The sequence below is a fragment of the Phacochoerus africanus genome, chromosome 9, assembly GCF_016906955.1.
Source record: "Phacochoerus africanus isolate WHEZ1 chromosome 9, ROS_Pafr_v1, whole genome shotgun sequence".
NCBI classification, from domain to species: Eukaryota; Metazoa; Chordata; class Mammalia; order Artiodactyla; family Suidae; genus Phacochoerus; species Phacochoerus africanus.
This window is the reverse complement of record NC_062552.1, coordinates 74,350,199-74,494,377: the sequence shown is the minus strand read 5'-3', so window position 1 is coordinate 74,494,377 and position 144,179 is coordinate 74,350,199. Positions and strand designations below refer to the sequence as shown.

Here is a 144,179-nt window from a genome sequence, read left to right as displayed (position 1 = left end):
TCAAATAAGTGATTCAGAATATAGCATTGTTCACTGACCTATCATTTCTATTTGAAACTATTTTCCTGACTTTATACAAACAGACACCGTATCATGAATTTTAACAAACTCTTTTGGGGGACCAAAATATCTGAATCAGTTGGCCTACACAGACATCTCCCAAATGTATGAATCCCCCCTGATGTAAGAACCAGAGACTGTGTAAGCCACTCTGAACTAAAAAAATATATCAGAAAATAATTGTGGAGTTCCCGTCGTGGTGCAGAGGAAATGAGTCCGACTAGGAACTATGAGGTTGCAGGTTCAATCCCTGGCCATGGGTGCAGCCCTAAAAAAAGAAAAGATAAAAAAAGAAAGAAAATTATAATTAAAAAAAAAAAAGAAAATCTGATTCAGTGTGCTTTGAAATCCCTCAAGAAAAACTGTCCTCCACAGTACAACTTTTTCTTCCTTCTGGCAAACTTTGTCTTAGCAAGTTTTATTCAGAACATCTGAGCTAGAGCAGAGTTGCGACTTGATTGATACTCACTTCCAAGTGGAAACCACTGCAAAGTTTCTTCTGCTTTGATTAGTGTCTCCCAGCTGCCTAAAAACCCACAATGAATTCACAACGCATCAGGGATCGCATCAGGGAGTTATTTATGGGTGAGGAACATGCTTATTGCCACCTCTATTGTGCTATCCATATGTCAAAGGATCAGAGATGTATTAACGGGCTCTTCTCAGGCATTATTCCCACCCAGAGCGAATGACTGTTTCTGATTAGTCTTAAATTAACTTATCTGCAAATTTATTTTTTACATGGGATGCATTTGTTTGCTTTCTTATGAATAAGAATGTATACTTCTCCGTCACCATGTCTTGCCATAAGTCTGAACAAAACTGCCTGTGGGCCTGAGCTACAGCTCAGTCACCAGCATTAACGGGGTCACCCAATATGCTCATCACTGAATGTGAATGTGAACTCAGTCAGTCTCTTATCTGACTCCACCAGTAAAATAAATAAATGAGCAAACTGCTAAAAATAAATGGAACCATATCTTATTCAAAATGTTATCTGTATCTGCTGAGGAAGAATCCAAGGGAATTGGCTCTGTTATGGAGTTGTTCTGAGGTGTTAAAAATTGTAGGGCATTATGCCTGAGGAGACAATGCAGTACAGAACCAAGATTCCCCTGTATCTGATTAGAATTTGCACAATATTAAGTAAATAATGAACTCTTGATTCTTAGCTAGACAAGGCAACAGGCCTGGGTTTTATCATGTGCATAGTGATTTGTAATGAATGGGAATGGACAGGTGAAAACATGAAGCTGAATGACACTGAATATCTGTTCTCTGAAAGAAGTTATTCTGTTTCCCTTAAAACAAGACCTGGAGCTTAGTCTATGAGTGGTACTGAGTAATCAAGGTATAAATGCTTTCAATGCCAAAAGCTTCTAAAATAATAAGAGGATGGAGAAAAGAAAATAAATGGAGAAATAGAGGGGCCAATCCTATTTTTAAATGTTTTTAAATGCCTTATCTAATGGGGCCTGACTCCCATGCCAGAATTAAAAAAAAAAAGAAAGAAAAAAAGGAAGAAAAATAACAATAACTACCAAAACAAACACAAAATTTCTTTTGATTACATTTTCTAAAACATGAAGATTTCCAAAGTACCTATTCTTTGAAAAAGCTGTGGTAGAGTGTTTGAGATTACACATTCAATACAGTGCATGTATTTTAGTTATTCTGTGTCTTTTATTTCTGTTGGCCTTGGGGCTATACAGATATCCCTCTAGGTTAATATCTCACTGTCAAGGATGCTGCCCCATAGGGAAGTTCAGTCGCTTCCTTCAGAAGTTCTTTCAGATCCTACCCCTCACTGTCAAAAATTCTGGCATCTTCTATTGGTTTTTCATTCCCTTTTATGTATCTTCTTTTTATTGTTTTTTTTCTCCTTCTTTATATGTTTTCCTCTCTCTCCTGCTGTTCTTATTATCTGTAGTCCCACAGGTTCTCCTCTGTAGTTTTCTTTGTTTTCTATGTTTGACTGGTAGCTTCTGTGACTCCACCTCAGTATCTCCAGGATTTTCTTTCCCTCTAATCAAGCATTAGCTTTCCCTCTCATCAATGCCTTTCTTGTTTAAAGCTGCAGTGGTCTTCAGTTTGTCCTGTGGGCTATTTGCCATATTGAGACAAGAAGGGTGAATTATCTTCTGCTTTTCTAGCAGAACTAAAGTGCAGCCATCCATCAATGTGAAGATGATTTCATGTATTTAGGATGTGAAGGGCCAGTATGATACTAAGTAAACAATACCTGACTGAAAAATCCCAAGGAAGTAACTCTTATTCTCTGTGGGGCCCCTATCCCTGGCTAGCAATACTGCCAACAGAGAAATCAGGTATTGATCAACTTTACTGTTGTTAACTTTACTTTATTGTACTAACTGTATATATATATAATATTTGCTTTTATGTAAACTAGTTGAACTACTTACTATTCATGTTTATATTTGTGATTGATGGGAATGAGAACTCTCTACACACAGAAATGGAACTTAAACTGACTTTATTCTCAAAACTATGCAATACTGTTATGACCCCTGAACACCCAAGTTGCTGAGATGAGCTATTTATTTGGTCAATTCCAAGCAAATACTCCTCTAGGTCGATTTCTGTGATATAATTTAGTTCTGAATATCTTTTTTTTTCTGAGTAAGTATTTGGCCAAATTAAATTATAGTCACTTTTCAGTCAATGATCACAGGCCATGCCCCTCTCTATTTCGGAATTTCTTCTCTTGTCTCTCTGAGTCTAAAATGATTAAGCAGGCTTATTTGATCCCATTCCTCCAAAAGCAAGGGAGCACGTAGGAAAAATTCTACTTGCATTAATAACAGTTCAGTGATGGTAGAGGGGCAACTCAATTTTGGTCTGGATCCATTCAATGACTATCACCTCTCAAAGGTGAGCCATGTCCCATTCCCATCATCATGTGCACATCTTAGGGCATAAGAAAAGCTCCAGTAAGTCAGCCATGGGAATTTCTTCTCCTTATTGACCTCTTTTTGTATAAATTCTGAGAATGATCTCCCCCCATCCTTTTTTGGGCTTTGTTGAGGTAGAAGACATTTTCCTCTATCCCTTTTAGGATCCTCTGGCTGGTCTAAGGATTAAAGTGACATGAGACAGGTTAAAAATCAAACAAAATTTTAATAACATGTATCCATGGAAGAGACAGAAAAACTGAGTAACTCACTAAAACGGCTGAAACCCTCAACCTGAGTACTTTCTTCAGTTCAAGACAAAAGAGGATGTTGGGGGTAATTGTTTCAGACTTCAAAGGAGAGGAAGGCAATTCATATGAAGGTAGAAAAGCAAATATTTAGTAAACAAATATTTACTGGGCCATGAGGAGACAATGAGACACAGGAATTTTAACAAACAGACTTTGCTAGGTTCATTTTTCCCTGTGTACACACCTAGTTCATATTATATTTACCCATGGTGATAGCTCCCTTCCTGGAACAGGTCCTCTATCTAAATTCTTTTAGGCCTTAAGGGACAGGTCAAAGTTTATTCCTGTGTTGTCCTTTGGGCTGTGATTGTTTCAGCTCAAAAGGATCCACAGGCCAAAAAGACTGTAGAGGTGGCAAATTTTGCTCCCCCTACAGATCCTTCATGTCCTACTCCTCTGTGTATGCTAGTGAGTCTCCAAGCTTTAGACAAGAAGCAAACACTAGTCTCCATTAACTATAAAAATGTATGTCCAATGCCCACAGAGTCAGTGCAAAGTGAAAATGCAGGACATCTTGTTAAAAAATTAAGAATATCCAGGCAGTTAAACCAAGCTTCTTCTGAGTGCTGGACCCCATGTGATTGTACAGGTAGTGAACCAATTATGCCAGCCCTGACAGTGCCTCATTTTCCACACAAAGATCTCCTCCAATTATTTGATCTAAGAACAGCCCTTCACACACTCTTTACCAACCAACCCTTTTGTTATGTCTCCTCAGTTTCTCCTAAGCTTGAATTTATCTGAGAATCTCAAACTGTGAACTAAGTTTTTTTTGAACTTTGATGGCGGGAATTAATGAAACTTACATTTAAAAAGGCATGGTGTTTATCTTGGGTATATTTGAAATACCTGATGATTAGTTGTTGTTTTTTGATAAGCCAGATTCTCTCCACAATCCCTGGCTACCACTATAATATCAGGGGAAAAAGAGGGGCAAATGCAATCTCAATAGGCAATACAGTATTGGGGACAACCTTTCATTCATCAAAAAGTCAAAAGGAAGCAGGCAGGCTACCTTTTCTAGTGCAATGGTTCTAGGACAAAAAATGAATATAGAAGGATGTACACAGTCATATGTATGTTCCAGTGTTCCCTTTCCAGTTTTCTTTGGAAAGAGGGCCTCTTGTCCTGCCCCTTTCTTGGGACTCATGAACATGACTGCTGCATATAGCAACCCTGCACATTCCAGTATAGTAAAGAAAGAAGACTACAAAGGTAATATGGAGATATAGTCCAGTTTACATATCTGTGTCAAACAGGCTTCTAGGTGGTATGGACTTTAAGTCAAGGGCCAGGGGACCTGTTTGGGGCCCAATTGATGGGTGTGTGGGGGAAAGTGGTGAGGTGATTCTGAGGTAGACAGCCTAAGCCTTGTGCTATTGTGCCAGGCAGATGACTTGGAAGAGATTCAAAAGGGCTTGTAGATGCCAAAAGGGAACAGAAAAGGTTAAATCAGCATGGTGGGATCATTGGTCATGCCCAAGATAAGAAGGTCAAGAGTTGACTATATTCAGATATCACTGGTAGATGGCAACTTCAAGGGGAGAAAAAATAAATTTTCCTCTGCCCTTTTGAGTTCTTTACTCAAACCCATGCAATAAAAGACAGACTAACAGAAGAAAATCAAACTGAAGTTTATGAATATGTATATCTCATGTACACATGAACTATTCCTGGGGAAAAATGGCTAACTCTCTAAGGTGGTCCAAACCAGCAGCTTACATACCCTCTTGAACTAAAGACAGATAAAAGAAAGAAAGATGTGGGAGGACAGTTATGGGGAAATTACCAGAAAAAGTATGGTAAACAAGAATAAGTTTTGTTATGCAGATTTAAATTGGTATCTTTTCCATTGATAAGATTCTCTTGTGATTTAGAGTCCTCTTTCTCTTCCTGGTACAAAAAGGGAGATACCCTTACAAATGGAAATCTCCTTCATAGATGTAAATATCCCTTAGAAAAAGGTAACTTCTGTTCTGTTCAGAACTTCTTCAGGGTCTGCTCTGTCTCAAAATAACCCCTATGCCAAAGAGGTATATTTTAAGGTGGCATATTCTGCTGCCTTTCACAACAGTGCCTCATGTGCTAGATAAGGTTACAATTCCTTAGTGGGCACAGCCAAAACCACATCTCAGGTTGGGGTCAACTTTGGCTTCTACAAGGTCTTACAGTCTGCTTCCCCAAGAACTCAGATGCTGTTTTTACAGAAAAAGGAGTAAAAATCTGAGATACTCATAGCATTTTGTCTAAAGAAAACTGAGTTATCCAAAATAGCTGCATTGGAGTAGCCCTGATAAGTAGCTAAAAATTAAATAAATGCTGAAATGAATAGAAGCTCATTTAAACCAGAACAAGGGATACTGCTAATTAGCGTCAGTGAAAAGGTACATTGGAGCAAAAGACTAAGCGAGTTGAAGGGCTGAGACAAGAAAATAAGTATGGGAGGCGTATTCCAAAGTGAAAGAAGAATAAGTTAGAAAGGCCCTGTGGTGAAGAAAATGGATGAAAAGGTCTGAAAACAGCAAGGAGGCCAAGAAAACTAGAGTGGGTTGAAGAGAGATGGTAAATAAAGAGATGAGGTTATAGCAATAATGGAGGAACCAGATCTTGAGAAGCCTTTGGGGCCATTACAAGGACATTGTTTTCAATTCTAAGTAAGAAGGATGAACACTGGCTGGCCCATGGGAGTGACATAACATGACTTCTATTCTAAGAGAATCATCTTAGCTATAGGAATTAAGTAAGAGGAGAGGCAAAGAGATTGTTTAGGAAGAAACTACAAAAATCCCAATGAGAGATGGTGGTGGCTTGAATCAGGATAGTCAAGATGGAGGAGTGAGAGCTTTAATTTGGGGCATTTTAAGCTTGAGGTACTGATCATGCATTCAGGTAGTAATACATATCTGGAGCACTTTCTATCAGGGGGTCAGACTGGACACCTTCGGCTTTCAGATGGTGTATTTTTGAAGCTATTTGACTGGATGAGCTCATCAAAGGAGTGAGCTGCAACGAGAAAAAATATGATTACTCTAAGGATTAAGTCCTGAGGCAATTCTCAATTTAGAGGGTAGAGAGATGAAGAAGAACCAAAGGAACGAACACATAAATGCTATTCAGCAAAGTGGAAAGAAACCCAGGTAAGTGTTAGTGTCTTAGAAATGAACAAAGACTTTCAAGGAGGAGGGAGATAGTATGATATCAGATGATACTGATGAGTCTAGTAAGATGAAGACTAAAAATAGATTGGATTTGGCTACAGGGAAGCCATTGGTGAAATTACCAAGATCAGTTCTTTTAGTAGCATGTTGTTTAGACTCCATGTAGTAGGACTAAAAAAACCAATGGGTCAATGAGGAAATCAAAAAGGAAATTAAAAACTACCTTGAAACAAATGATAATGAAGACACAACCTCTCAAAATCTATGGGATGCTGCGAAAGCAGTGCTCAGAGGGAAATTTATAGCAATACGGGCCTTTCTCAAAAAAGAAGAAAGATCCCAAATGGACAACTTAACCCTCCACCTAAATGAATTAGAAAAAGAAGAACAAAAAAGTCCTAAAGTCAGCAGAAGGAAGGAAATTATAAAGATCAAAGAAGAAATCAATAAAATAGAGACTCAAAAAACAATAGAGAAAATTAATAAAACCAAGAGCTGGTTCTTTGAAAAGGTAAACAAAATTGACAAACCCCTGGCCAGACTCACTAAAAAGAGGAGAGAAAGAACCCAAATAACCAAAATCATAAATGAAAAAGGAGAAATCACAACAGATACAGCAGAAATACAAAAAAACCATAAGAGAATACTATGAACAAGTTTGACAATCTGGAAGAAATGGATAATTTTCTAGAATCTTACAGCCAGCCAAAACTGAATCAATAAGAAACAGACCAACTGAACAGACCCATCACTAGAAATGAAATTGAAGAGGTCATAAAATCACTCCCTACAAATAAAAGTCCAGGACCAGATGACTTCACAGGTGAATTCTATCAAACATATAAAGAGGAATTGGTGCCCATCCTCCTTAAACTCTTTCAAAAGGTTGAAGAGGAAGGAATACTCCCAAAGACATTCTATGATGCCACCATCACCCCAATTCCAAAACCAGACAGAGATACCACCAAAAAAGAAAACTATCGCCCAATATCATTGATGAATATAGATGCAAAGATTCTCAACAAAATCTTAGCCAACCGAATCCAACAACATACCAAAAAAATTATACACCATGACCAGGTAGGGTTCATCCCAGGTTCACAAGGATGATTCAACATACGCAAATCAATCAGCATCATACACCACATTAACAAAAGAAAAGTCAAAAATCATATGATCATCTCAATAGACGCAGAAAAAGCATTTGACAAAGTCCAACATCCATTCATGATCAAGACCCTTGCCAAAGTGGGTATAGAGGGAACATTCCTGAACATAATCAAAGCCATTTATGACAAACCCATAGCAAATATAATACTCAATGGGGAAAAACTGAAAGCCTTCTCACTCAAATCTGGAACAAGACAGGGATGCCCACTCTCACCACTGCTCTTCAACATAGTTTTGGAAGTCCTAGCCATAGCAATTAGACAAACAAAAGAAATAAAAGGCATCCATATAGGAAGAGAAGAGAGAAAACTGTCACTGTATGCAGATGACATGATACTCTCCATAGAAAACCCTAAGGACTCAACCCCAAAACTACTTGAACTGATTAATAAATTCAGCAAAGTAGCAGGATAGAAGATTAACATTCAGAAGTCAGTTGCATTTCCTTATACCAGCAATGAAATATTAGAAGAGGAATACAAAAATACGATACCTTTTAAAATTGCACCTCACAAAATCAAATACCTCGGAACACACCTGACCAAGGAGGTAAAGGACCTATATGCCGAGAACTATAAAACTTTAATCAAAGAAATCAAAGAAGATGGAAAGAAATGGAAAGATATTCCATGTTCCTGGATTGGGAAAATCAATATTGTAAAAATGGCCATACTACCCAAAGCAATCTACAGATTCAATGCAATCCCTATCAAATTACCCAGGACATTTTTCACAGAACTAGAACAAACAATCCAAACATTTATATGGAACAACAAAAGACCCAGAATCACCAAAACAATCCTGAGGAACAAAAAACAAGCAGGAGGCATAACTCTCCCAGACTTCAAGAAATACTACAAAGCCACAGTCATCAAAACAGTGTGGTACTGGTATCAAAACAGACAGACAGACCAATGGAACAGAAGAGAGAATCCGGAAATAAACCCTGACACCTAGGGTCAATTAATCTTGGACAAGGGAGGCAAGAACATCAAATGGGAAAAAGAAAGCCTATTCAGCAAGCATTGCTGGGAAACCTGGACAGCTGCATGCAAAGCAATGAAACTAGAACACACCCTCACACCATGCACAAAAATAAACTCCAAATGGCTGAAAGACTTAAATATACAACAGGACACCATCAAACTCCTAGAAGAAAACATAGGCAAAACACTCTCGGACATCAACGTCGTGAATATTTTCTCAGGTCAGTCTCCCAAAGCAATCGAAATTAGAGCAAAAATAAACCCATGGGACCTCATCAAACTGACAAGCTTTGGCACAGCAAAGGAAACCCAAAAGAAACCAAAAAGACAACTTTCAGAATGGGAGAAAACAGTTTCAAATGATGCAACCGACAAGGGCTTAATCTCTAGGATATATAAGCAACTTATACAACTCAACAGCAAAAAAAGCCAATCAATCAATGGAAAAATGGGCAAAAGACCTGACTAGACATTTCTCCAAAGAAGATATACACATGGCCAGCAAACACATGAAGAAATGTTCAACATCGCTGGTTATAAGAGAAATGCAAATCAAAACTGCCATGAGATACCACCTCACACCAGTCAGAATGGCCATCATTCATAAGTCCACGAATAACAAGTGCTGGAGGGGCTGTGGAGAAAAGGGAACCCTCCTGCACTGCTCGTGGGAATGTAAACTGGTACAGCCACTATGGAGAACAGTTTGGAGATACCTTAGAAATCTATCCATAGAACTTCCATATGACCCCGCAATCCCACTCTTGGGCATCTATCCGGACAAAACTCTACTTAAAAGAGACACGTGCACCCGCATGTTCATTGCAGCACTATTCACAATAGCCAGGACATGGAAACAACCCAAATGTCCATCAACAGATGATTGGATTCGGAAGAGGTGGTATATAGACACAATGGAATACTACTCAGCCATAAAAAAGAATGACATAATGCCATTTGCAGCAACATGGATGGAACTAGAGAATCTCACACTGAGTGAAATGAGCCAGAAAGACAAAGACAAATACCATATGATATCACTCATAACTGGAATCTAATATCCAGCACAAATGAACATCTCCTCAGAAAAGAAAATCATGGACTTGGAGAAAAGACTTGTGGCTGCCTGATGGGAGGGGGAGGGAGTGGGAGGGATTGGGAGCTTGGGCTTATCAGACACAACTTAGAACAGATTTACAAGGAGATCCTGCTGAGTAGCATTGAGAACTTTGTCTAGATACTCATGTTGCAATAGAAGAAAGGGTGGGGGAAAAATGTAATTGTAATATATATATGTAAGGATAATCTGACCCCCTTGCTGTACAGTGGGAAAATTAAAAAAATTATAAAAAAAAAAAGATCAGTTCTGCTGCAGTGGTGGGGGTGCCTGACTGGAGGGAATTCGGAAGAAATGAAGTAAAATTGGAAATGGCAGGCATACGCCACTCAAAACATTTTGCTGTAAGGACTAGAGACATAAGGAAATAGTTAATTAGATTTTTGAAGTCAAGAAGGGTTTTTTCCTTCAAGATTGGAGAAATGATAACACATTATATGTTGATGAGAATCATCCAGTAGAGGGGGAAGATTTATGATGCTGAAAAAAAAAAAAAAAAGAAAAGAATTGCTGGACAGGATAAAGAAGATGGCAGATATTGTACAAGTAGAAGAGTTAACCAAAAAACGATTCCTGGTTTATCTATATAACAGAGAAAAAGCAAGTCCTGACATGCTCACAATTTTCCAATATCTCATGAGATATAACAGGGATTGAAAATACTATCATTTTAGCTATGAATGTGAAGAAAATTATCTTAGAGATTTTCAAAGGCCAAGGAAGCAACAGGGCAATAGAGACTTAGAGCACAGACTAAGTTCAAAGAATGAGTTCAGCTCTGCCATTTTCAGCTCAAATTTCTTAATCTTCAAAAGTTATTGTGAGAATTAAGTGAGATATTTAGAGAGCTAATCATAATGCCCTGGAGCCCAGTGACAGTTGATGAACACCTTGCATCCTCTCTTCCTTGGCACCTGTTTTATTATATTTCCCAGTTGTGGCTATAGAGAGGTATGGCTATGTGACTGAGTTCTGTGCATAGGAAAATGGGCAGAGTGATAAACATCAGTTCCGGGTTTGGCCCCCTCTAACTTCTGTAACATTCTTTCTCTCATCTGCTTCCCTCATCTTTCTTCCAGTAATGGATGCATTGGAGGATTTTGAGGCCCTAAGAGATGGCAGAGGCACTAAATGGTATGAGAATGGGCCCCTTCTGATTCGATGTGAGCAAGAAACAAACCTTTATTAAAGCACTAAGATTCTTGGCTTGTTTATTAAAGATGCAAGAATTAATTAGCTAATACGAGTCCTTAACAAATGTTAAATATCAGTATTAATGAAGTTAGCCCCAGACCACAACATTAATACATGATAGAGGTCAGCAAATATTCACGCTTTTTCATTCCCTAATGCTCTTCTACACTAAGCATGATGTGATCTAATTTTTGTCCACTATACATAAGAAGCCATTATCCCTTTCAGAGCATGAATTCTACTGTGCTAAAAAAAGGAAGAACAGAGTTAGATCTTGTCAGAACTCCATCTATAAGCCATCTTATAATTACCTTAAGCAGCACACTCTGGCTTTCGCTTTCTCCTTTTAAGTTGAAATGTAACTGAAAATAAATAATTGAGGTTATGTATCACTGAATAAATCAGATTATGAGTATCTGATCTATTGATGCAGAATATCTGGTACTCTACGGTTTATATCACAACTAGGTCACAAGAGAAAACACTTCCAGCTACCATTTCTAAACTTTATGTGGACAGACAATGGTTGACATTTTTCAATTAGCAATATGATAATTGCCATCCTAGAATTTGCTTAATTCAAAATGAATCCAATTTTCTTTCTTACACCTTTCCACTTGTTTAATTGGAACATAACATTAGGAAAAACTCTTTAATATTCAAGAAGTATATCTCAAATAGCATCATGTCATGAATATTCCCCACTGTAAAGTCATACTTCTGCTTTGACCTTGTTGTCATTGTTTTGTTACATAAATTATTCAGCCTGGTATGTCTTATAGATTAAATACTCTAGAAACAAATTAAAATGCATCCCAGTAGCTGAAAAATGTCAAAGAAATCTTCTTTTCTCCACATATCTCTTGTAAAATGGGGTAGTGAACAATAACCCCACAAAATAAGCAAGATCAAATTACCAAGTGTAAGACCATCTCTCTTCAAAAAAAAAAATCTAATAATTCTGGTCTCATTGTTGAATTCAGTCAGGCATATGCAACTTGCCTATCGATGTGTGGGAGAGAGAAACCAACATTCCTTCTGCCCAACAGGCTTTTTATACTCAGGACGTGCAGGCTTATTTTCCCGATAAGGCAGCCTGCTTGAGCTTTTTTGCCCACAGAAGAGAGATGGCAGGAAGGCAACAGAGTTCCTAAGTAAAGCTTCCCAACTATAGAATGGGCAGCAATGCCATGAGTCCTGATCCCTGGAAGTTTTCACGTAGAAGTAGGATGACTAATCATGGCAGATGGTATAAAGGGGTTCCTTAATTGAATCAAAGTCTCATTCAGTCATTATTTCCAAAAAACCCCTATGAAGCAACTAATTTGAGGACAGGCACTGAGAATACAAGTCTAAATATAAAATTTATATTTATATATTATATAAAATATAAGTTAATATAAATATATATACATTTATATAAATATATATATTTATATAAATATAAATATATACATTAATATATCATATAAAGATATTTATATAAGACAATATCCCTTGAGAAGCTACTAGCACTCCCATAACTTTCTCTGTGCCAAGAATTATTGTCAGTCTGAGCTTTACAGGTATTAACTCATCTAACAACAACCTATGAAAGTGGTCTTCTTATCATACCTATTTTATAGGTGATAAACTGAGGCTCAGAGAGACTCAGAAACTCACCCAGGTCACATAGAGGGCAAATGAGAAGAGATTTGAATGCAGAAACCCTGACTCCAGCTTCATGCTCCATCCCCTGCCTCCTCTTCCTTAGGCTCTGAGGCCCAGCATCTATCAGAGCCACAGTTATATGCTGATAAAGGCAAGAGTGAAGGCATGCACAGAGGGATACCTGTCCAGCAGAAATTTCCAGATTGCTTTCAAATCTTAATGTCTGATCTTAAGGTCAAACTGACTATAACAGAGCAAAGGGTTAATTTTAGACATGCAATTTCTCCCAAATTTGTAAGATAACATAATTCTTCTTATATACTTGTGAAGGGTATCTAGCCTTCCCACTTCATAACACCACTCTTCACATTTTGCAAAAGTGCTCTACAGTGCTAAAGTCAGCTGAGAATGCTGTTGCTATTCAAGGCAGGTCTCTTTCCCCTAAGATCAAGAGAAATATGTTCATTAGGCCATGACTTTAGGATCACCACAAAATTTAAAAATAGTTAATTTAAGTTCTTGGAGTCATTTTCACATTAAAATGAATTTATCTCAAGATCATTATGATCAGCCATATAAAAAAATGACCTATTGGATGCTCTAACAGACTGATTCCCCTAAAATACAGTTGATTCTGAGGATATTTATAACCTCAGCCTACATTTAAAAGGTAAAGCCCATCCAATAAATGGGATGTCAGTAAATATCCCTAATGTATTCATGTTCCACCTTTCTCTTTGGCAAGCCTGTCACACATCCTGATAAAGATTGATCTGCATTATTCAATTCTTTCAAAAGTTCACCCCTCCTTAAAGATGGCTGCGGGTAGTTCCAATTTTGAGATACAGGCAACAAGTTTGTTAGTCTTTTTGCTTCACAAATAAACCTCTCCATTTAAGAATAATAATTACCATGGTAACCCTAACAGCTTAGGAGTCGTTCAAGCATGCAGTTTCTAGGGAGAAAAAAAATCTCAGCATTTCTGAAGCTTGTTTAACACTTTAGGATTCAGTGTCCATTTTTCTATGGAAGAATCAGTTTGGTTTAACTTTTTAAACCAAACTGGGGGCAATGGGAAGAGATGGACACAACCAGAATGAGAAATAAATATTTTCTAATAGCAATCTGATCTCATTTAAAGAAGTACAAGCCAAATGTGGCATTTGAAATAGCATTTGGCTCAGATACAGAGAGCACTCTTGCAGATCTCAGCTATGAGATGAGGGTTTAGGTAATGAATAGCACTGTCAGTATGCAGTCAATGGGGAGGTTATACCTTAAGCCATCCAGAGCCTCCTCTCCTTTGCCTCATGGAGGATAAAACGCAGATCATGTAGGAAATGAACAATCCTGAGAGCATCATTTGGCTGTAAATGTACCTTCTGAGCAGAAGTCAGAGGCTGGACCAGGGTCTCATGCTTCTCTGTCTACCCTTTTCTCTTAGCACTAAGGTACCTCTTACCTCCTAATGGCATTTTGCCAGCACCAAATGTGAGAGCCAAATGAAACTCTGAAAATTTGCTGGACATGCAGTGTAATAGGAGCAAATGCATACCTCCCAGCAAAGTACAATTCCTACTGAACTAACACAAAACTGGGTTTGCACCACCATATTAGAATAATGAACCCTCAGCTATTCTAATGGACTATGTTCAAAATCTTAGAAATATCAGATATTCTTCCTAGCATTGCTTATTAGTGGTTAGAAGAAGGAGATCTCATTCTGAATCCCTCTCCAATAACAACTGCATTCTGTCAGTGCATTTGAAAAACCAGTTAAGCAATATCAGAGGAAGAAATGGAAAATTATACAGTCCACATACAAGTGTATTCAACTAGTCTCCAAGAAACCTAAGCTTGCTTTGTAAGCCTCCTTGGTTAATACCTCAGAAGACATTTTTTTCTCATTTATTTTACTCCATTGTTTGCAACTTCATTACATAATTTAAATTGTATTGTCTGTGCAATATATAGCTCATCTGGTGAATTTATTCTATTACTAAGATTACTTTTTTGTGTGTCTATTAAAATTTTAATAAAATTTTCACTGGTAGATAAGCAGAACTTTCAGAGAATTGTTTCATACATGTTGTTCATGTCGATGAAGATGGAAAAAAGGAAGGTAAAGGATGGCGGGATCTGATCTGAGCACAGTTTCCTAACAAAGATCTGATGATGATGATTCCCATTATTAGCATTTTATGGGTATTTCCTTCTTCTAAGTTTCCTCTCCAGAAGAAAAAGAAAACCTATTAAGAAGAACAGCCAGGCAATTTTTCCCTCACAACCCCTTTATCTTCCCATCAAATCTTGATGCACATACAGGGCAATGAGCGTTTGAAAATAATGGTTTGTGGCCTTGGTAACTGAAGTCAAGAAGCAATATAACCATTGCCAAATCTCATGATGAGAATAAAATAAACTTCTGTCACTACATTTTATCTTTTTTCCCAATCCTTTCACACCTTCAAATCATTCTTCATTTTTCAGGCTTTAGCATTGCACTTCATTATTCCTTCTTTCCAAAAATGTCACACCTAGGTCTACAGCCAGAGGAAGAGCTTTCAATGGGCTAAACAAAATTCTTTTTCAAAACTGCTTCAGGTGAGTTTTTGTGCTCCATTGGTTTGGATCTGGGAAGGTTAAATGGCACTAAATTCATGACACCAGGAGTTCCTGCCATGGCTCAGTGGAAGCAAATTTGACTAGCATCCATGAGGACACAGGTTGGATCCCTGGCCTTACTCAATGGGTAAAGGATCCAACACTGCCATGAGCTATGGTGTAGGTTGCAGATGCAGCTCAGATCCCACATTGCTGTAGCTGTGGTGTAGGCCAGCAACTACAGCTCTGATTCAGCCCCTAGCCTGGGAACCTCCATATGCTGCGGTGCAGTCATAAAAGGACAACAACAACAAAAATAAATAAATAAATAAATAAATAAATAAATAAATAAATAAATAATAAATTCATGACACCAATCCACCATTTTAATCTTTATGTTGAGATAAAGGTGATGTGATACTAGCACCTCCCCCATATGACCCAAAAGCCCCTTCAGCTGACATCTAATCCTCCTTTCTATCACCTCCTACTCCTCTCCTACTTCCTCATGGTTATGTTTTTCTTTATTCATAAGTATTATCACCTATGCTATCTTAAATGTAGTGAAGTGAAGAGATTTCAAAGCATCAGGAAAAGTGGGATACTTTTTCATAGTATCTCAAGCAGCCCTCAGCTGGAGAAGTAACAAGGAAGGTTATGCTTTCAGATCTCTTTCCCTTCTCCCTGACACCTAAACCTCCAAGGTTAGAAGACATTCTTGAGTATGATAGTACTTTTTTTTTTAAAAAAACTGTAAGGCTTCTTCTTTTAAAATGTAGCTGCCCCAGGCTTCTTCTCTTAAAATGTAACTTCCCCTCTTAAGCTAGCTATCTATAATGGTTTATGTGAGTTCTACACGCATTTGAACTCATTTTCTTTCCCTGACATGTAGCTAAAACAGAGTATTAAGGGAAGAGTATTTGTTATTGGTAAAATTAGTAAGGCTATTGTGGCTATTTTAGAGCACTGAACATTCTCAAGGGAAAGCACCGTTGGGTGGAAAATCTCCATGAGAACCATAGAGAAATTATAGAGATAATGTTTGCAAGAAAAGAGAAAAGAGACTCAAGAAGGAGATGAAATGGGAGATGAAGCTAAAGAAGCTTCTTCTATTACCCAGGGCTACAGGTGTATATAAGGACATGACATAATACCCCCATGGTTATAAATTTAAGCTAAACTTTCTGTCCTGGGCCTTTAAAATCCTATTACCTAATCATATATATGATATATGTAATCATATATATGTATCACGTATATATTATATACATCTATAAATACATATGCAAATACAGATAAAATAACTGAACCTTCAGACTGGCATGGGGTTCTTTTCTTTTATCTCCACCTGACTGTCTCTACTCCCCCTGTAAGTTAGAGGCTAGAATAGTCCAAATTTTTCTGCATCCAAAAGAAAATCAATAATCATACTCAGCTCCAGATGATTTAAAAATGTTTTGCTCTAGGGTCATCATTTAACTTTCATCAGCTCTGTACTGGAGGGATAAAGAAGGTGCAAGTGAAGTTAGTGATGCAACATTACATTAGAGTACAATCTATTTTTAAGATAGCTGAGAACACTCATTCGAATAAAACAACCAAAGAAAAATGAATTTAAAAAAGAAAAGATGAGAAACTAGGTGAGGGGTATACAGGAACTCTAATGTCTTCACAAATGTTCTATAAATATATAATCTTATAAAAACAAAATTTTCTTAAATAGAAAAACAGACAACAAAATGGAGAAGTAAGAAAAGGAGAGAGAAATCACAATATTAAGACTGTGAAAAGTAAGAAGAGATGGGTAACTTTTAAGGAGTTTCCTCCATGCACTGCATTAGGCACCTTACTTTGTTGTTTTTGTTAATTAATTCTGACATCATTCTAGAAGGGTATTATTCTCATTTTAAGATGAAGCACATTACAACTCTAAAGGATAAAATTGTATCAAGATCACACAGGAGTTCCTGTCATGGCACAGCAGAAACAAATCCGACTAGGAACCATGAGGTTGCAGGTTCAATCCCTGGTCCTGCTCAGTGGGTTAAGGATCCGGTGTTGCTGTGAGCTGTAGTGTAGGTCTCAGATGCGGCTCGGATCTGGTGTTGCTGTGGCTATGGCCTAGGCCAGAGGCTACAGCTCTGATAAGAGATTAGATCCCTAGCCTGAGAACCTCAATATGTCATAGGTGTGGCCCTAAAAAGACAAAAGACAAAAAAAAAAAATGTCACACAGACAGGAAGCAGTCAAGCTAGAATTTGACTGAATGTGTCCTAGATTTAGAATTCCCTTCTAGTATAAAGTTTTTCTTCAATTATACTAAAAAAATTGTTTTTAATTAAAAAAAGAACTCTGAATTTTTCTTAGGTCCATTTATCCTTCTTATTGTTTGCTGTGGTCATTGCCTTTGCCCAACAACTGTTTGATAGGCAGGTATCCAATCAAACCTTCATCCTATTCAGTAAATGTGATTTTTTTACTTTGGCATAAGATATACACAGACCTTGTGAAACACACTGGTCTGTGTTTAACTTTGTAAGGCAAGGAGTTCAAGGAAAACCCAGCTGAGGTACCCAACCCTCAGTGCTGTGATAGTTGCATTTTACATCAAATAGTCCTCTAATATTCTCTTTGACAAGTAGAATCCACACTCCCTCATGTTAAATTGTTAATGGCTTCCCTTGTGGTTGGCTTCTGGTTCTGATTTCATCATAATTTAGACTCCTTATTTTATGTCAGTAAAATTGTCTAGAATAACATCATGGCCCTTGGCTAGAAGCCCTTGATGTGCCCAAGATGCAAGGTGTATGCTCTCATATGCCTATCACTTTCTCTCCTGCTCTTTCATTTTTTTTCTTCCTCTCCCTGGCTGTTTCTTTTCTTTTTTTTTTTTTTTCTCTTTTTTTCATTCTGCTTGTGATGTTTCCATTATTTCTTAAAACATACTCCAAGAGAATCTATAACATATCCATGCTATTTGTTGGCAGGTATTCCAAAAGGATGTATCTGATCTCAAAATCTTTATCTGTAATTCAATGATGTATTTCATTACAAATTGTGCATTGTTGTTCTGTAAATGTTAGCTATCTCAACCTTTGGGAAAGAGGTAAAACATTCAACACAGAACCTTCTCCTTCTGGTGCTTTAGGCAGTTGTATTCTTTTTTCAATGCTTCGAGAGTTCTGTTAAGACAATGACCTTATTTCAGCCTGAGTGTACAAATTCCTCCAGTTTTCATAACAAGCATCCATACTTGGGAGTGACCTTCTATAAAATGCAGCACAGGAATTATTCATTCCTCTCAACATTTTCTCAAAGGCTGAAGTTACTTAAAAGGGAAGATTTTATTCTTTAGATGTCCCAGTAACGGCTAGAGTTGATGCAGGATATTCTAAAAATTCGTTCCTCTAAATCACAGATTACAGCACTTTTGTCAGGCTCAAGATATCTAAATCCAAAAATGCCATACTCCAAGACAAAATAAAACAAAAAATTATAGTCTGCCCTTGCTTCTTTCCAACAGTCTGTTTGTGATAGTCAGGCATATTTGCCCCTACAAAGTCCCTCATATATATTCCCTCACCAAAGTTCACGTTTAGGAGTCTCCTTGAAAGTAACATTAGGAGGATGTAAGACAGGCCATCAGTACTTAGTCCCACAGGGGAGTTCCCATCGTGACTCTATGGGTTAAGAACCTGACGGAGTTCCCGTCGTGGCGCAGTGGTTAATGAATCCGACTAAGAACCATGAGGTTGCGGGTTCGATCCCTGCCCTTGCTCAGTGGGTTAACGATCCGGCGTTGCCGTGAGCTGTGGTGTAGGTTGCAGACGCGGCTCGGATCCCGTGTTACTGTGGCTCTGGCTTGGGCCGGTGGCTACAGTTCCGATTGGACCCCTAGCCTAGGAACCTCCATATGCTGCAGGTGTGGCGCTAAAAAAAAGTAAACAAACAAACAAAATTAGTCCCATAGGTATTGTGATTGTACAGCTGATCCTCCAAACCAGGATATTTTGACAGTGAAACTAAAAGCTATTAATAATATATATAAACATATATATACATAAACATATATAAAATAGGACTGTCCTCGGTAAGCTGGGATGTTTTATCATTTTATTCTCTGATGTAATTATTAATAGTATCCCCTTTCACTCTCAAAGTGTCCCCATTTGGAACAATAGATTACATCAGTGGTTCTCAAGCTTGTGGTCTCAACTAATTAACCCTATTTAAATTAACTAAGGCCCTCCCCAAATAGTTTTTGTTTATGTATCTTATGTCTCTCAGCATTTACGTGTTATATTAAATTAAAACTTAGACATTAAAATATGTATTTATTAATTCATTTAAAATTAAAAATAAATGCATTATATAACATATCAGTAAATAACATATTTTTACAAACTCTAGTTTCCAATTAGTGACAAGGTGACATTGTTTTACATTTTTGGAAATCTTTTTGGCTTAATAGAAGACAGCTGGAGACTTCAGGTTTGCTTTGAGATTCAATCTATTGTGATATCACTTGCTATGTAGCTTCTGTAACACTCTCATGAGAAAATGAGAGTGAAAAAAATTAATAAACCTTGGTATTATTATGAAAATAATTTTCTTTGTAGACTCCCTGCTTATCCTTTTAGAACTGCTGGATTATATCATCTCCTTAATTTGGGGCAGAATAAATCTACTTCACAGAGCTTGCCAAAAATGGGGAACACACGTGTGCCTTTTCTTCTTATTTCTTCAGCCTAGGACACACTTCCCCTTCACCTTCAGTTGGCCATTTCCTTCATATCATTTATGTTTTTGCTTTAATGTAGTTTCCTACAGAAGGTCTCTCCTGACTTCCAGGAGACTGAGACAGAGTCTTTGGCTATTTGTTTTGAAGAAACACTATGCTTTCCTCATCCCAGTACTTACTGTCATTCACGTCACTGCGGATGGAAATATCTGTCTATTTCACAGACCGTAAGTATCCAGACAGTAAGGGCTGAGTCTCTGTCCTTCTCAACATAGTGCCTTAGACTTCTTGGCCATCCTCATTTCTCTCTCTGTCCTTCTCAATGTTATATTCCTACCTATTAACGGTGCTTGATACAGAATAACAGCTTAATGACTATTGCATGTTCAAATTACTTGTTGAATGAACCAATTAAAGATATGCCTAACCTTCATGTCCTGAAAGAAAGAGCATCTGTTTGTGATTGGGCTACTTTTTGTGGCAGAGTAAAACAAAATGACTGTATTTCAATAAATAAATAACTAATTAATTAATTTTAAAACCCTAAGTGTCTGAAACAAATCTCATAATTTTAGTATAAGTTGTACTAAACACTGAAATATAGACATAATAAGGACCAAGTAAAGGCAGACCAAAGATTGGAGAAGTGATAAGATTTGCCTACTCCAAAAGCTTTTATGAATATAAAGCAGCTTGCTTGCAGCATGCACTTATTACTTATCCTACTTATATTACATGCTCCTTTGCTATCTCATCCTCAGAGAACTCTCTCTCTCCTGTATTTCTGTACAACCGAGTTTTTATATCCCTAAGATCCTTTTCATATATTGCTCACATATTGCCAATATTTTTCATGAGCTCTTTTATATCCTTTGCTAGAAGATAAGTTTGTGAGCTTATACTCTGTGCCCTACATTTTTTTCTCACTCCGTAATACCTGTATAGGACAACATTCTGCACATAGTAGGCATTGACAAATAGCTATGCATGATGCAGAGGTAGACATTAGTAGAACACTAAATTGCATCGTTTACCTTCTTTTGAAAAAAGCAAAACCAAAAAAAATTGTTATGTAAACTATATAGTTTGAAGACAGAAACAAAACAAAGAAACAAAATAAACCATTCTTGGAACCCTGCCATGTATCCTAACTGGGACCCTTTGTGACGAATGTTAACCTTTAGCAACTTTGATACTCATGAGTATTCATGAGGGAACAGAGCTCCAATTCCACAGTACATTCTCAGCCTCGGGGTTTAGCCCATCTCATCCTCTTTGAGTTATGGGTCCCTGTTCTTTTACTGAGATTTATGAATTCAGACAGCATCATAGGAGACAGGTACAGCACATAAATCAAAGAACACAGGCCCATGGGACAAGTTGCAAAATTATCATTGTCCCTTTGCACACTTCACAATGTCAGAGTTAGGATACATCTAATAGTTGAGAAGCTGAAACAGTTAACATGACTCATTAAGTGCCTAGCTTTTTATGTGGGTTTCATTTAGGCACAAGAAAAAGACGGATTTCATATATTTCTGCACTCAACAATAAATTTATAATCTAACTGCATAATATAAAACAAACATTCTGTTTGTTAGACAACAGCATAGGACTGGTCATTCTCCAAATTTCCTTCTAGATCTAAAGTTCTACAATTCAATATGATAATGTTTTAAATGTTTGATAATATTTGACAATAGTGGCCCTTAGAGCATTAAAAACCAATTTCCCCATCAAAAATAACAGCATTTAGTGTTTTTCAATGGATTTCCTCTGTTCAGAAAATAAACAGTATATATATATATATTTACACTAACATTCTGAATGTTCTGTACCAAGATAACCCCCATATAAATGTGACACAGAAAACTGGTTTTCCATCAAAGACACAGAAAACTGGTTACCATCTGTGGTTTTAAAGCTGTTGCTGGGAACTATCTGCCCAGACAGTAGGAATTTACAAGTGCAACTTCCCCTCACATCTATGTGGCCAATGGAATAAAGCCATTCAACTGTGGCCAATGGAATTTGAGCACAAAGGATATCACTTCCAGGATTAGCCCATCACAAAACTTCCATATAATCCTTCATGCCCTCTTTCCTGATACCTCAGAGCAATCTCAGAAACCACATAAGGTAGATAACAGAGACTCCATCTGCCTAGGGCCCTGAATGACTGCATGGGACAGAGCTTCTATGAACAACCTACTCCACTCCCAACCACTGATTGAACTTACATGTGTGAGAAATGTGCTTCTATTTTGTAAGCTGTTAATATTCTGGAGTTTTTTGTGTTTTGTTTTTGTTTTTGTTTCAGTTATACAGCAGCTACCACTATCATAACCAATTTAACTGAGATTGTGCTATTTCTTCAAAAAAAAAAAAAAACCCAAAACAAAATGTATCATGTTTTCTTTTTCTTCCCCTGAATTTTGTCATAGGTGCATATTTGTGAAAAGCAAAAAGATGTGTTTTGGTTGAAGTGTTAAACTTTGTTATAAGTGCCTAGATACTTAAATATTAAATTCTAAGAAGAATGAGGTAGTGCAGAAAGAGGATTTCCACCTCTTTTTTAAAAAAATAATCCATGATTATTAAAACAACAACAACAACAAAAAACTTAGAAGGATTGGACACAGAGTAGGTCCCATGCATTTTGGAGTAACTGCATTTTCCACCAAGGTCTTTCTGTCATTTCAACTGAACTGATTTTTCCATGTTGGTAAAAATGAAACTCGAGGGTAACAAGTTCCCCTCGTCATTTCTATTATTCTAAAAGGAGAAAAATAACTTTCTGAACTCTCCGTTTTTGACTAAAAATTTTTCACAGCTATCCAAAAAGATGAAACACCCTCAGCTCTATAGCAGTTTGAAGCAGTACCCACCACCCTTTCCCTCTCTGACTGGATAGGTTTAACACACTTACAAGGTCATTATCAGTAGTTTTGTTTGTGTCCTCTTAGTCACAGCCACAGCAATGCCAGATCTGAGACGTGTCTTCAACCTACACAACTCACTGCAATGCCATATCCTTAACCCACTGAGAGAAGTCAGGGATTGAACCTGCATCCTCATCGATACTAGTTGGGTTCATTACCACTGAGCCACAAGTGGAAATGCCTGTCATATTCTTTATTACATTGCAATCCCAAGTTCACTTTATTTATTGGCTACACTCTGTGCTATAATTTATAGACAATGGAGTCACTAAATACTGTTTTCCTTCTTTCTGCTAATTGTCTTCTCTTGTAATCACTTTGATATTATTATATGCTTATCAGATGATAGTACTGAATTATACCATTTCTTCAGAGAATTCATGGGCAATTTTGTCAAATGTTTGAAGAAATTTCTACATTTTTGTTCTAGAACATTAATCTACTAATTTTATCTTGAAAAGAAACTGTAGTTGTTCTAACTCAAAGTACCAAGTTTGTGATTTAGACTCGGATTATATGTGTTTGCTACTAAGAATCAGCATATACTTTTTTTGTGTATGTCTGTGTGTCTTTTTAGGGCCGCATCCATGGTATATGGATCTTCCCAGGCTAGGGGTCAAATCAGAGCTGTAGCTGCCAGCCTATGCCATAGCAATGCCAGATCCGAGCCACATCTGTGACCTATACAACAGCTCATGGCAACACCGGATCTTTAACCCACTGAGAGAGGCCAGGAATCAAAGCTGAGTCCTCATGGACACTAGTCGGGTTCGTTAACCACTAAGCCACTACAGGAACTCCCATCATATACATTTCTGAAACCTATTTGTTACTCAATTGATATTAAATTTAGGTGCGTGAATTTTCTTTTTTTTTTAATTTACACTTTTCTTTTTTCAATTCCTAAGTGGTTGGGTTTTTAAAACTATTATTATTATTATTATTATTATTATTATTATTACTCAAATGAATTCATCACATCTGTAGTTGTATAATGATCATAACAATTCAATTTCACAGGATTTCCATCCCATAACCCAAGCACATCCCCCCACCCCTCAAACTGTCTCCTTTGGGAACCATAAGTTTTTCACTCTGTGAGTGCAAAGTTCATTTTGTCCTTTTTTCAGATTCCACATGTCAGTGAAAGCATTTGATGTTGCTGTCTCATTGTATGCCTGACTTCACTTAGTATGATAGTTTCTAGGTCCATCCATGTTGCTAAAAATGCTGGTATTTCGTTCCTTTTAATGGATGAGTAATATTCCATTGTGTACATGTACCACATCTTCTTGATCCACTCCTCTGTCGATGGACATTTAGGTTGTTTCCATGTCTTGGCTATTGAAAATAGTGCTGCAGTGAACATCAGAGTACATGTGTCCTTGCGAGTCATGGTTTTCTCTGGATAGATGCCCAGGAGTGGGATTGCTGGATCAAAGGGTAGTTTTATTTTTAGTTTTGTGAGGAATCTCCATACTGCTTTCCACAGTGGTTGCAGCAATTTACAATCCCACCAGTAGCATAATAGGGTTCCTTTTTCTCCACACCCTCTCCATCTCTTATTGTTTGTAGACTTTTGGATGATGGCCATTCTGGCTGGTGTGAGGTGGTACCTCCTAGTGGTTTTGATTTGCATTTCTCTAATCATGACTGATGTTGAACATCTTTTCATGTGTTTTTTGGCCATCTGTATATCTTTGTAGAACTGTCTGTTTAGATCTTCTGCCCATTTTTTGATGGGGTTGTTTGTTTTTTTGGTATGGAGCTGCAGAAGGTGTTTATAAATTTTGGAGATTAATCCCTTGTCAGAGGATTCACTTGCAAAGATTTTCTCCTCTTCTGTGGGTTGTCTTTTTGTGTTGTTTAGGGTTTCCTTTGCTGTGCAGAAACTTTTAAGTTTGATTAGGTCCCGTCTGGTTTTTTTTTTTTTTTTTGCTTTTTATTGTCAATACTCTGATAGGTGGATCTGAGAAGATATTGCTGTCGTTTGTGTCAGAGAGTGTTTGGCCTATGTTTTCCTCTAAGAGTTTGATAGTGTCTGGTCTTACATCTAGGTCTTTAAACCATTTTGAGTTTATTTTTGTGTATGGTGTTAGGGAGTGTTCTAATTTCATTCTTTCCATGTGGCTGTCCGGTTTTCCCAGCACCACTTATTGAACAAGCTGTCCTTTCTCCATTGTATATTCTTGCCTCCTTTGTCATAGATGAGTTGGATGTAGGTGCGTGGGTTTAATTCTGGGCTTTCTATCCTGTTCCACTGATGTATATGTCTGTCTTTGTGCCAGTACCATATGGCTTTGATGATTGTTGCTTTGTAGTGTAGTCTGAAGCCCGGGAGCCTGATTCCTCCAGCTCCATTTTTCTTTTTCAGGATGTCTTTGGCTATTCTGGGTCTTTTGTGCTTCCAAACAAACTTTAAAATATTTTGTTCAAGTTCTGTGAAAAATGTTCTTGGTAATTTGATAGGGATTGCATTGAATCTGTAGATCGCCTTAGTCATTTTGATAGTATTAACTCTTCCATTCCACAAGCATGGTATGTATATCTTTCCATCTATTTGTGTCATCTTTGATTTCTTTCATCAGTGTCTTATAGTTTTCAGAGTACAGTTCTTTTGTCTCTTTAGGTAGGTTTACTCCTAGGTATTTTATTCTTTTGGATGCTATGGTAAATGGGATTGTGTGAATTTTCAATGTTTGCTTTTTTTGAGGAAACTTGTCCATTTCTGGTGTTGTGACATCAATTCCATTTTTCATTTCTCTCTATGCTTAATCATAGTAGCTATGAAAAATTTGCAAATCCTGGCATAAATTCACCTGAGTTCAGTGCTTCCTTTCTATAACCTAACATTATCTGGTCGACAATTTGAAGATCTTTTTAAGTAAAAGGAGCTGAGTGAGTTGTTTGTGCCCTTCTGTTATCTTTTACAATATTTCCCAACAATAAGACCATGACTTTCCTTACTGATCTTCTTGATTAGATGATAAACTTAAAAACACTTTTTTTGGTTTTTATGGATATGTACAGTAATTAAAAAGGACATCTGGAGTTTTGCGCAAATGGATATTATTCTGATAGTTCCAAGCTACTTCTTTTTTTTGTGCCCTTAGTGATTTGTAGGTTTTTCTATCAATTGTTTATGTCCTTTTCAAGTTTCAGTCCATGTGAAAGTATGTTATTGTCATTATACTGTGTTAATGAAGAATTTTTGAAGTCTAGAAGTTAAATGACAAAAGAATAAAACAAGCAAAGATAGCCATTTATAATGTCAAAGGGGGAGAATCTTCTCAGTCTCATTCTCATGATCCTGGCCTGGGTATCACTTGTACAATTTTCTAAGATAACGTCACTCCATGATATATACATAACAAAAGTATTCCATGTAGTTATGCCTACAGCTGTGGATCCTTGGGACTTTCAGGAATAAGGGTCAGTGAAATTCCATTACACTTGCTCTCAATTAGCACCTACCTACATTTTATTTTGCTTGCCTTTTTCAGTTTCAATGAAATTTCTACCTCAAGAGGTTTAATTGATTTCAGATTAAAACTTTGAAAACGGTTGATGTTGTAAAGCTTCTGACGAGTGCTTTGGGTCTTTAAATTTGATAACTTTCAAAGATTTTTCTGGGATCTAGAATTTATCTTCAATGTGAAAGATATATTCCATAAACCGAGTAGTTTTCAACTTTATGGCTTGCAATTCCTTTAGAAGTATATTATGTTCAAAAGCACATTTTGATTTTGGTTTTACATTTCAACAAGGATCACTGCTCTCCATTAGGCCCCATACTCTATGCAAGGTACTTCAAAGTGTCCATGGAAAGGGAGAAAGCCTTTCATACTTTTTTTAAAGAAATTAATTCATAAGGGAAAATGAACGCTGAAGCCTGCAGATATAGTGACTACAAGAGAAGTTTTCCAGTTGCTCCTCCAGGTCATCATAAAGTAACACTGGCCTTTGTGATCTTAGCAATCTTATTTTTCATTATTTCTCACTGTTGTTTACACACCTGTTTTTGCTTGTTTTGTCATCCTATTCAGAATAACAAAAATATACACTATTTTTCTCATTTTTCCTAGTATGTTAAGTAGAAACTCTGTAACAACGATTCATAGGAAAACAAGAATGACTTTCTGCTCTCCTTCGTGAACAGGATCTGAAAGAAGCTTTAAGCATGGCCATAATTTACTCAGTGATTACATATTAACTATGAAAGCATTTATTAAGAATTTCTTTTCATTTCTCAAAAACAGACTGCTTCTAGGCTTGTAATTTATTTTCACTGAATGCTGAGAGAATTTCTGGCTGTAAAACAGAGGAAAACAGTATATTTGGGTCTAAAAAATGGATGCAAACCCAAAAGCTCACAGAGGTAAGACAGGGAAGAGAAATGAATGAAGCAGACAGGATGGATTCAGCACTAAGCTGAGCATTAAGGCTCAGGCCTTGTCTGTGGAGGTGCTCCTGCTTGCTGCTGAGATCTGGCTATCCCATGAGAGCTGGGTGCCTTAAGGCATTTAGTTTCTGTTTCTAGATCTTCCAGTTTTTCAAAAGAGGTCAGGAACTTGAATTTCTATGTGAAACATTCTCCTTTTCAAATGTTGGTAACCAACTCAAAATATTTTAAAACCTTCTGTACACCAAAAAAAGAAGAAGAAGAAGAAGAAGAAGGAGAAGAAGAAGAAAGAAACATACTAGAGGATAGATTGGGCCTGAACATCAACATTTCACAACCTGTGCTCTAGGTGAGAAAATGCAATTTCTTTTAGGTAGAAATGGTCTTTAGCTTTTTTTGTTATGACTTCATTCTCTTTTACTGCATTTTTTCCATTCTATTGTCTACTGTGTCACTATGGAATGAGTTCAAAATAACATGAAGTTAGGAGACATTGACATGTTTATATGCATATAAGGTATTAGGGTCTAGCGGGGAGAAGGGAGCAAATGTTTACTTTTTCAGAACTTCTGAAGTAGGAAAATTGCCTGAACCTCTAAGAAATAGTGACATTCAGGAGACACATGAGCATAACATTCCGTACATTCTATTGAAACTGGCTGGAAACTGGACTCACCTACCAGAACAAATAAGCATACAATGCCTCCCTGAACAAACAGTAAGCTGATTCACAACAGTCAGGTGGGCAGAACTTTCTTGTTTAACAAAAAGACAAAGACAGCTTGCAGCCAAAGACTGGTCCAGTCCTCACACTGCTCAAAAAGGACAATTTTGACCTCTATACCACCTTTTCAGGGTGAGTTTATCCACCATGTTTAAGGAGCTGGGCGCATGACCCCTGCCTGTGGCTCCAGTGTAAGGATCAGTTTCTTGTTCAGGCAACAATGACGGGACACACCTCAGACCCTGCTCATGGGTCCTCCCTGTCCTTAACACATTTAAGAGTTTAACTCAGGTCCCTGGCTAGGGAGGTTTGGTCTCTGATTATTGCTTTAGCCTCTCTGCCCTTGGGCTCAAGTCCCAATAAAGTCTTACATGAAATGCTGGGATGACTTCTGGTTAAGTTCTATTGATTAAAGAATTCAAGGTCACTAACAGCATCATTTTGAAAGAAGGCCATAAAATATGAGTATGGGTGGATCTCTGTGTTTATTTATAGTAGTAACCTTTATAGCACTGGATATGCTCTAATTAGTTTGCACTGTACCATGGCAATCTATTTCATTGTGGAATTCACAAAAGCTTCTTAATTTTTTTTTAACTCTACTTTTTAAATCTCCATTTCAGAGATTTCCTAATTATGTGATAGTGGTATTATTTCCTATACATGTGAAATTTTTCACTAAGCCACAAAAGGATGACCCTAAATATTCACAACTCTAATTGATTCTCATTCCTTCTTTAGTATTAGAAATTATATGGTATTTACTAGATGCCTCTTATATGATAGAAAAATGAGTTAAACTGAATTAACATACTAATTTTTTTTATATTCCTAATCATTTCTGAAAACATGAAAAAAAAACAAGTATAATATCAGTTATTTAAATGTCTCTATTTCTGAGACTTACTAATTAGTTTTAGTTTTGTTATTTGGATTTTTGGATTGCAAAGCAAATGGTAAATTGAATCAACTGATTCCATAAAATAATCTTTGGGAAAAAATAGTTATCCATGTCAGTTTTATTTGGTAACTAATTAATTAATTATTATATTCTGCTCCTCCTAAATATTTTGGGTATTGTAAGGTAGCTTTATGTATTAAATGACCAATTGATAAGTAAAATGTACCTATCAACATTTTTGTCTAAATTATGTTAAATGACTGTTTTTAAAATAAAATTATCTAGAAAATTATTTTCTTAATAAACATAATATAGCCTTAATATTGTTACCTCTAATTTTAAATATAAAACCTGATCCAACTGGTAGAAATAATTCTGTTCCAACACATATTTACATATTTTAATTTTATTTGACTTTTAAGATTTTTTAGACTCATTTTTTTCTTCCTTAGAGTCATATTACTTATGTCTTACAATTGCTTTCTACTTGATTATAATAAAGAAACCACTTAGTCCCTCCACCTCCACAAATAACAGTTTGACCTAAATTGTTATTAGTTCATTTATCAACATTCAGAAGAAAATGGGCATAAATCTTCATTACCTTGAGTTAGGTGATGATTTCTTAGATATGACAGCAAAATTTATTTAAAAAACAAATAGATAGATTGGACTTCCTACAAGCAGAAAATTTCTGTGCTACAATTGATACCATTAAAAAAGTGAAATGACAACTCTCAAATTAGGAGAAAATATTGGCCAATCATATGTCTGATAAGGGATGTGAATCCAGAATATCTGAGAATATGTAACAATATATTTTAAAACTCCTACAGCTCAATAATAATCAGATAAATACTTCAATTAAAAACTAGATAAGTAATCAGAAGAGACTTTTTTTTGCAAAGATACACTTATTGTGGTCAATAAGCACAGAAACAGATGTTCAACAAAATAACCATTAGGCAAGTATGAATACAATTACACTGAGACTGCACTTCACACACACTAGAATGTCATGTGGATATGGAGAAATTGGTATCCTCACACATTGTTGATAGGAATGTGAAAAAATAAAGCCACTTTGGTAAACAATCTCTCACTTGCTCAAAGGGTTAAACATAGATTTATCATATGACCATCAGTTCCATTGCTAGCTATAAACCGAAGGAAAATGAAAACAGATCCACCTAAGCCTTGGACAAATGATCATAACAGCCAAAAAGTGTAAACAACTCAAATTTCTATTAATTGATGAATGGGTGAACAAAATTATTCTCACAATGGACATACAATATTGAATAAAAAATGCTGAGAACAGATATACCTGTCACTTCTTGACCCTTGGGTAAAATCATTCATTTTTTTCATTGTTAACTATGTTGTTAGCTGTGGGGTTTTTTTGTTTGTTTGTTTGTTTGTTTTTATTTTCCCACTGTACAGCAAGGGGGTCAGGTTATCCTTACATATATATATTACAATTACATTTTTTCCCCACCCTTTCTTCTGTTGCAACATGAGTATCTAGACAAAGTTCTCAATGCTACTCAGCAGGATCTCCTTGTAAATCTGTTCTAAGTTGTGTCTGATAAGCCCAAGCTCCCAATCCCTCCCACGCCCTCCCCCTCCCATCAGGCAGCCACAAGTCTTTTCTCCAAGTCCATGATTTTCTTTTCTGAGGAGATGTTCATTTATGCTGGATATTAGATTCCAGTTATGAGTGATATCATATGGTATTTGTCTTTGTCTTTCTGGCTCATTTCACTCAGTGTGAGATTCTCTAGTTCCATCCATGTTGCTGCAAATGGCATTATGTCATTCTTTTTTATAGCTGAGTAGTATTCCATTGTGTATATACACCACATCTTCCAAATCCAATCATCTGTTGATGGACATTTGGGTTGTTTCCATGTCCTGGCTATTGTGAATAGTGCTGCAATGTACATGCGGGTGCACGTGTCTCTTTTAAGTAGAGTTTTGTCCGGATAGATGCCCAAGAGTGGGATTGCGGGGTCATATGGAAGTTCTATGGATAGATTTCTAAGGTATCTCCAAACTGTTCTCCATAGTGGCTGTACCAGTTTACATTCCCACGAGCAGTGCAGGAGGGTTCCCTTTTCTCCACAGCCCCTCCAGCACTTGTTATTCGTGGACTTATGAATGATGGCCATTCTGACTGGTGTGAGGTGGTATCTCATGGTAGTTTTAATTTGCATTTCTCTTATAACCAGCGATGTTGAACATTTCTTCATGTGTTTGCTGGCCATGTGTATATCTTCTTTGGAGAAATGTCTATTCAGGTCTTTTGCCCATTTTTCCATTGATTGATTGGCTTTTTTTGCTGTTGAGTTGTATAAGTTGCTTATATATCCTAGAGATTAAGCCCTTGTCGGTTGCATCATTTGAAACTGTTTTCTCCCATTCTGAAAGTTGTCTTTTTGGTTTCTTTTGGGTTTCCTTTGCTGTGCCAAAGCTTGTCAGTTTGATGAGGTCCCATGGGTTTATTTTTGCTCTAATTTCGATTGCTTTGGGAGACTGACCTGAGAAAATATTCACGACGTTGATGTCCGAGAGTGTTTTGCCTATGTTTTCTTCTAGGAGTTTGATGGTGTCCTGTTGTATATTTAAGTCTTTCAGCCATTTGGAGTTTATTTTTGTGCATGGTGTGAGGGTGTGTTCTAGTTTCATTGCTTTGCATGCAGCTGTCCAGGTTTCCCAGCAATGCTTGCTGAATAGGCTTTCTTTTTCCCATTTGATGTTCTTGCCTCCCTTGTCCAAGATTAATTGACCCTAGGTGTCAGGGTTTATTTCCGGATTCTCTCTTCTGTTCCATTGGTCTGTCTGTCTGTTTTGATACCAGTACCACACTGTTTTGATGACTGTGGCTTTGTAGTATTTCTTGAAGTCTGGGAGAGTTATGCCTCCTGCTTGGTTTTTGTTCCTCAGGATTGCTTTGGCGATTCTGGGTCTTTTGTTGTTCCATATAAATGTTTGGATTGTTTGTTCTAGTTCTGTGAAAAATGTCCTGGGTAATTTGATAGGGATTGCATTGAATCTGTAGATTGCTTTGGGTAGTATGGCCATTTTTACAATATTGATTTTCCCAATCCAGGAACATGGAATATCTTTCCATTTCTTTCCATCTTCTTTGATTTCTTGATTAAAGTTTTATAGTTCTCGGCATATAGGTCCTTTACCTCCTTGGTCAGGTGTGTTCCGAGGTATTTGATTTTGTGAGGTGCAATTTTAAAAGGTATCGTATTTTTGTATTCCTCTTCTAATATTTCATTGCTGGTATAAGGAAATGCAACTGACTTCTGAATGTTAATCTTCTATCCTGCTACTTTGCTGAATTTATTAATCAGTTCAAGTAGTTTTGGGGTTGAGTCCTTAGGGTTTTCTATGGAGAGTATCATGTCATCTGCATACAGTGACAGTTTTCTCTCTTCTCTTCCTATATGGATGCCTTTTATTTCTTTTGTTTGTCTAATTGCTATGGCTAGGACTTCCAAAACGATGTTGAAGAGCAGTGGTGAGAGTGGGCATCCCTGTCTTGTTCCAGATTTGAGTGAGAAGGCTTTCAGTTTTTCCCCATTGAGTATTATATTTGCTATGGGTTTGTCATAAATGGCTTTGATTATGTTCAGGAATGTTCCCTCTATACCCACTTTGGCGAGGGTCTTGATCATGAATGGATGTTGGACTTTGTCAAATGCTTTTTCTGTGTCTATTGAGATGATCATATGATTTTTGACTTTTCTTTTGTTAATGTGGTGTATGATGCTGATTGATTTGCATATGTTGAACCATCCTTGTGAACCTGGGATGAACCCTACCTGGTCATGGTGTATAATTTTTTTGGTATGTTGTTGGATTCGGTTGGCTAAGATTTTGTTGAGAATCTTTGCATCTATATTCATCAATGATATTGGGCGATAGTTTTCTTTTTTGGTGGTATCTCTGTCTGGTTTTGGAATTGGGGTGATGGTGGCATCATAGAATGTCTTTGGGAGTATTCCTTCCTCTTCAACCTTTTGAAAGAGTTTAAGGAGGATGGGCACCAATTCCTCTTTATATGTTTGATAGAATTCACCTGTGAAGTCATCTGGTCCTGGACTTTTATTTGTAGGGAGTGATTTTATGACCTCTTCAATTTCATTTCTAGTGATGGGTCTGTTCAGTTGGTCTGTTTCTACTTGATTCAGTTTTGGCGGGCTGTAAGATTCTAGAAAATTATCCATTTCTTCCAGATTGTCAAACTTGTTGCCATGTAGTTGTTCATAGTATTCTCTTATGGTTTTTTTGTATTTCTGCTGTATCTGTTGTGATTTCTCCTTTTTCATTTATGATTTTGGTTATTTGGGTTCTTTCTCTCCTCTTTTTAGTGAGTCTGGCCAGGGGTTTGTCAATTTTGTTTACCTTTTCAAAGAACCAGCTCTTGGTTTTATTAATTTTCTCTATTGTTTTTTGTCTCTATTTTATTGATTTCTTCTTTGATCTTTATAATTTCCTTCCTTCTGCTGACTTTAGGACTTTTTTGTTCTTCTTTTTCTAATTCATTTAGGTGGAGGGTTAAGTTGTCCATTTGGGATCTTTCTTCTTTTTTGAGAAAGGCCCGTATCGCTATGAATTTCCCTCTGAGCACTGCTTTCGCAGCATCCCATAGATTTTGAGAGGTTGTGTCTTCATTATCATTTGTTTCAAGGTAGTTTTTAATTTCCTTTTTGATTTCCTCATTGACCCATTGGTTTTTTAGTAGCATGTTGTTTAGTCTCCATGCAGTAGGTTTTTTTCTCTTTCCTTTTCCAATGGTTGATTTCTAATTTCACGGCATTGTGGTCAGAGAAGATACTTGAGATAATTTCCATGCTCCTAAATTTTTTGAGGTTAGCTTTGTGTCCCAACATGTGGTCGATTCTTGAGAATGTTCCATGAGCACTTGAGAAGAATGTATATTCTGATATTTTTGGATGTAGTGTCCTGAAGATGTCAATTAAGTCTAACTTTTCTATTGTTTCCTTTAGGATCTCTGTTGCTTTATTGGTTTTCTGTCTAGAGGATCTGTTCATTGATGTGAGGGGGGTATTAAGGTCTCCTCCTATGATTGTGTTCTCATCAATCTCCCTTAATGTCTGTTAATATTTGTTGTATGTATCTGGGTGCTCCTGTATTTGGGGCATATATGTTGACGATAGTAACATCCTCTCCTTGGATGGATCCCTTATCTTAATTAAGTGTCCTTCTCTTTGTCTTTCTTTATGTCTTTTGTTTTAAAGTCTATTTTGTCTGATCTGAGCGTTGCAACTCCTGCTTTTCTGTCATGTCTATTGGCGTGAAATATTTTTCCCCACCCTTTCACTTTCAATCTATATGTATCCTTTGTCCTAAGCTGAGTTTCTTGTAGGCAGCATATTGGAGGTTTTTGCCTTTTTATCCACTCAGCCACTCTGTGTCTTTTGATTGGGGCATTCAGTCCATTGACATTTAAGGTGATAATTTATAGATGATTATTTATTGCCATATGAACCTCATGTTCCAGTTGATTCTATGGTTCTCCATTCTTCCCTTTTTTTTTTTTTTGGTTGGATGGTCTCCTGTTATTATCTGCTTGAGTGTATTTTTTTTTCATTTTTTGCAAATGCTATATTTGGTTTTGGCTTGTGGTTGCCCTGTTTTTTAAGTATGCTAACCCCTTCCCATAATTGTGTGTTTTAGCCTGATGGTCCTATAAGTTCAAACACTTCATTACTATATTAAAATTAAAAAGAAACATACAAACACAAAAGGGTTATTTATTTCCTAACATCCCTTGCCCACATTTTATGGTTTTGATGACTCTTTTTTATTTTTTTCTTTTTAATTTTATTTTGTTTGAAGCATGTTCATGATTAATCTGTATGCTGGCTTATTTGAGTGACTGCTCTCTGTTGATGCGGTTTCCTCAGTCCTAGTTCTTCCTCCTCTTCTTCTTTTTTTTTTTCTTTCTTTTTTCTTCCCTTTCCTTCCTTTCTTTTTGGTTTAGAGAAGCCCCTTGGAACAAAAACTGGTTGTGGACAAAAGGCAAAAACGACATGAATAGACGAGCGGGGCACTTCGAGATCAAAAGAGAAGCCGCGTGAGAACAGGGTTGGAAGAGCGGGAGGTCCATGGTGTAGAAAGATAGCCAGAGGTCAGTTAATAAATGGGTTACAAGGTTAGCCCATTAGGAAAGAGAAAGAAAAGGGGGCACGCCGACTGGAGGAGGGAGCCAACAAGAAAGAGGGTAAATAGAGCAAGAGGTCTTGAAAACCAGGGGCCGGAGCAATAAAGGAAGAAGGCGCGGACAGTAAGGCGTGGAGGAGCAGATGAGGGGGAAACAAAGAAAGTAGCGGGGCCGTTGTCAATGGTGAGGAAGGCGGGGAAGGACGCTGAATGGGTAAGTGAAAGAGGGGAACAAAACTAAGCTAAACGGGGAAGCGCCAAGGCACACGATACATGAAATGTCAGTGCACCAGCGGGGGGGCTGAAAGTCCGGTAGAGACCAAAGTGTGTAGTACGGAGATAGCAGTGCGAGGACACAAGGAGAGGAAAAATAAGACAGGACGGGTGGTAGGAGCGGGGAATACTGAGAGCAGGACGGAAAACTGCACGAAACACAGCAGAATGGCAGCACCAGTCACACGGGGGGAGTGCAGAGAAACCGAAGAACAGCGAGTAGAACATGGCGGTTGGGACCAAAGGAGGGAAAGAGAGGGAGTGTAGGGGCGACAACAGACGGGGAGGGAACGCAAAAAGCGGAACCACCTTGCGTGCAGGAAGGAGATGCGGGCAGTCGAGGGGAGGGGGAGAAAGGCATATCGGTAAGTGGGAAGAGAGACCAACAAGCGAGAAAAAAGGAAACAGATCGGGGGAAGAGTGGAGTTAGAGGGGAAAGAGCGACGAAAAAGGCAGGGAAAAGCAAAGGCTGGGGGGGGGTGTGGCTACGGAAGCCGTTCGATACCAAGGGCGGGACAACTGAGGGCACCACCCTCCCCCAGTACACGCCGTGGGGAAAGCAGCTGGGGGGGGGAGAGAACACGCGGTACGGGACTGAGGGGCAGGAAGCAAGAAGCAACAAGCAGGGGCGGTAGGGGGAAGAATACAGAAGAGGAAAGAAGCGACGGGGGGGAAGGTACACGGCAAAAAGGGGGGGGGGATAAAGCAAGGACAGCAAGGGAGAGGCCAGTGGAGCATGAGGGGCGGATATGCCGAAGAGATGGGAGCTGGGATGGCCGAGATGAAACACGGAGAGGGGGGCAGCAAGGTTCGAAACGGATTACCGAGTAAAAAAATCAGGAAGAAGGAAGGGACCAGGAGGAAAGGACCCTGGGGGAGCGTGGGAGGTAGAACGGAGGCAGCTTTCCCTCTTTTCCTTTAACCGGGTTTTGTTGTTGCAGTATTCTTTAAGTGTTTGTTTGTTGGAAAAAAATTTTGTATTTCCCCTCTATTTTAAATGATATTCTTGCTGGAAGAGTATTCTAGGTTGCATATTTTTCCTTTTAGCACTTTAAATATCTCTTGCCATTCCCTCCTGGCCTGTAGTGTTTCTGTAGAGAAGTCACGCTGATAATCTTATGGAGGTTCCCTTGTAGATAACATTCTGTTTTTCTCTTGCTGCCTTTAGGATCCTCTCTTTATCACTAACTTTTGCCATTTTTATTATGATGTGTCTTGCTGTGGGTCTATTTGGGTTCAGTTTGTTTGGGGCCCTCTGTGCTTCTTGTATCTTGAACCCAGCATCCTTAGATTTGGAAGTTTTCCAGCGATAATTTCTTCAAATATATTTTCCATCCCCTTATCTTTTTCTACTCCTTCTGGAATTCCTATTATGCGTAGATTGGCCCACTTTATATTATCCCATAGGTCTCTTATATTGCTTTCCAGTTTTTTGATTTGGTTTTCTGTCTGGTGACCGGATTGAGTGATTTCCATTATTCTATCTTCCATATCACTGATTCGTTCTTCTGCATTATTCATTCTGGTTTTTACTGCCCTTAGTTCAGTTTGCATCTCTGCCAATGAATGTTCTAGTTTTTCTTGGCTCCTCCTTATATTTTCTAGTTCCTTTCTGAGGGTATCTGCATTACTGTTCATATCTTCTCTTAATTCCTTCAGTATTTTCACTATTTCTCTTTTGAACTCCAGGTCTGTCAGACTGCAGAGATCTGTTTCATTGTTGACTGTTTTAGGTGAGTTCTCCTGTTGGTTTGACTGGGGGTGGTTTCTCTGCTTCTTCATCTTGCTTGTTGTTTTCTTTCTCCTGAGGGAGTTGTACTCTCTGTGACCGGGCAGTGTTTGCCTTGTCACTGCCGTGGAATATTTCCTGAGGGCTGGCATTGTTGGTCAATCTTTTTGAGGCAGTGTGGCTTTTCTGGAGTGTTGATGGGGTTAACAGTGTTTCTTTGAAGCAAAGGAGGGCTTCCTGAGGGGAGACAGGACTGGGAGGTCCACACCACGATGGTAGCAGATTTCACTTGGTCATGCAGAGCTTGCTCTGGTGTTTTTAGGCTGTGGGGTTCTTGCAGGGGTTGGCGGGTGTTGGGCAGCTGTTCCTCAGAAGTGCAGCACCCCCTGGGGGCTGGAGCAGCTATCTGGGTCACTGAGAACCTAAGAGGCTCTTCCCTAGGGCAGCCCAACTGAGAATGTAGGCAGATCTTTTCACAGTCTGGCCAAGCTTATTGCAGCTTTTCTGGGCTCTAGGGGCTCTTCTAGGGGGCTGGTGGTGCTGAGCAGCTATTCCGTGGGAGTGGGGCACCCCCTAGGGGCTTGGGCGGGTAGCAGGGCCACTGGGAACCCTAGAGGCTCCTCCCCAGGGCAGCCCGACTCAGAAAGACCATCTGAGATCTTTTCCTGGCTCACCCAGGCTTGTTGCAGCTTTTCGGGGCTGTAGGGGGTCCTGCCTGGAGCTGGCAGTTCTATGCAGCTGATCCACTAGGGCACCCCCTGGGGGCTTGGGTGGGTAGCAGGGCTGTTGGAAACTGAAGAGGCTCTTCCCCAGGGCAGCCTGACTCAGAAAAACCACCTGAGATCTTCTCCCAACTCGGCCAGGCTTGTTGCAGCATTTCTGGGCTGTAGGGGGTCCTGCCTGGAGCTGGCAGTCCTATGCAGCTGATCTACTAGGGCACCCCCTGGGGGCTTGGGCGGGTAGTAGGGCTGTTGGAAACCAAAGAGGCTCCTCCCCGGGGCAGCCCGACTCAGAAAAATTAGGCAGATCTATTCACTGCCTGGCTAGGCTTGTTCTAGCTTTTCTGGGCTGCAGGCCTTTTCTCGGGGGCTGGTGGTGTTTGGTGCTACTCTGCAGAGTGTAGCCCCTCCAAAGGGCAAGCAGGCCTGTGCAGGGACAGCCCCCGTGGTGGTAGGCTTCAGGCAATTGTTGAGGCCAGCCCTCCTGGATGGCAGGCAGCCCCAGGTTCAGCAAGAGCATAGGGGGTGGTGGGGGTGGGGGGGAGGGGATGCACTTGGAAGCACAGCTTTCTGCTAGCTAGCGGGCTGGTAAGCTTGCTGTGGCGTGGGGGGTATTATCTGGGGACCCACCCCTTCTTCTCTCCCCTCCCCAGCACGGGCGCAAACCAGGCTCTTTTCCCAGGTTCCCTCTGATGCGGCTTTCCACTTCCCCACCCCTAGAGTATTGCTCCCTTCCTCTGCGACAGCTTTGTTTTCTAGTCTCCCAGGCAGTCTCTGCCCCATCATATGGTTTCTAGACCTCCCAAGCAGTTTCTGCTCCACCCCGCCCCCCCAGCCCGGGGACTAACCTCTGGAGCCTAGGTCTCGGTGCCCAGCCCCCACCCAGGCATCCCCCGGCCCTTTCCCGGGGACTAACCTCTGGAGCCAAGGACTCGGTGCCCAGCCCCCACCCAGGCGTCTCAATTTTTGGTGACTGTGCCCGTAGTTCAGATGGTCCGTTCGGTTCTTGATCGGCTTTTCCATACTCCAACTTACTGCTACACTCTTCTCTGCATCTGGAGATTCCTCCAGTTCGTTTGATCTTTCCCCCGTGTAGGTGACTTTCCAGGGTGCGGGATCCCTTTCTCCTCCTCCATTCCCTTTCGGGAGCGCCCGTCCCGCTCGGATTTACCTTCTCTCACTCTCCTCTTTCCTCCCGTTCTTCCCCGTAATGTCACGAACTTCTTGCCGTTATTGGAGTTTAGGTTCTTCTGCCAGCGATTGGTTGCTGTTCTGTGCGAGTCATTTATTCTGTAGATGTGCCTTTTTTTGTTGTGTTTGTGGGAGAGGGCGAGCATGTCCCCCTACTCCTCTGCCATCTTGTCCTCTCCTCAGCTGTGGGGTTTTTTAACATGCTCTTTATCTGGTTAAAGTTTCCTCTATTCACAGCTTGTTAAGCATTCTTATCATGCAAGAGTACTAGATATTGTCAAATGTTTTTTCTGCATCTATTAATATGGTCACATGTTTTTAGTTCCTTTTTTAGTAATGTGGTATATTACACTATTAGATTATCATGATGTCATGACCAAGTGGGATTCATCCCAAGTTCACAAGTATGGTTCAACATATGCAAATCAATCAGTATGATACACCATATAGCAAAAAAAAAGAGAGAGAGAGAGAAACAACATCATCATCTCAATAGATGTAGAAAAGCATTTGACAGAGTTCAACATCCATTCATGATAAAAACTCTTACCAAATTGGGTAAAGAGGGAACATATCTCAATATAATTAAAGCCATTTATGACAAACCCACAGCTAACATAACATTCAATGGAAAATAGCTGAAAACCTACCTGCTAAAATTTGGAACAATACAAGGATTATTTTATTCAAAACAATGAAACCACTATCACTACTTTTATTCAATGTAGTATTGGAAGCCCTGGCCACAAAATCAGAACAACAACAACAAAAAAAAAAAAAAAACCCAAAAAAAGAAGCACTAAGGACTTCACAAAAACTACTCAATCTGATCAATGAACTCAGCGTAGCAGGATACAAGATTAACATTCAGAAATTAGATGCATTTCTGTATGCTAACAGTGAAATATTAGAAAAGGAATATAAAAAATTTATTTTAAATTTACACCCCCCAAAATAAAATACCTAGGAATAAACTTGAACAAGGAGGTGAAGAACTAAGAACTAAGTTAAGAACTATAAAACATTAATAAAGGAAATTAAAGAGGCTTTCAAGAAATTGAAAGATATCTCATGCTTCTGGACTAGAAGAGTTAGTATTGTTAAAATGGCCATACTACCCAAAGCAGTTTACAGATTTAATGTGATCCCCATCAAATTATCAATGACATTTTTCACAGAGCCAGAAAAAGTAACCCAAATATTCACATGGAACAATAGAAGACCCAGAATTGCAAAATCAATCCTGAGGAATAAAAACCAAGCTGGAGGCATAACTCTCCCAGACTTCAGGCAATACTGCAAAGCTACAGTAATCAAGACAATATGGTACTGGTACCAAAACTGATATACAGACCAATGGATCAGAATAGAGAACCCTAAAATAAACCCAGACACTATGGTCAATTAATCTTTGACAAAGAAGACAAGAATATAAAATGGGAAAAAGAGAGTCTTTTTAGCAGGTGGTGCTGGGAAAAATGGACAGCTTCATGCAAAGCAATGAAACTGGAACACACCCTCATACCATGCTCAAAAATAAAGTCAATTGGCTTAAAAACTTAAACATAAGACATGACACCATAAAACTCTTAGAAGAAAACAGGCAAAACATTCTCTGACATCAACCATACAAACATTTTCTTAGGTCAATCCCTCAAGGCAATAGTAATAAAAACAAAAATAAATGAAAGAACCTAATCAAACTTACAAGGTTTTGCACAGAAAAGGAAACCATTTATTTAAAAAAAAAAAAAGAACACATCCTACAGAGTGGGAGAAACTAGTTGCAAACAATGCAAATGACAAGGGCTTAATCTCCAAATTTTAAAAACAGCTCATACAACACAACAAGAACAACAATAAAACAAATAATTCAATCAAAAAATGGGCAGAAGACTTAGGCATTTCTCAAGAAGACATATGGATTGCCAATAGGCACATGAAAAGAAGCTCAACATCACTAATTATTAGAGAAATGCAAAGCAAAACTACAATGATGTACCACTTCATACCAGTCAGAATGGACATTATTAATAAGCCTACAAATAACAAATGTTAGAGAGGGTATGGAGAAAGGAGAACCCTTCTATACAGTTAGCAATAAAAACTGGTACAATCACTGTGGAAAATAGAATGGAGTTTCCTCAGAAAACCTAAAATTGAACTTCTATAACATCCAGAAATCCCACTCCTGGGCTTAAATCCAGACAAGCCATAATTAAAAAAGGTACATGCATGCCACCCATGTTAACTGCAGCAATATTCACAACAGCCAAGACATGGGAACAACCTAAATGTCCATCAACACATGAATGGATTAAGATATGGTATGTATATACAATGGGGTACTACTCAACCATTAAAAAAAAGTATGAAATAATGCCATTTAGAGCAACATGGGTGAAACTAGGGATTCTCATACTAAATGAAGTAAGTCAGAAAGAGAAAGGCAAATAACATATGATATCACTTATATGTGGAATCTAAAATATAACACACATGAAACTATCTACAAAACAGAAACAGATTCACAATCATAGCGTACAAGCTTGTGGTTGCCAAAGGGGAGGAGGAAGAGAGTAGGATGGACTGGTAGTTTGGGTTTAGTAGATGCAACCATTGCATTTAAAATGGAGAATGGTAAGCAATGAGGTTCTGCTGTATAGCACAGGGAATTATATACAATCTTTTGGGATAGACCATGATAGAAGCAATATAAGAAAAGGAATGAGTGTGTGTGTGTGTGTGTGTGTGTGTGTGTGTATGGCGCAACATACACAAAATTGGCACAACATTCTAAATCAACTATACTTTAATAAAAATTAACTTAAAAATTAAAAATTAGATTATTGGATGTTAAGCCAATCCTGTATTCCTGGAATAAACTCCACCTGCTAAGAGTATATACCTTGTACATATTGCTGAACTTGATTTGATAGCATGCTGTTGAGGATATTTGCTTATATATTCATAAGACATGTTGACTTGTATTTTTCTTTCATTGTAATATTGTGGTCTGGTTTTGTATTAAGGAAATATTGGAATAATAGAATGAGATGGGAAGGTCTCTCTGCTATAGTTCCTATTTATTGAGTGCCTGTATAACTCACTTATTACAATAACTATTAAAAGCTTTGAATTATAAAATATTTGCTAAAATTACAAATAATAATGTAACAGACGGCTGTGTAGTTTTCATCTAAACTTGAGGTATATTTGCCTTTCTTATTCAGTCTTTTATTTATTGAACATGCATGTATCTGTAAAAACAAAACAACATAACATCTTTGTATACAAATATTAAAATCAATACCATATTAATAGGAAAGCAAACCCAGAGAGTTTTTGTGACTCTTCCAAAGTTGCTTAGCTAGTAACTAGAAACAAAGCCCAAATTTGACCACCAGATAAAATGTTTTAAATTCTTAAAAAATTAAATTTTTATACAATTTTAAAGTTACTTTCCACTTATAATTCTTAAAAAATATTTGCTATATTTCCCATATTGTACAATAAATCCTTGAGCCTATCTTACACCCAGTAGTTTGTACCTCCCACTCCTCCACTTTTATATATTGCCCTTCCTCACCTTCTCAGGGATTTTTAAAATTGCTAATATAATTTTGTTACAGGTATATTAAGATTTTATTTTTTTTTGAGTCAGTTTCAGTTATTATTTACTTCTAGGGTTTTGTTTGTCTATTTTTTCCGTGTTATCTAACTCTTGGCATTGAGTGGTTTTCTAGTTTCCTCATAATCCTTTTTATTCTTAAAATAGTAATCATGTCCTTCTTTTATTTTTGATTTTAATTATTTGGGTCATCTCCTTATTTTCTTGGTTAGTCCTACTAAACATTTGTCAACTTTGTTGATATAGTTAAAAATTTATTTTTATTTTTCTATACCTCTACACAAAATCTCCCAGAATATTAAAAGACAAAACAAACTTTTTATGTTATTCTATAAGGCCAGTATTATTCTGATGTCAAACACACAAAAAAATATTTCAAGGAAAGAAAATTTTCCTCCTAAACACAGATACAAAAATTATTTTTAAAAATTAGCAAATATATACAACAATATAGGAGATGTGATTAAGATGGCACAGTAGAAGGACTGGAATTCAACTTCTCTCATAAAAGCAAGAAAATTACAACTAACTTCTGAACAACCTTCAACAAAATAGACTGGAACTATCAAAGAAGATATCCTACTCCAGAAGACAAAGAGGAAGCCACATCAGGATGGTAGAGATGGTAGGAAGGGCAATTACAGGACCTAAGCAACCCCATACCTGCTGGGTGGATGTCCCACAGACTTGAAAGCAAATATATCACTCATGGTAGTGAGAGTTCAGAGCCCCACATCAGGTTTCCATGCCTAGGGATCTGGCAATGGAAGGAGGAGCCCCTGCAACATGTGTCATTGAGGGCCCAGCAGGACTTGTGCACAGGAGCTCCACAGGACTGGGAGAAATGGAGACTCCACTCTTCAAAGGTACAGGCAGGTTTTTGTGTGCATTGGGTCACAGGGAAACACACAAACTCAGTACAAAGCTCCACCTAACCATAGGAAGGCACCAGTAAGGAAGCCTGCAGCAAACCCCCATACCAACTTCAGCCACAAGGAGGCAGACATCAGAAGCAAGAGAGACTACAACTCTACTGTCTGCCAAAATGGAGATGACACAAAAAACCTACACAAAATGAAAAGGCAGGGAATTATGACTCAGATAAGGGGACAAAAAAAAAAAAAACAGAAAAAAAGCTAAGTGATCTGGAGATTGCAAACCTCCATGAAAAAGACTTTAGACTAATGATAGGAAAGATGATTCAAGATCTTGGAAATAAACTGGAGGCAAAGATTGATAAATTAAAAGAAACATTGAGCAAAGAAATAGAAGATTTAAAGATTAAACAAGCAGAGATGCAAAATATAATAACTGAAGTAAAAATTTCACTAGAAGGAAACAAAAGCAGAAAACAGGCAGCAGAAAAACAAATAAATGAGATGGAAGATAGACTGGTAGAAATCACTGACACGGAACAGACAAGAGAAAAAAGACTGAAAAGAAATGAAGGTGGTCTAAGAGAACTCTGGGACAATGTTAAATGCATGAACATCTGTATTACAGGGGTGAAAGAAAATGAAAAAGGGCCAGAGAAAATATTAGAAGTGATAATAGCTGAAAACTTCCATAACTTGAGAAAGAAATCTTTCACTCAAATCCAAGAAGTACAAGTACCAAATAAAATAAACCAAAGGAGAAATACCCCAAGACACATATTAATGAAATTAACCAAAATTAAAGACAAAGAGAAAATACTGACAGCATCTAGGGCAAAAAAAACAATAAAAATATACAAAGGAACCTCAATAAGGTTATTGTCAGATTTTTCAGCAGAAATTCTGCAGGCTAGAATGGAGTAGCATGATATATGTAAAGTGAAAAAAGGAAAAAAACCTCCAATCAAGATTACTCTACCCAGCAAGGTTCTAATTCAGATTTGAAGGAGAAACCAAAAGTTTTTCAGACAAGCAAAGGCTAAGAGAATTCAGCACCACTAAACTAGCTTTACAACAAATATTAAAGGAATGTACTTCTCTGGGTTGAAAAGGCCACAACTAAAAACAAAAATATTATAAATGACAAGGCTCACTGGTAAAGACATATATATAATAAAGGTAGGAAATCATATACATGCAAATATGCTACCAAAACCAGAAATTGTGAGAAGAGGAGGGTAAAATGCAGGATATTGGAGATGCATTTGCAAGTAAGAGACTAAAAAATTAAAACAATATTGTATACAGATTGACTCCTACATCAAAACTTTATGGTAACTGCAAACCAAAAATCTACAACAGATACACTCACAAATAAGACAAAGCAATTCAGGAATTCCTGTCATGGTACAATGGAAACGAGTGTGATTAGGATCCATGAGGACACAGGTTCAATCGCTGGCCTTGCTCAGTGGGTTAAGGATCCAGCATTGCTGTGAGCTGTGGTGCAGGTTACAGACACAGCTTGGATCTGACATTGCTGTGGTTGTGGTGTAGGCCAGCAGCTACAGGTCTGATTCGACCCCTAATGTGGGAACCTCCATATGCTGTGGGTGCAGCCCTAAAAAGTGAGAGAAAGAAAGAAAGAAAGAAAAAAGAAAGAAAGAAAAGAAAAAGAAATCCAAATACAACACTAAAATAGTCATAAAACCACAAGAGAACAAGAGAAGAAGGCAAGCAAAAAAGACCAACAAAAACAAATCCAAAAGAGTTAATAAAATGGCAATAAGAACATACATATCAATAATTACCTTAGGAGACAGGATTAAGATGGCAGAATAGAAGGACTGGAGCTCAACTTCTCTCCTAAAAACAACAAAATTCACAACTAAAGACTGAGCAATCTCCACCCAAATGGACCGGAAACATTAAAAAAGATACCCTACACCAGAAGAAAAAGAGGAGGCCACATCAAGAGGTAGGTGAGGTGATTTCGTGATATAAACAACCCCATACCTCTGGGGTGGGAAGCTACACAGACTGGAAACTAACTGGTTCACAGAGACTCACCTACAGGAGTGAGAGTTCTGAGCCACACATCAAACTCTCATGTGTGGGGATCTGGAACAGGAAGAAAGCCCTGGAGCATCTGGCATTGAAGGCCAGCAGGGCTTGTGTGCAGGAGCTCCACAGGACTGGGGGAAATGGAGACCCCATTCTTAAAAGGTGCACACAGACTTTCACGTGCACTGAGTCCCAGGGCAAAGCAAAGTCTCCAAGGGAATCTGGGTCAAATCTGACCACGGTTCTTGGAGGTCATCTTGGGAAAACAGGGGTGAATGTGGCTTGTTGTGAGGGAAGGACATTGAAGGCAAAGCCCTCAGGAATATTCAGCAGCTACCTTTCTCTGGAGGTAGCCATTTTGGGAAAATCTGGCCCCACCCATCAGCCAGCTGCTGAGAACCTCCAGGGCAAACAATGACCCAGGTGGGATCACAGCCCCACCCCTCACTAAACTGGCTACCTAAAGACCCCTCAGGCACACAGCTGCCTCTAATCCCAGCCACAGACTAAACCCCACCCACCAGAGGGATTAGAATCAGCTCCTCCTACCAGTGGGCAGGCATCAGCCCCTCCCATCAGGAAGCCTACAGCAAGCCCCCATACTGACTTCAGCCACAGGGGGGCAGACACCAGAAGTAAGAGAGGCTACAACTCTATTATCTGTAAGAAGGTCACCACACCAAAAACATATAAAAATGAAAAGACAAAGAACTATAACTCAGATGAGGGAGAAAGGAAAAACCCCAGAAAAACAGCTAAGCCATGAGGAGATTCTCAGCCTCCAGGAAAAAGACTTTAGACTGTCGATGCTGAAGATGATGCAAGACATTGGAAATAAACTGGAGGCAAAGATGGATAACTTACAGGAAACACTGAGCAAAGAGACATAGAACTTAAACAAGAAGAGATGCAGAGCACAATAACTGAAATAAAAAATTCACTAGAAGCAGCTAACAACAGAATACAGGAGGCAGGAGAACTAATAAGTGAGTGTGGAAATTACACAGCAGAACAGAAAAGAGAATAAAGATTGAAAACAAATGAAGAGAGTCTCAGAGAACTCTGGGACAATGTTAAACGCACCAACATCCATATTATAGGGGTGCCAGAAGGAGAAGAGACAGAGAAGGAGACAGAAAAAATATTCCAAGAGATAATAGCCGAAAACTTCCCTAACATGGGGAAGGAATCACTCACTCAAATCCAGGAAGCACAATGAGTACCATATAAAATAAACCTAAGGAGGAACACCCCGAGACACATACTAGTCAAACTGACCAAAATTAAAGACGAAGAGAAAATCTTGAAAGCAGCTAGGGAAAAGAAACAAATAACACACAAGGGAAGCCCGATAAGGCCATCAGCAGATTTTTCAACAGAAAATCTGCAGGCCAGAAGGGAGTGGCATGATATACTCAATGTGATGAAAGGAAAAAACCTCCAACCAAGATTACTCTACCCAGCAAGGCTCTCGTTCAGATTTGAAGGAGAAATTCAAACCTTCACAGATAAGCAAAAGTTGAGAGAATTCAACAACACTAAACCAGCCTTACAACAAATACTAAAGGAACTTCTATAGGCAGAAAAGAACAGAGAAGAAGGAAAGAAAAAAGAGCTGCAAAAACAAATCCAAAGTAATTAATAAAATGGCAATAAGAACATACGTATCAATAATTACCTTAAATGTGAATGGACTAAATGCCCCACCCAAAAGACATAGACTGGCTGAATGGATACAAAAACAAGACCCACATATATGCTGTCTTCAAGAGACCCACTTCACTTCTAGGGACACATACAAATTGAAAGTGAGAGGATGGACAAAAATATTTCATACAAATGGGGATCAAAAGAAAGCTGGAGTAACAATACTCATATCAGACAAAATGGACTTTAAAATGAAGAATATTTTCAGGGACAAAGAAGGAGATTACATAATGATCAAAGGATCAATCCAAGAAGAAAATATAACAATTTTAAATATCTACACACCCAACACAGGTTCACCACAATATATAAGGCAACTGCTAACAACCTTAAAAGGAGAAATCAACAATAACACAATCATAGTGGGGTACTTTAACACCCCACTTACAACAATGGACAGATCAACCAGACAGAAAATCAATAAGGAAACACAGGCCCTGAATGAAGCATTAAACCAGGTGGATTTAATAGATATTTATAGGACATTTCATCCAAAAGCAACAGAATACACATTCTTCTCAAGTGCACATGGAACATTCTCTAAGATTTATCATATCCTGGGCTACAAATCCAACCTCAGTAACTTTAAGAAAATTGAAATCATATCAAGCATCTTTTCCTACTACAACGCTATACAACTGGAAATCAACAACAAGGAAAAAACTGCAAAAAACACAAACACGTGGAGACTAAACAACATGCTACTAAACAACCAATGGATCACTGAAGAAATCAAAGAAGAAATTAAAAAACACCTAGCAGCAAATGACAATGACGATACGACACTCCAAAACTTATGGGATGCAGCAAAAGCCATTCTAAAAGGAAAGTTTATAGCAATACAAGCCCACCTCAGGAAACAAGAAAAAGCCCAAATAAACAAGCTAACTTTACCTAAAGCAGCTCGAGAGAGAAGAACAGACAAGACCTAAAGTCAGTAGAAGGAAAGAAATCATAAAGATCAGAGCAGAAATCAATGAAATAGAAACAAAGAAAACCATAGAAAAGATCAATGAAATGAAAAGCTGGTACTTTGAAAAGATCAACAAAATTGATAAACCCCTAGCCAGACTTATCAAGCAAAAAAGAGAGAGGACTCAAATCAATAAAATTAGAAATGAAAAAGGAGAAGTAACAACGGATATCACAGAAATACAAAGGATCATAAGAGACTACTATATTGAACTATAAGCCAATAAAATGGAAAACCTAGAAGAAATGGACAAATTCTTAGAAAAGTCCAATATTCCAAGACTAAACCAAGATGAAATAGAAAAGATGAATGGACCCATCACAAGAACTGAAATGGAAACTGTGATTAAAAAACTTCCAACAAACAGGAGTTCTCACCATGGCGCAGTAGTTGACAAATCCGACTAGGAACCATGAGGTTGCAGGATTGGTTCCTGCCCTTGCTCAGTGGGTTGACAATCCAGCATTGCGGTGAGCTGTGGTGTGGGTTGCAGATGCGGCTCAGATCCTGCGTTGCTGTGGCTCTGGCGTAGGCCCGTGGCTACAGCTCTGATTGGACCCCTAGCCTGGGAACCTCCATGTGCCATGGGAAGTGGCTCTAGAAAAGGAAAACAAAAATAGAAAAAAGAAAAAAAATTCCAACAAACAAAAGTCCAGGACCAGATGGCTTCACAGGCGAATTCTGTCAAACATTTAGAGAAGAGCTAACACCTCTCCTTCTGAAACTATTTCAAAAAATTGCAGAGGAAGGGATACTCCCAAACTCATTCTATGAGGCCACCATCACCCTGGCACCAAAACCAGACAAAGATTCCCCAAAAAAAGAAAACTACAGGCCAATTTCACTGATGAACATCGATGCAAAAATCCTCAACAAAATACTAGCAAACCGCATCCAACAATACATTAAAACGATTGTACATCATGATCAAGTGGGATTTATCCCAGGGATGCAAGGGTTCTTCAATATCCACAAATCCATCGATGTGATACACCACATTAACAAACTGAAGAATAAAAACCATATGATCCTCTCAATAGACGCAGAAAAAGCCTTTGACAAAATCCAACACCCATTTCTGAGAAAAACCCTTCAGAAAGTGGGCATAGAGAGAACCTACCTCAACATGATAAAGGCCATATATGACAAACCCACAGCTAACATCATTCTCAATGGTGAAAAGCTGAAGAATTCCCACTGAGATCTGGAACAAGACAAGGATGCCTGCTCTTGCCACTACTCTTCAACATAGTTCTGGAAGTCCTAGACACAGCAATCAGAGAAGTAAAAGAAATAAAAGGAATCCAAATTGGAAAGGAAGAAGTAAAACCATCACTATTTGCAGATGACATGATACTATACCTAGAGAGATCCTAAAGACTCCACCAGAAAACTGTAAGAGCTCATCCATGAATTTGGCAAAGTTGCAGGATACAAAATCAATACACAGAAATCGACAGCATTTCTATATACTAAAAATGAAAGATCAGAAAAGGAAATTAGAGAAGCAATCCTATTTACCATCATATCCAAAAGAATAAAATACCTAGGAGTAAACCTACCTAAAGAGACAAAAGAACTGTACTCTGAAAACTATAAGACACTGATGAAAGAAATCAAAGATGATGGAAAGATATACCATGCTCCTGGATTGGAAGAGTTAATGTTATCAAAATGACTAAGGCGATCTACAGATTCAATGCAATCCCTATCAAATTACCAAGAACATTTTTCACAGAACTTGAACAAAATATTTTAAAGTTTGTTTGGAAGCACAAAAGACCCAGAATAGCCAAAGACATCCTGAAAAAGAAAAATGGAGCTGGAGGAATCAGGCTCCCGGGCTTCAGACTACACTACAAAGCAACAATCATCAAAGCCATATGGTACTGGCACAAAGACAGACATATACATCAGTGGAACAGGATAGAAAGCCCAGAATTAAACCCACGCACCTACATCCAACTCATCTATGACAAAGGAGGCAAGAATATACAATGGAGAAAGGACAGCTTGTTCAATAAGTGGTGCTGGGAAAACCGGACAGCCACATGGAAAGAATGAAATTAGAACACTCCCTAACACCATACACAAAAATAAACTCAAAATGGTTTAAAGACCTAGATGTAAGACCAGACACTATCAAACTCTTAGAGGAAAACATAGGCCAAACACTCTCTGACACAAACGACAGCAATATCTTCTCAGATCCACCTATCAGAGTATTGACAATAAAAAGCAAAAAAAAAAAAAACCAGACGGGACCTAATCAAACTTAAAAGTTTCTGCACAGCAAAGGAAACCCTAAACAACACAAAAAGACAACCCACAGAATGGGAGAAAATCTTTGCAAGTGAATCAACTGACCAGGGATTAATCTCCAAAATTTATAAACACCTTCTGCAGCTCCATACCAAAAAAACAAACAACCCCATCAAAAAATGGGCAGAAGATCTAAACAGACAGTTCTACAAAGATATACAGATGGCCAAAAAACACATGAAAAGATGTTCAACATCAGTCATGATTAGAGAAATGCAAATCAAAACCACTAGGAGGTACCACCTCACACCAGCCAGAATGGCCATCATCCAAAAGTCTACAAACAATAAGAGATGGAGAGGGTGTGGAGAAAAAGGAACCCTATTATGCTACTGGTGGGATTGTAAATTGCTGCAACCACTGTGGAAAGCAGTATGGAGATTCCTCACAAAACTAAAAATAAAACTACCCTTTGATCCAGCAATCCCACTCCTGGGCATCTATCCAGAGAAAACCATGACTCGCAAGGACACATGTACTCTGATGTTCACTGCAGCACTATTTTCAATAGCCAAGACATGGAAACAACCTAAATGTCCATCGACAGAGGAGTGGATCAAGAAGATGTGGTACATGTACACAATGGAATATTACTCATCCATTAAAAGGAACGAAATACCAGCATTTTTAGCAACATGGATGGACCTAGAAACTATCATACTAAGTGAAGTCAGGCATACAATGAGACAGCAACATCAAATGCTTTCACTGACATGTGGAATCTGAAAAAAGGACAAAATGAACTTTGCACTCACAGAGTGAAAAACTTATGGTTCCCAAAGGAGACAGTTTGAGGGGTGGGGGGATGTGCTTGGGTTATGGGATGGAAATCCTGTGAAATTGAATTGTTATGATCATTATACAACTAGATATGTGATAAATTCATTTGAGTTAAAAAAAAAAAAGACATAGACTGGTTGAATGGATAAAAAACAAGACCCGTATATGTTGTCTTCAAGAGACCCACTTTGGTTCTAGAGACACATACAAATTGAAGGTAATGATGGAGGAAAACATTCCACGCAAATGGAAATCAAAAGAAAGCTTGAGTAGCAATACTTATATCACACAAAATGACCTCAAAGAATGTAAGAGACAAAGGAGAACATTACATAATGATCAAAGGATCAATCCATGAAGATGTAACAGTTTTAACTATATATGCACCCATCATAGGATCACCTCAATATATAAGGCAACTGCTAACAATCTTAAAAGGAGAAATTGACAATAACACAATAATAGTGTGGGACTTTTAACACCCCACTCACAGCGATGGATAGATCATCCAGACAAGGAAACACAGGCTTTCAATAATGCATTAGACCAGATGAACTTAATAGATATTTATAGAACATTTCTTCCAAAAGCAGCAGTATACACATTCTTCACAAGTGCACACAGAATCTTCTCTCTCTAGGATAGATCATATTCTGGGCCACAAATCAAGGCTTGGTAACTTTAAGAAAAATGAAATCATATCAAGCATCTTTCTGACCACAAGGTTATATGGAAATCAAAACTAGTAAAAAACTACAAAAAACACAAACACATGGAGACTAAACAGCATGCTACTAAACAACCAGAGGATAACTGAAGAAATCAAAAAGGAAATTTAAAAATATACCTAGAAGCAAATGACAACAAAGACACAACAATCCAAAACCTGTGGGATGCAGCAAAAGAAGTTCTAAGAGGGAAATTTATAGCAATATAAGCCTACCTCAGGAAATAAGAAAAAGCTCAAATAAACAACCTAAATTACACCTAAAGCAACTAGATAGGGAAGAGCTGACAACACCCAAAGTTAGCAGAAGGAAAGAAATCATAAAAATCAGAGCAGAAATAAATGAAATAGAAATGCAAAAAAAGATCAATGAAATTAACAGCTAGTTCTTTGAAAAAATAAACAAAATTGATAAACTTAACCAGACTCATCAAGAAAAAAAGAGAGAGTGCTCAAATCAATAAAATTAGAAATGAAAAAGTTACAACATATACCACAGAAATACAAAGGGTCATAAGAGATTGCTACAAGCAACTATATACCAATAAAAATGGACAATGTAGAAGAATTGGACAAATTCTTAGAAAGGTAAAATCTTCCAAGACTAAACAAAGATGAAATAGAAAAGATGGATGGATCAATTACAAGTACTAAAATTGAAACTGTGACTTAAAAAAAACTTCCAACAAACAAAAATCCATGACCAGATGGCTTCACAGGAAATTCTCAAAAGTTTAGAGAAGAGTTAACACCTGTCCTTCTGAAACTATTTCAAAAAATTGTAGAGGAAGGAACACTCCCAAACTCATTCTATGAGGCCACCATCACCCTGATACCAAAATCAGACAAATATATCACAAAAAAAGAAAATTACAGGCCAATATCCCTGATGAACGTAGATGTGAAAATTCTCAACAAAATACTAGCAAACTGAATCCAGCAATACATTAAAAAGATTGTGCCATGATCAAGTGGTATTTATCCAAGGGTTAGAAGGGTTTTCCAGCATATGCAAAGAAATAAGTGTGATACACTGCATTAACAAACTGAAGAATAAAAACCATATGATCCTCTCAATAGATGCAGAAAAAGCTTTTGACAAAATCCAACACCCATTTCTGGTTAAAAAAAAAAAAAAAACCTCTAAAAAGTGGGCACAGAGGGAACCTACCACAACATAATAAAGGCTATATATGACAAACCCACAGCTACAGCTAAAAACATTCTCAATGGTGAAAAGCTGAAAGAATTCCCACTAATATCAGAAACAAGACAAGGATAGTCTGCTTTTGCCACAACTATTCAACATAGTTTTGGAAGTCCTATCATGGTAATAAGAGAAGGAAAAGAAATGAAAGGAATCCAAATTGGAAAGCAAGAAGTAAAACTATCACTATTTGCAGATGACATGATACTACACCTAGAGAGATCCTAAAGACTCTACCAGAAAACTGTTAGAACTCATCCATGAATTTGGCGAAGTTGCAGGATACAAAATTAATACACAGAAATTGATGGCATATCTATATACTACCAATGAAAGATCAGAAAGAGAAGTTAGGGAAGCAATCCCATTTACCATCATATCCAAAAGAATAAAATACCTAGGAATAAACCTACCTAAAGAGAAAAAAGACCTATACTCTAAAAAATATAAGACACTGATGAAAGAAATCAAATATTGCACAAACAGATAGAAAGATACACCATGCTCTTGGACTGGAAGAATCAGTACTGTCAAAATGACTATACTACCCAAGGTAACCTACAGACCAATGCAATCCCTATCAAATTACCAATGGCATTTTTCACAGAACTAGAACAAAAGATTTAAAAATTTGTTTGGAAGCTCAAAAGTCCCTGAATAGCCAAAGACATCCTCAGAAAGAAAAATGGAGCTGGAGCAATGAGGCTCCCTGACTTAAGACTATCCTACAAAGCTACAGTCATCAAAACCATATGGTACTGGCACAGAAAGAGAAATATAGTTCAGTAGAACAGGATAGAAAGTCCAGGATTAAACCCAGGCAACTATGGTCAACTAATCTATGACAAAGGAGGCAAGAATATACAATGGGGAAAAGACAGTCCCCTCAATAAGTGGTGCTGGGAAAACTGAACAGTTACATGCAAAAGAATGAAATTAGAACACTTCCTAACACCATACACAAAAATAAACTCAAAATGGATTAAAGACCTAAATATAAGACCAGGCACTATAAAACTCTTAGAAAAAACAGGCTGAACACTCTGACATAAACCACAGCAGTATCTTCTCAGATCACCTCCTACAGTAATGACAATAAACACAAAAATAAAAAAAGGGACCTAATTAAATGTAAAAGTTTTTTCATAGCAAAGGAAACCCTAAACAAAATGAAGAGACAACACAGTGAATGGGAGAAAATATTTTCAAATGAGGTGACTGACAAGGGATTAATCTCCAAAATATATAAACATCTTCTATAGCTCAGTATCAAAAAATCAACCCCATCAAAAAATGGGCAGAAGAACTAAACAGACAATTCTCCAAAGAAGACATACAGAGGGCCAAAAGACACATGAAAAGATGTTCAAATCACCACTTATTAGAGAAATGAAAATAAAAACTACTCTGAGGTACCACCTTACACCATCCAGAATGTCCATCATCAAAATGTCTACAAACAATAAATATTATATGGTGTGGAGAAAAGGTAAACTTCTTACACCATTGGTGGAAATGTACATTGGTGCAACTACTGTGGAAAACAGTATGGACATTCTGCCAAAATCTAAAAATAGAATTATCTTCTGATCCAGCAATCCCACTCCTGGTCATGTATCCAGAGAAAACTATGACTCAAAAAGATATTCACCCCAATGTTCATTGCAGCACTATATATAATAGCCAAAACATGGACACAACCTAAATGTCCATTGACAGAGGAGTGGATAAAGAAGATGTGGTACATATCCACAATGGAATATTACTCAGCCATAAAAAGGGATGAAATAATGGCATTTGCAACAACATGGATGGACCTAGAAATTATCATGCTAAGTGAATTAGTCATACAATGAGACACAAACATCATAGGCTGTCACTTATATGTGTAATCTAAAAAGAGGATACAATGAACTTATTTTTAGAACAGAAAGAGACTCACAAACTTTAAAAAACTTATGCTTGGAGTTCCCAACGTGGCTCAGTGGAAATGAATCAGACTAGCATCCATGAGGACACAGGTTTGATCCCTGGCCTCACTCATTGAGTTAAGGATCTAGCATTGCCATTAGCTGTGGTGTCAGTAGCATATGTGGCTCAGATCTGGCATTACTATTGTGGTGGTGTAGGCCAGCGGCTACAGCTCCAACTCAACCCCTAGCCTGGAACCTCCATATGTTGTGGGTGTGTCTCTACAAAGAAAAGAGAGACAGGTTGAGGGTGATGAGGGAGAGGCTAGGGATTTTAGATGAAAATGTTGTAAAATTAGATTGTGATCATATACAATTATAAATAAAATAAAATTCAGAGTTAAAAAATACAATTATAATTATACAATTATAAATAATAAAATATACAATTATAAATAAAATAAAATTCATTGAGTTAAAAAATACAATTATAAATAAAATAAAACTCATTGAGTTATAAAATACAAATAAAACACAAAAAAGTGCAACAATATATAAAAAGACAATGTATCACGGTCAAATAAAATTCATCTCAGGAGTGAAAGTTTTGTTTTACATTAGAAAATCAATCAGTATAATTTATTATATTAACAGACAAAAAGTAAAACCATGTGATCATTTCATTGGAAGCTAAGGTTTTGACAACATTCCAAATCTATTCCTAATTAAAACTCTCCCAGCAAAATGGGAAGAGAACTTGCTCAACCTGATAAAGGGTATTATGAAAAAAACTACAGGTAATATCTTAAAGATGAAAGACTGAATGACTTCATCCTGAGATCAAGAACAAAGCAAGGACATATGCTCTCATCAATTCTATTAAGCATTATACTTGCTATTCAAATCATTGTAATAAATGTAATCCTAATGAGTAGATAGCATCAAGCCTGGGAAGAAAGAAATAAACTAGACTTTTCTCAAACAATATGACCATCTACATGGGAAATCCAATTAAATTTACAAAAAGACCTATGGGAACCAATAAGAGATCTTAACAAGACTATATACCATGCAATCTAAATATAAAAAGCAATGAGAAAAATGCAAAATAAAAAATTTAAACTGGAGTTCCCATCATGGCGCAGTGGTTAATGAATCCAACTAGGAACCATGAGGTTGCAGGTTCAATCCCTGGCCAGGCTCAGTGGGTTAAGGTTGCTGCTGTGGTGTAGGTTGCAGACACAGCTTGGGTCCCCACATTGCTGTGGTTCTGGAGTAGGCCGGCATCTATAGCTCCGATTAGACCCCTAGCCTGGGAACCTCCATATGCCACAGGAGTGGCCCTAGAAAAGGCAAAAAGACAAAATAAATAAATAAACAAATAAATAAATAATTTAAACTGTCATTTACAATAGTTTTAAAATATTCAATTCTTCAGTAAAAATCTAGTGAAAGATGTACAAGACATACTAAAATGAGGGAATGTTGCTAGATAAAAATTAAAGTAGACTTAAATAAATAGAGAATATATAGTATTTATTAATTAAAAAACTCAAATTGTTAAGATATTACTTCTCCCTGATTTGATCTATATATTCAACACTTTCTCAATGAAATTGAAGTAGCATTTTTCTTAGATATAGATAAGCTTTTCTAAAATTCATGTAGAAAAGCAAAGGAACTAAAATAGGCAAAACAACTTTGAGAAAGAAAAAGTGGGAGAAGTTATAGTACCTGACTCCATAAATTATTATAAAATTATAATATCAAGATGGGGTAGTACTGACATCAATAGAGACAAATAAAGAGCACCAAATAAAAAGTGCAAAAGCAAATCATACTTATGATTGACTTTTGAAAAAGCTACAAAGGCAATTCAGTGAAAAAGGATAGTCTTCATCAACTGGTGCTAGAATAATTCAATATACAAATTTCAGTATTTGTATATTCAAATTGAAATATTCAATTTTCTATATACAAAATTGAACTTTGTTTACTAACACACATTATCTACAAAATGAATTCAAAATAGATCATGGATATAGATGAAAGACCTTATAAAACTTCAAGAATGAAACATAGGACAAAATCTTTGTGACATCAAGTTAGAAATTATTTCTTATATCTAGGCACAGACCATTAAAAAGATTAGAAAATGGCTTCATCAAAACTAAGGACTTCTGCTCTCAAGAGACAACATTAAGAGAGTGAGATGAGGGAGTTCCCATTGTGGCTCAGCAGAAATGAACTTGACTAGTATTCATGAGGATGCAGGTTCAATCCCTGGCCCCACACAGTGGTTAAAGATCTGGCCTTTCAGTGAGCTGTTGTGTAGTTCACAGAAGCAGCACAGATCCCATGTTGCTATTGCTGTGGTGTAGGTAGGGAGGTAGCCTGGGAACTTCCATATGTCACACCTGTGACCCTTAAAAATAAAGAGTGAGATGACAAGTTTTGTACTGGGGGAATATACTGTAAAACCATATATCTGATAAAGGACTTATATGTAATACATAAAGCACTCTGAAAGCTCAATAATAAGAATCAAAAAACCCAATAAAAAATAGGCAAATGATACGAACAGACCAAAGAAAGCAAGGTAATTGCAGATAAGCATGCAAAATTAAAGGCATCCAAATAGGAAGAGAAGAGGTAAAACCATCACAGTATGCGGATGACATGATACTATACATAGAAAACCCTAAGGACTCAACCCCAAAACTACCTGAACTGATAAAGGAATTCATCAAAGTAGCAGAATATAAGATTAACATTCAGAAATCAGTTGCATTTCTGTATACCAGCAATGAAATATTAGAAATGGAAACAAAAACACAATGCCTTTTAAAATTGCATCCCCAAAAATCAAATACCTGGGAATACACCTGACCAAGGAGGTAAAGGACCTATATGCTAAGAACTATAAAATATTAATCAAGGAAATTAAAGAAGATGTAAAGAAAGGGAAAAATATTCCATGCTCCTGTGTTAAAAAAATTAATATTGTAAAAATGGTCATATTATCCAAAGCAATCTACGGATTCAATGCAATCCCTATCAAATTACCCAGGACATTTTTCACAGAACTAGAACAAACAGTCCAAGAATTATATGGAACAACAAAAGACCCAGAATTGCCAAAACAATCCTGAGAAAAAAAAAAACAAGCTGGAGGCATAACTCCCCCAGACTTCAGGAAATACCATAAAGCCACAGTTATTAAGACAGTATGGTACTGGTATCAAAACAGACAGACAGACCAATGGAACAGAATAGAGAACACAGAAATAAACCCTGATACCTATGGTCAATTAATCTTTGACAAGGGAGGCAAGAACATCAAATGGGAAAAAGAAAGTCTATTCAGCAAGAATTGCCGGGAAACCTGGACTGCTGCATGCAAAGCAATAAGACTAGAACACACCCTCACACCATGCACAAAAATAAACTCCAAATGGCTGAAAGACTTAAATATAAGACAAGACACCATCAACTTCCTGGAAGAGAACACAGGTAAAACATTCTCTGACATCAACCTTATGAATATTTTCTCAGGTCAGTCTCCCAAAGCAATAGAAATTAGAGCAAAAATAAACCCATGGGACCTCATCAAACTGACAAGCTTTGGCACAGCAAAGGAAACCAAAAGAAACCAAAGACAACTTACAGAGTGGGAGAAAATAGTGTCAAATGATGCAACCGACAAGGGCCTAATCTCTAGAATATACAAGCAACTTATACAGCACAACAGCAAAAAAGCCAACAACCCAATGGAAAAACAGGCAAATGACCTGAATAGACATTTCTCCAAAGAAGATATACACATGGCCAGCAAACACATGAAAAAATGCTCAACATCGCTGGTTATAAGAGAAATGCAAATCAAAACTACCATGAGATACCACCTCACACCAGTCAGAATGGCCATCATTCATAAGTCCACGAATAACAAGTGCTGGAGGGGCTGTGGAGAAAAGGGAACCCTCCTGCACTGCTGGTGGGAATGTAAACTGGTACAGCCACTATGGAGAACAGTGTGGAGATACCTTAGAAATCTATCCATAGAACTTCCATATGACCCCACAATCCCACTCTTGGGCATCTATCCAGACAAAACTCTTCTTAAAAGAGACACGTGCACCCGCATGTTCATTGCAGCACTATTCACAATAGCCAAGACATGGAAACAACCCAAATGTCCATCAACAGATGATTGGATTCGGAAGAGGTTGTATATATACACAATGGAATACTACTCAGCCATAAAAAAGAACGACATAATGCCATTTGCAGCAACATGGATGGAACTAGAGAATCTCACACTGAGTGAAATGAGCCAGAAAGACAAAGACAAATACCATATGATATCACTTAGAACTGGAATCTAATATCCAGCATAAATGAACATCTCCTCAGAAAAGAAAATCATGGACTTGGAGAAAAGACTTGTGGCTGCCTGATGGGAGGGGGAGGGAGTGGGAGGGATCGGGAGCTTGGGCTTATCAGACACAACTTAGAACAGATTTACAAGGAGATCCTGCTGAGTAGCATTGAGAACTTTGTCTAGATACTCATGTTGCAACAGAAGAAAGGGTGGGGAAAAAATGTAATTGTAATATATACATGTAAGGATAACTTGATCCCCTTGCTCTACAGTGGGAAAAATAAATAAATAAATAAATAAGAAAATGGTAAAAAAATAATAAAAATAAAAATAAAATTTAAAAAAGATGAAAAAAATTTACTCATCATGATTATTCATTAGGGAAATCAAAATTAAGAAACATAAAAAGATACCTTTACACATCTATTAATATATTTATAATTTAAAAAAATTGATAATACCAAATGATGGCAAAAATATGGAACAACTGGAACTCACATATACTACTTATAATCTCTTTGAAAGTAACAGAGACTCTAATTCAGCTCATTGTCCCTATTGATAACAAGTTAACAAATATTTATGAAACTTACAGTAAAACATTTATAATTTGTTAATAACTAGCCAATTCTGAAAAAACAGACCAATTTCTAATCACTCTACTAAGATAAAAATTTTCAAAGCCAAATGACCTGTCTAAATTACTCTACCATTTATTATAACCATAATATACACAAAATTTTGTTCATCAAAAATAAATGACTAATGGATGTTTCTCTGGTATACCTTCCCCTCAAATTCTATAATTTTATGATGATAAAATTTGGAGATGTTCAATTAAAATATGTAAATTCTTAAATAAAGAAATACAAAAGGAAAAATGTGAAAAATAAGACCCCCTCCCACACAAAAAAACATGAATAAAGTCCCCTGGCCATTTCTTTCTTCAAAGCCCCCTAGCAGTCCTATCAGTTCCGAAAATTAGGTTGATTTTCATCATATGCATTTGGAATGCTTCTGCCATAGGGAACTTGGCAAACATGCTCTGTGTCATGTATTTAATAATTCAGAAAAACTTCTAGTTTTCAGAGTAAGGATAAGAATATCCTTTACTTAAATGTGGCTCATTAGCTAAAACTTGAAAAGCTTTTAACAGGTTTTTTGAGCCTACTTTCATGTTAAGAAGTTCAATATTCCTGTGCTAGATCAGTAAATATTCTTTGTGGAACATGATTTCAAATTTTATTATCAGAATGGTGCATATGCCAGGGTGATGCCCACATAATTATTTTTTATAATCTGTGCAGGCAAGGAGACTCTCTTTGCCTCAGGACCAAGACAACTATGCATGCATCTTCTAGTATTTTCTTCTCTCTCTGAACTTAAGATGGGAGAAAATTGATAATTTTTCACTTTTCTGGATATTTTGCTACAAAAGCTATCATTCTGTAAATATGTTTGGTAAATCTCTGAACTTATTGCCATCTGAGAGCTGCACATAGAAAATTAAACAGCTCTGGTCCCTACCCACTAAGAGATTATAATCAGTTACTGAAATGAGAGTAGGCATTAAATTTATTCTGCAGAACTGGAATGTCAAGTATGAGGTATGGATCACAGAATTTCACCTAGCTGTCTGGCAGAAATAAAGCTCTTAAAACAGTGGAAAATATTGGTGAAGAATCGTAAAATGAGTTTCTAATTCTTATTTAGTTAAAATACATACGATAAATGAAATAAATATGGAAAGATACTATAAAGCAAGAAGCAATAAACATAAGTGCATTCAGATGGGCCCTCTTAAAGAGGTGAAAGACATCTATTTTTAGTAATATGGTACTTTTAAGAACAGGATGAAAAGATTTGCTGAATCCTGAAATTCTGCATGAGGATAATTAACAGAGCAATGGAAGTTTCTGCTACTGTTCACATATGAATTCCCTCCAAAGCTTTTGTTGTTTAGGAGCAGTAGTAATCATACTTTCAAATAAGTGCATCTAAAGGGACAGAAACAATTAAATAATGTTAACCAATTATAACAAGTAAAAAAACATGAGTAATTCCGGTTGAAACTAATTGTGTGCTAATAATTTCCACTATGGGGTAAATAGGTTGCTAATATTTTGCATGTCTACTCCGCATATGTTACAGGAAATAACTGTCAAGATGTCTAAGCTGTTAAGACTGATTTGTGGTTCCAGGAGTCAGATTTGAGAAGAGAGTGGTAGACAATGGATTGTCACAGAGACCACTACTGTGGTAGCAAACCACTCAAGTTCAAAAACCTGTGGCTATTTAGTCTCATGATGATAAAATACAATGTTCCACTGAGCATCTAAAAGCCATCTACTTGACTCCATACATGAGAGACAAAAGACCTACTTTCTGAACTCTGAAAATAGAAATTTAGTTTTGAAGAGAGGCAGATTTGAATGAGCTTACATCACTGAGTGAGAAAGAAGAAGAGAAAAAAATCAGTTAGAACCTGGAAGGTCTTGCCAAATTGAGGTGCTGTTGGCTGAGGTTTCAAAACTCAGCTCCTGACTTAGCACCAGGAAGGGTTAGGATTCAAGTGCAATTAACAGAGGTGGGAAGCCGGGGAGGGGATAGGAGGTTATCATATTAAATTGGGAGTTAAATTAAATCCCTAAGTTCATCAGGGAGAAGTGACAAAGATGTATTTAAAATTCGCTAAACTCTTGAGACGATAAAGCCCTTTGAAAAAGATAAAAGAAATATGACAGATGTATTTCCTCTTTCCTTTCCTTTAAGAAAAGGATAAATGTGGTTTATTACCCTTAATTATTATAACTCCCTTGATTCACCTGGCAACAAATTGGCTTATCAGCCAGGGACTATTAGTTGTGCATTAACATCAAGTTAGACACTGTCTCAGTCTTTAATAAACTCAATGAATAATACCTTAACATTTGAACAGAGCTCTATAACTTGGCAACTATTTTTCACAATATTCTTTCTCTTTATTTTTAAGACCCTAGAGCAAGGGTTGGCAAATTATAGCCACAGAAAGAAATCTGACCTCCCCCCAGTTTTTTTTTTTTTTAATAAATTTTACTGGAATATAGTTGACTTAGAAAATTGTGTTAGTTTCAGGTATACAGCAAAGTAAATCAGTAAATCTGCCCATTCACAATAAAAATTAGGAAAGGCTTGCCCTGCAGCTCTCTATTGGTACCCTCTTTAAGTCACTTACACTGTTTCATAATGATATTTATGTGTACTATCCTTTTCTAAAGTACAAGCTACTTGAAGGCAAGAGCTGCGCTTGACTTACTTTTATATACATTAAAATAAGTAAAATAATAGATGATTAAAACATTATGAATTAATTTATCTTATTTGATTCTCCTGATAATACTATAAAACTACAATCTTTATCTTTCACAACTGTAGGTAAAATAAAGTGGTGATATGTCTTATTCTCATGTGTAGCTGATTTTTAAATGCTCTTCAAATACATTAAAAAGCATGTATCTTTGTTTTAAAGTATATTTGAATACATTTCCTTTACACTTAAAAAGATTGTATGGTGTTGTGCTTTATATTTGCAACTAGAGGTTACCAAGTTAATGTGTAATCAATATTTTATTACCTACTATCTATGTGGACACTCTTTCTTTGGGTTATAGCCACAGCAATTGTTTTCAAGACTTCAAGACTTCTTTTTATCTACTCACAAGCTGGTTTGACTCTTCAAACAAGTGTGTTGCATTGAGTGAGACGTTACTAGCAATGATTACAGACTATAAAATTACCAACATAGAAACTATGAAGTCTTCTCAGTAAACCTAATCTTATCATCTGAGGATTAGATATGCCTATAAATTTTCATCTTTCTGCCATACCCTACCTCATCAGTACTTTTGGTCTCAGGGAAAAGCATGCCCAGGAGGGAAACAAAAAAAGATAGAAATCAATTCTATACCATCTCTTCCAGAAAATAAAAGCAGAGGGAAGCTCTCAAACTCATCCTGAGGCCAGCATTACCTTAATGATGAAATCAGGAAAGATATTACTAAGAAGGAAAATTACAGACTATTTTTCTCATGACCAAGATGCAAAAATCCTCAGCAAAATATTAACAGATCAAACCAGCAAGGTATAAAAGGAATAATACACTAAGACTAAATTGAATTTATCTGAAGTATGCAAGATTGGTTCAACATTTAAAAATCTATTAATGAAATCTCCCACATCAACAGGTTAAGAAGAAAAATCATACATAATAGATGGATAAAAATGATCTGACAAAATCCAATATCCATTCATGGTAAAAATCATCAAAACATTAGAAATAAAGAGGAATTTTCTTAATTTGATAAAGAACATCTACAGAAAACCTAATCTTACAGTTAATGGTGAGAAAATAGATGCATTCCCCTTAAGACGGAGAATAAGTCAAAGATGTTTTCTCTCACCTCTGCTATTTGCCATCATACTGAAAGTCCTAGCTAATGCAATAAGACAAAAAAAAAATGACATAAAGGGTACATAGATTAGGAAGGAAGAAACAGTACTATCTCTGCCTTGAAGATAATCATTGTCTCTTTAGAAAATCTTACAGAATAGACAAAAAAGAACTGATAGGCGGTTAAATACTTAGGTATAACTGTAACAGAATATGTATAAATATTTATTAGTAAAAGTACAAAACTCTGATGAAAGAAATCACAGATCTAACTAACTGAAGAGACATTCCATGTTAATCAAGAGGGTTGACAATATTAAGATGTAAATTTTTCCAAATTGATATATAGATCCAACGCAATACCAACCAGAATCCCAGCAGGTTATTTTGTGGATATCCACACATCAATTCAAAAATTTATATGAAAGGCAAAGGATCCGAAATGGCCAATACAATATTCAAGAAAATAAAAACAAGAGACTTAACACTACCTGATTTCAAGACATAATATAAAACTATAATGATCAAGAAAATGTGGTCTTAGCAAAAGAACTGACAAGTACATTAATGGAAGAGAACAGAAAGTCCAGAAATTGACTCATATAAATAGTCTCTGATCTTTGACTAGGAACAAAGGCAATTCAATTGGAAAGCATAGTATTTTCAACAAATGGTGCTGAAACAATAGGACAACTACATGCAAAAAAAAAAAATCTACATACCTTATACTTTTACACCTTTCACAAGAATTAGCTCAAAGTGGATCAAAAACCTAAGTATAAAATGCAAAAATGTAAAATTTATAGATGGCAAAATTTGAGAAAATCCAGAGGATTTGAGTTTACTAAGTTTACATCAAAATCATGACTCATGAAAGATTAAAATTAACAAATTGGACTTCATTAAAATTTTAAAATTCTACTCTGTGAAAGACAATGTTGAGAAAATGAAAAGAAAAGCACAGCCTGGGAGAAAATATTTGCAAAACACATATCTGATAAAGTACCTACATTTAAAACACTAAGAACTGTTAAATTTTTAACAATAAGAAAACAAAAGACTCAAGCAGAAAATGGCGCAAAGATCTGAACAGACACCTTGCCAAAGAAAAATATATGATGACAAGTAAGCATTAAGAAAAGATGCTAGACATCATATATCATTAGGGAATTGAAAATTAAAATGAGTTACCACAAGAGGTCTATTAGAATAACCAAAGTCCAAAGCACTGACAACACCAAATGCTGATGAAGATGTGTAGCAACAGGAACTCTCATCCATTGCTAAATGTACAGCTAAATGTACAGCTGCATTTTAGAAGACAGTCTTGCAGTTTCTTACAGTCAAACATAGGCTTAGTATATAGTCCAGTGATCACACCACTTGGTGTTTACCCAAAGGAAATGAAAACTTAGGTCTACACAAAAACCTGCACGTAAATGTTTGTAGCAGCTTTATTCATTATGGTCAAAAATTGGAAACAACAAAAATGTCCTTCAATAGGTAAATGGATAAACAAATTGGTATATCCATACAAGGTACATTATTCAGCAATTAAAAGAAATGAGCTAACAAGTTATAAAGAGACATGGAGGAAACTTAAATGCCTATTGCTGAGTAAAATATGCCAGTCTGAAAAAGCTACATGCTATATTATTCCAACTTTATATGACATTTTACAAAAGGCAAAACTATAGAAACAGTAAAAAGATAAGTGGTTGCCAGGATTTAAGGTGGAAGATGTAAGGGATAAACATTTTGATCTTAGGGAAATTTTAGTGCAGTGAATTTATTCTTTGTAACACTGTGGACGATATGCTACTATGCATTTATGAAAACCCTGAGAACTGTGCAAGATACAGAGTGAACCCTAATATAAACTGTAGTCATTAAATAATAGTATCAATGTTGCTTTACCGGCTGTGGAAATATATCACATTAATGCAAGAAACTATGGAGGTGAAGGACATATAGGAACTTTATTTTCTGCACCATATCTCTGTATACCTAAAATTGTTCTAAAAATTTATATTAAAAATAGAGAAATTTATTTCCTAAGATCAGATGCCCACCTGCACTTAAAAATTAGCCTATTAGCCCAGCTTTCTAAATTGTCCTTGATAATCTTGACTTTGTTTCTCTACTGACTTCTCTAGACATGGATATTTTGCTTGAGAGCCCTAGGGACTTTCCAGCCCTTTCCCACGTGGCCAAATATTAGTCTTGGTCTTAGATTCTCCTATCCAAACTTGTCTGAATGATGAATAGTCATCTCACTATAGCTCAAAATGATGGTAAGTAAGCATGGACTGTGATTTTTCCTTTCTGACACTCACATTACTGGACACTCAGAGATGTCACTGAACATTCAGAAGGGGTCATTATTATCCAGGTCCCTGACCCAGAAATAGTGAGATCTGATATTTTCTTCCCAATCCAGGGATGCACACAAGTTCTCCTCGGCTCCGCTAAATCTTGGAATTTGTGCCTGATCTGTCTTGGCCCAGACGTGCAGGCAACATTACCTAAGAAGTCGCAAGGTGTTCAAGTCACTCAGGAGTAAGTCAAAGAAAACCATGCTGGTATTCAAGAAATCCTTTCCAAAATCAGTGTTGCTTTGCACTAACTGCCTGGTCTCTCTTGAGCAAGCTGGTCTCTCTAAGTTTCAAGTTCCAAGATCTCTTTCAGTTGCCATTTTCCTGCATCTAGCAGCACACAGAGGGTCAACATTTTCTCCTCCTGCCCACCACCCAGCTTTACTGAAATATTACTCATGTAACTTTGTATATGTTTAAAGTATACAGTGTGATGATTTAATACACATATCTAACAGGTACTGAAGAGGTACTAAACATCAGGAATTGTCAGGGGAATGCAAATCAAAGCCACAATGAGATATCCTCTTACACCAGTTAGAATGACTATTTTCAGAAAGATAAGAGCTAACAAACACTGGTGAGGATGAACAGAAAAGGGAACCCTGGTACACTTTTGGTATGAAGTACAGCCATTATGGAAAACAATATGGAGTTTCCTCAAAAAATTAAAAATAGAACTCCCTTATAATCCAGCAGTTCCACTTAGGGTATATATCTGAAGAAGGTGAAATTATTATTTCAAAGAGATATCTACACACTCATGTTCATTGCAGCTTTATTCATAATAACCAAGATGTGAACACAATCTAAGTATCCAACAGTGGATGAACAAATAAAGGAAATGTGATGGGTGTATAATAATAATTATATATGTAATAATAATAAAAATGTATATATATTAGCCATAAAAATAGGAGACCCTGACATTTGCAACAATATGGATGGACTTTCAAGGTAACTTCAAGCATTTTCTGAAAGCATTTACCCTATTAGCCCCACATACAATTCCTTATTCTAGCTTGGATAGGTGAGCTTTCATAAAAAACATCTTATCATCCAGTCTTTTCAGAAGCTTGCCCAGTGGAGTTCAGGCAAGACTAGTGTTACTTCACTGCTTATATAGAGACCAGCTCAGCCTTCACTGAGAGTCTGTCTGCCCATTTAATGCTACGTGTGACTTCAATTTAAACACATTTGTACACCACATCCTTTTAGAAAGGATTTAAGTCAGTTTCTAAAATGACTAATATAAAAGAAGTAGTAAAAGACAAAAACATAGCTAAGGAGAGACAAAAAAAAGTACCACTAAGAAAAGCTCAATATGGTTTGTGGGATGGAGCATAAAAATTATGTAAGCCTCCTGGTAGCCAAGTCAAGTTGGTGTACAATATTAGAATGCATACAATTTCCTTAGGGAAACCAAAAGTTTTTCAAGTCCCAAACTTTGAAAGAAATATCTGATGTCAAGGTACAGTGCAGCAGATATTGAATGGTATAATGTACTACATCCTCCACAGAAATTTCATAGTTAATGCAAAAGTTATGCAAGGGTTTGTCTATAACTACCTTACAAAAACTAAAGACATTATCAATTCATTGAATTCTGTTTCGAGGGGAAAAAGTCTCCATGATTTAGCTCTCTTTTCTCAGATTTTTCTAGGAAAACTAGAAGTAGTAAGAGATGATATAAGACTTGAATTCTTCCAGCCATTTGAGCTTCTGACTATAAGTAGCTATGAGATAATCTAAGATAAAAAATTTCCCCCAAAAGTTTGGGGCAGTGATAACTTGTAATAACTTAGAATAGATATAAATAGTTCGAATGATGGTAGAATAAGTGATAGACTTAATACTCGGTCATTCACATTAGACGTTATAAGTTAGTATTCATATTCATCTAGAAATCTATTTTATCTCTACATGTGATTGTGGGCTATGAGGGAATTATCAGGTAAAACCACCTTTCTCCCCAAGAAGAGGCTTTGCAAATATTTCAGCACTTCAATCAGTGTTTGCTTAGACTGTTATCAGTAATGGCAAATGAATCCTGTTTTGACAGTCTGTTTTGCCTGGAGCAATGAGTTGTGCATTGAGAGCAAAAGTGGGAGTCTATTTTCGGTGCAGTTTACCACCTAGTTAAAGAGAACCATAAGATAAAAAACCCTTGGGAGAAAATGTAAGTTAAATATATAATTTTAATGTCAAATGATTGCCAAAATTTTATGTTTCTGGAAGCACTGACTAGGTTACTCATATATGATTAAAGCTCATCTTCAACACAATGAAAGATATAGCTATTGCTTATTGTGTAAGGATAGAGGTACAAGATTAAGCTGAGATCTTGGTTGGTACATAGGGAAGCTCACTGTGGGCCCTTTACCCACCGCAATCATTTTTCATGGGGTACCAGGTAGTAAAGAGGCTGCTGGAGGGTGACAAGCTCCCACTGAATGAGAGCTACATCCCTCTATAATGCTGCCCACTTTTACACATTCCTTCTAGGAATCCTTATTATACCAAACTTTTTATAACTTAATGGCAATAATTCTTGTATCATATATAACAAAAAATATCTATAAGCAGAGACGTACAAAATACATTTTTGACGAGTAATCAGCTCTCTGACTTGGTGCCTTCTTAGAAATTAATTTTAAGACATCTTGTAACTTCAACTGCCAAGTGAAAAAGACAATAACTTCAACAAGACTTGATGAGGGAATAATCTCTGAAGGTTGGAGTAGCTGAGCAAAGTTTATGAGGGAAAAGGAATTTGGAGCTAGATTTGGAAGAAAGAAAGGGGTTTAGTTAAGCAGGGAAAAGGGGGCACTGGAAAGCAATCAATACTAGGTTTGATGAGGCACTAGAACTCCAGCCTCCAGAAGGACACTGGCTATTGTAATCCACTTTCCTTCTTTGTATTGAGTTAGTCGAAAACTCATTACAGTCACATGGCTCACCTCAGGCTCTTCTCTCACCAAACCACAATTGCTCAGAATCTGCAGGCCCTTCCTTGCCCACTATTAAGTCCTGCTTGTGACAAGAAGGGATAAGTGGTCCTCAGTGGCTGGTGTTTTTTGTTAGAATCCTCTGTCTTTACCATGCCAACACCCCATAAACTTCATTGCCATATCTTTTCTTCCTGCAGTAGATGAAAAGTTTTCACATGAAGAGCTGAGCAAGCCCTCCTATAAAACTGAGTGAATTTTGTCTTAACCCATCATGATGGATGGGCTGCTCAGTTTGGCATAGAAATGTCAAATTATGTCTTCGATAGTCCTCTTCAAGCTGCTACAGTCTTTAATAATTTGTATGACTTCTAGTTGTTTCCTCCAAGGTCAGTCATCAGTATGCACTGGAAATGAACTCATGGAATCAGGAGGAAGCCATTGAGTTTGGGAGGAATTTTCAGGATTCCAATACTCTGCAGCTGGTAATAATCATGAACTACCTGAAGCAGGAACTGGAACTTCCATCTCTTCTAATATGCAACATAACTCTATCAATCTATTTTGTTCTCTTTGCTACATTTAGGAAAACCAACCCATTTGATTGACTTGGGGGATTTAGAGCATGAATAACTAGAAAGGAGAAATATGCTTGGATAACACACTTACTGGCAGGGTTACAGAAGACTGAAATTCAGTCCCAGGAAGTTCATCTAAGAAAGGGATAGAGGGTGAGGAGAAACCAGAATTTAAGATGTTAACCTTTGGAGACCTGGCTTGCAATCCTACCTCTATCACTAACTGTTCTGAGATTTTGCAGGTTTGTGACTATTATTATACCCTCAAGAAACAGATAACCTTAGGATCTTAGGGAACTTGTCACAGTTTCTAAACTTTCTAAGATATCTGTGCCTTTTCTAGATACAGTTACAAAAATGGCTATTTTCTTTCACAAATTCAGATACCTTTTCTTTTATATATTGTAACTGAGAAGGTTTTACCTATGATTGCTCCAATGAGCTGTTAGTATTTTATCTTTCAATAAAGAATGCTAAGTTTATAAAATTTTAGACATTGGTAAATAAGCAGGTTAAGAACAGAAGAGGTAGCCCTGTAGCCTTTAAAATCACACCATGGTTTTATTGCTATGTAAATAAGAGTTTTAGTGGTTTAGAGGTAAATACTGAAAGTATTTACACAAGAAATAACATGATGCCTGGAATCTTCTTTAAAATAATCCTCAAGGAGAGAGAGGAAGTGTTCACACATAGATGAAATAGGGGACTTGCCAAGTATTGATAATTTTTGAAGTTTGTTATTGATACATGAGGATACATTTTACTAGGTGATCTAGGTTTATATATGTTTGAAGATATCCATAATAATTTTTTAAATTGCCCCTTATAGTGGATATTACAGAAACAGATGAAGCTTATACAAAAATAGATTTCTACATCCCCTCCTGTCTTCACTGCACCTTATACACAGTGAGAGATTAAATCAATTAGTAATGAATTAGACTTAGGGACTCAGAATTTGTTGCAAATTTTCATAATAACTTTTGATTCAAAGTGTCAGAGTTGAAACTCGACCAATCATATTCATTTTTTATGTGGATCACAAAACCCAGCAGCAAAAGTAATAATATCCACCCAGAAAATGAAGTTACTGGGTTGGATGCTAGGCAACAAAAACCTTTGTCTATTAAAACAAAATATAAACTCATCAGGATTAGTAGTATCAGCATTAATACCAGCCATACATCATCAGTTTTGTACTCTGATATTGGCATGAACTTCTTAGGGACAGATGTCATCCTGATTCTACCACTTAGATTCCCTTGGGATTTCACACATATATTATGTTTAACATCTGGGGATGATTCTGAGTATAAGCAAAACATCTGTCTGAACCCACTTTACCAATTTTTCTGGGAGCCACAGTGAGTCAAAACTCTCCTTCTGTGCATTAGGGACTAAGCTGTTTACTAAGACGATGGTGGTGCCACTTTGTACATTAGCTCCTTGTCAAGACAAAGTTCTTTCATTGGGTGCTTGTCCTTATCCAAATATTGAGGCTGTTGCTGGCTCCTATTTCTCTACACGTTTCCTCCCAAGGATAACTCAAATTTCACCTTTTCCATTGAGTATCCACTGACAAATTTAGTCTATGATGAACACTCCTTGAAGTCTTTACACATACACATTTATTCATTCAAAAAGCACTGAGAATTTACACACACACACACACACACTACATAAACATAAGCACACATACATTAAGCACAGTGATGTGGTCAATATTCAATAAATACTTTTTGACTGATTGATTTATACAGATTTTTTTAGTGGGATTAAAAAAAACTTGGATCCAAATTCTACCATAAAAGATAATTGTGCTGTTTTATCAAATAAATAAATGCTGGCCATATATGAAGCATCTTACTAGTCTCTGTAAGAAAAAAAAATAAAAAGCTCCTTCTCTCTAAGAGCTTAATACCCAGAGGTCTAAACAGATGTATATACTGATAACCAAAGTGATGTCAATTAATGGCTGAGAGGAGTTTGAATAACAAACTAGGTAAATTCCAGATTCCTTCCAGGGTGTTGCTGTCCTACCCTCAGGTTGGCCTCAGTTTCCAGGAAAACCTACTGACAAATTCTTTGCCCCCTGTTGTCACCTCCATTGGCCTGAAGAATAGTAATGATGTCATACAGTCAAATATCAGTCTCATCTTTCATCAGGAAACTGAGGAATAGCTGTTTTAGAATCTGAATCAGTAGCTGTTTTCCCACTGATTCCCAGTCACCATTTTTTCCCAATTAGCCATGTATTTAAATCTGTTAATCAGGAAGCACAGCAGGGATCCTGGAAGTGCTATATCATCACTTTACAGAAGTTTATAGTGTTCTCGCCAAGTTTGCAATAAAAAGTGGCTTCCTGATGTAAAACTTGGATTTGTTTGCCATGACATTTAGTTAACAGTCTCAATTAATTGGTTAAGAAAATCTCTCTTATCTTCCAGAAGAGGTGAATACTTGGAAGATAAATTCCTTTGCACAGGATTTACTCAGAGCTGATCTCTATCTCCTTCTATTACTTTTAATGGACTTGCGGCTTACTTAGAGTTGCTTAAAATTTCTGTACTAAGAATAAAATCTGAGTGAACTTTTTATCCATTCTATTATGAGAGCTACTAAAATTACATAAAAATAGACCATGCATATGGTATCTGTGTCCATTTCTACGTATAGAATCATTATGAAGTCACTGATATTTGAGAAAAATTTATAAGGTGCCATTTACATATTTCTTCTGGGCTCCAAGTTCAAATATCCATCTACACTTTGAAAGCTACAGCTGGAAGGCTCATTGTAATCTCCATAACATGGATTGAAATGGATTCTTTGATTGCCACCTGCCCTCCTACTGATTAATTTTCCAGCCTTCATCTTTTCACTATAGGGCACCATCTCCCCAGTTGGTCAAGGCAGAAGGCAGCAAATACTTCTAATGCTTCCTTCTGCATCACTCCATACATCCAACTATAGGCAAATACTGACACTTTTTCCTCCGAGATGTATTTAAAATCCATTTGCCTGCCTTGATTTCCACTCTTATTATTCCTAGTCCCATTTCTCATCAATTGCCTGGACCAGTACAATTTCGCTCTCTGTATCTCCCTGACTATACATACTCTTACACTTCTATATAATTCATTCTTCCCACAATAGGCAGATCAATTGTTTTTTATCATAAATCACCTCCTCTTACTTTTCTGCCTATACGTTGTCAATGGCTATCCCTTGCACTGTAATAAAATCCAGATCTTTTGCATGGCTGAAGCTGTTTTCTCCACTTATAACTCTTTGTCCCCAATTCTCATTTTTAGGCCTGGGCCATTGACTTTGTCAGAGAAGACATCCTTAGCTATCTGTGTAGATTTCTAGGTAGCAGGGCTTTATTTCTTTCATGAAAAAAAAAAAGGCAGCTTGGATGAAAACATGGAGACTCTTTGGCTCCAAAGCCCAAACTCTTAGACCATAACCATTCTAGTTCTGTATGTACTGTATGAAGTGACTTAATGGCTTGACAAGCATTTTTTATAGACTTATTGTAACATTCCCCTTATGTCCTTCTGATTTTGAGTGATAGGAGAAAGGCCTAGATGCAAAAATGGGTTAGCCTATCTATCAATATAAACTATGCTTATCTTTCTAAATACATTCCTTTCTTCATAGAAGTTCCGTCTTTTCTTGGGACATCTTTTTGTTTGACTGAACAGCACAATCATGATAGTTAAATAGTGGCCATACATATATTCTGTATACTAGTTGAGATTTGAAACTGTCCAGTTATACTTTCATCCTTTAAGAAGTACTACATATATTTATGTTAGGCTAAATCTGCCCTAGCAAATTGGCAGTTTTGTATTTCTAGCCTGCAATTCTATGCAGGACCATAGTGACATCTTTTCAAAACAACGTCTTTTCAAATTCAATAAATTTGCCAGTGAAATGTGAAATGGGAAGGACAGATGCATATAATAGAAGAATATTTTCATTTTTAACATATTCCTTGACTGCATTTTCTACTTTTCTTTGTAACTAATGGAAATTTCAACTGCTGGCAAGTGGCATAAACATAGGATATTTCTAGCATGTATTTTCTCACAAGCATTTTTATACTTTATTATTAATCCTATGAACCTACCATAATCAGAATCCTTGCAGAATATGGAAGAGAGGAGGGAGGGCTGAAATTGCAGTAGCAATAGTCTCTCTGGACTATACTGAAATCGAAGCAGTTGAATCTTTTCTTCCATACTGGCTGACTTCTGAACAATAGATTGGATCCTAGCTCTGGATTTTAAATCTTTGTGATGTCTGTTGTGAAAATACTTCTACCATCATAGGATCTAATAGCCGCTCTCCCTCCTGGAAGGTATCACAGTCTGCACTCAGAGCTTTTAGCTTGTTAGTGCAAATCAACTTTTATTGCCTGCATTTGAGAGAAAAGGACAGTAAAATCGCACATCCATATATAATTTTGGCTATTTGTAAAAGGTTAAGAAAGAAGAATGGAGGCCAAAGCTGCAGCATTATCTGAAGGCTTAAAAAAAATTACACTGAAGCACACATACACACGCACACACAGGCACACACAGCAGCCGCTACTCATTCCTGATAGTACAGCAAAGAAAGACAAGCTAAATGTTAGCTAAGTGATTTACTGTCAACATGGGATGACATTTTGACATGCACTGTTTTTATGTTTTCCCATTTCCAGTACGAAATTTGTGGAACTTTTAAAGCTGTTTGACTCCAGAAGCCTGTTTAGCTGCTCTGACCATTCCAACCCTGCAGACAGTAAGTGGCAAGGGGTGGTAAAGAATTACCAATAAATTGGGAGTTGAGAAGCAAGAGTGATGAGTGAGGCAAGTGTTGATATTAGAAACTTTGATTTGGGGGTTTATAAAGGTAACTGAATGTGACATTCAGTCATCTGGATTCTGAAATGGGCGAGTGCAAGGATTACAGATGATAGCTTTTAGTGAAGGGCAGAATCTTTTAAATCTTTTATGGCTGAAGTTTCAAGGCAAAGTCAAAACTAGATTAGAAGATAATCAATACTCAGGCTTACCAGGAGATTTCAAGCGTTTTTACTCAGGGTGCCTAACTTAGGAAATGGTTTTGGAAAACAGTCTCAAGTAGAACCATGGGCTTTTTTAAGGTGATCACAGGAAAAAAAATAAAAATACAAAGTAATGGTATAAGCATCTCATTTATCCATATAAAACATGGTCCAAAATAGTTATCTGCATATAATCATGGCATTTCCAATATGCAAATATCCAAAGTTTCTACTGAGCAAAACTTTGACTTTACCAGCCTTTTTAAATTAGAGGATTGGGGCAATTAGAGGGTATATAATGATGACTGTTTTAAACTGGGGTCTTGGTCACAGGCCATGGCTGGGGCAAACTGGCAAGTGTGGCTCATCTAGTCGAGCCTTTGAGAGATTTTTGCAAAAAGTGTGTTTTTGGACTAAATCTTGTACATGCAAAAATTTGTCTTGGGTTTCTGTCTGAAAATTGTGAATATGTTTTTGTAACTAAAATGTCATACTTCAATCTATTTGTCAACATGTATTAAAGCTCTCCCAAAATGCTAGGAACACCCCATGTGTAAATGTTTCCTAAAGCTTCCTACAGCTTGATAGACATTTATCTTCTCTCAAAATACCTGCCCTACACCTTCCCTACCTCTCAGGTCTTGATTCTGCATATTTAAATGATAGAATCTACTCACATTTTCCACTTCCCTGCATCTGTATCCATCTTCACCTCATTTCCTATTTTTTAAGAAATCCCTTTGCTAATTGAAGATCAAACTCCCACCTGCCCTAGCCTTCTCATAGGCTTTGCATCTCTTTATTAATTGTACCATCAAAGTCTTTTTTCTGCCTTACCTTTCCCATTAGCAATGAACTTATGATTCTTCGTCAAAAAGAATCCTCTTTGAGTCTCATATTCTTATCCACATATCCTCTTTTTTATATTCCCCTTTACAGAGCGAGTTTTTAAGAACTGTTTATATCTGCTGTCTCCACTGCCTCACATCACGTTTACTCCTCAATCCACTCCTGTTTGGGTGACATCTTCCCATGCCCGCTCCACTAAAAAAACTCTTTATTCCAAGATTCCCAGTAATGTCTCTGCTGTTAAGAAGAAGGCGTCTCACATTATCATGTATGTCTAAATGGGTCACCTTGCTGTACAGTAGAAAATTGACAGAACACTGTAAACCAGCTATAATGGAAAAAATAAAAATCATTATAAATGAGGAGGAAAAAAGCCTTCTTTTCTAATTTCTTCTGCCTCTCATCAAGATTTAGGGGGGTATACCACCCCCTTCTTGAAATACTGCCTTCCTTTGACGTGCAAGACATTCCTCCCTCCTGGTTTGTCTCTGACTTTTTTGACCCCATCTGCTCAGTTTTTTGTTGACCCAGTTTGTTTATTTCTCAGTTTTCTTGATGACACCAGAACTTAGTCTCAGATTCTCTATACTCCTTAGCCTTTTTTTATGTCTTCCTCCATTCCTGTGGCTTTAAACATCGTGTTTTATTTCTAGCCCAAGGCTTTCTTCTGGGCTCCAGATTCAAGTATCCAACTACACCTTGAAATCTACAACTGGAAAACTCATCATAATCTCCACTAGACAGACTGAAATGGCTTCTTTGATTACCACCTACCCTTCACTGATTTCTTTCCCAGCCTTCGTTTGCTAACTATAGGGCACCATCTCCCCAGTTGTTCAAGGCAGAAGGCAGCAAATACTTCTAATGCTTCCCTCTTCATCATTCCACATACCAACTATAGGCTAATACCAACACTTCTTCCTCCAAAATGTATTTGAAATCCATTTGCCTGCCTTTATTTCATTCTCACTATTCCTAGTCCTGTTTCCCATCAATTGCCTGAACCAGAGCAGTTTGCCCTCCTGCATCTCCCTGACTATACTCCTCTTTCTCTAAAATTCATTCTTCCCACAATAGGCAGATCAATTGTTTTAAATCACCTCCTCTTACTCCCCTGCCTATAAACTTGTCAGTGGCTTTCTATTGCATTTGCATAAAATCCAGCTCCTTTGCATGGCTGAAGATGTTTTCTCTGTTTATAACACTCTTTGACCCCAATTCTCATTCTTTAGACCTGGGCTAATGACTTTGTCAGAGAAGCCATCCTTAACTACTGATGTAGATTTCTAGGTATCAGGGCTTTCTTTCTTTCATGGAACCCACTACAATAATTAGTTTATTTTTCCTTTGTTAGTTGACACCAAACTCCTGAGAGCAGGGACTATGATTGTTTTATTAATACATTATCCAGTACCTACTTTTTGTCTGAAATATTTAGTAGTGCAGTGATTATAGTTCAGTCAATGAAGGAAAAGAGATATGATTTTCCAGGAAATTTACCAGGATGTGACCGAAATCACACAGTTTTAAAATTCAGAATATCTGGCAGCAGCAAATTATTGCTCTGGTGGCACATCTCACTGAAGAAGAGCTGTATGTTTTTCACATCCTCTGTCTTTTAGTCACCTTTCCTTCAACAATAACACAGGGTCTCCCTATATACCTATTACTTTTAAAACCTATTTATTTAATCATTTTATCAAAATGGTCATTCAGTTTCCTCTCTTAGAAGAAACCTTAACTTTACTTGCAGTTTAGTATCAGGCAAAGTGTAAGAACTGCATTATACTTATTTTTAAAAATAGCCTTCATTAAGCAATGAATCTTTGTACTTTGTATTCAGATTTAAGAGCTCATCAAATGTTAAACATGATAATGAAAGTTTTGCAAATTCCACCATTTTTACAGATTCTATCTTTCCTTAGCAGCTGAATTATTTATATGATACACTTACTGACAATATAAATTCTAAGGATGACTAAACTGAACCACAAGTTTTCAGACAAGTTAACAATCAGGCCCTTTGGGCAACTGAATATTATCGAATATTATTAGAAGTTAGAGGCATTTCATATTAAACAAAATTAGATGAAAAATTCTCAGATGAGGTTTAGACTTGAGTGTGTGATATGCATCCATTTGGGATTGGATGAACCGGTACAAAGGCCAGAGCCAGAAGCAAACCAACACTGGCCTAATGAAGGTCAGGGAGGAACTTCATGTGAATTTTAATATATTTCCATTTCTTCACCCTTCTCATTTGGTTTTTAAGGAGATCTATAGTTATCGGATGACCAAGAGATTGTATTGATATGTGACTATTGAATCAGTCATTTTTTCCATTAAATTAGAGCTTTTTCCTCCTGTGATCCTAATGGTCAACATCTGTACAATCGATTGCCTTGGACATTCAGTCAATGTGGCCTGGGAATGGAGAAGGCGCTATTCATCTGATCCACATTTCTAAATGCTGCATTTTTACTACGAAACCTGGCTTAAATTTGCTTTCTTTTGGCAAATGTATGCCTTTACTCAACATGAAAAAAACCAGAAACATTTACCAAAAGAGCACATATTTGAGAAGTTTATTATGGAGCAAGGCAAAGAACCTTAATAGATGCTAATTCAGAACTCTGCATATTGTATGAGCTTTCCCTCTATACTGTAAGTTCTCTTAGGCAGTGTTGTAAATCGTATTATTTTCAAAAATATTTCCCTGCCCCTCACTTCCAGGAGCTCTTAACCAAAGGATTATTCTTTCCATCTCATTGGCAACCGCGTTGTAGAAGTGACCTAATTTGGCCAATGAAATATGAATTAACGTAACATATGTCACTTTCAAACAGAAATTTTGAAACCCACCACATCACTCTGCCATTGCTACTTTCCCACCACAATGAGACCACCAGCATGAGCAGACAGGGGTTGCAAAATGAAGATTGACATGGAGCAGAGACAAGGCCAACCTTCAAAAGATATATAAGGAGTTCCCATTATGGCTCAGTGGTAAGGTTCAATCATTGGCCTCACTCAGAGGGTTAAGGATCTGGCATTGCCATGAGCTACAGTGTAGGTAGCAGACATGGCTTAGATCTGGCATTGCTGTGGCTGTGACATAGGCTGGCAGCTGCAGCTTCGATTCTGCCCCTAGCCTGGGAGCTTCCACATGTTACAGGTATGGCCCACCCAAAAAGAAAAAAAAAGAAATGATATGTGAGTAATGGATAAGCCTTTGTTATCAGACACCTAATATTTTTTGTGATTCTTTGTGATGAAAGTGAAACCTACCTTAAGCTAACTAAAGTAAGCTATATAACCTCAAATCCTGAAATCTTAGCAGAATGTATAGTGCAAAGGTGATGATAATTTGTTTTTTTAATAATTAAATGAATTTTATATTCATTGTTGTACAACCATCATCACAACCTAATTTTAGAACATTTCCATCCCAAAACTCCAGTCCACACCTCCCGATGAAAATTTGTTGAATGAGCTGTTGAACAAGAAAAAGAGACACTAGAATGCATTTCTGTCCATTACAATATTTTATTCCTTCACAAACCACTACTGGTACAGAGATATAAGGAATTCTAGTTACTAAGATAAAGAATTCACTTCCAAAGCAGAGATCTATTTAAGAGTAAGTTGTTACTACCACTGGTTCTCTAAGAAAACAGTGATTTTTATACTTGGAGATTTCAAGATTTTAAGTATAGCAAAATATTCAAGTACATAAATTATAAATTCTGTTGAATAAAGATCCTAGTTCTTGCAGATTAAATGGTAATCTCTATCTCTTAATTTTTCCTGCCTGGGAGACTTTGATAAGAATAAATGATGTTGTGTTGCTCATGCTTATCAGACATGACCACATATTTCCTAAGGAGAATATCCATCAGGCACCCCAACTCCTGTGGGGGTTATAGTCAACATAAGACAAAAATGATAGCAGTCATGCTAGCCTTATTTAGTCATGCACTTAATGTTTGGTAAGCTCTTTCAGTAATATTTCTTCTTCACAATTTAAAAATGTTAAACTATTGGCATTTCACAACACATCACAGGTAATATCTTGAGGAACCTCTGTGCTCCGTGATCTCAGCAGCTTCCTCTGTTATCTCCACACACCTAGGAATATCGGCCTCAGAGTCTTGCCTATTCCACCCAGGAGCCTTTTGTGGAGCAATCATTTACTTTAATAAATATGATGCAAAAGTTTAAGTCTGGATTTAAGTAAGGATACAGAAGGAACTGGGCAATTGTGTATGAAGTTCATCTATATGAACAAATATATTTGGGTCTAAGTTGAGGTGTCTACATGATTGGCAATGGCAGTTTTGGCTCAGGGTTGTAGACTGGCCATCTTGAAGACTCTTACATGGTCATCAACAGCCATCAAAAAAGGGTGATTTTTGCCGTCCTCCAAGAGCAATCTGGACCTATAACCAGACAGGGTACTAGAGGACAGAAATCTATTTTTGGTTTCTCTCTGACAGGTCAGGAGCAGGGTTAGCTACACAGAACACTTTCTCCCCACCCCTATACCTTTTATCTTCCACAGCTGGCGGAAACAAAAGTAAGGCTGAGGCAAGATACAGATGAAGATACCTCTCAGGTCATAAAGTAATGAGTTATTATTCTAGATAGGAGAAGATGCCTTGGGCTTGTATTAGTTTTTAAAAATATAAGGAAAGGAAAGAAACCAGTCTGGTTTCAGATAATACTAAGGATTCAGTCACAACTAATCATTTGAATTCAAAATGTAACATGGATGCTCAATGCTCCTATTTTTGTGTCGTAACAAAGTACAGTGAAGACCTTTCTTGCTACTTTTCCTTTCACTGTATTCCACTCATGATTGAAAGCAAATAATTTATAATGAAAGATGCCTTCAAGGTAGAGTGAGATTGCTACCTCCTTTTATAGCTGGTAATGGAAAAACTGCAGACAAGGTAGGTAATAACTTACCTCATTAATTTTCCCAGGCATGTTTTAGGCAATAAACACCGGATTTGAAACTTTTGGGGTGTACAGAAATACCTTGGCCTTCAGTGGAAGATATCTGCTCCCATAATACCCCAAATTTTGACACCTTTATCCTATTTTGTATCCAATGAATTAGGACATTTTGAGTATGGCTTTACTTTCTACGGGTTAATATATATGTGCCACTTTGCCTTTCTCTCATAATGGAATCACATTTAATGAGAAAAATGCATCTATGTGGTTTGTGAATGGAACACAAAGGTAATTTCAGAACATTTGTCTGTAATTGGAGGGCCCCTGCCTATGAAGTTACAAAGACTGGGTGACCCTGCAGACTCTTGTTTTGAGAAAGAAACTGAAGTGCTTATATTCAGGCACTGTCAATATGTGAAAGTTTGCTCTGATGGGTGATTCAGAGAATAGCGATAATGATGATAATGACAATGATGATCATAATGAAAGTAGGAGTGTTTTTGGAAAACAATGTTCTGCCTCATTCAAAGCCAACAAAACAGGGGCACCAGGCAAGCCTGTTGAACATAGAAACTGCCCACAAAGAGTTGCGATGCCTGCTGCCCTTTCTGCCAACCTTGCTACTGTGGCTGAGCTCCCTCAACCACCTTTCCAATATCAGCAGTGCCCCAAATGCTTGTTTTTATCAAAAACAAAGCAAAACAAAGCAAACAAGACCTTCCTACCATGGCTTCTCTACTAGAAGAGAAGTAGCTTCAGAAGATTCTTTTTCTGAATTCCCAAGGGTGCCACTATCTCTCCTGTATCTTCAGGGCTATAACCCTGAAGTGTTTACCTATTGCTGTGAAGGCAATTCCGTATTCACAGCAGGTAATAGGAGGTATTCAGACTCAATAAGGAAGCTCAAGTTGACTAGAGAAGCAAAGAAAGCATTTGAACATTCTCAAATCTAGGTAGGAAAGTGGTTTTATGCCTTACACAAAGAACCCCAAATAGTCAAGTTAATTTTTTTCAGCCTTCTACATTCCTCCTTTCTTCTTACTCTTTAGAAAATGATATTCTTTACCTGGCTTATCCTGCTACCTGTTCTAGGAGGTGCTCCATTCTGCTTTACATATAAGAAAAGTGGTATGATTAATACAGACATGTTGACAAGTATTTCAGCTATAAGCCTAGATAGGCAGTAGTCCTCTGCTTTTTCTTTTCCCTTACTCCTTAAAACACACACACACACACACACACACAAAACCCTACAACACCAAAAACAAATCTAAAAACTCTGATTATTTCCCAGACAACCTGGCAAATTTATTTCTACTCTGCCATTTACTCCTACAACAGTTACTCCCCACAAGCTATCAAATTATCACTGATGCTATGAAAATGGGATGCCCATGATTTTGTCCTCCAAGGATTTAAAATATAGCTAAGGAGGCAGGAGGTAAAGGCATGGATAGTTGCATGACAAAACAAGCCACTAGCAAAAGACATGCACATGATTCTGATTAAGTGTAAAATGGGTCGGATGTCATGGTTTCAGGAGATCAAAGAAGGAATATATGAGACTAGAGCGTGACAGGCATGACCAAGATAGAGTAGGTAGTTCTGCAAAGAGTGAACAAAGGGTTAGGTATTGTTATGGTAGAAACAATATTAGCAAGGAGGAGAAACAGGAAGATTGTCCTCTTGTGATGAGATAATGCACTCAAGTTAAAGTTGAAGGCTTACATAGAAAAGTAGCTATCATTAAGTTGAAAAAATATATTTAGAATAGATTGTTTAAGACTTAAATTGCAAGTCATGAATCATCCTAAATTTTCACTTTCAGTGCAATTGACAAAAAGAAATGAGGAAAGGAAGAAGAATAAAATATATATTTTCTACTCATGGATACAGATGTATATATATACATATGTTTTCTACTATGCCCTTTATTTTAATAAAAGCTTAATTATCATGTTATGATATAAGCACAACAGTAGTACAGTTAAGTCTAAGCAAAATTACGTATCTTCTAATTTATGACATAAGATTTCTCTGACTTTATGTTATTTATGTTTATGTAAATTTAACTTAATACCATACATAAGAATTGCATAGATTTTTGAACTTTTATTTATTTGAACACTTAAAAGGTTTGAGAAGCATAAACGTGGATGAAACCTTTGAAAGACTCCTGAGAAAAATGTAATTGAATGGATCTAGTTAATGTAAATAATCACCAAGCTGCAATATATATGAAAGAATAAACTGAAAATAGGTATTTTAGTTGTAGGTGCTGTCATACACATGTTATGGAGGATTGGATCATTGAACTTGTGACTTATCTGAAAAGAAAGTGTTTTCATAATGAAAAATGCATATTATATAAATGAGCTAATATTTTATTGGTAATGATTAAGATCTGCTAGAATGGTATAGGTTATGCCAGCTATAACTCTTCAATTTTTTAAGAAACTGTAGTATACATAGCTGTCAATATACATTTTATATCATGGGATTTCAATTTGGTTGTTCATCAATTTTTAACATGTCCAACAATTTGGTGGAGCTGTCCTGCAACACAAGAGCCTATAAGCAACGGGGAAGCACAGGGAAATTTAAGCAAAAAGTGATGTGGGGAAAACTGGACTTTAAGAAGATTAGCCTGGCAACAGAATGTTGTATAAATTAGAAAGAGAGTGACTAGATTCTCACTGGATTGAAACCAGCCCCATTAGCCAACCCTTAGCATTTTCTTATCATTCCCATTAACATTCCAGTGACATTCCAATTCTTTTGTTCTACCTAAATTTGTCTTTGCCCCAGTCCTATTGGAGAGCAGCAATTTGTGTAGATACTTTTAAAGAACACTGTCCTGATTTTTTTTTCCACTCCTTCCCCTGACTTTTCCAGAAGATATATGAATGTGAGGTTTAAAGCTGCTCTCCAGCTCTCCCTGGTAGTAACTGCATTCCCTGTTACTGACACTCTCTCAGCATCAATGGAGAATATACGAGGCTGCGGCTCTTTCTTCCCTTCTGTCTTTGATCACTGGTCCTCTAAATAATATAAGAGATTTTCAGGATTGGGCTTTAGTGTCAATTTATCACAAAGGAAGCTTGTTATTGGTTCAAGCTGCATTCCTATGGAGACCTATTTTTGTATCAAGATTCTTAGCGATCTGATAAATGATGATGCTTCATTGTATTCAAATGGTGTCACATCATCAGGAAAAAATCCACCCAAAGATTACATTTAGGTATCAAGCCTTTGAAAGTTCTCTAGACTAAGCAATCTCCAATTTCCCATCTCCAAATTAAATGAGAGAAGATTCTTTTAATTTAAGCTTTAAAGTTTCTATTCAATTCCCTAAGCAAAAGGAGGAAAGAAAAATAGAAGCTTTCAGGGAGATCTATATCTCTTTGCATAAGATGAACCCACCAGTGGTATTAGTTTAAACTGCAGTAGCTTTACAAACTAATTGATTTAAGACATTTCAACCTAACATCAGATGACACTGAACTCTCTGACTTCCCTGAAACTTAAATAATAGCCATTAACATGAAAATGAAAGTGTCTAAATAATGGAGACCTCCATTTATTAAAGACACAGGTAACACTCCTTTTCCACCTAGGAGATACAGAAGAGCAAAATACATTCAGGTTTCTAATTTTTTTTTTAAATGATTCCCTCCCTCTCTTCTCCAGCCTCCTTTCTCTCTCAGGCTCTCATCCTTCCTATATACCTTCCTTACTTCCGAACATCTGCTAAAAGATAAACTGAGGCATATTTGAATTTTAAGAGTTTATTTGAGTAAGTATCAGTTTGAACTGGGCAATGCCAAACCAGAAGTGGTTAGGTGGTCACCACCTACATGAGATCAGGGAGACTGTTTCCATAAAGAAAAGGTGGAAGCAAAGTAAGGAAATTATTGATGGTCTATAGCTTAAAGCCAAGTTGGCTGTGATTGTTGTCCTTTTGGGTTTGGATTTCTTAACCCTGAGCCATTTATAAGTTTAGATTTTGGATTGCTTACAAGGCTGCCAGGGCATTAGCACTACATCAAGCAAAAAGATTTCCTTTGTTTAATTAATTTAACCCTTCTTTCCTTCCTCTTCCTTCCTCCCTTCCTCCCTCTTTCCCTCCTTCCCATTAAGCATTGGCAATTTCCAAGAAAGGATTCTCCCTCCAGGAGTGAAGACATAAGCCAGAATACAGATTTGGTGATGTATCCCTCACAAACACAAAAAATAACTGCTTGGTTCATTGTGCTACCCAAGAAAATCAACTCCTCATTCAGACTAATCTCCATCTGGTCTAAATAGCATCTCAGCTGGTGTTGCTTTCTGTCTAATGAGAAAGAACTTAAAGGTATATATGGTTATGGATTTTCCCATTTTTTTGTCAGCTAATTAAAAGCTGAAATTTTTCTACGGTTCAATGAGAAGAACTAAAGAGGTTAACTCACTACTCTTTTGTATTCTTTGTATTTTTTTAAATACTTTCAAATTGCTTAAATCGCTTTAACGGTTTGTATTTTTTAAATGCTTAGAAACCTTTTAATTTCTAATAATCCAACTACCATTAGTAATAATAACATTGTCTACAAGACACATTTTGGGCTGCGGGAATCAGCAAGTGCATTATTTAAACCATCTAATGGGATACTGTTTGCAAAGGATCAAGGTTTATTAAAGCATTGTTTTTCATTCGCCACAAAGTTTGAAAGCCGTGAATCATGATTTTAAAATATTCTTCTCAGCAAAAAAGAATGAAAAAATTGCTTTGTTTAAAAAAAAAGGGCTTTGATGTTGAGTGGAATTTAAAACATGGTTTGAATTTGATTGGTGACCTCAAGAAATAGAAAAAAATCTAGCGGTGGCTTCTAATCAGTAAGTAATTCACATTTTAGACACCTTAGCTGATCTCTGGTGGACTGGACATCTTTGAATAAAGATTCCTAAAGGGCTCATTAAAGCTTTATCTTCCTAAAAATAAAATTGTTTCCCAGCTATGAAAGAAAGCACAGAAGAAACACGGGGGAATATGTAGTTGCCAAGGAAGTTGCCCAATTGATCAAAGACTTTAAATGAAGTTGATTGATATATGGAAAAATTTATCACATTAATAAATAAACCTGGAACATTGGATACAATGGAGCACAATACATGAGACAGAATATACTGGCATAGTAGAGGTTTTTTAGGTTTTTTTCATATATTCTCAAGTAACACTATTAAGGAATCTTACAGGAAAAAAATAGATTTTTTTTAATTGTCTTTGAAAATACGTCAATGGCTAGATAACAAAGTCAACTTCAAATTTTGAACAAGAGAGATTTTATTTTATACCCTCTTAGACTTTGTGACATGAGATGCATGCCTGTAACTGGACAATGGAAATTTATCATGTCTTCTAAAGACAGAGGTTTGTTAAGAGGGATATTATTTAGAGTAGCAGGAGCCAATAGTTCTGCAGCCGTAGCCACATTAGAAACAAGCCATTTGACCAACAGAACCAACCTAACCTTGTATTTTTGTTTGTTTTGTTTTGTTTTCCTACTGGTATTTTCCAGGCCCCCAGATTAGGTAATGTCCCATACCAAAGCTGACAGAGACAGAGGATTTCACAAAAGTTGTATTAATGTCTAAATGACAATAAGTTCCTAAGTCTCCTCTCAATATAACCTCCTACCAGTACTACCTTTTCATGGATAGATATAGATATAGATATAGATAAGAAGTCAAGGGACAAACCTCACTGTTTTCCTAAAAATCACCTTAATATTTTAAATGATCCATAGCAAGAGTCCTTTATTCTCCATGCCAAGTCTAAGAAATTCTAAATATATTTAGTACACTGGGGGGAAAGATACCTTTCTCCCTCTCCTGTAGCCTTTTTAATTGAATGTGTGTGAGGAGTAGGAAGTAGGGGTAATGGTCGGAAGAGAATTTGACTAATTATGCTTATTCGAAAGAAGAATTCTAATTCAATTAAGTGGAAAGAAAAGGATAAAGAACAATTAGTTGAACATAATAATATTTTCTAAAACAGCATTTGCCAAAAAAAAAATAAAGGGATTAATAAAAATTAAGTACTTAGCATAGCACTTGCCATAGTACACACTCAAAAAATAAAATAAGAATGCCAACTCTTAAGGTCACTTTAAGGATTAAATGAGGTACTGTTGGTAAAAGCTAGGTTATACCTGATAAATTCTAACAAATCCATTCACTCTACTTTCCTTTCAAGTTAAGAACATACATTTCACTGAGTTTAAAGAAAATATTAGTATGGCACTATAATGAGAGACTTTGGGAAAGAGTGTGGCTTATATAAAAGATTCCAGAAAGTGGCATTAGGACTGCATAATTGTGAATGATACATGAGAAAAAAAAAAACATTCAAAGAAATCTTGCAGTTGCTCAGAGAGTTATATGATTAGTTTAAATTTTATACTGACATGAATAATTTGGAAGAGGGACACAAAACCAAGAACATACTCAAAAGATTGGCATTAACCTATAAATTATTTAAAGAGATGAACACTCAAAATGATCTGAGGCTTGGTGGGTGAAGCACTCAAAGAGAAAAGAAAACAAGGCTTAAATCCACATCCTCCACATAACAAGCAAGAGAGGGATGTGCCTGGTGCTTAGGGATTGTATCTTGGGATGAGATGCCCGAGAGGATGCAAACCGTAATCACCTTTGGGAATGTGAATGGCCTTCAAATGGCATGAAAGAACAGGATAAAGAGGAGAACACTGTAAATCATCTAAATCAACTATAATAAAAAATAAATCTTAAAAAAAACCTTTAGGATAAGAGAGGGAAAACTTGAAGAGTAATATTCCATTTTAACTTATTCTTAAATACTTATCCCATGCCACGCATGTAGAAATGTGCTGTTGATAAAATGGAAACAAAGCAAGTATAATTGCTCGTTTTGTGGATCTTTTAATCTAGTGGGAGACCACAAATAAATATTTATAGATAAGTATACACAGTTTAAATATGAAAACTGTCAGACCAGAAATACTTCAGAATTCAAAATTTTTTTAGATTTTTATAAAGACAATATATGTATATGCTATATATTTCAGAAATACTCCACAGGGCCTAGAATAACACCCCACAATCAAGGACATTAATATTTCTCCAATAGGAATTCCCACTGTGGTGCAACGGGATCGGAGGCATCTCTGGAGCTCTGGGACACAGGTTTGATCTGGAGCCAGGCACAGTGCGTTAAGGATCGGGTGTTGATGCAGATTTGGCATAGGTTTGTGCAGATTTGATCCCTAACCTGAGAACCTCATATGCTGTAGGGTGGCCAAAAAAGAAAAAAAAATCAATAAAATGCAGGAATAATCACCAAAAGTCAGATTACAAACTATAATATCATTAGAGTCTACATATGTAGAAATAAACTGATAAATGAAAGTGACAAGCATTTTAGTGATTTTTAATTCTAATTTTTTTTTGTTTCAAACATATAAAGATACAAACTAATTAGACTCATGCTATACATTCCAAAAATGTTTACAATATCTGTTTGTATGAGGGTCTTAAAGAAAGCACTACATCCGTGTAAAGGGTAGCAAAATATGCCACCCCAAAAATATGCCATGTTGAGGAGAAACAGATACATGAAAATCTCTCTGCTTTCTATTTGACTAAAAGCTGAACATAAATTTGTAAAAGTGTCCTCCCTCCTCTCTCTACCAGGAAGCACAAAAGCTACCCTTTATCAGCCCAGAGAGGGTACCAAAGGAATTCACTCAACAAACTTGAGTAACTAGCCCTTATCTTTAATTAGTTCCGCCATATATTTACTCTTCCACAATTTGCCACCTTAAAAACTCTAATTCCTTTTCCTTTGATATGTAAATTTTCTTAAAATATATTGGTTTGTTGTTGTTAAGATGCTTATATAAGCCTGAGTTCTATCTACCCATTTGAGTTACTCGTCTCTGAATGTTCCTGTGTGTGTGTGTTTGTGCTATGCACATGTTAATAGATTCCTCTTTGTTTTTCTCTAGTTAATTTGTCTTTTGCCAGTGTCACATACCAGGCACCAGTCATGAGTCTAAGATAGGTAGACAGAAAAAGAAAATTTTTTTTTCTTCTCCTGCAAGTGTTAAAATTGTCATTCATAGCAGTGTAGAGTGGAACAGAATAAAACTCTGTCGTCAGAAAGCTGAATGCTTCATTGAGAAAAATTAAATGCCAAAATGTTTCATTCTACAGGAAGTTTGAGAGAGAGATCTGTGTGCAGAAATGATAAAATTTCAGATTTTTTTCCCTTATAGCTTTCTTGCAATGGGCTTGTGCTGCTAGAAAATATTTCTTGTCCAGGTCATAACACACAGATTATTGCAAACCCCTTCAAATACATCATGCTGGCTTTCTCAGTCCCCAACATCTTCAGTTGGTATGTGCCCACATCACTGCCTTCTGGGAAACAGACCTCTTATATCTTAGCCTGTTGGTATTCTCTCATGGGATATATTGAAGGTTTTTGTAGGAACTGAGCACCAGTCAATTAGCATTATACATTTGTTCAGGATGAAGCTTCCCCTCCTCTCCCCATACTATTCTGTCAAATCCATCAAAGTGATTTTCAGCTACATCATAATTTATGTAAACCCCTTTCCACCAGATTTTCTGAAATGTTATGCCATGATACTTAAATTGTGAGTAGACAACTTTCTAAATTTTGCTTTCATTTTCAATTTTCTGTTTTGCTTGGTGCATTCTAGCTTATTCATAACCAACAAACCAGTTAGTACTTATATTCTCTTCCTAATGTCAGACTCACTTGGTAAGCAAATGGTTAAGATATTTTAAGTTTTGCCATATGCATTTTATTTTTATGTCTTATTGTTTTTTTCATTTATCATGGTCATGAAAACTTTCAACAGCTTGTCTTTCTCTATTTTTAAGCCGTACATACTACCCTACCCTTCAGTAATATGCTTCATAGCTGTGCCACATTGAAGAATCCACAGTAAGTCCAATATCTATGTGACTGATATTGATAGATACTCCCTTTCTTCTCACTGTTAATCACATAATTTCTTAATGCAATTACACTCAAAGTCACAAAATAGAAAAAAAATGCTGCAAAATGTTCATTCTCAACTGAGGTATATGGAATGTGGTAGTAGCACTGAGACATAACTAATGGCTTACATCAGTTTAGGTTAAAAGAGGAGGTTAGCACAAACTAAGGAAAAAAAAACTTCAGTGGTTCAAGATCTTTTAGGACTTAGGATTTGAGGATATTTCGGGATCTTTTAACAAAACTGTTTATGTATTCCATATGAATTATATCTCATGGACTAAAATAATTTGCAATGCAATATATATCAGTGTTCAGGATATTTGAAAAATTATAGATATGTAAAGATGATAATTAGGACTAGAAACATGCAAAAATATCAGTCTCCAAAAGGAGGAAAGGTATAATGTAGGCAGAAGTTACAGGAAAGAATTTTGAGTGTTTACCGTTGGCCACACTCTGTCTTCTAAGGACCAAAGGTACCAAAGGAATTCATACAACAAACTTTGAATCCCATAGTGCCCTTACCCTACCCCTGAATCTGGGCTATGGCTTCCAATTGGTCCTATGTCAGAGAGTAAACACAATGATAGCACAAGTGTGCTCAGATGCTCTCACCAAACTTCCTTTCTCTCAAGGCTCCGCCCCTTTCTTTTGGATTGCTGTGCCTCTATTTGGTGGTAGGTCAAAGAACTGTGATCAAAACCAATGAACAGATTCATCCACAATATCCTGTAGAATAAAATAGTGATATGCATACTCAATAATTCTTTCCCTTATGGGCTTTCACATACTGCCCAGTGTTGACTAAAAACTGGAGCCCTAAATATGCTGCTACTCATGTTTATATCAATAACTTAAGAATACAAAAACAACATTTATAAAGTATGAAACTACACCAAATTACAAGACATGACAAAATGAAGATTGGGCCAAAGTAATGAAATAACATTTAGTTGGGATAAATGTTAATGTTATTTGATACCAAAAACATTTATAAACTCATTAATACGAAAAAATAATTTAGCCAGGACAAGTTAATGCACTTAAAAGTATCCTCAGCCAGTATTTTTCCACTTTTAAAAACATCACTATCACTATTGCCCAAAAGAGTTTATGCTACTGTTGGAAAAAATCTAACGGTTAAGACAGTTCTTCCTGCTAATGGGTTATATTTTGCCTTTTTTAAACATATATCAGTTAATTTAACTTCTTCCTTTTATAGCCATGGTTCAGATATTTCAAGAGAGCTCTCAAAAGAAATAGATATCACATTATTTCTTCTTTATGCTACTTTCCAGTTCCTTTGACAGTCCCTCTTAAGCCATCTCCTTAAATCCCACATTCTTGCCCTTCGACCCAGAAATACTATAGTTTATCAATATGTTTCAAATTGCAGGATGCAGAAATTAATACACAGTTGAAGGAGGACATCAAGAAAACTTGACTGCCAGTTGACCCACAAACTGGACCTGCATAATTGGAGGCCCTTCCCCCACCCTGTCCGTGGAATGTATGTTCTGGCCACTGTTCCCATAGCCAAAGCTGTTTCAAGGATGTGGTCTCAAGAGAGTAAGGTGTTGTTGAGACCATCTGGATTATGGTTGTGAGTGAACCAAGTTAGGGCCTCTATATAAACAACTTTTAACATTCCTAGAGGTAGATGTAGAGATCTACTCATCTTGTGGCTGCCCAAGACAAGCCCCATATGTAAGTTTCCTTTCTTACTGAAACTGCCACCTACGAAGTGAAGTGGTCTGCCTCTTTCTTGGGTCTTTCTTGCTGTCTGTGTAGAGTGGCCAGTTTCAGATTTCACATGGAAAGCTCTCAGTGTTATAAACCAACACACAAACTTCAGGTGGGAGCTTCTAAACACATAATAGAAGAGTTATTTTATCTGCTTTTTTTTCCAGAACATTTTCTCTACTAATATGATCTTATGGTACATAAAGGCAGGATAGGAAATATCTTATGATACATAAAGGCCAGGATAGGAAAATCATGTGTGTGTGTGTATGTGTATATATATATATATATATATATATATGAAACTGTCTGAAATTCTTAACTGACTTCAAGCTTACTATGAGCCAATTCTGTGTTATAGCTAATCAGCAATTTAAGCTAATTCAATGACATTAGTAAAAGTATGATATCCAGACCTTAGAAATCAATATCCTTATTACTGCATTGATTATACCATATCTGGAATATTGTTTCTTTTCTTAGAAAATATTTATTGTTGGGATCTTGGCAAACCAGAGTGCATTTAGAAAACAGTAGTCAGGAAGATAAGGGCTAGTCCCATAAGCACAGGACCTGAAGAACTGCTAAGGCAATGTGGCATCTCAGGTCAGAAAAGGAGCTCGCCAGGGATGGCTGCCCATAGAACTGTGAAGCATCTCACCTGGAAGAGAGTCATTTATTGCGGTCATTTCAGGAGGCAGAAGAGTCAAATGGGTGAAAGCTACAGAGAGGTGGGATGTGGAATAGCTACTGTGAGATGTGGCAAATTCACAATCACTGCAAGTATTCAGGTAGAGGTGGATTTCTATTTAACAAGAATAATGTTTTATGGATTCAGGCATTAGGGGACAGTTTGAGTAAATCTCTAATTTTCCTCCAAAAGCTAAGCTATTATGATTTCTAACACAAAATTCCCCACCAGTTCAAGAGAGAACTGGGTATACTGGTAGTGAGATAACATAGAAGCAGGAAAAAAAAAAAAAAGAAAGCCATATGTGCATTATGCAACACTTCTTCAAGATGGAAAAGCGCTTGCCCGCAGCACTGGCCCATCCTTTCCCCTGGTCCACTAAGATACTAATCTCTAACAGCTCATTTCCTAACAACCTCTTCTGAGACTTCCAACCATGCTGCCCTGTGCTCACTTTCTGGTGTCTGATGCTCCCAGGAGCCTCAACTGAGGGAAGCAACAGGGAGGATGGATTTAATTCCCTCCATTAATTACCTTATATTTTAACCTCTAGAGGCCCTTTTGACAGTCTTTTTTCTGTATTAAGTTATGATTTTTTGATGAAATATTATATGTCATTTAAATCACCAAGAAAAATTATGTATGTTAATATACACCCATACATGCATTTAATCAAGCATATACAAACATTTATTTCAAGTGTCACTCTGAAGTCATTCCTCAAAGCAAGTAAAAGGTAAGATTTTTCATTTCTCTGTTCTTATTTAGTAAGTCAGAAATAAGCGAAAGAGGAAGTTAGGAGTGAAATAATAAAAATGCAAGATTCTAAGCAGATGATAAATTGGATAGGCCAGGAAAGAACGAAAGTTCTGAGAACCACTCATGGACCTAACAGTCACTATGATTTATGATAATTTTAAAATATTAAGTGCTAAAGAAGTATCACAAATAGTATCTGATGTTCCTGTCTTTAAAAAAAAAAAAAAAAAAGGTTTCCCTGGTTAAATAAGTATTATAGGTATCCTTTCTTTCCTTCCAGAAAAACAAAAACAAACAAACAAACAAACAAAAAAAAACCTGCTATGCCAAGTGTTGGTAGATTTAACATTAGATAATGATTTAAGAGTTTCCATAAAGAGAGAAGCTGAAGTCATTACTATAAGTGGCCTTCCACTCTCCTACCATTTTAACCATGTCTCAGTATGTAATTAATAAGGAGACCATAGCCATATAGAGCGAAGTGTTTATGGGTGCAGCATTCTCCAAAAGGAGAACCAGTGAGAAACACTAGAAAGATAAGGTATACGAACAGAGAACTCAGGTAAGATTATCATGCTCTGACAGTTCTGCTTCTGATATTTCAACCAAAAGCAAAGAAAAATGACACTGTCCTGCTACATGCATCTCAAGTAACAGGTGCTCAATAGATGAACATTAATGATGTCCCAAGAATTAAACAGTGACAACACTATGGGATGGAAAATAAAAAATATAACTGGGGATAGCCTTGACTTGGCTATCATGAGACCTATGTGCTAATGTTTTGTTTCTAAGATTATGCTTCAATAGTTCACTCTCAGTTGAATTAGTAAATTTCAATAAACTGTATTGGAATGCTAACTCAAAACTAATTTTATGCAACAGCATAGATTGCGTGCTTTTGATATATTTGATAAAAACAGTGGAGCTAACTGATCATGCGGATCCACTGAGCAGAAATATTTCCAGAACAAACACGGCAAAGAGAAACAAGTATGTCTGTCTGATTAAGGACCTGTAACAAATTTGAAGATTGAGATGCATCAAAGTGAAACTCATCATTTCAGTGACAGGTATGGCTGTGCATGCACTAGTTAAACATCTTAAATTACTGGGGATTTGTTAAGCACAGGCTGTTTTGATAGTTCAGAATTGAGTTATCCTAGATACCTATGGTGAAGACTCAGAGATTTTTTTTAACACCAGTGATAGATAATTATAAATATTTATAAGTGAATATTACTATTATGAATAATAAGAAAACAGGAGACATAAAGGAATATCTACTACTATTCTGTTCATAATTAGTAAGGTAGAGAGTCTGCAACCTTATTCCCTACACAGCATGACCAACAAGACTTGGAGCTCAATTTTAAGGATAATACATAACAGAATAGAAGGTCCAGACTGTCAGTCTCCTCCACCGCACTTTCCATTTTACCTCTGCTTTTTTCCTTGTCTTCTCCACATTCTGAAGGCTTCTGCTGTGTGGCAGAATCTGTTCCTAATGTATTTCAAAGCCAGAAGCACGCATCTGCTCACTGAAGCATGTTAGTGTCCTCAGGGTCCTTTATTACCTTTCCGTTCCCTTCTGAAACCATTATCAAATATTCCTTCTATCTCTTGACTCTTCAGCTCCAATTTTCACTTCTACTAATTTCATCTCAACGCAAAGACAGACCATGATCTAGTGGTTAGAGCACAAGGTGTGGCAGGAGCTCATGTGGTGTCTCTGATTCCCACGTAGGGACTGAGTCACCACATGGCCCTGGGAGAATTACTTAGCCTCCATTGCTTTATGTGAACCTGCATCTTAATAACACCTACCTCACCAGGGATTATGAGAATTCATTAATAAGCTGTCATTATCGGTTTTCATTATGCAGCTGTGTACAACCCAGAACAATCCCTCTTGTTCTAATTGAGCAGGATAGTGTGTATTTCTCCCTGTGGTTTTATTTTTTTATGTGTGGGGAGGGACCATTGTGTGTTCCCTCTACTCCTGCTCAAGAAGGCTATTAGAACCAGACCACTTTATCTGGGTACTTCGACTTAGTGGAATTTTTAAAGTCATAGAGCAACCTAGATGTTGACACTGAGAAATTAAAATGATGATTATTAGGTTGGGTTCTCATCCATCGCAAAGTGACAGGCTCATTTTTCTCTCTTCAAAACTGCCAGCTAGCTGGCCCCTTTGCTTCTCAAAGCAGCAAAGTTTTAAAGAACCGAGGAACATTACCCAAGCCACAGTGCAATAACTCTAATAAACTGCACCTGTGGATGACTTGCTGGTTTATTTATATACTGTATCACAGGTCATTAACAGAAAATAACCCACTGAGATACAACATTCTTGTTTACAGTGAGGTTCTGGTGGTGACAGCAGGAATATAAAACACAAAATCAACAGGGAACACTGAACTAATAAAAAGACAAGGGTCTATAAAGCATAGGGAAAAAAAAACAAAGCCAACTGTGCAGGCAAAAATAAAATAAAATAAACTTCCATCATAAAACAATCAAAAGCTATGGTATATTTATAGAGACTGGGGAACCCAAAGACCTACTGAGCTGGAATATTTATGGGTGTCAGATTGAAAGTCAGGAAATCTGTGTGCTGTTGGGAATGAAAGCTTGATCCGTTGGATATATCCTTAGAAAAGCAGATTCGTTTCTCCTTCTTTCTTGTCCTTATCAAACTTTCAAGCTAATAAGTTTTTAGCTATCTTAGTTATTAGTTGCTGGAATTAACCTTTCAAAAAGTTAATATGTGCTAGGTTTAGAAAATGCTTACCAAGAAATTCTTATGCTAAACAGCAAAATTTTGACCACATTTTCACTGCGGTCAAAATCATACCACTTCTCAAACGTTATTGCTGAGAATGATAGAGCCTTTCTTTACAAGCAGTTGATTATTGGTAGGCAGTATAACTTTAAGTTTTATTGAGACCATTTGCCTTGATAAAACTCCCCTACTCCTGAGTCATAGTATTTGAAATTTTATACTTTAAATTTTTATTTAATGTTACATCCCTCTATCACTCATCTCTTATATTGATACTTTTAAGATGAATGATGCAAAATTTGCAAAGAAAAAGTTACTATGAAAAGCATTTAGGTGATTCTGGAAGAAAAGGAGAATAAGGGAAAGGAGGAAGGAAGGGAGGGAGGGAAGGAGGCTGAAAGAGGGAGACAGGCAAGTGAACTGGATTCTGAAAAGCATGCGTTTTATTTCTCAGTCATAACAGAGACTAGCTCTAACCATAGCCTTTTCAGTGTGTTTTGGTTTTTTTGTTTTGTTTTTGTTTTGCTGAGGCATGTGGAAGTTCCTGGACCAGGGATCAAACCCATGCCACAGCAGTACCAGAGCCACGACAACGACAACACCAGATCCTTAATCCGCTAAGCCATGGGGAAACTCCCTTAGCAGAGTCCTTTCAATATGGAAACAGTGGCAGTGTTGCAAACAGAATTTGATTGTAATAAAATTATCTAGAGAATGCTGCACAACAATTCTAATCATCCCATAGTACAGCTGAAGTTATTGTTATTGTTTCCAGGTTTCCGTGTTTTTGCCTCTTCAACACAAGAATCTAGTTTTGCAATGAAAATTTTCTACTGCGTGCAAAGAAAAAAAATGGACCCCCGCAAACATGGCACTGCGAGCAGCTGGGAGTTTGTGGGCTGTGATCCCCAGCCTACGTGCGGTTGGGGGCTGAGGATGGGCGCCGTCTAGTTGCTGCACACCAGTTCCACTCTGCTCTCCCTGCGAAAATTCACAGACAAACATGAATGGATAAAAACAGAAAATGGCTTTGGAACAGTGGGAATCAGCAATTTTTCACAGGAAGCTTTGGGAAATGTTTACTGTAGTCTGCCTGAAGTTGGGACAAAATTGAACAAACAAGAGGAATTTGGTGCTTTGGAAAGTGTGAAAGCTGCTAGTGAACTCTCTTCTCCTCTATAAGGAGAAGTAACTGAGATTAATGAAGCTCTAGCAGAAAATCCAGAACTTGTCAACAAATCTTGTTATGAAGATGGTTGGCTGATCAAGATGGCACTCAGTAACCCTTCAGAACTAGATGAACTAATGAGTGAAGAAAATATGAGAAATACATAAAATCAATTGAGGAATTAAAGTGGAACCCCTATATAAACCAGTTTGAAACATAAGAAAAAAGAAAAAAAATGAAAAGAATAAAATGAAACCCATCTTCTCGGAACCTGTCACCTATTCAAAGCTAAATTATAAAGGCAGTGACTGTTGTGCTCACTCCTGAATCCTCAGAACTTAGAATAACTCCAGGCACATGATAAATGGTCAAAAATATATGTTGAATGAATGAAATAGAGATAAGAAATGACATTAGACGTATAGAAATCTAAGGTCAGAAAGAATGTTAATATATAAAGAGTCTAGGAGTTCCCACTGTGGCTCAGTAGTATTGAAGTTTTTATGAAATGCCATTTTTAAGATAATAGGGAATCTTTAGCTAATAAAAAAGCCTCAGATAATCAAAATAGGCCAATCCTTATAAATTCATTAATTATTTGCATGTCCTTTTGGACCCTAATTAAGCAAGGTTGGCTTCAGCTTTGAAAGATTAGAAGGGGTAGTTCATGCTGACCTGTGGCAGTCTTTTCTTCACAGACTTTAAGAGTAGTCGATCAAGGAATTCCCGTAATGGCACAGTGGTTAACGAATCTGACTAGGAACCATGAGGTTGCGGGTTCGGTCCCTGCCCTTGCTCAGTGGATTAAGGATCCAGCGTTGCCATGAGCTGTGGTGTAGGTTGCAGACGCGGCTCGGATCCCACGTTGGTGTGGCTCTGGCGTAGGCTGGCGCCTATAGCTTCAATTCGACCCCTGGCCTGGGAATCTCCATATGCCGCGGGAACGGCCCAAGAAATAGCAAAAAGACAAAAAAAAAAAGAGTAGTTGATCAAGATGGTGTCAATTTGTATAAAGAGAAAGCCAGAAAACCAACCTCAGTGTACCAGGGTGCAGGCTCTGTGAGGTGATTCTCTAGGAGGAATCCCAGTGGTTATCACAGGAACTAGACAATTGCAAGCACTCAATCTATTTTAATAAATCAAGGATCAGCCAATTCAAACTGCTTTCCTTTACACAGGCGTATTTCGAAGCCCATAGAACTTATGTGACTTGTTTAGAGTCACAGAGCTTGTTAGTGGCAATGTTAGGCCTATACTTCTGATTCTTGGCTCAGTGTTTGGTCTGCTTTCCTCTGTTTACTTTAGTTTATAGTGATTCCATTAAAGGAACGGGACCCACTAGCAGCTTCTCTCTAGACATTTTCCTGATTTGAGTCTTTAGCCATGAGACATACATCTCTATTCTTGTTTCTAGTGAGAGATGAACTGGCATCCGCATGCTTGTTTCTGAGGAGGAAATCATTTTGAGTTGAAACACAGCCAGACTGAGGAAGTCCTGCTGAGTCTGAAGGAAGTTCACTCATCCTTTGCAAATGCTCTGGAAGAAGAAAAAAATAATTCTTTTCTTTGCAGTTTTAGCTAGCAAATATTGGGCAGCAATCCATTGGATTATTTCCTATGCACCTGTATGTAAATAATCCGAATGGAACTGATTAACATTTAAATTCTAAGTTACTGAAGTATCCAAGGGGAAATTGATTAGATTGACTTGATTTGGTGCCAATATGGTAAATGCCTTAATGTATTAAACAAATTGAGGCAGCAATCCGTAATGATTTTGAAACATCATACTTTAAAATCCTTATTTTGAAATTTAGAAGAAAGTACCTCATCTCAAACAGTTTGTTTTTCTTCTTTTTAATATCAAATAAATTTCATGTTTATTTTTACAGACATGGAGATACTAGCAGTGGGTCACTATTGTATCCCTTGAGTGGATTATTTCTAACCCAAAAGTCTTTTTTATTGTTTGAAGAAACCAAATGCCTTTGGGGGCTTAATGTGCATGGAAAATATGTAAATGATGCCCTTCCCCTGTCAATCCAGGAGTGACAATTCAGTAAGCCCTTCATCCACATCATCTGTAGCATAATAGCATTTTAATTTAGAATGAACCTTTTTGCTTAGCTCATATGTATCTTGCATATGTTAAGAGAAACTATTTACAGAGAAGTACAAAAGTCCCTAGAGAGGCAACATCTCATTCTCAATTCTTTTGGCAGGAATACTAATTACATTATCACATATTCAGCAACATTCAGCAAAGTCATTTATTCATTCATCCTTAAGACCTGGGATGCCCACCAGGTCAGTTTCAATAAGCAGCACCTTGAGAATTTCTGCTGATGGTACACACAGATAATTAGGTGTAGAGTTGTGAGAAATAGCTCACCCCCAAAAGCTCAGCCTTGGAGATTTGACTGCTTCTTTCTTTGAGTGAAAGAGAAAATCCAATAGTTGCTAGAAATGAGGAAACATTTATCACCCAACTCTCTCATCTCCACAGGTTTGGTTTCTTAATTGAAGTTTGATTTTACTTCATGGAATAGCTGACAGTTTATGCTAAAGTCAGGGTGAATGGTCTTCTAAGGAGATTGTCCTTAATATGGTAAGAATATTTGTAATTTGGAATAGTTTTGCTCCTCAGATGATTTTGAAAGCAAATATTATTATGCGTAATACCACAAAACTTTGAAATCTTTAGTAGCCATTGCTTAATAAGAAGATTTCTACTGTACACCATCTTTCAGTAATCTTGTGCACCTGAGATGGTAAAGGGACTAAAGGAATGTCAATATGCATATTTTATTATACACGTCAGATTTTTTTAGTGGTATTAACTCAAAAGTCTAGAGAAAATGAGTACCTGACAATGGTTAGAGCTTGGAAGAAGATAGTCTCATAGCATAAAAATACCGTGAGCCCAGAAGTTGCCCAATTTTATAAATTAATAGTTGCTTTGCTATCAAACCAGATTTGCAGCAGTGAAAACCACCTTTTGTCCACCTCACTCAAAAGGCAGAAAAGAATTAAGGTTCTCCTGAGACCAAAAAGTAAATTCCTAGTGGGATCAGTAGAGTTTGCTTTTGTATCAATGTAAGTTTTGTTTTGTTTTGTTTTGTTTTGTTTTGTTTGGCTCCAGGGATTTTAAATGACCTTGGACTAGATATAACGTCTGGGCTTGATCCCATCCCATCCTGTGTCCAAGCATTCCTTCCTTTTAACATAAGAAAATTCTATTTTCCCTTCCTACCATAAGGCTTAACAGAAATTCAGATGTAGGAGAGGAGTTTCATCGTCAAGGCAGTGCTACATATTCAAGGTCAAAAAGCGACTGGAAGCCTAGTTAGAAATCTGACTTTTTGCATATCTTTAATGTCACTTTTCTCTAGGAATAGAAGATAAAAATGGGTAAGCAGAACAAGCCCACTGGGAAATATTTCTGAAACCTAAATGCCACAGAAAATTGTAACATTACAAATCTATTCCTTAGAGGTTTAATATTCTTAATAAGGATTCCAGAATGCCAAAGATTTCTTGGTAGCAGATGACAGTGAAAAAAAATTTTTTCTTTTTCTGAGTTCCTTTTCTTAATGATTATTTTCTTTATAGTAGATTAAAATGATCTGGGGGCCAAATTTCCAGCTTCCTGATGAATGAATGAATGAATGAATGAATGAATAAGGCCAAAGATAATTTGAGTTGGGTGAAGAAAATATTCTATTTATCCCTATAAATATATTTTTTCTCTTTTTTGACTGTGCCTACGACATATGGAAGCTCCCCAAGTCAAGGATAGAATCCAAACTGCAGCCATAACCTTTGTCAGACCCTGAACCCACTGCACCGGGCCAGGGATTTAACCCTTGCCACTACAGAGACAGCACCAGATCCTATAACCACAGCAGGAACTCCCTTATAAATATTACTGATTTTGACAATGGCTTTCTTTTTCTGGCTCCTTTTGGTGCCTCTTTTTCAAATATATCAACAGCTCACACAATAGTGGTTATGAGTAAGTTGTACTCTCTCAAGTTGCTGAAGACAAGAAGATATCTATGTTGTTATACAGATCATATTTCATCAGGAAGTCTCTCTTCTGGTCAACAGGATAGAATATAATCTCTCCCCAATCCTGCAGTGAGGCCAAACACATGGCAATAAATACTGAAAGAGAATAAACCTTGTGTTGGAGAGAAAAAGGCATAGGGCCTAGCAAGCAGGTGTGCATTCCTGGGATAATAAGAATTGGCTAGATGTTATTGTTTATTTAGAAGAAACAATGCTTCTCTTTAGCAAAACAAAAAACAATAAATCCTTGATGTATGAATGGAACTTTCATTGACTACAGATGGATGTTTAAAATGTGCAAACATCAATAACGGTCATGGTAGGCAAAACTGTTGCTCAGGCACAGACTAATGTGGGGTAGCAAACAGTGCAGAGGTGAGCAAAAGAAGATGAGCAGAACTTAGATACTGTAAAAACAGGAGGCATCCAGAATGAACTCACAGTGAGATCAGTCTCTTGGACAAAACGACTCAACAGTTTTCTCTAGTTCTTTAGTGAGGAGTGATAAACCAATGCATATATGTTTTCTAATCTGTTGTATGTGATCATCCTTGAGTTAACAATGAAATATTTATAGTGTTCATTCTGTGATATGGATTAAGTCATTCCAATACATCGCTTCATTGTTTGCATGAAATCCTATAGCTATCTGTGCTGGCAGGGGCCCCGATTATTGTGAGAAGGTCCTATATAATGCTAGAATTATATAAATTCAGAAACAGCTTATTTTCTAGAGGGCCCTTCATTGCATGTTTGAACTTACTTTTGACACCAGCCAAAGAGACTCACAGGAGGTACAGGAGATTGCCTCTGGTTCATGATTCTCCTTATAGGAGTCCTGACTTTTCCAGCAAAATTCTGATGAGTATATGCTTGTCTTTTGACTTAATCTCTTTTTGACATATTTTCTAAGTTCATTTGGGACAAAACCATTAAGATATGATGTTGCAGGTTTATGCTTTTGAGCGAGAGAGAGACCCTATTAATACCAAGCAAATGAGCTCTGCCAGGAGAAGTTGAAATAACAAGTTAGTACTCACATCTTGGATTTTTGTTTTACTATTTTACTTTGGTTGTACATAAATACAAAGATGGGGCTATATCTAATGTGACCTATGAATTAAGTATTTTTTGATGGCATTGACTTATGCCTGCTCTTAAAACCAGTTTCTGAACATCATAGTTAAATATATGGCATGGAAAATCATCAGAGTGGAGTAGTAGCTTAGATGGAATTTGGGATCCAAAATCAAAATTACTTTGAAAATCTTTTCGATCACTCACAAAGTATTAATATTATACCTTCTTTTAGTAAGTCCATTACAACCAATTTTTATTCCATTATAACAATAGATCTCTATTTCCTTGGCTGGGCATCAGAAGAAATAATTTACATGCACTGTTAAGGACCAGGTTGAGCTGGAATATGCATCTTTAATCACAAGAACCATACTTATCAAAGTGTGATTCTTGCTCTAGGAGAAGGATGTGGGGACTATGTTCTCATGACACACTCACATAAAGGCATTTCTACTTTAAGTAGAACGCCATATGAGATGTAGATAATCATAAAATTGATTATACTGTGTGTATGTGTGTGTGGTCTTTAGCTGAGCACATAAAGTAAGTACACTGGGTAAATGCAATCCCATCATAATGGATTCAGTTTGGTTACTTCAATGGTCAGACTCTTATTTAGACTGTTTTTCAATCTGGTATTTGCTTCTGAACCACACAGACATTACCTAACGTTTATTCAAACTTATCAAGCCTAGGAATATTCTTTAACCTGCTTCTTATGGTAGCCCCCACTGTTCCACCTGCTGAGACTCAAACAAACACCAGTGTGTCTTAGGAATGCTTTGCTGCTGCTGTAGTTAGATCCTTCCTCAGGGACTCTAGGAATAGCAACAACCCAAGAAACTCCATCAACATTACAGCTACCTGCCTGAGTTTCAGTTAATCTTCTAGAACTTGGAGCTGAGAAAAAGGGAGTGGGTGGTAACACACCTGAAAATTTAATGTGGAAGAGTTCAGAACATTCTTTCTCATCTTACTAGTAAAGCTCCGGCATTGCTACACTCTTTCAAAGACCCCCAGTCCTCTTCAAAATAAGATGATAACATAGCACCTTCTTTATGGAACACTGTCTCATTGTTTCAGAGGTTCTCCCTTAAAAGAAAAAAAAAATCTGCCAGGCTTGAATCACTTGAGTTGTCTGAAAACAATTACAGGAGCTTTTATCTAAGCAAATTTTTTAAAAGTGTCCATTAAATCTTATCATTAGTGGCCTTGCTGGTGATGTAGTCTAAACTAGAGCTTCTAAATAGGAAAGGGTTCATTTTCTAAACAGGCCCTTGTGGGGAAATTGTCCCTTCATAACTGATGACTGATAGAATTCAGTGAACTAGAGCTTAATATGAGTGCTCTGACCTCTTTGTGGTGTAATCTGATAGTGTGTACTGCAGGGCTTCTGGCAGTTATGGTAAGAGATGCCACTCTTTTATATTAAAAGATAAAAATGGTAATTTTTTATTTTTACTTTTTCTGGGTGATTGCAAAACTAGCAACCACATTTTCATTTGACCTGAACAATGATTATATAAAGAACAGTCTGTAAGACTCAATAACCTTTATAAGTTAATAGACACTAAATGATGTGTAAATAAAGAATGAAGACTGTGTATACATTCTGGAAGGAATGGTGCAGGAAGTAAACAAGAAAAGGACAAGTTAATCTTTAGGAACTATTATTCTCCAATTATAAAAAGAAAAAGTAGGGGGAAGCAGAGGAAGAGGAGAAATTGAGGGAGCAGGAAGGAAGACAGGAAAGAAGAGGAGGAAAAGGGCTTGATTAAACCATTGCTTAAACTCAAGTTAAATTGCACCAAGATTTGTGTGAAAAAAAATGTAGACATACTCATATTTTTTTTAATTTGGAAAAGAACAGATTAATAAGGGAAATGCAGTAATCTAAAGGAAACTTTTATTATCAGCAACCTTGGCTTTAATACAAGCAGTATACAATGTAGTATGAAAAATGTGGAGCTTGGAATCAGTGGAACTGGATAGCAATTCTGACTTGCCTGACATTAGGCAAGTTGCTTTATTTGCTGGGTCTTTATTTCCTCACTGTAAATGAACCACCATGTTTCTCACAGTTTGACTATATGCACAAAGAAGAAAGTATATATCAAAGTATTTCACATATTATTCTTATTTTAGTAAATCATATTTGGTAGAATAGAAATGAATTTTCCTTTCTCCTTTGCCACTGGTGAGAAATATGATGGAGGCAATTTCTTACTCTCTAGGCAGGGGGCGATGAGTGGAATGTGGAACAAGACAGTCCATAGTATTGCTTGAGAATCTGATTGTATAATATAGAAATTATAGGCCAGTAGCTATTTCAGTGAAGTCTCCCAGTCACTGGTCAATTTCTGAAACAGTATTTTCTAAAGAGGCTCTTGGTGGCTTGAAAGAGTTAATGCAGATTCCTAAACAGCCTAGTGACAGCCTGAGAATAGTGATGTTTGGTTGACTATGACAAAGAATCTGATCTCCCCTTATTTGTAGTGCCAAAGTGGCATTGCATAAGCTGTCAAGCCCCAAGCACCAGAAGCCTATCACCAAATATTAATTTACCTGTTGTGCACATCTAATAACTGACAGCTCTGAATCCCATATCATTTTTGGTGGCCTTCCCACTGACATGTTCTTTGATTAAGAAAATAGTCAGCCAGAAAGTCAGCGTGTCCCTAATGTGGCCACCTCAGTTTAGCCTCCTTATTATGCTGGAATATTTTTCTCTAAATTAGATTTCCTGTCTTCATAGTGGCAGTTTACATGAATTTAATACATTATAAAATGTGCAGTCCCCTTGAGATTCTGTGATAGATTGTGGTATTTGAAACCCATATTTCCATGGGAAATAAAAGCCTAGGCCATGGCCAAATATTTTATCAGCTTAACATTATCTTGAGATAATGGCACTATTAATGCTTGTCACCCCTGTCTACCTCTCAGGACTTGTATTGGTTCTTTTCTTGCCTCTGAAAAAGGTGCTGAAAGTTTTAGAGATTTGAGCTCTGCTAGCTTAATATCCAACCCAGAGAGGTACTTACTCTTTGTTCTCTGTAGATGGGAATATAATCATGCACGATGAGGCCCACTATTATTTTGCCCTCACTGATACTGAATCTGAGTACCAATCTTCTACCTGGGATAGGATCACTGCATGTTGAAGCTTGTCTGGGATGGGCCAGGGATGCAGTGTCAGGGATGGCAGTATAGCTGTGAGATCTTACCACCGGATGGCTGGAAGAAGGAACGTAGTGTGAGAAAAGGGTAGAATAAAAAACCCAGAGACTCAGCAAAATGAAATAAGGCCCTGGGATAATCAGATTACCAGCTAGGAAATATCAGAAACTCTCAGATAAACAGAAATGGGCACCTGGAGGTAAGTTTTTCCTTGGTTTATCCATCTGCATTGAACCACAGGGAGAAGGGAGCAAACAGAATCAGTAACTCTAGACATGCATATACATATGTTGACTTTTCTGCTTCCTTCTCAATCCATCTTCACTAAGTTCTAGTTATTTATCCAAGACTTGAGTTCCTACAGGTGGAAGGGTGTTTTTAACTTGCCAATAACATCAGTCTTTTCTCCTGTCTCACATTTTTTCAAGATCGAGCTGGTGTCTGGGCCGAGTACATTGCTCCCTTGGGCCTTCAGAAAATAATGTTTCACTACACATTCCTGCTTTGCCCTTGTGATTAAATTCCTTAATGGGCATCAGCTAACTTCTATCAGCAGGCTGTGCCCTACATAGTACCTGAAAACCCAAAAATGACTTTTCTGGTTTTAGTAATATTCTATCCACTTTCCAAACAGTAGCTGCATATTCATGGTAGCATTCAGGTAAAGCGAGAGTGTTATATTACTCTGATACAATGAAAGCATGAAAGAGCCAAAATCAAAGAGTTGTGAGGTTTACAAGCAACAACTAATAGATTTTTTTTATAATTTGTGTGTGAAAAGCAAAACTTAACATCTAGTCACGTGCAAAATAAAAACTTAAAAATGTGGAATCTGTTTTTTTTGGGTTTTTTTGTTTTTTCTTTTTGTCCTTTTAGGGCATCTGCAGCATAGGGAGGTTCCCAGGTTAGAGGTCAAATCAGAACTACATCTGCCGGCCTATACCACAGCTGCAGCAATGCCAGATCCAAGCCCCGTCTGCAACCCACATCACAGCTCACAGCAACACCAGATCCTTAACCCAATGAGTGAGGCCAGGGATCGAACATGAAAGCTCATGGTTCCTAGTCAGATTCATTTCCACTGTGCCATGAGGGGAACTCCATGGAATCTGGTTTTAGTCAAATGCCATCAAGATTGGAAAAGGACCAGTGCTAAGTATATTTCATAATTGCAATGAGTCAAAATAATTCCCCTCATATGTTCTGAATAATTACAAGTGATTCAGACTAGAATCATACTTTAATTTTGTGGGGAAAAAAATGCTCACAAAGATCAACCATAATAGCTGTACATTTTGTATGTGCTTAAGGGAGTTTCTTTATGAGAAGAGGACAACAAAGTCTGTGCTCTCCCTGTTCCTGGAAAGAAGCTTTTTGCTTGCAATTGGAGGCAAGGAGGGAGGAAAATACAGTAGTAGTAACACCTTAGGGTAAGCTCTAGCACCCATGGTATTTACTGGAAGCCTTTCTTAAAGAATTTTCAGTTTACTTCATGAGGAATGGACAAGATCATGTCATACTCTTCTGATAATCATCTAGCTTATGACATGATGCAAGTTGCAGGTCCGTTCTTGGGAAGCAGAGATGCACATGGAAAAAAAATTATTAAGAGGAACTCCTGCAATAAATATAAGGGAGAAAATAGGAAGAAATATAGTGAACATATTGCAGTCAGTAAACATAGTGAAGATAATAGGATTGGGTAGAAGGAGCGGTTAAACTGTAATGTAGTCTCAGCTTTAGTCAATCCTGCTGACAACTCTGGAGTTGGGATGCCGCTCAGAGTAATCCCAACATGGACCAGTCGCTGGATGTAGGCTGTCCCTGGAAAGGGCACATCCTCTCAGGTGAGGCTGCTCTCTTTACCTAAGAGCAAGTCCCAAAGAGGGACACAGCTAAGGCTCTCAACCACCAACAGTCCCAGGTTCTGGGAAAATAAGCACCTGGCTAGTGTATTACAACATTCCCTACAGGAAGTGTGTGAGGTGAGGAAGTAGAATGGTGGATCTGAGAATACATGGGCTTTGAATTCAGATAAATCTATGTTCAAAGATTACATCAGATGGTGACAAAATATTGTAATCCTGGCCAAATAATTTAACCTCTAGAAGTCTCTGCTTCCTCATCTGAAAACTGAGAAATAAAAATATCTCCTTCACTCTGCTTTCATGAATATTAAGTTGTGCTATATACACATATATATATACACACACACACACATATACACACACATATAGATAGATTGATAGATCGATAGAGTGTGCTAGCACTATGCCTGCAACATATTAGATATGCAATAAGTATTTGTTCTATGCTTCTCCTCATTCCTGCATAACAAAAGAGGTATTTGTCAATTAAAGAGTATTAGTTTAGCTCCTATTACCCTCTAACCACTATGTAGTATTGTCAGAGGGTGAAAATAAATACATGATCCCTGCCCTAAAGAGTACTTATCACATAGTTAGGAAAAAAAGTAAGATTAACATATCTTAAATGACTGCAAATAATAAGAAAGTCATTTAATATTAAATATATAGTTATGAGAAGGTCAGTGATAACCAGAGTAATCAGGAAACAAACAACAAACAAAATGTTTCATGGAAGAAATAATCCTTGAGCTGGACCTTATAAAGGACAGATGAAATTTAAATGGTTGGCAAGAAAGGTAAAGGATTCTAAATGAGGGAATCTTTACTGAAGATACATGAAAACGAGATGACTTGAGTGTCGTTTTGTATATGGAGCTACACAATATTGAAGAGCCATTCATAAACTCTCACCCTTGCAGTTCAACCTAATCCCTCTAGAGCTATTGCAAAGCTGACTCTCTTTAACCTATTAAAACAGCATTGGACTAGTAAAAACAGATTTTGTGTGAGAAAGAGAGAAGCCAAGGTTTATTTCTGTGGTCACACATTGATTCCTGGCATCTACTGACCTTAATATTATACCCTACTCCCTCATCAGATAAGTCACTTGCACTCTAAAATTGATTTCTACAAGTACTAAAGTACTTGGTCTTAGGCTGAGTTGTATTAGCATGAGCAGTGTTTAGCTAAGTTATCCAGTGTCTGGTACTGATCTGCTATTGTCCGTATATATTTATTTTATGTATACAATATCCATGTCATATTTTTCATTTCTATAATTCCATGATCCCACACAAAATAATTACCTAATTGGGACTAGATAAAACAATTCTAATAACTGAAAAGATTTGTTCAAAAAGAGAATGTTTTAAAGTAAAAGGAAAAATGATAGTTGAAAAATTATGAAGTCTTTGAGAAACAGAGTAGCTTGAGAGTTCCTGTCGTGGCTCAGTGGTTAACAAATCTGACTGGGAACCATGAGGGTGCAGGTTCGATCCCTGGCCTTGCTCAGTGGGTTAAGAATCCAGCGTTGCCAAGAGCTGTGGTGTAGGTTGCAGATGCAGCTTGGATCCCGCGTTGCTGTGACTCTGGCATAGACCGGCGGCTACAGCTCCGATTAGACCCCTAACCTGGGAACCTCCATATGCCATGGGAGCTGCCCTAGAAATGGCAAAAAGACAAAAAGAAAAAAAAAAGAAAGAAAGAAAAGAAACAGAGTAACTTATTCTACTCAAAGTAACAGTGATTGTGATTTTGGATCAGAAGAGTTATATAATCAAAATTTTTTAATATTGAGTCATCTAGTAGGAGATTACAAGATAGAGAAAGTAGCCAGAAGCCACAGAGGGAAACTAACATAATTTTATCAATAACTGGTTGAAGAAATATAATAGGACAAAGACACTTCCTAGATTAGAGGTCAAAAGATAAGGAAATCCCAGAGTCATAGACAGCAACGTGACAGTTGAAAGCAGTATAATAGATATGTTTACCAAGATTGGTAATTCGAAGAGGAGAACCCAAAACTAAGAACTAAACCTTGTGGAATGCTCACAACTGGTCAAATAGGCAGGAAGAAAGAAGATCTGACTTTGGGTACAAATCAAAAGGAAAGAAATGGTTCCATGAAAGTAGAGGTGACCAAGCATACCAAATGTCATCAAAAGGCCTAGGGAGTTAAATAGCCACTAGAATTACTAATAAGGAAACTCTTTATGCCCTTTGAAGAAGCTGCGTTTGAGGTTAGTGATGGGGTTGGAAGGTAGGTTGGTAACAGTTGAGTGAAGCAGCAGGTGAAGAAGATATGGAGGTCATGTATATTCACTGTGATGGTTAATTTTATGTGTCAGCTTGTCTAAACTATGACACCCAGTTGTTTGCGTCCAACACTAGTCTAGATACTGCTGTGAAGGTATTTTTTAGATGTAATTAATATTTAAATCAGTAGTAGACTTTGAGTAGAGTGGATTAATCTCCTTAAAGTGAGTGAGCCTCATTCAGTCAGGCAAAGGACTTAGGAGGGAAAAACTGAGGTCCCCCTATGAAGAAGGAATTCAGTCTCCAGTCTACCTTCAGAGCCAAGACTGAAACATTTTTTCTTCCCTAGGACTCTAGCCTGTCAATCTGCCCTACAGATTTTGGATTTGCCTACTGTCCCTCCCACCCACCCATTCAATTACATGAGCGAATTCCTTAAAGTAAAAATCTACATCTATGTCCTATTGGTTCTATTGCTCCAGAAATCCCTAATATACGCATTACAATTAATTTAAGAAATTTTAAAGTGAAAAAGAGAGAAACAATGTTAGAGATACTTCAGAACATTATTATTTCTGAGGTATAGAACAAAAAATTGAGAGCAAGACAACTTTCAATTATACTTTGCAACTTGCACTGTTGCCCAGACCACCTCTAAAAATTAAGGAACAAAACTAACTTCATCCAGTGAGGTCAAATTACCCCCAAATCTTTCTAAGACAATGATCACAACTACATCAGTCTAGGCAAAAGTTGTAGACCACTCTCACCATAGGGCTTCTGTGGTTAATTCTTTAGAGAAAATGTGTGGAGTCAGATCAACTATGTTTGATTCCTTGTCATTCACTATCATTTCTGAAGTATGAGTACATTTTATGTGCTAAGTTGTTCATTGTCCTTCATTGTCCTCAATTTTTTTTTCTGGAATTGTGTTAACCTTACATTGCATACCTGTAAATCATGCCCAGGTCAAGTGTCATTGCTATGCAGTTCTGAGCATTTTTACTTTAACATCTATTATACTATCTTGTTATTGCTATTTGAATGTATCTCACCCTAGACTTTAAACTTTGAGACCAGAAAGAGTGTTTAGCCCCACCCTTGCAAGCACTCAACAGAAGTCTCTGATAGAATAGATAAATGAATAAGTGAAGTCTTAATAAAGCAATCCATACTCATTGGTGAAGTTAAGACAGGAAAAGAAGTATAATAAAATCAGGAAAACTCTAGAAGAATTTACTTACAAAAGAATGAATCACAACAATGTAGACAGAACATGGAGAAGTACAAAGGGACAATGCAGGAACCTTGAACTATCACAGGGAGATTTGCTGCCACCATTAGGACTAGAGTAATGTGGTTACTAGAAGGAGAGATTATTAGAACCAGGAAAGAAAACAACTTGGAGGCAGAACATATCAACCTATGTGTAGTAAGGATCATTAAACACTGCACACACCAGTCCAATACTACTTCCCAGAAAGAGAATTAGGAGAATAAATATCTGGATATCTCTCTCTCCATTCTCTCTGATATTTTCTTGGTGTATCCCACTGGCTGGACTCAACTGGAAGACAGAAGATATAAGAATCTCTAGTTACAGTTCATACAACTCAAGTCATGGGCAGAGGGCAAGAGAGAAAAGCACAGAGAATGGAGCTAGGAGGACAACATCTTTTACAACTGAGACATGGATTTTTTCAACTATGTCTTCTAGCATTCATTGTAGTGAATGGCATCTTCCAAATATGTTTCTTTTTTTTTCTTTTTTTTTGCTAGAAATACCTTTGCCTTCCTCCACATAAAGAAATCCTTACTCCTTCTAGACCTTGGTCAAAAATATTTCTCCCAATTAATATTGTTAAAGTGGCCATACTACCGAAAGCAATCTACGAATTTATTTTGATCCCTATCAAATTACTCATGATGTTTTTCACAAAACTACAACAAATAATGCATAAAAGAGGCAGAACTGCCAAAGCAGTCCTAAGAGAGAATAGTAAAGCAGGAAGCATAACTCTCCCAAACTTAAACAATACTGCAAAACCAGCAAGGTATTGGCATAAAAAAACAGAGATGTGGATCAATGGAACAGGATAGAAAGTCCAGAAATAAACCCACACAACTCTGGTCAATTAATCTTCAACAAAGGAGGCAAGAATATAAAATGGAGAAAAGATGGTGTATTCAACAAGTGCCTGGGAAAGTTGGACAGCTGAATGTATATCAATGAAGTTAGAATGTTCCCTCAACACCACACACACAAAAAATAAACTCAAAATGGCTTAAAGACTTAAATATAAGACACGACACCATAGAACTAGAAAAGAGAATAGGCAAAACATTCTCTGACGTAAATCTTACCAATGATTTCTTAGGTCAGTCTACCAAGGCAATAGAAACAAAAACAAAAATAAACAAGTGGAACTTAAACTTAACAAGCTTTTGCACACCAAAGGAAACATAAACTCAATGAAAAGACAACCTACAGAATGGGAGAAAATATTTGCACATGATGAAACCCACAAGGAATTGATTTCCAAAATATACAAACAACTCAGACAACTCAATAATAATAATACACAAAAAAACAATCAATAAACAGGCAGAAAACCTAAACAGACATTTCTCCAAAGACATACAGATGGCCATCAGGCACATGAAAAGATGCTCAGCATTACCGATTATTAAAGAAACGCAAATCAAAATCACAATGAGGTACCACCACACTGATCAAAATGGCCATCATCAAATTGTCTATAAATAAATAATGCTGGAGAGGATGTGGAGAAAAGGGAATCCTCCTATTCTTTTGGTGGAAATGTGAATTAGTGCAGCCACTCTGAAAAACAGTATGGAGGTTCCTCAAAAAACTAAAACTAGTTACCATATGATTCATCAATCCCAATCCTGTGATTGTCTTCACACAGTGGCATATGGAGATTCCCAGGCTAGGGGTCTAATCAGAGCTACAGCTGCTGGCCTACGCCACAGCCACAGCAACACAGGATCCAGGCCACATCTGTGGCCTACACCACAGCTCACAGCAACACTGGATCCTTAACCCACTGAGCGAGGCCAGATATCAAACCCGCAACCTCACGGTTCCTAGTTGGATTCATTTCCGCTTCAACACGACGGGAACTCCCATTATTATTAAGCAACTTGGGCTGCCATAATCAGATATCACAGACTGAGTGGCTTAAAAAACAGACATTTATTATGTTATAGCTCTGGAGACTAGAAGTTCAAGATCAAAGTGCCAGCAGGCTTGGTTTCTAATAAGACCTCTCTTCCTGGCTTATAAATGACCATCTTTTCACATGTCCTCATGTAACCTTTCCTCTGTGTGCATGCAGAAAAAGAGAACTCTGGTGCCCCTTCATGTTACCAGGATAGGATACTAGTTAGGTCAAGGCTCATTCTTAAGACTTCATTTAAATTTAATTGCCTCCTCAAATGCCTTTATCTTCAGATATAGTCCTATTAGGAATTAGAGCTTCAACATATAAATTTGAGGGGTACTCAGTTCATTCCATAAGATACATAATCTCATTTAATTTTTACATCAAGCCATGAGATATACCCATATTTTACAGATAAGGGAACTGAATATTAGAATTTATTAATCCTAGTCTTTATAGATTTAAAAAAATGACAAAATCAGAATTTAAATCCCATTCTGTCTTATTCCAAAACTTATGATTTTTAACCACTGCCTGCTATTACCATGAGTTGTGTGGCCATCCACTAAGGCTCCTACATGGGAAGGGCCCACGTTCTATTTGTTTTTAAACTTTTGCACCTTACACACAAGGTCTTGTCCATAATAGGCATGTCATAAATGTACCTAGAATTAAATACGAATGATACAGAGAAAACAAAAAGGGATTATAGTTTCAAAGCACATTTGTCAACTATAAATAATGGAAAAAATATAAAATAAAGAAAAAACAGGCCAAAGCTAAGTATAAGAAACAGTCATTTCTTTTCCCAGACATGCAATAGGTTTACTTTGATCCACTTCTCTCAGCTGGATTCAAGTTAATATTTCTTTTCTACTCACTATTTTGCTAAGAGCCATGAGATCAGCTCCCTTTTTTGAGTTTGAAGCAGCCAGTCTCCTTTTCCTGGAACAGTCTTCTCCTGAAGCAAAAACCTCTCTTTTAGAGCAAAGCCTCCCTCCAGGGCTTCTTTGTTCTGCCAGTGCTGAGTCCCTTTGAGCTTCTCTCTGGAGCAGGTCTGGAACCAGCAGCTCTCCTTAATTTTGACAGCTGATCAAGTTTCTCTCATTTTGGTTGCCCTTGCTGTGCCAGAGGCCTGTGCAGTCACATCTCTCTGCTTAGCTCATTTCAATATACCCCTCTCCAGCAAAAGTTGATTGAAAACCAATACAGGTTTTCATAGGTTAAAAAAAAGAAAAAAAAAACCTTTTTAAGATAAGATTATTTTGATATAGAATATCTTACATAAAACGTGAATCACTTTGCTAAAAGCAAGTTGACTTCTTCATAAGCAAAGCAGACATGAGACTGAACTTCAATGATAGTGAATCCAAAGATCATAAAACGTTAAGATTTGGAAAGGATTTTAGGCATCATCATAACAATTGCCTATCTATGAAAAATTCCTACTCTAAAAAATTAAGAGGAAGTTGTCCAGGATGAATTTTTTTTAATATATTTTGAAAGAAAAGCCTGGTTCTGTGTTGGACAGCTCTGCTAATACAGTTGCATTAAACAAAAATCTACTTCTCTTGAAATTTTAATAGTCATTATTTTATGTTTTTTCCTAGTTCCTTTATATGAAGTATAGTTGATTTACAATGTTTTAAGTGTACAGAAAAGCGATATATATATATATACACACACACATATATATGTATAATTATATGTAAATTATAATTTTGTCTGGATATGTGCCAAGCAGTGGGACTGCTGGATTGTATGGTAACTCTATTTTTAGTTTGTTGAAGAACTTCCGTATTGTTTTCCACAGTAGCAGCACTAATTTACATTTCCACCAACAGAATAGGAGGGTTCCTTTTCCTCTCCACCTTGTCCAGCATTTATTATTTATACACATTTTGATGATGGCCATTCTGACTGGTGTAAGGTAGTAAGTACCTCATTGTGGTTTTTATTTGCATTTCTCTAATAATTAGTGATGCTGGGCATCTTTTCATATACCTGTTGGCCATCTGTATGTCTTTTTGGGAGAAATGTCTATTTAGGTCTTCTGCCCATTGATTGTTGGGTTGTTTGTTTTGTTGTCATTGTTGCTGTTCATGAGTTGTCTGAGCTATTGGTATATTTTGGAAATTAATTCCTGTGGGTTTTATCATGTGCAAATATTTTCTCCCATTCTGTAGGTTGTCTTTTCATTGAGTTTATGATTTCCTTTGCTGTGCAAAAGCTTATAAGTTTGATTGTGTCCCATTTGTTTATTTTTGGGTTGGTTTCAATTATTCTAAGAGATGGATCCAAGAAATACTCCTGCAATTTATCTCAAAGTGTGCCCTGCCTATGTTTTCCTCTAGGAATTTTATAGTATCCACTCTTACATTTAGGTTGCTAATCCACTTTGACTTTATTTTCATACATGGTGTTAGAGAACATTCTAACTTCATTCTTTTACACATAGCTGTCCAGTTTTCCCAGCACCACTTGTTGAAGATGTTCTCTTTTCTTCACTGTATATTCTTGCCTCCTTTGCTGTATATTGATTGACTATAAGTACACGGATTTATGTCTGGACTTTCTATCCTGTTCCAATGACCTATGTGACTGTTTTTGTGCCACAATGATACTGTTTTGATTACTGTAGCTTTGTAGTACAGTCTGAAGTCAGGGAGTGTGATTTTTTCAGCTCTGTTCTTTCTGAAGATTGTTTACACTGTTTGGGGTTTTTTGTGTTTCCATAAAAAATTAAAAATTTTTTGCTACAATTCTGTGAAAAATGCCATTAGTAATTTGACAGTTATCACATTGAATCTGCAGTTTGCCTGTGTAGTGTGGTCATTTTAATAATATTGACTCTTTCAATCCAAGAATATAGTATATTTTTCCATCTGTTTGATCTTTAATTTCTTTCATCAGTATCTTATAGTTTTCAGAATACAGGTTCTTTGCCTCATTAGGTAGGTTTATTCCTAGGTATTTCTTTTTTTCAATGCCATTTTTTTTTAGGGCTACACACATGGTAGATGGAAGTTCCCAGGCTAGGGGTCTAGTTGGAGCTACAGCTGCTGGCCTACACCACACCTCATGGCAGTGCCGGATCCTTAACCCACTGAAGGAGGTCTGGGATAGAACCCTCATCCTCATGGATACTAGTCAGATTCATTTCCGCTGTGCCACAAGGGGAATTCCCTTATTCTTACTGATACAATGGTAAATGAAATTGTTTCCTTAATTTCTCTTTCTGGTATTTTATTATTGGTGTGTAGAAATGCAACAGATATCTGTCTATTAATTTTGTATGCTGTAACCTTAGCAAATTCATTGATGAGCACTAGTGGTTTTCTGGTGGCACCTTTAGGATTTTCTGTGTATTATACCATGTCATCTGCAAACAATGGCAGTTTTACTACTTCCTTTCCAGTTTGGATTCCTTTTATTTCCTTTTCTTCTCTAATTGCTATGGCTAAGACTTGTAAAACTATGTTGAATTAAAGTGGTGAGTGTGGTCATCTTTGTTTTCTTCCTGACCTTAGAATGGATGTTTTCAGCTTTTCACAATTGAGTATGATGTTAGCTGTGGGTTTGTTATATATAGCCTTTTTTAGGTTGAAGATAATTCCTCCTTATCCCCATATTCTGGAAAGTTTTTATCATAGAATGAATACTGAATTTTATCAAAATATTTTTTTGCATCTGTTGAGATGAACATGAGGTTTTTATTCTTCAGCTTTTAAATGCGGTGTATCACAGTGTAGATTTGCAGATATTGAAAAATCCCTGGGATAAATCCCACTTGATCATGGTGTATGATCCTTTTAATGTATTGCTAGAGTTAGTTTTGTTAGTATTTTTGTTATTTTTGAATTTATGTTCATCAGTGATATTGGCCTTTAATTTTGTTTTCATGTGATATATTTTTCTGGTTTTACTATCAGGGTGGAGTTTTTAGAGTGAGTTTAGAAGTGTTTCCTTCTCTGCAAATCTGTGGAATATTTTCAGAAGTATGGGTATTAATTCTTCTCTAAATAATTGGTGAAATTCTCCTATGAAGCCATTGTTTGTTGGGAGTTTTTAAATTACTAATTCAATTTCAGTAGTTGTAATTTGTCCACATTTTCTACTTCTTCCTGATTCAGTCTTGAGAGATTGTACCTAAGAATTTGCCTGTTTCTTCTACATTGTGCATTTTATTGGCCCATAGTTGCTTATAAGCCTCTTATGATCCTTTGTACTCCTGTGGTATCAGTTTTAACTTTTCCTTTTTCATTTCTGATTTTACTGATTTGGACCCTCGCCCTTGTTTTTCTTGATGAGTCTGACTAAAGTTTTACCAGTTCTATTTATCTTTTCAAATAACCAACTTTTGGTTTCGTTGATCTTTCTTTCTTTTTTCTCTTTTTATCTTCATTTCATCATTTCTTCTCTGGGTATCTGGGTGGAGTCAGGGTCCTGAAGACTCCAGGGTTGTTGCCCACTCGCTGGTAGGTAAAATAACTGGTAGCATCAGAGTTAGTGCCAGTTTATCGGCAGACAGATGAACTGGCACCTAGAGTCTGGCTACAGGACCCAGGGTCCCAGAGGTGGTTTCAGATCACTTGGTAGGTGGGGGAAGGGGTGTTTGTTCCTGACACAGTTGGGTGTGAGGTCTGGAGTGTCCTAAAGGTTGCATTGGCCTGCTAGTGGGCCAAGCCAGGCCAGCTGTTCCCAGGGTAGGGTCTGTCCTATGTTGCAAGATTATAGTTTTCTTGCTTTTGGTGTCTGCCCCCTGGTGGATGAGGCTGGTCATGAGGCTTGTTTGGCTTTCTCGTGGGGCTTCCTCATGGGAGGATGCAGTGCCTGGGTGGAGCTGGGTCTTGGCCCTCTGGTGGGCTGAGCCTTGTCTAGGGGCAAGCCCAGCGGCAGTTGTGGGCCCTTTAGTCTTTAGACAGTCTTCTGCTGATGGGTGGGGCTGTGTCCCTTCCCAGTTAGTTTGGCCTGAGGTGTCCCAACACTGTGGCCTGAGGGCTCTTGGGTGGGGTCAGGTCTTGGAGAAAATGAGCTAAGACGTCAGCTACCACCAATGTCTCCCACTATGTCTGCCACTACTGTCCATGTTCCCAGGGTGAGCTGCAGCTGCCCCTTACCTCTCCAGGAGATTCTCCAAGACCAGAAGTCAGGTCAGACACAGGATCCTATCAAATTACTTTTTTTGCCCTGTGTCACAATGTGCCTGAGATTTTGTGGGTGCCCTTAAAGAGTGGCGTTTCTATCTTCCCCAGTCCTATAGGGGTTCTGCAATTGAACCCTGTTGGCCTTCAAAACCAAATGCTCTGGGGGCTTATCTTCTTGTGCCAGACCCCCAGTCTGGAGAAACTGATGTGGGGCTCAGAACTCTTGCTCTTGCAATATAGTTATTCTCCAGTTTGTGGATTGCCCACTGTGGGCGGGGGGGGGGGGGCATGAGATTTGGTTATATTACAAATACACCCCTTAGTCTCATTGTGATTACATTTTTATGTCTTTAGCTATAGAAGATCCTTTCTGGTAGTCTCCAGTCTTTTTTATTGATGGTTGTTCATCAGATATTTGTGATTTTGGTGTGCTTGTGAGAGGAGGGTCTTTTTACTTCACCATCTTAGCTGCTCTCTTTCTATTACTCACCATTTTAAATAACAAGTACTGACTCTGTTCAGTTAACAGGTGCTATCCTAGGTGCTAGAATGTCTACTCATCAATCTACCAAAAACAATATATAAAACTCCAGCCAACTATCTCTGTTGTCACTTGAGAGTTCTGAAAATGAAGTACAGTAGAAGAAAGTGGAGATCCCATAGGTGAGAAAATGGAATAATTTTCACATGATGGAAGTAGAAAGCTATGGAATAGCAGATTAAAAAGGGACAGGAGTGGAGAAGACACTTAGGTATGGGTGGTCATGGCTTGGGTTGGGTGTGAATAGATAGTAGATGGAATAAGGAAAATAAAATTTCCCAAGAGTTACAGAAAAATCACAAAAGTAGAATATTTATTGGAGTAAAAAGCAAAATAATTCTCTACATAATTACAGGTCTTGAATAGAAATATTTCATAACTTTTCTCCCCTTCTCTTTTTAACAAGATAACTGTATTCCATTTGTGTTGTTAGACCTTCAGAATGTCTTCGGTCTCTCCTTCATCCATTTACTCTCCTAACTAGCACATATTATAAATACTGCTGGAATCTCAAAATAGCACAAACAACAGAGTAGAGATAGAATACCATACTGCTGGCCTCACCAGGATTGCCTTCTCTCCTGACCATGAAGCTTTGTCTGATCTTTCAGTTATCCTCCTTACCCTCGTTCTTTACAGAAATAGTTATACATATCTAAAATGTTCTGATTATCATCAAGAAGGAGTGGCCTTAATAGATAGAAACTACTTTATCTAATTCCTATCATTAAAAAAAAATAGTGTTTCATCTCTCAACATGGAAACATATTGGAATATCATCCATCTTTATCCATTATCTATACTTATCTTACTGTCAATATTTATCTATTACCTATCTTAAAAAAAGAGGTAGCCCTCATGTAGAACCTCAATCACAAACTTGTTAAAAATATGTATTTTTCTATAATTATGTTAAGTGCTCTTTTCAGATTTCTAACCTCCTATTGTCCTCTCAACCTACTCCATTTGAACCATTCCAATGAACCATTTTCATTGAGGTTATAAAAACATAGTTGAATACTTCCTGTTTTTCTTGAAATTTAACTCATTGTAAAGGTTATAAATACTAATCCTGCAACATTCAAGAATATGCAAAAAGGGTCTAAAACGAATTTCCCTCCCTACCTCTAACCCTAGCACCCGGTTTTCCTCCCTAAAGTAAATTACTATGTAGTTTTTTAATATACATCTAGAGAAACAATACACACAGAAGCATTTTGTTGTTGTTTTGGTCTTTATGTTTTTTCTTCAAATAGTAGCATGAACGCTTTGGCTTATGTCTTTTTTCACCCTCTGTATCTTGGACATTGTTCCATATCAGTACATAAAACAAAAACATTGACCCTTATTTTCCTCTTCCATTGTATGCCTCTATATTATGTATTTAACTGGTTCCCTATTGATGGACATTTTGGTGTTTTTAATCTTTTGCTATTACAAATGATGCTACAATTTAAAAAAAAAACTGTACATATGTCATTTCATGTGTGTTGGAGTTTGCAGAAGAAAATTTTTGAACAGAATTGCTAAGACAAGGGATAAGTGATATGTGTATTTTTTTTATCTTTGTTATGTATTACTAAGTTGCCTGTCATATAAATCATAGTAATTTACATTGTTGTCCAACTTAGTTACCAATGCAGTATGTTGTCAATCTTTTTAATATTTACCAGTCTAAAAATGGTATTCCATTGCAATTATAATTTACCATTCTCTTATCATGATTGAGTTTTTACAGCTATTCACATATTTCAAGGCTATTTGGATTCCCTTTTCTGTGAGCAGTATATGAACTCTCTTTTCCCATTTTTCTATTGAGCTTCTGGGTCATTTCGATAATTTGTGAGAATTCTTTAAATAGTAAAAAGAAAAAAAAATAGACATTACCTGTGATATGAGTTGCAGATATTTTTTGCCAACTTGGCCATGGTCTATTTACTTTAATGGAGTTATTTTCCCATGATTGTTTTTATTTTTACAGTGGCAAGTCTAGTAATCACTTCTTTTATGATTTTTATTAGTCATTTTAAATTTCTTCCTTGATAAAAGATTATTCGAAAACTTTTTCTAGTAGGTTACGTTTCACATTTTTTTTTTTGGTCTTTTTGCCTTTTCTAGGGCTGTTCCCACGGCATATGGAGGTTCCCAGGCTAGGGGTCGAATCGGAGCTGTAGCTGCTGGCCTATGCCAGAGCCACAGCAACGCAGGATCTATCAGAGCCACGTCTGCAACCTACACCACAGCTCACAGCAACGCCAGATCCTTAACCCACTGAGCCAGGCTAGGGATTGAACCCGCAACCTCATGGTTCCTGGTCAGATTCCCTGGTCAGATTTGTTAACAACTGAGCTACAACAGGAACTCCAAGGTTGCTTTTTACCTTTATGGTTTTATTTGTACCTTTAAATTTTTATCCTTCTAGAATTTACTTTGCTGCAAGAAAGACAGCCTCATAGTTGCAATATCCTTTATAAATTAATCTATATTTTTATCTTTTCCCCATCAGTTTGAAATGGCACTTTTAATATGTATTAAATACACAGATGAGTCTATCTCCAGATTTTTTTTAATTAACTATCACATCATCACATTGTTTTAATTATTGGAGGTTCATAAAATATTTTATCTAAAATGGTTAGATTTTTTTCCATTACTTTTCATTTTCAAGTATTCTATTTTTTTTTCTTTTTTACATCTGCAATATATGGATGGTCCCAGGCTAGGGGTCTAATCAGAGATGCCGCTGTTGCCTACACCACAGCCATAACACCACCAGATCCTAGCTGCATTTGCAACCCATGCTGCAGCTTTTGGCAATGCCAGGTCCTTAACCCACTGAGCGAGGCCAGGGATCAAACCATGTCCTCGTGGATACTAGCCAGGTTTGTTACCGCTGAGCCACGACGGGAACTCCTTTTTAATGATTTTACATTCAGCATGATACAGATTGTTGTACTGAGACTGCTATCTTGTACCAGATTAGGAAGTTATCATGCATTTCTACGTAATTAAGTTTTTATCAAGAATGATGAAGAAGGAGTTCCTGTCATGGCTCAGCAGTAAAAGAATCTGACTAGCATCCATGAGGATGCAGGTTTGATCCCTGGCCTTGCTCAGTGGGTTAAGGATCCAGTGGTGCTGTGAGCTGTGGTGTTGGATGCAGATGTGGCTCAGATCCTGCATTGCTGTAGCTGTGGCGTAGGCCAGCGGCTATAGCTCGGATTCAACCCTACCCTGGGAACCTCCATATGTCAAGGGTGTGGCCCTAAAGAGCCAAAAAAAAAAAAAAAGAAAAGAAGAAGAATGAGAAAGAAATTTTATCAAATGACGTTTCAACATTGTCAATTATGACTGCGTGAATTTTCTACATTTTCAATGTATTGATATACTGAAACATAGAAGATTCCCTAACATGGAACATTCCTACTATAATCCCCATCTCATCATGATCTTACTCTGTTCAGGATTTTATATCAACATTCAAAAGTGGTAGAACATGGATTCTCCCCCACCTCAGTTTTTATGTTAATGCCTATACTTTTTATTTCCAAAAGCATTCAGAATTATCTCTTTAGAAATCAACCACTGACACAAAATATGTAAAAATTCCAGATAAATATTAATATAGTTTATAACATTGCTAAATGCATAATTGAACTGGCAATAAAATAGTAGAAACCGTCACTGGTCAAAAGTTATAATAAAATATGATGCTAGACAGGAAAGTTAATAATGACACTGTGCATACATATGTTTATGTATTTCTTCTAATAATTTACAAGGTTTCCATTCTGGCATTATAAGGAAGAGTGATTTTCAAGGTGCTATTCCTTTCATCCACTATTTAATATAAGAACTATAAGACTTATCAAAATTGTACACTTGTCTAGTTTTATGGTTCTTTTTGACATGCTATATAACAGTGATTAAGTTAGTTTATAGAATGATTTTCTTTCCTATTTCCCTCTCTCCTTAACCAATAATTTAAACAGATTATACTGCCTTTTTTAGTATTTCTATTTTATCCATTAAATGACTTTATTCTTCTATTATTAGATTTATTAGTTCTAGTGTATATTTTGATTCATGGTTATAAAAGATGAAGATACAACTAGACTTCTACTTTCTTGAACAAAACTTCCTCTTTTTTACCAACTTTTTTTAGTTACATAATTTATTCTTTGTTAAAATCTATGACAATTGCTTTCTATTCTTCAACTATAATTTCCACATTTGTTTGCCTATTTGTCCTGCAATTCTAAAACTTAGTCTTACAGTTGTAGCTGTGCAATCATAGCTATACAGTTCTTGTGTGTTAGTCTTACATTCCTAACGCTCCTCACTGGATTGTTCACTATATTTATATATTTTTATTCATCTCTTAATTGCCAAATATCACCTTCCAGTATTATCTTCAAGAAGGCCTCATAGTAATTACCTGGGCTCTTGCACCTTCAAGAATGTTTATCAACTTTATCTTAGAAAATAGATGCTGCTCTGCTGTTTTCTAGAGTTGAATATTGACATGGAGGAATATTATGATCTCAACCATCAGAAAGTGCACAGTGATGTAGACCAGATTGCAAAATATATATATATTATATATATATATATAATATAGAGAGAGAGAGCTATGGATATTCACATGTATTAGGGAATACAAACTTTCTGTGGGACTGTTTTTGTTGTTGCTGCTGCTGTTGTTAAAATGTTTACTCTTATATCATGCTTTCCTGAAAACTGGAATACATTAAATATATCATTCAAGGCCAAATAGCAAATGTTAAGCATTGGGTACTCAAGCATTTTATATTTAACATTTTAAAACAAAACAAAATGAAGAAAACAAAAACAAAATTCTCTTCCTTCTGGTATTCTCACTGTTAAATAGAGTGATGGATAACTTGGAATTCCTGTCACAGATTTCACAAGCAGCCTCTTCTATGCAATGAGTCTGCCCTGAGCTAAGCTATGTCTCTGCCTTGGATGAGGTCACATTTTTCTTCCACTGAAAATCAGGGATTGTTAAACATTTCTAACATTGATCAATTTTACTTTCTTCCCTAGGTAATATGCTGCATTACTTTATTTTGTTTTAGAGAGTCAACAGAGATATTTGCTTCAGTCACTAAGGAGGTTGATTTTTATTCTAGCATCTTCAAAAAATATGTGTGAACATGTGCCTTCAGTGCCGATGAACTAACTGTTCTTCTGGAAATAATTGTTGGATCCCGAACTACGACTCTCTAATGAGATGTCAGTCAGTTGTAAAATCTTTAGTGAGACATCGCTTAATGATGTTAGCTAATTTTACTGAGTACTAAGTGTCTGGAATGTACTAAGCCCCTGAACACATTTTATAGCTGAATGGTTTAGAACATGTAATCCCAATAACAAAACTAAGGTAGATCTTTTCAAAACTCGCATTTTATAGAGGAAGAAATGGGTCTCAGAAAAGTGAAGGAATTCGCCCAGGATCACACAGATAGAGAGGGGGCAGAGTCACACTTTGAAGCCAGGCTTTTTGCTTCCAGAACCCAAGAACTTCACTGCTATTGTTAATGCAGCCTCCCAGGTGATGTCTGGTTTGTTGTTACCAATATACCTTTCGCAGTGTCTAAATTTTTTTTCTTTTGTCTTTTTAGGGCCACACCCACAGCATATGGAGGGTCCCAGGCTAGGAGTCAAATCGAATAGGAGCTGTATGTGCTGGCCTATGCCACAGCCATAGCAACACGGGATTCAAGCCTCGTCTGTGACCTACACCACAGCTCACAGCAATGCCAGATCCTTAACCCACTGAGCAAGGCCAGGGATTGAGCCCGTGTCCTCATGAATACTAGTTGGGTTTGTTAACCACTGAACCAGGACAGGAACTCCAGGTCTAAATTTAACATCAGGAGTTCCCCTCGTGGTGCAGTGGTTAACGAGTCCGACTAGGAACCATGAAGTTTCGGGTTCCATCACTAGCCTTGCTCAGTGGCTTAAGGATCTGGCGGTGCTATGAGCTGTGGTGTAGGTCGCAGATGTGTCTCGGATCTGGTGTTGCTGTGGCCCTGGCATAGGCCGGCGGCTGCAGCTCAGATTAGACTCCAGGAACCTCTATATGCCATGGGTGCGGCCCTAGAAAAGACAAAAATACAATTAATTAATTAATTAATTTAATATCATTGAGAGAGGATTATTTTGGCTTATTTAGGCCCACAGATTTTCTTATTCTGACTCATGTTAGCAACATTAAAACAATTGAAACATTGACACTAGTAAAATTCATACACTGGAATCAAAACAGTTATTTAGTGTTTGTAGTTGTCTGAGTTTTTCACTTTTCAATCCATTGTTAGGCATAATCTCTAGAGAGATTAAGGAATGAAAGGTGGACCCACACACACACATACATGCACACATCCCACTACACATACAGACTTTTGAGAATGATTCTATAAATTACAGATCTGTGCAAGTCTCTTTTTATGCTTCAGATTATGCAGAAGGCAAGACTGGGTGTTTGACCTGCTTGTTTACTTGCTTTGCCTCTCACCTGTGCTCTGTGGGAAACAGTAGTAACAGCATCATTATCACATCCTCATGCATTTCAATTTAGGGCATGCTAAAGTTGCAGTGAGTGCAATTTCTTCTAGAAGAATAAAACTTTTGCCTCTTCTCCAGTAATTTGCAGAAATGAATAAAAGCAAAGCAAATCAGAAGGAAGAAAAAAAAAAGAAACCTTGAGTGAGTGGCTCTGAAAAAAATATGCTTCAATAGAGAAAACTAAAAAAAAAAAGACATTGTTATCAGTGAAAAATAACACATTTGAATAAATATTTATGTATGTTTTCATAGTTTTCTGGTATCTGCTCCTTTATGTACCTTGCAGGACATTAAAGAAACAACTATAAATCATAAATAAGGAATAAAATGAGTTTCATGAAAGCCTCTGATTACTCCATTACTGAAATCCAGCTTAGCAATCATTTCCTTTTCTACCCAGTATATTTCTATAAACAATCCAAAACAAACCTATAGGATTTCTAGAATGCATTTAATATAAATGAAAGTAGGACCATGGCCAGAACTGGCAAGAAATTAATTCATATTTCCCTCTAGCAAAAAAAAAAAAAAAAAAAAAAAAAAAAAAAACCGAAAAAAACGGAGGGTGTTGGGAAAACATATTCCTAAGGAGAAACACCATGGAAGAATTTCAAATGACTTCATATAAATGACCAAAGATGTTTCTGTGCGCTGTGAACCAACCTGGAAACTAGTGGACTGAGCATTTTACTAATTATTTTTTTTTCTACCACTGACTCTTATGTGAACTTAGGGGTGTTCCTTTACTCGTATCTGTAATGATAAAAGTGATCCAATGACCAGGTAACCATCATAAATCTAATGTCACAATAAAGAAGTCACACAGACATACACAGACACACACTCATACACACACTCATATGGAGTGAGAGCAAGAGCCAGCCTAGCCTCAGAAATGGCAAAAACCAATCTACCAAGAAACCAAAACATGTAGTTCAGGCTGAGAAATGCATTTTGAAAATAATCTGTTAGGACTATGGAGCGTTCATATCATCATTGGAATCACTGAATATTGCACAATGGAACTCAGTCCTTTCCTTCATCCCCATATATCTAGTCAAGACTGATTTCATTATTCCTATTTCTCCTGGGGAATTTGTACCCCTGCATTTCCTTATGTTGGAAAATCTTATAGACATTTTTACCTCGATACACCTCTTCTGCAACTAACTATACACACATTCATCATGGATATTCATTCTCCAAATTTAATACAAAAAAATCAAGTGATTTGTAAATTATAACTTTATAAAAACTTGATCTAGTATTAAAAATTATAATTTAAGTATGTTCAAAATATAACAGAACACATGATAATGCAAGATTACCCTCATGCTTCTTATTGTAGACATATAATTTCAAATAAATTCCAACTCTTGCCAAAAATATGTTTTTAAGTAACTGGATATTGGCTCTATTTTTGAAAAAAAAAAAAAAAGTAGAGGCCTCCCAAGTGAGTTCACAGTAAGATGGAAACCAATAACTATTTTTCTCAAATGTTAGACAAGACCACCAGAAACTATGTTGTGGCCTAAAATTAGTCATTGTAATAAAGCATAAAGCAGTAGTGTTACGTGCTGTCACTATGTTCCAATACATTTTGATGTAATTCAGAAGTGTTTATACATTAGAGTAATTCAAACAACTCTTTTTTTCTTTGTCTATATGCTAAACAGCATCATAAGCTTAGCACTTTTTAATCAGTTGTTCTGGTATAACCTAGGCACAGTCTTCATGTAATTATTGTGGATGGTTAAACATAAAGCATATATGCCATTTGCTTTTCCACTGTATATAAGTCAGTTTTATATATAAGAATTAATGCATATCCCTTTAGTTAAAAACAATTTTAAGGCATGATCAATTAGTCGAAATAACTATGCCAACCCAGAAAATTTCAAATCAAAGTGGCAAGCTTAATTTATTGCACAATAGAGGCAAAGAATAATGCATGGTAAGGAATAATTCCAAAATCCCACATCAAAATAAATGAAATTAAGTGCATCACAGGAGCAGCTCTGGGAGAAAATACTACCATTAATATTTTTTAAAGGTTTTAGAGGTTTAAAAAAAAATACATATACTCATCTGTTGAATTTAGCCCTGGTCTTATCTGGAAATTAAAAAGTCACTAGTTTCATGCTTCAGTTCTCCGTGAGTTAAAATTACAGTATTGTTTGATTAACGACAGACACTAGGAACCCATCATATCCATGAAATCCTGATACACCATTGTATCAGGTTTTGTGGACATAGCTAAATAAATGACACATGTATGTTTATTGCTCTTTTTTAAAAATTTAGCTAGTATTGAGAGTTTAGCTAAACTAATCCATCCATGGTATTGTTGGCTCAGGATACTTTTTTTTTTTTTTTTTTTTTGCCAAGTGGCCTTTAGGGACATTACACTGACACTGGCCTCTCATACAAATTCATGCCCTAGATAGAAGCCCACAGAGTCACAAGCAAATGTAAATATCTGATATGACTTACCCAACAGTGTTCATTGATCACTGCTGTGATCTGCAGTCCCCCTGCCTTCCAGCACTTGCATGTCTATGTGCCCCTTAGGTAAAACCCCCATAGGGCTTACCAAACCCTGGCTCTTTTGATTTGAATTGACCAAAACATACCACCCACTGACCCTATAAAGGCATACGCCCCAGTCCTGCCTCGTTCTCTCTGCATCTTGCCCTGGCCTCCCTGTGTGGCCTCTGATGATGTGCCAAGTACCTCCTCCAGGACCTGCTAGTAATAAACGCCTCTATTTCACGTTCTCATGTGGTTTATTGTGGAACTCCAGCTCACTATGCAATACCTTGTGCTCCACTTAACAAATGTTAATTTAATAAAGTCATAACAGCCCATCACTGCTGTGTTTAATAAAACATAAGCTCATTAAACATGTCTCATGAAGTCAGTGCCCTCCAAATTCCATGGCCCCCTATATTCCCCACCATCTACAGCAGATAGGTTAGTGCTTAGCCATTAAGGAGTGGCATGGGTCACTTCAGGGCCAGTCTAGACAGGAACATTTATTCCTATTCCATTCTTTATTTCCCTTCCTACAACGTCCTTTAAGTCTATGTCTTCTAAAGGGCATAACCATAATACGTAGAAGGATCACTTGACCCATACTGGTCTCAGTCTGAGTGAGAAAGTAACCATCTTATGTCAAGCGGTGAAGGTTTCAGGTTAGTCTGCTACAATAGCTAGTGTTAATCCTGCCAACCAGTGCCAAGTGAAATAAGCCAGTCACAAAACACAAATACTGTATGATTTTACTTATGTGAAGTAACTAGAGGAATCAAATTCATAGACACAGAAAGTAGAATGATGCTTAACACGGGCTGGGGGGCAGGAGGAAAATGAGGAGTTGCTAAATGGGTACAGAGCTTCATTTTTGCAAGATGAAAAGAGTTCTGACAATTGGCTGCACTTACTTAAGTTACTTAATACTACTGAGCTGTGCATCTCAAAGAGTTAAGGTGTTAAATTTTATGTTTTGTATATTTTATCACAAAAATGAAGTAGGAAAAATTAAGGTGTCAGGGTAAAAATGTATTACATTTTACAAAAACTAAGCCACAGTGGTACAGAACCACAAGGTGATTCCCTCAAGAGCCTTCCAAAAGAGACCTGAACTGTGCCCATATAATTGGAATAAAAATAAAACAGCTTTGCCTAAAATGACTGTCTAGGTCCATTGGAAGGCTGAAGAAAACATGCTCACTAGCTAAATACTCCATTTTTGTAAATCACAATGTCTTTAATGAGTTAAGAACCCTGAGAAATCCTATAGAGGGGAAAAAAAAAAAACCTTTTAATTTAAGCCAGCCAGCCTTGCTTAATAATTTTGTTAATGATTTTTTTTTTTGCATAATATCTACTATTGCCTGAAATACCTAACTTTCTCCACAGAGTTCTTTTCCAAAATGCTACTATGGCATCTCCAAAATGGCATGTTACACTATTACATTTGCTTACAAAGCATCTTATTTTTTAAAACATATTTATAATTATGCTTTGAACAGCAAACTGCTACTACCTGTCCAGATCAGGCCTAATCCAGCATCGAAAAAGTGAGCTAAGTCATTCCTGGCAGATAAACACATCAGCACACCTATAAGCACACGCATTCAGCCAATATTTAATTGATTACTTGCTATGAGTCTGACACTATGCTAGTGTGTTACATATAATTTAACATTTTACATTTAATCATCCCAATAGCCTTATGACAGAGTGTTATTATTACCAACATTTTGGGGGATGAGGAAACTAAGGCTACAGGAGGTTAAGGAACTTGTTCAAGTTCCCATGCTGAGAAGAGTTTAAAAAAAGAGTTCTTTTAGCAAATGGCATGAAATGGCAGGGTATCAAGGGAAGGGCCATGCTGAAAATTACGGGACTTGAGTTCTAGTCCTGATTGTAGTCTTGATCCCGCCCCTTATCTTGGCAACATACACCAGCCTTTTTATGCCTTAGCTTCATCATTTGAAAAGCATGGAGAGAGGCCAGACTAGCTGATCTCTAAGGTCTTTTTGAAAGACCCAAACTTATCCAGACTTACTGAAACTCTGAGAATGTGCTTGGTGGAAGATGGGGGTGTGCCTGTACCAATGGAAAAGTTACTCACCTTAAATTGGACACCTCCCAACTTCCTTAACAGAGGGACAAGCTACCCCCTCACTGCAATTGTGGGGGTATCATTTATTTCATTTTAATAGAAGTTCATATACACAGATGAATGCAGGGGATAGAACAGCTCTCTCAGGAGAAGGCAGTTGAGTTCAGAGGAAGCCAATTTTATTCTCATACCTTTTTGCTATTGTTGTTCTACTGATACCTAAGGTTGAGCTGGAAAAGGATTCGTCCAGCTAGACTCTCATCTCCTCTATGGCTGGCATCTAGGATGTTGATAAATTCTCCCACCCTTGAACTCAGAAGAAAAGAGCAGGAATAGCATTGGCTATGGGAGCTGGACTATAGGACTCAGAAAGTAAAACAGGTAACTGGCCTTCTGTTTCTAAGTTTCATCTAGAATTGCTATGAATAGTAGAAAAGAGATGTATATTTCACCTGTCACCTCTGTACTTTTCTTGCTGATGTTAAAAGGAGTGAGAGAGAAAAAGACTTACTGACAGAGTTCATACCCCCATGCCATCACAAGGGTTTCCTATTAAAACAACAGGATGGGAGGGGGAGGGAGTGGGAGGGATCGGGAGCTTGGGCTTATCAGACACAACTTAGAATAGATTTACAAGGAGATCCTGCTGAATAGCATTGAGAACTTTGTCTAGATACTCATGTTGCAACAGAAGAAAGGCTGAGGGAAAAATGTAATTGTAATGTATACATGTAAGAATAACCTGACCCCCTTGCTTTACAGTGGGAAAATAAAAAAAATTATTAAAAAAAAACATATAAAAAAAAATCCCCTTCACTTTCTCACATCAGACATGGGTATTCACACTAAAAAATAAATAAATAAATAAATATTATCTTTCAAACAGGTAGCAAGCATTCCTAACTAGTAGCTCCAAGTCATCCTTCCTGTCAGCCTTTATAGAGCATTCTTTCCTTTTCTCCTTTCACTTGACATGGTCTTTAAATAATTTCACACTGTTGCTATTCCATAAACCAGCCATGGAAAACAGACTCAAGGTTCAAGTTACCCCACACACAACAGGAGATATATATGTTCCAGGGACCCAGCAGACACTGATGAGTCATTTCTAAAACACAATTACAACAGACATTCACACTCTTTCCTCAAACTCACTATAATGTTTTTCATGAGGCTGTCCATAAGAACTAGCTTCTCAAGACTTAGACAATAACATCTTGAAAGTGAAAATTCAATAAAGGGGCCATCACTTAATATTATCTCACTTGAGGTCCAGCCAGGAAGATTTGGGAAAGCCTGAATGAACATGAACAATTACTATGGCTCATATCTCTTGTGTGTTATGACCATGGGTTTGTCAGTACACCCGTTCTGGCCTCCATGGCTTCACCTGTTTTATGAAGGTTATAGTTCCAAAGTGCCATATTCTAGGGAGAGTTTATAATTCCAGTGAGAGAAATATGATCATCACCAACTTTATGGACTAGATACACTCCTGCAAGTGTTTTTGGTTGTTGTTGTTTTTTGTTTTTTGTTTTATGTGTAATTACACTTCAGTGCATCAGTGTCTTGCAGTGTGTGGAATTACTATAATTGGTATTGTACTGTATGTATATATGGGTCAAATGAAACATAGTTACTGACAAGAGAAAATTTCCTCACTCCTATGCCATTCAAGAATACTATTCTTTGGTGGCATAGGGAAGGACTCTGAGGAAGTCAAGGCAAGGGCAGAAATTCATCAATTTAATACTGCTTTGCATAGATAGAGACAACCTCTCCCAGATAATTATTTCATAAAGAAATGCTTGGAAATAAATTAGCCAAAAAAAAAGAATGAAAAAATAATAAGAATAAAGTGAAAGGTAAGAATAAAATATCAAGAGAATATGGAACATGGAAGGAAAAAGTAATAGGAAAAAAAGAAGGAAGAAAGGCATGATTTTCTTTTCTGTGGAAAGGATGTATGGTAGGGAAAAAATAATGTATTGGGGAAATAATAAAAATAAAAATAATTAAAACCTAAAAAAATAAATTAATTAAAGAAGGAAGAAGGGGAGGGAATGGAGGAGAAATGGAGGGGAAAGGAATAGAAGAAAACATCTCTGGGAGTCCTACCATATACCATATAATTAATAATGTTATGAATTTGAAAATATGGCATCATGTTTTGTAACAGCAAACATGTCTACTGAAACAAGAATCAGCTTTGCTTCTTTCAAATGAGTCCTATACCTTGGGCAATCCAATTCCATGAAAAGGCCTTTATAGCTAAGAAGCTACAATGCTAGGCCTTATTTAGAAGATTATAAAATTTCTTTGGTGGGTTTGACCACATTTGCAGTCACACTCGGTATATACATGCTCCTTGTAGAATCAGTGGTTAACCTAGTTAGTGGGAAAGAGGAGACTTAAGTAAACTTAAGAAATAGCATGAGTCCACCATAGTCACATTCTTCTAGAGATAGAATGGATAGCTCTAATTTTCTTTCAAGAATTTTAAAAATATGCCAACAATAAATTTTCAAACATATAACTGAGTATGGGTAGAAATTTTTTGTCATGTATTTAAAAGTAGTATTGAAGATATTAAAGTTAGAATGAATTTAGATTGGGGAAAAAAAAACAAACAAACTAGAGACCCACAAAGAATTGTATGAATATGAACATGTGTGAGTATCTGTGTATGTGAGTTTGTGTGTATGTCTCAAACATAAAAGAGAACAATCACAAGATAGCTAAATGCCTGGATAAAACATGTAAAAAGTTTGATGGCAGAAACCTGACTTTCCCAATTGATTTATATCTTCTCGGTAAAGGCAAGAGATTAACTCAGGAGATTAGATAATACAGCATAGGATTTTTTGTTTGTTTGTTTCCACATTGTGGGAAAATACTGAACATGGCCTCAGAGATATGTGGGGCATAAGTCAGCCAACCAACATAGACATAATAAGAGAGTACAAGTACACTGATCTCTCTCCTCAAATCTACCTTCCAGCTCCTTCATAGTTTTCAGCCATTATTGTTATTTTTTGGATATTTTCCTTCCTTCTTTCTCACCCTCTTCTCCTACTATTCCTATCATTACATGTGTTGGTGTGTCTAACAACCATGACACTATTTTTCTGAGCGTCTGTTTACTTTTCTTCATTTTTCCTCTGTTCGTCAAATTACATAATCTCTATCACTCTATCTTCAAGGGGTTTTTTGTTTGTTTGTTTTGGTCTTTTTAGGGCCACACTCTTGCTCAGTGGAAGTTCCCAGGCTAGGGGTCGAATCAGAGCTGTAGTCACTGGCCTATACCACAGTCAAAGCCATACCAGATCCTAGCTGCATCTGCGACCTACACCACAGCTCACAGCAATGCTGGATCCTTAACTCACTGAGTGAGGCCAAGGGTTGAACCCAAGTCCTTACAGATACTGGTCAGGCTTGTTACCACTAAGCCATGACAGGAACTCCAAGTTTGATTCTTTTGTCAGCTCAGATGTACTGTTGAGCCCCTTTAGTGAAGTCTTCATTTTCACTATTATATTTTTCTTCATTATTATATTTTTCTCCAGAATTTCCATTTTATCTTTGTAATATCTTTACTGATGCTATTTGATGAGATTGTGGTCATCATACCTTCCTTTCCTTGTTTAAAATATGGTTTTCTTGAGGTCTTTAATCATGTTATAACAGCTGATTTAAAGTATCTGCCTGCAAAGCCCAACATCTAGGGCCCCGCTAAGGTAGTTTCTATTATTCTAGTGTCTGCCTTTTTTTTCCCTCTTGTGTATAGGTCACACTTTTCTATTTCCTTGCATATTTAATTTTTTTCTAAAACTGTACATTTTAAATAATTTATTATAGCACTTCTGAATGATGATTCTGTTTCTGAGGTTTGCTGTTGTTTGCTAGTCTGTTGGTTTGTTAGTGATGTAACTAGACTAGTTCAGTGAATCCTGTTTCCCACAAAGTGTGCAAACTTTTGATAAGACTCCTCAGAGAAGAGACTTGAGTACAGTCTTCCTGACCACTGGCATACCTGTGACCTTAGCCATGTTCTCTTTCATTGTCTCTCTCCCTCATTTTCTCATTAAGCTTCTGAACGGTCTGTCTTTATTGATATCACATCAGCTATTAGCCTCCATTAATTGCTAGCTGATTGCTCTTTATCTTTGACAATGTGCTGAGTCCTAAACTGCTCCAGTCTGATCTGATTGAATTTGGGCCCCTTTGCAAAGTCAGGGTATTGCCAGCTTCTGAGTCTTACTTTGACTATCCCTTAGGAGGTACTAAGGAGCATAAACTGGAGGAGATGAGGAACCCATCTCCCCTATCTGCCTCACCTAGCTTCTCCTAATGGGGTGGGAGCTGTGTGAGTGTGTAAATAGGGGAAACTGGTGTCACCCTTGGCTGCTGCCACCATGCAGCATGTATGGATCCTATGCAGCCCAGACTCAGGGAGAATAGGACTGGATGGTATTCACAGTTGGCCAAACTATCCAGAATAGGTCTTCTGCTCTAGAAAGCTGAGACACATGTGAACTACCACTGACCTGCTGAGCCCACAGCAGCTTCTTCAACACAGGTCAGCAGGAAAGTGATGAAATTGCTTTCTCCAACTTTTCTGCTTTAATCTCCTTACTAGTTAGAGTTTCAGTGGAGGAACAGGGATGGCTAGCTGCCTCCAGTCACTCAATATAGATCTGCCACAGGACATAGCTGTGGAAAATGGGAACTGCCAATGTTCACTGGCTGCCAAAACCACCCAGAATAGCTCTTTCACCCTAGGGAGCTGTGGGAGACGGGAACTTCTACTTGGCTCCTGAGCCAGCTGAAACAGTGCTTCGGTAAGGCAACAGCTGTTGGAGAGGGGTGCAGTTGTGGCTTGAATGCCATGGCCCCTCATTGTTCTTATTGAATTTCTGTACATTTTGCTGAATAAATGCTTCCAAATTTTCTGGGAACCCTTCAATCAAACCCCAGGATACTTTAATGATTATCTTTGCTAATTTTGACCAGCTTAAAAGATGTTTGTTTGGGAGATAGCTTTCCCTGAATGTTTCATCCTGCTATTCTGGAAGTCAGCCTCTAATTCTCTCCATTTTTGAGGTCCTTATGTATTTGAGTTATGTTGATAGGAGCTTACAAATTCATGATAGTCATATTTTCTTATCAGGTTATTCATTTAAATATTATATACAATACAATTTCATTCATATTGCTTTTCATTTAAGGTCTATTTTGTTAAAATATAAATAATGCCATACCACTTTATTTTGGTTAATATATTAATGATGATTATCTATCATTTTATTTTAGCCTTTTTCATAGTTTGTTATTTCCATTTTGTTAAACTCTTTTGATCTTACAGTTATATTCATTTTTATTAAATTATTTTCCTGTTTTGGAAATTATATAATCTAATTCTATTCTTTTACATGACCCTTTAAAAAGTATACATTGTTAACTATAAATTAATTTAACATGTATCTTCCCTGCTTCTGAAAGCAAGAAAAAACCCTAACAGGGTGTAGTCCTTCACTGAACCAGCTTATTCCTGATCTTGTTATTGTTGCTAGATATCAGAATTATATTTAAAAGTCTTTGTAATGTCTTGATTAATAGTCTTATTTTCCAGTATTTGATTAAGTTTCCTTTTTTTTTTTTTATCTTTTGTCTCTTTAGGGCCACACCCAGCATATGGAGGTTCCCAGGCTCGGGTCCCAGTCAGAGCTGTAGCCGCTGGCCACAGCCACAGAAACCGAGGATCTGAGCCACATCTGTGACCCATACCACAGCTCACAGCAACACCGGATCCTTAACCCAATCAGCAAGGCCAGGGATCGAACCCTAGTCCTCATGGATCCTAGTCAGTTTCACTAACAATTGAGCCACGATGGGAACTCCTAGTTTACTGTTTTTTTAATCAACTATTTTGGCTTCCTTTTTTTTAATTTTAAGTCCTTTTATTTAATAGAAATTTTATTGCCATACATGATAAAATCCTGGTTTTGTATATGTTGATCTTTTTTTTTAAGCACTTTTTAGTCAATGGATATATACATAAGTCTTGGAACAAAATTTATATATTTTCAAATTTGAATTGAATTTGAATGATCTAAAATATTCTAAAAGTATGGAAAGAACCACAGAAATGTTTCTCCCTAAGGATGTATTACTTATAGCTCATGATTCTTATGACTTGAACCCTAGCTTGTCAATTGTTATTAAAATATGTAATTGTAGAGGGTTTTGTTATTTACTCACCAAAAGAGAATTCCCTAAATGCTTTATATAAATCTAACAGGTGTATTGTGAGTCTGAATACATTTTATGCATCAAATATCTGAAAGGAGATTTTCTCATTTTACCTGCAAAATAGAATGGTTTATATTAGTTTATCATACAAAGAATTCTGAAGTTCTTCAAATCTTGAAAATTTTGAAAGATATTTTCTTTAAACATGCATACAAAATTTTCCTCCATTCTCCAAGAAACTCCTATTGGATATGTATGGAAGTTTCTTAATCTACACTTCTCATTTTATAAATAGCTTTTTTTATTTTTTTCACTCTGTGCTAAAATTGGCTAAAGAAATCAGTATTCAACTCTAGTTTTGAGTTTATCCTTTATAATGATTTTTAAAAATTCAAATGTTGTGTTTTTTATTTCTAGGAAGTTACAGTATGCTTTTCTTTCCAACTCTATTATTTCAGTTCTTCTTGGTTTTGTTTTAAAATGTCTTATTAAAAATAGCTATTATTAAATTATTTATCTACTTTAACACCCTAAAATAATTATTTTAATTTAATAAAATATTTTAATATAATTATATTAAAGGCTTTGTCAAAGTATAATAAATTAATTTCATCAGAAGTGAGTTAACTGTTCAATTTGTTACTTTCTTCCATGTCCTTATTAGGACTACATGCATTTGTAGGCTCTCTATATATTTTAGACTTTTGTGTTATAGTCGTTTTAAGTGTAGATTTTTGTTGTTGTTTTTTCTTAAGGTATTTAGAATCACCACAATAATGTTCAGTAACAAACTGTCCCAAGACTCAGAGGTTTAAAACTACAATCATTTGTGAAGTTCCCAACATGGCTCAGAAGTAATGAACCCAACTAGGATCCATGAGGATGCAGGTTCAATCCCTGGCCTTGATAAGTGGGTTAAGGATCTGGCATTGCCATGAGCTGTGGTGGAAGTCACAGACATGGGTTGGATCCAGTGTTGTTGTGGCTGTGGTGTAGGCTGGCAGCTAGAGCTCTGATTCGACCTCTAGCCTGGGAATTTCCATATGCTGCCACAAAAAAAAAAAAAAAAACAATAATTTGTTCTCACTCATAGATGTAGGTCATCAGTGGGTGACTTGAATCTAGGAAGTGTTTGGCTGGGTTTGGCTTCATGTTAGCCCTATATTTCTTTTATCCTTGTATTTTCATAGCCATGGTGGGAACTCAAGGAGGGTAGACAACCTTACACGCAGAGTTCATGCTTCTATCACATCTACTGACATCCCCTTGGTCTAAGAGTATCACATAAACCAAGCTCAACATAGGCGGGTGAGGAAATATACTTCTTACATGGTTGAAGGAGAAAGTAAATATTTTGGAAGAATAATGTAACAGTTCATTTTTTTCTTTATTTTGTTTCACTTTTCCTCTGGATCTGGGGTTTTGCGAATGCTTCTGCCTGATGTTCTGAGCCCCTATTCTACATTCAAGTTTGAAAATGGCATTTTGTGACTCTTGCTGCAGGTAATTAGGTAATAAATCAGTAGATCCCATAAGTGAGCCACCAAATAGTTTGAATCAGTTTCTCATCCTGAGGCTCTTTCTCTTCCTGCCTTCCTAATCCCAAAGCTTCCTCTAAAGCCAGAACCCCAAGTAGTTAAGTCAGCAATTTTCAGCCTCCTTTAGTAAGCAGGAGCACACCTCAGGCTCCAAGCCCTACTTACTGTGGCATACATTGTCTCTATTAAACTTCCAGATACTGCTGCCTACATTTGACCTAAAGACAAGAAAGGCCCCAATTTTACCCTAACTCACCACCTTAACTAGCTATTCTATTTCATATGAATACAATGAATTGTGTACAGTATTTGAGGCAAACTATGTCTTTCCAGTTATGTCTTCAGTATACCATCTAGTATTACTGCATGTCTAAAGAAGAGGAAGGGAATTGTATTTAAGATGAACTACTATGTCATCCTCATTGAAACTCTCAAACTTGTAAAAAAATCCTAATCTTACCTGATTTGCTGCTCTTAACATCTCCCTAAGACAGAGAGGCTCAGTCTGACTAGCAATTTCACTAATTAAGGAGAAAATGATACCAAGAGAGCCAAGTGTTGGTGCAGGGGCAAATCTGAGAAGCTTATAATGTCCCCATTTGATTTCCCTTCATTCATAATACAATGACAAATTCTTAGTAGGCTTACTTTCCTATTCTTGGTTGAAAAATATCTTCTAGAGCCTAAAACAATATTTCTCAAAATGTAGTCTCTAATAAAATTTACAATTTTGTGGCTTAATTATAATAATTATTATAAGAATTGATACAAACTTACTCTGAATTATGCAAATATAGGTGTTATAATTAAATACCTATTTTTTGAAACTATGTATGTAGTTGTATGGATGTTCGGAAGGAAGGCCATACAGATGAAACATAGTGTATAACCAAATTTTCAAAGTAATTTGAATAAAAGGTGCAGAAGTATTGAGGCATCACACATCATATGGTTTTATCAATTTGCAAAATTCAAAAGGACCTGTGCATAGAGTTTATCTTGTTTTTATAATTAGCAATAGTTCATTAGCAGTCAGAATAAGAGACATTCAACAAATTCATTTTCCATTTCTATCTCTTATTCTAGCAATAAGAGAGCTGGAAACTCATCTAACTTCATTTTTAATAATACCAAAATGATAACAAAACCGTATTTTAACGTGAACAAGAATGCTTTACAATGTTATTAAGTGACACATCATTAAAACTACCATTCAAAAATCTCTCAAAGATGGATTTGGTAAGAGATCTAATTTTTCTAAATTATTAAACAAAGTTTAACATTATTAATGTCATCCTGTCAAATATGTTTATTCAAATAGTAATTCTCTGAATTACGGTGATTATAGCCAAGGTTTTTTTTAATTTAAAAAATAGATTAAGAGTTTTTAGTCAAAATTCCAGACTGAGAAAATACAAAAAGCCTCCTTCACCTCACATCACACAGAGACATACTACTTAAGATATTTTAAAAGTTATGAACAATTTATAGCTAAGTTCAAAAGCAAGAAAGGAAAATCTTCAAGGTGATAGAAATGAAGAAAATATATAGCCATAGTGGATCTGGATTAGATGTACCACAATGCCCAGATGTTACAGAACAGTTAAACCCTTTAACAGCTGGAATCTTAATGCTTCTGAAGGGGGAGGGGTTCCTAGGCACAGACTGAGCACTTTGGATAAGTGGGCTCACTGCATTGTTCTAGGAGGAGGAAAATGCTTTCCTTGGTTGAAAAGTGATTAGAAGATCTGAATCCTAAAGACCAGAATCATAACCTCAAGCAAAATGTTTGTGCCAGATGTAGGGAAAAATAGAATCTTCTACAAAACTCTGAAATTACACTGTCCGATAGTTCAAGTTCTGAACACATACTGCATACTTTAAGCAATTGATAGTTATAGAATATTTCACCCCAAAACAGAAGGCATACTCTTTTCAAGTGTGCATGGGACATGTTTCAGGATAAACAATATTCCCAGCCATAAAATGATCTTAGTAAATATAAAAAGATTTAAAAGATACAAAGTGTATTTTCTAAACATGATGGATTAAATCAGAAATTGATAAAAGAAATATATAGAGAGAATTCTCAAATATTTGAAAACTAAATAATTTACCTTTTTTTTTTTTTTTGTCTTTTTGCCATTTCTTGGGCTGCTCCTGCGGCATATGGAGGTTCCCAGGCTAGGGGTCTAATCAGAGCTGTAGCCGCCGGGCTACACCAGAGCCACAGCAACGCGGGATCCGAGCCGTGTCTGCGACCTACACCACAGCTCACGGCAACACTGGATCCCCAACCCACTGAGCAAGGCCAGGGATCGAACCCGCAACCTTATGGTTTCTAGTCGGATTCGTTACCCACTGAGGCACGACAGGAACTCCAATAATTTACCTCTAAATAATAAATAAGTACAAGAATAAACCAAATAAGAAATAAGCATTTTTAACTAAAAAATGTAAAGGCATATAAAAATTGTAGGATGATGTTATAAACAGCACTGAGAGAGGATAGTTCTCAAACCAAATCTTAGCTTCCAGTCTAAGAAATTAAGGGGAAAAAAGTGAAAACCACAGTAAACAAAACAAACAAAAAAAAGAAATAATAAAGGTCAAAGTACAAATGGTTGAAAAAGAAGACAGAAAAACAATAGAGAATATCAATGAAACCAAAAGCTGGTTCTTTGAGAAGATAATAAAATTGATAAACCTTTAACCACACTGATCAGGAAAAAAAGAAAATCACAAATTGCCAATATCTAGGATAAGATAAATGACATCACTACAGGTTCTATAGATACTGAAATAATTCCAAGAGTATATTATATAAAACTTCCTGCCAATAAATTTTACAACATGGATGAAATGGACGCATTCCATGAAAGACGCAAACTACAAATTTGGTTCAAAAAGAAATAGGCAACATGACTTATCCTATTAAAATAAATTGAATCTGTAGTTTTAACTTTCCCACAAGGATAACTACAGGCCCAAATAGTTTCACTGGTGATTTTTACCAAATATCTAGAAAAGACAAACTCTTCCAGAGAAGTGAAAGAGAAAGAATATATCTAAACTTATTCTAGAAGCCCTGAATAGCCAGATACTAAAATAAAACAAAGATGTTAACAACAAAATTACCTATCAGTATCCCTCTTGAACATATATGAAAATGTTCTTATGTTTAGTAAATCAAATCTAACAGTATATTAAAATGTATACTATATCATGACTCCACTAGTTTTCCATTTTTGCTGCATAGAAAATTGCCAACAATTTAGTGGCTTAAAACAACAGGAATTTATTATTTCATAGTATCTGTAAATCAGGAGGCTGGGCACATATTAGCTGAGTCCTCTGTTCAAGATCACAGGGCATACATCAAGGTATCATTCAGATGTGCAATCTCATCTGAGGTTACAGTGCCTTTCCAATTTATTCAAGTCAGTAGTAAAAAATTAATTTCCTGTGGTTATAGAACCGATGCCACCATTTTCTTGTTAGCTCTTGGCTAGGGTCACTCTCAGCTCTTAGAGGATGGCCTAAGGTCCTAGCAGAATGGCCCTCTTACAACACAGCAACTCATTTTTTCAAAGCCAATAGCAGAATCTCTCTAGGCAGCTGTTAATGAGGCTTTACATAATCTAAAGTAATCTAGGGAGTGACTATTTTACATTATGTTCATAATCCCATCAATATTCAAGGAGAGATTTTATACACAGAGACCTGGGGACCTCAGGGATATTCTCAGAATTCTGCCTGTCACCATAAACAACCTGGGTTTATATCAGAATTACATGATGAGTTCAACTTTTGAAAACCAATATAATTCACTACAAAAACATACTTTAAAGAAAAGGACATAACGGAGTTCCTGTCGGTTAATGAATCTGGCTAGTATCCATTAGGACTCAAGTTCAATCCCTGGCTTCGCTCAGTGGGTTAAGCATTCTTCATTGCAGTGAGCTGTGGTGTAGGTCACAGATGCAGCTCAGATCCTTCCTACCTTGCTGTGGTGTAGGCCAGTAGCTGCAGCTCTGATTCAACCCCTAGCCTGGGAACTTCCATACGCCACTGGTGCGGCCTTAAAAAGAAAAAAAAAAAAAAAGAAAGAAAGAAAGGAAAAAAAAAAACGTAAGATTGTCTCAAGAGAGGCAAAAAAAATCAACCAAATTCATTTTTCTTAATTTTTTTTTTACTTTTCAGAAAATTTGGTATAGAGGAAACTTCTTCAGTCCAACAAAGGGTACTGCCCAAAACCCTACAGCTAACATTATACTTAATGGTGAAAGATGGAATGCTCTTAAGTTCAGGTTACGAACAAGGGATATCTGCTGCCACACTTATATTTAGTATTTTACTAGACAAGTTCTTGCCATTTTGATAAGGTTTTCAAAATAATTAAAAGACATAGATTGAAAAGGAATAATTAAGTGTATTTTCAGATGAAATGATTGTGTAAAATACTAAAAATCTTTTTAAAAAGCTACTACACGTAATAAGTTTGTCTTGCAAGGCTTCAGGGAACATGATCAATTATAACAGTTAATTATGTTTCTATATACTAAAAACAAATACTTCTACATTGGAAAAAAATACCATTTGTACAGTATTATCAAAATTCTCAAACACCTAGCATTGTGCCTGACAAATACATATACTATCTGTACACTGAAAACTACAAAATACTGCTGAAAGAAAGAAAAGAAGACAAAAATAAAGGGAGCCATATGTTAGGCAAATGGATTGGAAAGCTCAATATCATTAAAATGTCAGTTCTCTCCAAAGCGGTCATGATTCACTGCAATACCAATCAAATTCTCTGCAGAAATTTTGGGAAAATTGACAAATTAATTCTAAATTTACATGGAAAAATAAAGGAACTCTAATAGCTACAACAACTTTTAAAAAGAAAAGCAGAACTGAAGGATTAACACTACTTGATTTCAAGACATATTATAATGCCATGCCTGTCAATCAGGAGAATGAAGACATATATATGTGTGTGTATCAGTATACATATAGAATATATTATACACATACACTGAATATACATACACATTTATATATGTGTATCTATATATATAAACAGTATGTATGTGTATATATATATATATGTATATTTGAAAAATGTTCAAAGTCACTTGAGAGAGGATAGTCTTTTGAATAAATGTGGTACTGGAACAATTTCTGTCCATACATACACACACATGCAAAAAAATTTAAAAGTTTTCACACCATAAAATATCAACTGTAAATGATCATAAGCCTAAATGTAAAATTATAAAACTTCTAGAATAAAACATAAAGGAAAAAGTTGATGTACTTAGGTTAGGCAAAGAGTTCTAGATCATAAAAAATATAACCTATAAAAGAAAATTGATAAATTGGACTTCTTCAAAATTAAAAAAATTTGGCCTTTCAAAGACATTCTAATAGGGAATGGGAAGACAAGTCACAGACCTGGAGAAACACACACAAATCATCTACGAGGACTTGCATCCAGAATACATGAAGAATTCTCAAAACTAAATAAAAAAAGAAACAACTCAATGCAAACGGACAAAAATTTTGAGCAAACACTTTATCAAAAATGTATGAATGGCAAATTAGTGCATAAAAATACTCAACATCATATTTGTTAGGCAATATAAATTACAGCCACAATAAGATATCCATACGCAGATATTAGAATGGCTAAATTTTAAAGGACTGGCTATACGTAGTGTTGGTGACCAAGTGGAGTAACTGGAAATCTCTTATAATGCAGGTGAGAATGAAAAATTATAATGCAATTTGGCAATTTCTTTAAGTTTAAGCACACACTTACAAAATGAACTACCCATTCTCTTAGATATTTACCCAAGATAAATAAAATCATTTATCCCAAAAAGAATAATACTAAAATACTTTTAACAGTGGAATTTGGAATAAGGAATAAGGAACAACTCACGTGTTTTTCAGCAGGTAAATGGGTAAAAAAAATTATGGTATATTCATACACTGGAATACTACTTAGCCATAAATAGGAATGGACCACTGATACATGAAATATCAGTGAATCTCACATACACTGAGTAAAAGAAGCCAGGCATACATATTTCCTGTGAAAAAGAGTACATAATGTATTATTTCATTTATATAAACATGTAAAATGTTCAGACAAATCTGTAGGGAAAGAAAATAGAAAAAAGGTTGCCTAAGAATTAAGGGACAGATAGAAGAGTGATGATGTGTCAATTATCTTGACTGTGGTGATAGCTTCCTCAGAGTGTGTGTGTGTGCAAACTTACCAAACTATACATTCTAAATATGTTCTGCATATTGCTTATCAACTATACCTTGATAAAGATATGTATAGCAATAACCTTTTAAATAAATAAAGCAGTTCTAAAATATCTCTTTGCCATCTTTTCCCCACAAAAAATATATTGAACACAAATTGTTGTTGTAGAAAGTTCACAGAAGTCTTCAAGAAAGAGATAATTTTCTTAAAATGGTCCAAATGATAGAATAAAAAAAGAAATATACCAAATTATTCACAAGGCTAGTAGCTCTTTGATATTAAAACCAAATATAGAAGAATTGTACAGAATAGAAAACAAAGGGCTAATTTCATTTAAGAGTGCAGTTATAAAATCCCAAATAAATTATTTGAAAAGTAACTCTAATAAGATATTGATAAAATGAATAGTTTTTTAAAAATTTTTATTTTAGTGGATTTATATGTTTTTGTCAATGCCTGCTATATAGCAAAGAGACCAAGTCATACACCTATACACACTCACTTTCTCATATTATCTTTCATCATGTTCCATCACAAGTGATTGGATTTAGTTCCCTGTGCTATACAGCAGGACCTTATTATAAAGTAAGTAATTTT

At 36.7% G+C, this 144,179-nt stretch overlaps 1 protein-coding gene across 1 annotated transcript; it reads left to right on the top strand.

Moving 5' to 3' along the window:
- Positions 1-36,082: 36,082 nt before the first annotated feature.
- Positions 36,083-97,177, top strand: LOC125136644 (glycine cleavage system H protein, mitochondrial-like). The gene is given in 4 exon segments (XM_047797477.1): positions 36,083-36,233; positions 75,891-76,068; positions 96,755-97,104; positions 97,107-97,177. Coding segments are annotated over 4 exon segments (750 nt in total).
- Positions 97,178-144,179: the final 47,002 nt, after the last annotated feature.